The 144,179-nt window shown below is 45.2% G+C and overlaps 1 protein-coding gene across 11 annotated transcripts; it reads right to left on the bottom strand.

The window, feature by feature from the left end:
• Positions 1-30,609: 30,609 nt before the first annotated feature.
• Positions 30,610-130,154, bottom strand: LOC140727141 (tripartite motif-containing protein 2-like). Of its 11 annotated transcripts, none has more exons than XM_073044450.1 (13): positions 129,947-130,154; positions 127,185-127,383; positions 113,649-113,820; positions 113,172-113,406; positions 110,709-110,860; positions 94,172-94,352; positions 91,717-92,440; positions 77,832-77,935; positions 77,584-77,751; positions 75,481-75,661; positions 53,235-53,305; positions 43,886-44,026; positions 30,610-31,283 (listed from the first exon to the last, which is right to left on the bottom strand). In XM_073044450.1, the coding sequence occupies exons 3-13, from the start codon at positions 113,777-113,779 to the stop codon at positions 31,104-31,106; spliced, it is 2,268 nt and encodes a 755-aa protein (XP_072900551.1). In that variant the 5' UTR covers positions 113,780-113,820; positions 127,185-127,383; positions 129,947-130,154; the 3' UTR covers positions 30,610-31,103. The 11 variants fall into 11 exon arrangements, with proteins under 11 accessions (XP_072900551.1, XP_072900549.1, XP_072900550.1 ...); XM_073044448.1 differs by lacking the exon at positions 127,185-127,383 and adding an exon at positions 127,060-127,114 and having other exon boundaries at positions 113,649-114,069; XM_073044449.1 differs by lacking the exon at positions 127,185-127,383 and adding an exon at positions 127,060-127,114.
• Between the last annotated feature and the right edge of the window lie 14,025 nt (positions 130,155-144,179).

Below are 144,179 nucleotides of genomic sequence, written 5' to 3'. Positions count from 1 at the left end.
GTCTACCCCTTATGAGTCCCTATCTATCCAAATACTCATATACCTGGTCCTTTAGGATACCTTACAATAACTTTCCCACTGCTGGTGTCAAACTCACCAGCCTGTAATGTCCTGGTTTATTTTTAGAGCCTTTCTTAAACAATGGAACAGCATTAGCTATCCTCTAATCCTCCTGCATCTCACCTGTCACTAAGGATGATTTTAATACTTCTGTTAGGGCTCCAGCAATTTCTGCACTTGCCTGTCATGGGGTCTGAGGGAACAGCTTGTCAGAGCCTGGGGATTTATCCACCCTGATTTGCAAACATCTCCTCCTCTGTAATCTGTACAGCGTTCCTGATCTTGCTGCTGCTTTGCCTCATTTCTATAGACTCTGTGTCCTTCTCCTTTGTAAATACAGATGCAAAATATTAATTTATGATCTCCCCCACCTCTTTTGGCGCCACACATGGATTACCATTCTGGTCTTCCAGAGGACCAATTTTGTCCCTTTCAATCATATTGCGCCTGACATATTCTACAGACTCTCCTTTACCTTGTCCGCTAGGGCAACTTCATGCCCTCTTTTCGTCCTCCTGATTTTGTTCTTAAGAGTTCTCAATATTTCTTATACTCCATAAGTACCTCATTTGTTCCTACCTGCCTATACCTGCCATGCACCTCCTTTTCCTTTATCCAGGGCCTCAATATTTATTAAAAACCAAGGTTCTCTAAACCTGCTACCTTTACCTTTTATTCTGACAATCACATACAAGCTTTGTACTCTCAAAATTTCATTTATTTAACATATAAGTGAACAAGTAAATGGATGACAGGAGTTTAGAGGGAAAGGTGATTAGTTTCAATATAATTAGTTGTCATGGATACTGAAGGGCCAAAGCCATCAAACTCCAACCCAGCAATTAACCCTCTAACCTACCAACCACTCAATAGCTAACACCACAACAATAGTTAAGAAAGCACAGCAACGCTTGTTTTGCCTCAGGACATTGAAGAAAGCTGGTCTACCTGAACAGATGCTGGTGACCTTTTACCGCAGCACTATAGAGAGCTTCTTAACATTCTGCATCTCTGTGTGGTATCTCAGTTGTACAGCAGCGATAGGAAAGCACTTCAGCGGGTCATCTCTAGCGCACAGAAGATCATCGGGACACAGCTCCCAGCCCTGGAGGACACCTACAGCTCACGCTGCCTAAGGAAAGATACAAGTATCTGTAAGGACAATACACACCCATGCAAACATCTGTTTGAACTTCTTCCATCTGGCAGATGTTGTAAGATTTTCTATGCCCGCACTTCCAGACTGAAAAATAGCTTTTTCCCCAGAGCTATAATTGCTGTGAACCAATCGATCAAGCATCATCCATAAATTTGTTATATTGCTACTTTTAATACTGGTTTTATGGCTGTCAAGCATCTGAGTTGCGCTTTTGTACTGCTGGACATTGCCTGTACTGGCTGGTTACTTAATTTTATTTATTGTTTGTTTATTTTATTTGTTGTTTTATCGCATTGAGTACGAGTGTTGCAAACTCATTTTCACAGTATTGGTGCATGACAAATTGTACTATGCAATGACAATAAAGATATTTCATTTCATATTTCATAGCCCATCCAAGACCCAACCAACTAAACAAACAACCTATCAACTAACCAATCAAATCACCCACCAACGAACATCCAACAACCCACCAACCGAGCCCACATGTAATCGGGATGCGGGGGAAGCCTACATAGTCAAACTCCACAGAGATAATGGCAAAAAACAGGATCAAACGCAGGTGACTAGATCCTTGCCTACCTTGTACCTGCCTTGCCTCAGGAAAGGAGTGAATTTAACAGGACAGCTTGTGACAGAATCTGAAGGGACAAAGGACAGGACAGAAGTCACTGAAAGAGGGTATTTTTTTGGAAGAGGGAGGGTAGAGCAATGGAGGAGAAACTCTCAGTAATGACACAGGACATCATTCAGTCAGCCCCACCATCTTTGGTAAGCCCCACCATTTTTGGGGATATGACGAAGCACATTGATGAAGGAAGAGCAGTAGAGGTAGTGTATATGGATTTTAGCAAGACTCATGCAAGGCTTATTGAGAAAGTAAGGAGGCATGGGATCCAAGGGGACATTGCTTTGTAGATCCAGAACTGGCTTGCCAACAGAAGGCAAAGAGTGGTTGTAGACGGGTCATATTCTGCATGGAGGTCGGTGACCAGTGGAGTGCCTCAGGGATCTGTTCTGGAACCCGTACTCTTTGTGGTTTTTATAAATGACCTGGATGAGGAAGTGGAGGGATGGGTTACTAAATTTGCTGATGACACAAAGGTTGGAGGTGTTATGGATAATGTGGAGGGCTGTCAGAGGTTACAATGGGACATTGATAGGATGCAAACTGGGCTGAGAGGTGGCAGATGGAGTTCAATCCAGATAAGTGTGCAGTGGTTCATTTTGGTTGGTCAAATATAATGCCAGAATATAGTATTAATGGTAAGACTCTTGGCAGTGTGGAGGATTAGAGGGATCTTGGGGTCCAAGTTCATAGGACACTCAAAGCTGCTACGTAGGTTGACTCTGTGGTTAAGGAGGCATACGGTGCATTGGCCTTCATCAATCATGGGATTGAGTTTAAGAGCTGAGAGGTAATGTTGCAGCTATATAGGACCCTGGTCAGACCCCACGGAGTACTGTGCTCAGTTCTGGTCGCCTCACTACAGGAAGGACATGGAAACCATAGAAAGGGTGCAGAGGAGATTTACAAGGATGTTGCCTGGATTGGGGTGCATGCCTTATGAGTGAGTGAACTCAGCCTTTTCTCCTTGGAGTGACGGAGTATGAGAGGTGACCTGATAGAGGTGTATAAGATGAAGAGAGGTATTGGTCGTGTGGATAGTCAGAGGCTTCTCCCCAGGGCTGAAATGGCTAGCACAAGAGGGCATAGTTTTAAGATGCTTGGAAGTAGGAACAGGGGAGAGAGTGCATGGAATGGACTGCAGGTGGTGGTGGTTGAGGCAGAAACAATAGGGTATTTTATGAGACTCCTGGATGACTACGTGGAGTGGAAACTCCAGCAGAATAACATGAGAGAGGTCTGGAGTTGGATGAGGACCATCACTGGGTGCCGGCAAACTAGCAACAGAGGAGCTGAAGGCAGTGTGTGGACAGGGCCAATGAACTTAACCTGTTCTTCAATAGATTTGACACTGTGGCCCCTGCCCATCCCCCACATGATTCATCTGTTGTCGGCCCCCAACCAACACATACTCCACTCTCCCCTCCTACCCCTCCTCACAGCCCCCCACCCTGCTCTCATGACTACACCCCTCCCCCACCTGAAACCACCACAGTGGGCTTCACAGCTGAACAGGTGAGAAGACAGCTGAAACGTCTCCACACAAGCAGGCCCGGATGGTGTCAGCCCCAGGGTGCTCAAAGCCTGTGCCCCCCAGCTATGTGGAGTGCTTCACCATGTCTTCAACCTGAGCCTGAGTCTCCAGAGGGTTCCTGTCCTGTGGAAGACGTCCTGCCTCGTCCCTGTACCAAAGACGCCGCGCCCCAGTGGCTCCAATGACTACAGACCGGTGGCATTGACCTCCCACATCATGAAGACCCTGGAGAGACTTGTTCTAGAGCAGCTCTGGCCTATGGTTAGGCCACACTTAGACCCCCTCCAGTTCGCCTACCAGCCCCGACTAGGAGTTTGAGGATGCCACTGTCTACCTGCTGAACCGTGTCTACGCCCACCTGAACAAGCCGGCAAGCACTGTGAGGGTCATGTTTTTTGACTTCTCCAGTGTGTTCAACACCATCCGCCCTGCTCTGCTGGGTGAGAAGCTGACAGTGATGCAGGTGGATGCTTCCCTGGTGTCATGGATTATTGATTACCTGACTGGCAGACCACAGTACGTGTGCTTGCAACACTGTGTGTCAGACAGAGTGGTCAGCAGCACTGGGGCTCCACAGGGGACTGTCCTGTCTCCCTTTCTCTTCACCATCTACACCTCAGACTTCAACTACAACACAGAGTCTTGCTATCTTCAGAAGTTTTCGGATGACTCTGCCATAGTTGGATGCATCAGCAAGGGAGATGAGGCTGAGTACAGGGCTACGGTGGGAAACTTTGTCACATGGTGCGAGCAGAATCATCTGCAGCTTAATGTGAAAAAGACTAAGGAGCTGGTGGTGGACCTGAGGAGGGCTAAGGCACCGGTGACCCCTGTTTCCATCCAAGGGGTCAGTGTGGACATGGTGGAGGATTACAAATACCTGGGGACACAAATTGACAATAAACTGGACTGGTCAAAGAACACTGAGGCTGTCTACAAGAAGGGTCAGAGCCGTCTCTACTTCCTGAGGAGACTGAGGTCCTTTAACATCTGCTGGACAATGCTGAGGATGTTCTACAAGTCTGTGGTGGCCAGTGCTATCATGTTTGCTGTTGTGTGCTGGGGCAGCAGGCTGAGGGTAGCAGACACCAACAGAATCAACAAACTCATTCGTAAGGCCAGTGATGTTGTGGGGGTGGAACTGGACTCTCTGACGGTTGTGTCTGAAAAGAGGATGCAGTCCAAGTTGCATGCCATCATGGACAATGACTCCCATCCACTCCATAATGTACTGGTTAGGCACAGGAGTACATTCAGCCAGAGACTCATTCCACCGAGATGCAACACTGAGCATCATAGGAAGTCATACCTACCTGTGGCCATCAAACTTTACAACTCCTCCCTAGGAGTGTCAGACACCCTGAGCCAATAGGCTGGTCCTGGACTTATTTCCACTTGTCATAATTTACTTCTTCTTCTTCTTCTTCTTCTTCTTCTTCTTCTTCTTCTTCTTCTTCTTCTTCTTCTTCTTCTTCTTCTTCTTCTTCTTCTTCTTCTTCTTCTTATTATTATTATTATTATTATTATTAGTAGTAGTAGTATTATTATTGTTATTATTATTATTATTATTATTATCATTATTATTATTAATGGTTTTATATTGCTATATCTCTACACTATTCTTGGTTGGTATGACTGTAATGAAACCCAATTTCCCTCAGGATCAATAAAGTATGTCTGTCTGTCTGAAAAATAGAGGGCTATGGGTAAAGCCAAGGTAGTTCTAAGGTAGGGATATGTTCAGCACAGCCTTGTGGACTGAAGGGCCTGTATTGTGCTGTATGTTTTCTATTTTTCTATGTTTCTATCAGCCAGCTGTCCACATCCCAAAAACTGCAGCTCTCTGCAGGCACAAGCAGGTTTCCACCTCTTCCAAATGTTGGATGCACACAAAAATGTGGAACTGTCAAACTCCAGCACCACCATCCATGGGAGCCTGGTGCCCTCATGTGGGCTGGTAAGGATGTGATCATAAACACAGGAGATTCTGCACATGCTGCAAATTCAGAGCAACACATGCTGGAGGAACTCAGCAGGTCAGGCCATGGTGCATTTACAACTTTGAACACGAATGGGTCGAGGACAGTGAAAGCAAACAGATCAATTGTCTTTGTTCCTGCCATGTGCTTAGAGATGGACGCTACCATTTTGTGGAACTGTTTTACATCCTCCATTTTGTCAGATGGAGTTGCTTTGCTTTTTTGTGTTTTAAAGTAGACACGATGATGTTTCAGGTAATCTGTGGGACTAGAGATCATTTCAAATAAGTTATTTGTGATGAGTTCTTTGATATAACAACATACAGGCTTGTGAATGTTGGGGTTGGTGCCAATCGACCTGGTTACTGAAGAGAACAAAGAGCCATAAATTATGAACTGTCACTTGCTGGGAAGAGGGCCATAAATCAATACTGGCCTGGAGCAGAGCCAATAAAAAGGTGTTAAAGGTCAAACAGATGACTGACAGCCAATGATACTGGAATGCAATATTTGATATAAAAGAGGACACTTTGAGTATGCTATCAGCGATAAAACTCGCAAGAGACCCACCATTGCAAGGAAGAATCCTCATTTCAGGGCCTGGGCAAAGAAAGGATCGATCATCTGGCCAATGGAGATTCCCTATTTTGGTGTTATAAATTGGACAAGTGGTCTGAATGAGTATTGGTACCGAGGAAACAGTAGAATTCATGTTCTAAGCTGTTGGCCCAGGGCCAACATGTTTACGTTGTTGTTTGTGCAGAGACAATAAAATGTCAGCCTCGATTAATTACGAGTTGCATAGTGAGTTTTGTTGATGAATGGTCAACAGGAAGCATCTATGGAAATGAATAAACATTTTGGGCTGAGACCCTTCACCAGGACTGGAAAGGAAGGGGGAAGAGGAAGGAGTACAAGCCGACAGGTGATAGATGAGACCAGGCAAGGGGAAGGGTGGAATGTGGCAGCTTTCGACAGGGGTTTCTTCAGGATGTTGCCAGAATTGAAGAACATTAATTATGAGGAGAAGTTGGACAGGCTGGGCATGTTTTCCAAAAGACTATAAGCTATAGGTGCAGAATTAGGCCATTTGGCCAATTGAATCTTCACCACCATTTCATCATGGATGATCTGTTTTCCTCCCAAACTCCTGCCTTCTCCCACTCCATACCAACCCCTTCCCCGTATTCCTTCATGCCCAAATCAAGAATCTATCAACCTCTGCCATAAATATACATAAATACTTAGTCTCCACAGCTGCCTGTGGCAACGAATTCCACAGTCACCACTCTCTGGCTAAAGAAATTCCTCCTTATCTCCGTTCTAATTGGACATCCCTCTATTCTGAGGTTGTGTTCTCTGGTCTTAGAGTCCCCCATCATAGGAAGTATCCTCTCCATATCCACACTAACGAGTCCTTTCAACATTCCGTAAGACCATAAGACATAGAAGCAGAATTAGGCTATTCAGCCCATCGAGAGGCACCTTATCAAATGCCTTCTGAAAATATAAGTAAATGACATTCACTGCCTCTCCTTTGTCCACCCTGCTTGTTACTTCCTCGAAGAACTCCAACAGATTTGTCTGGCAAGATTTCACTTTACTGAATCCATGCTGATTTTGACTTATTTTATCATTAGTCTCCAAGTACCTCAAAACCTCCAACACTTTCCCAACCACTGAATTTAGACTAACTGGCCTATAATTTCCTTTCTTTTTGCCTTCCTCCCTTTTTAAAGAGTGGTGTGACATTTGCAATTTTCCAGTCCTCCGGGACCATGCCAGAATCAAGTGATTCTTGAAAGATCATGACCAATGCATCCGTTATCTCTTCAGCAACCTCTCTCAGGACTCTGGGATGTAGTCCATCTGGTTCAGGTGATTTATCCACCTGAAGACTTTTCAGTTTGCCTAGCACTTTTTCCTTTGTAATAGCAATGGCACTCACTCCTGCTCCCTGACATTACAGACCTCTGGCACACTGTTAGTGTCTTCCACAGTGAAGACAGATGCAAAGTACTTATTAAGTTCATGTGCTATTTCTTTGTCCCTCATTATTATCTCACCAGCATCATTTTCCAATGGTCCAATATCAACTCTCATCTCCCTTTTCCTCATTAAATAATTGAAAAAAAACTTCTAGTATCCTGCTTTATATTATTGGTTAGTCTGCCCTCATATTTCTTCTTTTCCCTTCTTATAGCTTTTTTCAGTTGCCTTTTGTTGAATTTTAAAAGCTTCCCAATTATCCAACTTCCCACTCACTTTTGCTACATTATATGCTCTTTCCTTTGCTTTTATGCAGTCCTTAACTTCCCTTGTCAGCCATGGTTGCCTAGCCCCGCCATTTGAGAACGATTTCTTCTGTGGGGCATATCTATCCTGCACCTTGTGAATTATTCCCAGAAACTTCAGCCGTCTCTGTTCTGCCATCATCCCTGCCAGTATCCTCCTCCAATCCACCTGGGCAAGCTCCTCTCTCGTGCCTCTGTAATTCCCTTTATTCTATCGTGATACTGGTACATGTGACTTCTGTTTCTCTCTCTCAAATTGCAGTATGTATTCAATCATATTATGATCATTGTCTCCTAAGGGTTCATTTACATTAAGCTTCCTTATAAGATCTGGGTTATTACACAACACCCAATCTAAGATAGCCTTTCCATGAATAGGCTCAAGCACAAACAGCATTAAAAATCCATCTTGTATGCATTCTCTCTCTTGTGATCTGACACCAACTTGATTTTACCAATCCCCTTGCATATTGAATTCTCCCATTACAATTACGACAATACCATTAGTACATGCCTCTTCGAGCTCCCTTTGCAATCTGAACCCTACATTTTGGCTACCTTTTGGAGGCCTATATATGATTCCCATAATCTTTGTTTTACCCCTGCAGTTTCTTAACTCCCCCCAGAAAGATCCAACAACCTCTGCCCCTATGTCACCTCTTCCTAAATATGTAATTCTATCTCTTCACAACTGAGCCACACCACCGTCTATGCCTTCCTGCCTGGCCTTTCGATACAAAGTATATCCTTTGATGTTAAACTCTCAACTATGGCCTTCTTTCAGCCACAACTCAATGATGCCCACACTGTCATACTGACCAGTCCAGAACTGCACCATGAGTTCATCCACCTGATTCTGAATGCTACACGTATTTAAATACAGCACCTTCAGTCCTGCATTCTTCACCCTTTTGAATTCTACCTTTGGATTTATTTCTTTGATCTATCTGCGTTTGTACCCAATTGTTGGCTTGTCCTTCCTTACATTCATATTACACTTATGATCTTTTTGTAAACCTGCTGTCTCGTGCTTAGCTCTATCGTACTGGTTCCCATCCCCCACCATTATTAATGTGGGACAGAAAGGTTCAGCATGACTTTTGTGCAGATATCTGCATGTTTCACATTGCTTTACATCATCTCCCAGCTGTGCGCTCAGACCAGACCACCACACGGATTGCCTTGCTCTTGGTGACACTTTTCGATGCCTTGATATCCTTGGTGGATTTGACCGTTGATTTGGCATGCATAATTGCAGGAATGATGAGTCTGTAGTCCTTTAGCATCAAGAATGTTGAGTGTCTCTTTCATACCAGTAAGGTCTAAGTTTGTGAGCTCCTTTTGGAACAACTGGCCTTCCATGCTCACAGTATTGCATGACCTTGCTGCAGATTTGGTCCTTACTCAGATCAGTGCAAATTTTGTATAGTTTACTTTGTGGTGCAGGAAAGCTTTCACAAACCTAAGCTAAATAGATGTTGCTCTTTTCCATGAGAATTAACTTCCGCCCACTCTCTTTTGCATGGCGTCCTCGACAGAGGGTCTGGTGTAGTGAAAGAGTTGCTGGGGACATGTTCAATGTCATAACAGTATCATACAGACTTCATTCTGAACCTTTGCAGACGTGGAGGTAAGTCATTCAAATGTTTCAAGCTGAGGAGGCTGACAAGCGGCTTGTGGTCTGCTTCAAGGAGGAGTTTTGTGCCTATCAAATATCAGCTGAAGCATTCACAAGCCCACACGAGAGCCAGCGTCTCCTTTTTGATTAGAGTGTAACGCTGTTCAGTAGGAGTCAGTGCTCTTGATGAATGTGCCACTGCTTTCCATACACCACTGCAGTTTTGCATGAACACTCCCCCGCCAGGCCGAAGGAAGAGGTGTCTGCTGAGACCTTGATAGCTTTGTTCAGGTCAAAGAGCACCAATGTTGGCGGAGAAATAAGCTCTGCTTTAAGTGATGAGAATGACCTCTCTTGCAATGCATCCTGCATCCAAATATTTCTCTGAGAGAGGAGGTCACGTAGTGGTTTTGTTTTCTTTGCCAAATCTGCAATGAACTTTCTCAGCTGGTTTACCATGCCAAGGGAACTGCAGACCTCTGATACATTCAAAGTTTGTTCCATGTTCTGAACTCCTCTGCCAATTTGTCTGAATCTGGATCCACTCCCTCTGAGGACAATTAGTGGCCTAAGATCTTCACCCTCCAACTTTGCAAATGCATATTTCTTTTCATGGTGATTCCAACCTATTTCAGTTTGTATTTAATGTATTTAAGTAAACTACTTAAGAACTTTTTAAAAGCTATTATTAATGCTTTTTGAGAGAGTGATTTAGAGGCATATCATATTTTTACTGAGTTAAGTATTGTATGTAATTAGTTTTGCTACAACAAGTGTATGGGACATTGGAAAAAATGTTGAATTTCCCCATGGGGATGAATAAAGTATCTATCTATCTATCTATCTATCTATCTATCTATCTATCTATCTATCTATCTATCTATCTATCTATCTATCTTCTCTAAGGCAGCTTCTACATTTTTGTTATGTTCCTCACTTGAGCCTCCAAAGATGAGTATATCATCCATGTGGCAGAGTACTCCTTCCAGTCCCTCCAAAGTTTGATTCATCGTCATCTGAAAGAGTTCAAGGGCTGATGAGATGCCAACAGTGAGACCCTTGATGGCAGAACATCCATTTAGTGTGATAAAGAATGTGAACTTCTGTGACACAGGAGCTAAACGGATCTGCCAGAACCCTGAGTGTGCATCTAGTTTGCTGAAGAATTTTGCTCCACCCAGAATACCTAATGTGTGCTCAACAGAGGGCAGAATAAACTTCTCCTGCATCACTGCATTATTCTATTTTGTTTCATCATCAACACAGATCTTCACTCTGTCATCTGGTTTGGGAACGGGAATAACGCCCACACACCAGTCAGTAGATCCATTCACTCTTGCTATGACATCAAGCAACTCCATTCTCTCATTTAGATTTGGCTTTGTCCATCAATGGGACAGGTATACACCTCACTGTGGTCAGAGAGTGGGGTGTCACTCCTGGCCTCAGCTGGATAAGGTGCTCTGCTTTCAGTATCCCCCGGCCTGTGAACAACTCTGGGTACTCCTGCCACTGAGCATTGATTAGCAACTCCAACCTCGAAATGAGATTTATTTTCTGGATGGCATGTCTTCCCAGTAGTGGTGTGTAGAGATTCTCACCAACATTTTAACTGTTTCTCATTTTTACAAATGGAAGTAGTAAATATTCCTTTCACACTGAACTTACGTTTTCATGGCTCCATGATCACATTCTTTGTTGGATTTAGAGTAATGCCTGTTTTCTTCACCAGTCTTGTGAAGAAACATTGGGGGATAGCTGTGACATCTCCTTCAATATCTACTTTGAATGTCACTGCCTCATTTTGCAACCAAACTGTAGTTCGCCAGCCTTGTCTATTTGAATCCAAAGCCCCATGGAAAGCTTTTTCTTCATCTGAACCATAAGACAATAAGACATAGGAGTAGAATTAGGCCATATGGCCCATCAAGTCTACTCCACCAATTAATCATGGCTGATCCTTTACTGTCTCCTCAGCCCCACTCCCTGACCTTCTTCACATAACCTTTGATGTCATGTCCAGTCAAGAACCTATCAAGCTCTGTCTTAAATATACCCAAAGACCAGGCCTCCACAGTTGCCTGTGGTAAAAAATTCCACAAATTCAACACCCACCGGCTGAAGAAATTTCTCCACATCTTTGTTCTAAATGGATGCCTTTCAATTCTGAGGCTGTGCCCTCTTGTCCTAGACTCCGCGCTATGGGAAACATCCTTTCCACATTTACTCTGACAAAGCCTATCGACATTTAAAAGGTTTCAATGAGATCCCCCTCATCCTTCTAAATTCTAGCAAGTACAGACTCAGAGCCATCAAACGTTCCTTGTATGATAACCCTTTCATTCCTGGAATCATCCTTGTGAACCTTGTAAGACCATAACTTACAGGAGCAGAAGTAGGCCATTCGGCCCATCGAGTCTTCTCCGCTATTCAATCATGGTCTGATCCAATTCTTCCAGTCATCCCCACTCCTCTGCTTTCACCCCATATCCTTTGATACCCTGGCTAATCAGGAACCATTCTATCTCTGCCTTAAATGCATCCAATGACCTGGCCTTCACAGCTGCTCATGGCAACAAATTCCGCAGATTTACCATCCTCTGACTAAAGTAATTTCTCCACATCTCAGTTCAAAAAGGACGTCCTTCAGTCCTGAAGTCATGCCCTCTTGTCCTAGAATCCCCTACCATTGGAAATAACTTTGCCATATCTGTTACGTATTCAGGCAACAATAAATATAGATGAGATAGGCAAGGGTTTAACAACAAATAACACGTTTATTAAACACTGAAACAAACCCCCTCAAAAGTAAACAAACCCAAACGTAATCGGAACTCAGCTGCTGGGCAGCTGCTCAAACAGTTCTTAATAGCTTTGCAGTCCCAAACAGTCTTTAAAGCGGTATTGAAAAAAAAAGTCTTTAAAATGGTATTGAAAAAAAAAGTCTTTAAAACGGTATTGAAAAAAAAGTCTTTAAAACGGTATGCCGAAAGAAAACAGTTCTTTAGAACGATATGCCAAAAGAAAACAGTTCTTTAGAGCGATATGCCAAAAGTTCAAAAGCTCACAGTCCTTTTAAAAGGAGAGACTTTTTAAAGGCGATTTAAATTCTCTTCCACGTCGATGTCCTTCGATTCCCCGGCGTCGAACTTTCCCACGTCGAATTTTATTAAATATAACGGCTTAAAGGTACTGACCTTCTTTCCACACTATTCTCAATCTCCCGCTATTTCCAGCGGAGACTAACACGAGAATAGTAAATGAAATCCTTCCGAATGAGGATCAAACAAGGTTGAAATCAATCCACCGTCGAAAATCGATTTTCCTCGATCTTTATCTTCCAAACTTTTCTTCACTCTCCATTAGCAAAGAAACTGTTGGCAGTGACCTTTTAAACTTTAGGCATTATATAAAACTTCATTTTTAACTAAACTGCGTCATCACATTAAAGCACGCAGTGACATGAAGTCATGTTGGCAAATTCCGCCACGAACTGCCCCACCTGACAGGGTGGGTCTTCCTTTTATACCCTGTAGAAAAAAACCTGTCACATGACCTCTACTGGCGGGAAAATGACATCACTCCACCATCACAAGACCATTACCTCATGTCCAGTATAACTTCAACCCCAGTCACGTGACAAGGGTACCACTGTCACGTGTCACGGGTACGTAACACCTCCCTCCAAAAAAAACATTTTTGGTCTGACAAGAACAAAAATTTTAACAATCACTTACAAGAAAAACAAATGTATAAATTATATAACATACACAATATACAATACAGTAGGAGTGTTACAATAAAAAAACCCACTCCAAATAAAAAAAAATTACATTGTACATTCAACATCGAGATAGACAATCAGCAACCACATTACCTTTACCTTTAACATGAGTTATCACAATATTGTACTCTTGTAACATCAAACTCCAATTTAACAATCTTCTGTTTTTGTTTTTCATCTTACTCAGAAAAACTAACGGATTATGATCAGTGTTTTTTGAGTTGTACCAACATATACCTCAAAATATTCTAAAGCTAAAACAAGAGATAACAATTCTTTCTCTATTGTTGAATAGTTTCTTTGATGCTTATTAAATTTCTTAGAAAAGTAAGCTACTGGATGATCAACCTCATCACCCTCATTCCTTTGCATCAATACTGCTCCCGCAGCTTCATCACTAGCATCTACAGCTAATGAAAAAGGTTTTTCAAAGTCAGGTGCCTTAAGCACAGGTTGTTGACATATCATTGTTTTCAATTTTTCAAATGCTTCTTGACAAGGCACTGTCCACACAAACTTCACATTCTTCTGCAGAAGGTTAGTTAATGGAAGGGCAACATTAGCAAAATTCTTACAAAATTTTCGATAATATCCTACCATTCCCAAAAATCTTCTGAGAGTTTTTTTCCCCGTCGGAGTGGGAATCTCTAAAATTGCCTGAACTTTTGCCTGAACAGGAGCTACCTTACCTTGACCTACAACATAACCAAGGTAAGTCACAGTGGCATGTCCAAATTCACTCTTAGTTAAATTAATAGTCAAGTTAGCTTTTGAAAGCCTTTCAAACAATTTCTCCACCGCAATAATGTGTGCTTCCCAAGTATCATTTCCTGTCACTAAATCATCAATATAAGCATCAGTATCTTTCAATCCCTGAATCACAGAATTAATCATCCTCTGGAAAGTACCTGGGGCATTCTTCATCCCAAATGGAAGAACATTATACTCATATAACCCAGATGGAGTTACAAATGCAGAAATCTCTCTACCTCTGTCCATTAATGGAACACACCAATACCCTTTCAATAAATCAATCTTTGTAAGGAACTTTGCTTTCCCAACTTTATCTACACAATCATCTACTCTAGGAATTGGATATGCATCTGTTTTCGTTACAGCATTCACCTTCCTATAGTCCGTACAAAACCTAATACTACCATCAGGTTTTGGCACCATAACACATGGCGAACTCCAATTCGAGTTAGAATGTCTAATAATATCATTCTCTAACATGTATTCAATTTCTTTCTCAGCAAGTTCACATTTTTCCATGTTCATCCTATATGGATGTTGTTTAATAGGTTTGGCATCTCCAACATCTACATCATGTGAAGCTATAGTAGTCCTTCTCGGAACATCTGGAAACAAATCCTTATACTTAAAAATCAATTCCTTCATCTGTTGTTTCTGCTCTAACTGTAAATGTGCTAATTTCTCATCCATATTTTCCAAAATGGTCGAATTAGGTAACCTGACAGAAACAATGTTAGATTTAGAATGAAAGTCAGATGAATCATCTATCATGTTCCCAGTTAAATCAAACTCATTCTCACTAACCACAACAGTCACAGTATCAGATTGTTTCTCAAAATATGGTTTAATCATATTTATGTGGCAAAGTTGTGTTGACCTTCTGCGATCTGGAGTTTTTATTACGTAATCCACATCATTGATTCTAGACACAATTTCATAAGGACCATGAAATCTAGCTTGTAAAGGATTTGTCTGCACTGGGAAAAGAACCAACACCTTATCTCCAGGCTTAAACATCCTCATCCTAGCTTCCTTATCATACCAAGTTTTCATTTTCTCCTGAGCCAACTTTAAATTTTCCTTGGCTAAACTACAAGCTCTATGTAACCTGTCCTTAATTTCAAAACATAGTCCAACAAATTAGTATGCACTTCCTTACTAATCCACTGTTCCTTCAATAAAGCTAAAGGTCCTCTAACTCTATGCCCAAACACAAGTTCAAATGGACTGAAACCTAAGGATTCCTGTACCGATTCCCTTACTGCAAATAAAAGTAAGCTTATACTCTCATCCCAGTCACCTTCATTCTCCACACAATATGTCCTAATCATATTCTTGAGAGTAGAATGAAACCTCTCCAAAGCACCTTGCGATTCTGGATGGTATGCAGACGAAGTGATTTGCTTAGCTCCCAATTTATAAACTATCTGTTGAAACAATCCAGACATAAAATTACTACCTTGATCAGTTTGTATTTCCTTAGGCAATCCAAAATAAGTAAAGAATTTTATAAGAGCCTTCGTCACAGTTTTAGCTTTTATATTCCTAAGTGGTACTGCCTCTGGAAACCTAGACGAAGTACACATGATAGTCAACAAATACTGATAACCAGTTTTTGTCTTTGGTAATGGACCAACACAATCTACAATAACTTTAGAAAACGGTTCACCAAATGCTGGAATAGGTTGTAATGGAGCTACTGGTGTAACCTGATTTGGTTTACCCACAATTTGACACGTATGGCACGTCTTACAAAACATCGCCACATCTTTTCTTAAACCAGGCCAGTAAAAATGTTTTAAAATCTTGTCCACAGTTTTCCTTGCCCCTTGATGTCCACCTAAAGGCACACTATGAGCTAAAGTCAAAATCTCATTCCGATAAACTTTAGGAACAACTACCTGATAAACAACATTCCATTCCTCACTTGCAGGAATTGTAGGCGACCTCCACTTCCTCATCAACACTCCTTTTTCCAAATAATATCCTACTGACACCTTCTCAATTTCACTACCTAGTAAAGCTTGTTCCCTTAATTTTATAATCTCAGGATCTCTATTCTGCTCTGCTATCATCTCCTTCCGAGACAGAGATAAATCTTCATAGTCAGACTTACTCCCAGAATCTTGTTCAAACAACGAAGGTAAGAAAGTCTCTGACACATCCTCAAAACTTGAATCCTGAGTCAAACAGTCATGAGTAACAACCTCATTCTGCACATCAACTTTTTTAGCCATAGCTCTAGTCACAACACAGGAAGAATCTGTGTTAGAATTCACCTCTGGTTCCTCTGATTCCATTGTCAAATGCACTTCAGGAAAAACTTGTCCACCTGCCAAGTCATTACCTAACAACAAAGAAATACCCTTCACAGGTAAGCTATGCTGTAGTCCTACTTTAACAAATCCTGTAACTAACCCTGACTTTAAATTTACTTCATGTAAATGTACAGGCATAAAATCACTTCCAACACCTCTTATGTAATTTACCTCACCAGTATCACTCTTTTCATTAAACTTCAACACACTATCTAACATCAGTGATTGAGAAGCTCCAGTATCCCTAAGAATTTTTATTGGCACCAGAGTAGATCCTTCTTTCAAGGATACAAACCCTTCAGTTATAAAATGATTGTATCCCTTTCTAACTTGGTCAGACTCTAACAAATCCTCATTTGTGTTTACCAAACCCTGTAACTTTACAGGTGCTTCAGTATGTTGCACACAAGCATCTGGAACTGCTTCCTTCTCTTTCTTTTTCAATTTGAAACAGTTAGCTATTACATGGCCAGGCTTCTTACAATAGTTACAAATAAGACCAAACTGTCTTTCCTTCACAGGTTTTCCTTCCTCCTTACCTCTCTCATTAACCTCTGATTTAATTTCTAATTTACCTGGAGTCTCCATATTATTTTTCCTCTTGAAAATTCTACCCTGAGGAAATTTATTCTTATGGATTAAAACATACTCATCAGCTAATCTAGCACAGTCCTGCAATTTATCAGTATCCCTCTCATTTAAGTAAGTCCTTACTTCAACAGGAATGCTTCTTTTAAATTCCTCCATTAAAATCAGCTCTCTCAATGTATCATAGTCCTCATTTACATTTTTAGAAGAAACCCATCTCTCAAAACACATAGCTTTATCATAGGCAAATTCCACATAAGTCTTTTCCACAGACTTTTTCAAACTCCTGAATCTTTCCCTATAAGCTTCTGGGACTAATTCATATGCTTTGAGAATATTTGTTTTCACAATATCATAATCTAATGCTTGCGCAGCAGTTAAAGCTGTGTAAACTTGTTGTGCTTTGCCTTTAATCACACTCTGTAACAACACTGTCCATTTATCTTTCGGCCACTCTGACATCCAAGCAATAGTTTCAAAATGTTGAAAATATCTTTCCACTTCTGTTTCACTAAATGGAGGGACCAATTTAATTTCTTGGCTAGCAACAAACGGTTTTTTAGAATCAGAAGACTGATTCTCAGACCTTAAATTCTCCATTGCATATTTAAACTCTCTCTTTTTCTGGTCAGATTCCAATTTATAACGCTCCAACTCTGCTTTACTTTGTTCCAACCTCATTTGTTCAATTTGCAACTGCATCTCCAGATTACTTATTGGAAACGATTCTAAAATCGATTCATCAAAATCACCCGAAGCCACAAAATGTGATGCGATTTTTCTCTGTATTACAGCCTTTGATGTAGTCGCCAAAATACCTTTAAGTTGCAATCTACTAGCAATCTCAGATACTTCAGTTTTTTTCGCCTCCGCTAACAAATCCGCGTCTGGCGAATCCAAAAACTCATCAATATTCATCATTGCCGAATACCACTCACAAGCCAATCAAACAAAAAAAAACCGAGCAATCCCCGTTACCAAAACACCGATTCAAAATTCAAAAAGCATTTTAAACTCAAAACGATCCAATCCCGGATGAGCCCCCATAATTAATGTTACGTATTCAGGCAACAATAAATATAGATGAGATAGGCAAGGGTTTAACAACAAATAACACGTTTATTAAACACTGAAACAAACCCCCTCAAAAGTAAACAAACCCAAACGTAATCGGAACTCAGCTGCTGGGCAGCTGCTCAAACAGTTCTTAATAGCTTTGCAGTCCCAAACAGTCTTTAAAGCGGTATTGAAAATAAACAGTTCTTTAAAATGGTATTGAAAAAAAAAGTCTTTAAAACGGTATTGAAAAAAAAGTCTTTAAAACGGTATGCCAAAAGAAAACAGTTCTTTAGAACGATATGCCAAAAGAAAACAGTTCTTTAGAGCGATATGCCAAAAGTTCAAAAGCTCACAGTCCTTTTAAAAGGAGAGACTTTTTAAAGGCGATTTAAATTCTCTTCCACGTCGATGTCCTTCGATTCCCCGGCGTCGAACTTTCCCACATCGAATTTTATTAAATATAACGGCTTAAAGGTACTGACCTTCTTTCCACACTATTCTCAATCTCCCGCTATTTCCAGCGGAGACTAACACGAGAATAGTAAACGAAATCCTTCCGAATGAGGATCAAACAAGGTTGAAATCAATCCACCGTCGAAAATCGATTTTCCTCGATCTTTATCTTCCAAACTTTTCTTCACTCTCCATTAGCAAAGAAACCGTTGGCAGTGACCTTTTAAACTTTAGGCATTATATAAAACTTCATTTTTAACTAAACTGCGTCATCACATTAAATCACGCAGTGACATGAAGTCATGTTGGCAAATTCCGCCACGAACTGCCCCACCTGACAGGGTGGGTCTTCCTTTTATACCCTGTAGAAAAAAACCTGTCACATGACCTCTACTGGCGGGAAAATGACATCACTCCACCATCACAAGACCATTACCTCATGTCCAGTATAACTTCAACCCCAGTCATGTGACAAGGGTACCACTGTCACGTGTCACGGGTACGTAACACCTCCCTCCAAAAAAAACATACAGGGAGTTTGTCACCCCAAGGCTGCAGGAGTTAGACAAGTGAGTGATGGTCAGGGAAATGAGGGAAAGAGTTCACAACCCCTCAGTAATCGTCATCTCGTTTTGGATGCTGTTGAGGGGGGGTGACCTGACAGAGGACAACCATGGCGATCGGGTCTCTGGCACTGAGCCTGGTTCCGGGGTGCAGAAGGGTGAGAAGAAGATGAGGAATGCGGTAGTCATAGGGGATTCGATAGTCAGGGGAACAGACAGGAGGTTCTGTCAGCCTGATAGAGATACCTACATGGTGTGTTGCCTCCCAGGTGCCAGGGTACGGGATGTCTCGGATCAGGTGCAGAGTATTCTGAAGGGAGAGGGTGAACAGCCAGAAGTCTTGGTACACGTTGGTACCAATGAACTTTTTCTATCTATGTCATTCCTCTGTGCTGAACATTACCTTAGAACATACCTAGGGTTACCCATAGCCCTCTATTTTTCTAAGCTTCATGTACCCATCCAGCAGTCTCCAGCTGGATACAGTGTAACAGTGGGATACAGTGTAATAGTTGGATACAGTGTAACAGTGGGATACAGTGTAATAGTAAGATACAGTAGATGGTAGGATGGAATTTTGTGCAGACATTTGACCCTGAGGATGATTTTCTGGAGCTGGTGTGGGTCAGCCGCACTACCTTACCAGACCACATGAGGGCACCAGGTCCCATGGATGGCGGTGCTGAAGTCTGGTAGTTCCACATCCTTGTGTGCATCCAACATTTGGAAGCAGTAGAAACCTGCTTGTGCCTGCAGAGAGCTGCAGTTTTTGGGATGTGGACAGCTGGCTGATAGAAACATAGAAAAATAGAAAACATACAGCACAATACAGGCTCTTCAGCCCACAAAAGCTGTGCTGAACATGTTCCTACCTTAGAACTACCTCAGCTTTACCCATAACTCTCTATTTTTCTAAGCTCCATGTACCTATCCAGGAGTCTCTTAAAAGACTCTATTGTTTACGCCTCCACCACCGTCGCCAGCAGCCCATTCCATGCACTCACCACTCTCTGCGTAAAAAACTTACCTCGACATCTCTTCACCTACTTCCAAGCACCTTAAAACTATGCCCTCTTGTGCAAGCCATTTCAGCCCTGGGGAAAAGCCTCTGATTATCCACACAATCAATGCCTCTCATTATCTTGTACACCTCTATCAAGTCACCTCTCATCCTCTGTCGCTCCAAGGAGAAAAGGCCGAGTTCACTCAACCTATTCGCATAAGGCATACTCCCCAATCCAGGCAATATCCTTGTAAATCTCCTCTGCACCCTTTCTATGGTTTCCATATCCTTCTTGTAGTGAGGCGACCAGAACTGAGCACAGTATTCCAAGTGGGGTCTGACCAGGGTCCTCTACAGCTGCAACATTACCTCTCGGCTCCTAAATTCAGTTCCACAATTGATGAAGGCCAATACACCGTACACCATCTTAACCACAGAGTCAACCTGTGCAGCTGCTTTGAGCGTCCTATGGATTCGGACCCCAAGATCCCTCTGATCATCCACACTGCCAAGAGTGCAAAAACAAGCTAGCAAACAATATCAAAGTAGATAGTAAAAGATTTTTCAAGTATGTAAAAAATAAAAGAGACGTGACTGGATATAGGACTGCTAAAAAATGAGACCGGAGAAATAATAATGGTGGACAAGAAGGTGGCAGGTGAACTAAGTGAGTTCTTCACTGTGGGAGACACTAGCTGCATACCAAATGTTGAAGGGTATGAGGGAAGAGAAGTGAGTGTAGTTTCGATCACAAGGGTGCTCAAAAAGCTTAAAGACCGAAGGGTACAGAAGACATCCGGACCAGATGAACTACACCCTAGGGTTCTAAAACAGGTAGCAGTAGAGACTGAGGAGGCATTTGCAATGATCTTTCAAAAATCATTGGACTCTGGTATGGTGGCAGAGGACTGGAAAATTGCAAATGTCACTCCACTACTTAAGAAAGGAGAGAGGCAGCAGAAAGGAAATTATAGTCCAGTAAGCCAGACCTCTGTGATTAGGAACATATTAGAGTCAATTGCTAAGGATGAGGTTATGGAGTATCTGGTGACACAGGACAAGATAGGACAAAGTCAGCATGGTTTCCCTAAAGGAAAATCTTGCCTGACAAACCTGTTGGAACTCTGAGGATATTACATGTAGGGCAGATAAAAGGGATGCAGTGGATGTTGTATATTTGGACTTTCAGAAGGGCTTTGACAAGGTGCCACACATGAGGCTGCTTGCCAAGTTAAGAGCCCATGGTATTACAGGAAAGTTACTAACATGGTTAGTGCATTAGCTGATTGGTAGGAGGCAGCGAGTGGGAATAAAAGGATCCTTTTCTGGTTGGCTGCCAGGTACTAGTGGTGCTCTTGGGACGCTTTCTTTTTATGCTGTATATAAATGATTTCAATGATAGAGTAGATGGCTTTGATGCCAAGTTTTCAGGTGATATATAGATTGGTGGAGGGGCAGGTACTGTTGAGAAAACAGTAAGACTGTGGAAGGACTTAGATTAGGAGAATGGGCAAGAAAGTGGCAAATGAAATACAATGTTGGAAAATGCATGGTCATGCACTTTGGTTGTAGAAATAAATATGCAGACTAGTTTCTAAAAGGGGAGAAAATCCAGAAGTCTGAGATGCAAAGGGACTGGGGAGTCCTTCTGCAGAACACATTAATGGTTAACTTGCAGGTAGAGTCAGTGGTGAGGAAGGCAAATTCAATGTTAGCATTCATTTTAAGAGGTCTAAGGTACAAGAGCAGGGGTGTGATGCTGAGGCTTTATAAGGCATTGGTAATGTATTGTGAACAGTTTTGGGCTCCTCATCTAAGAAAAGATATGTTAGCATTGGAGAGGGTCCAGATGATACAAAGATAGGTGGAGGAGCGGGTAGTGTTGAGGAAACAGGGAGCCTGCAGAGAGACTTAGATAGTTTAGGGGAATGGGCAAAGAAGTGGCAAGTGAAATACAATGTTGGAAAGTGTATGGTCATGCACTTTGGTGGAAGAAATAAATGGGCAGACTATTATTTAGATGGGGGGAGAATTCAAAATGCAGAGATGTGGAGTCCTTGTGCAAGATACCCTAAAGGTTAACCTCCAGGTTGAGTTTGTTGTGAAGCAGGCGAATGCAATGTTGGCATTCATTTTTAGAGGTATAGAATATAAGAGCAGGGATTTGATGTTGAGGCTCTGTAAGGCACTCCTGGACCACACTTGGAGTAATGTGTGCAGTTTTGGGCTCCTTATTTTAGAAAGGATATACTGACATCGGAGAGGGTTCAGAGAAGATTCACGAGAATGATTCCAGGAATGAAAGGGTTACTCTATGAGGAATGTCTGGCAGCTCTTTGGGCTGTATTCCCTGGAGTTCAGGAGAATGAGGGGGGATCTCATAGAAACATTCTGAATGTTAAAAGGTCTGAACAGGTTAGATATGGCAAAGTTATTTCCAATGGTAGGGGATTCTAGGACAAGAGGGCATGACTTCAGGACTGAAGGACGTCCTTTTTGAACTGAGATGTGGAGAAATTACTTTAGTCAGAGGATGGTAAATCTGCGGAATTTGTTGCCATGAGCAGCTGTGAAGGCCAGGTCATTGGATGCATTTAAGGCAGAGATAGAATGGTTCCTGATTAGCCAGGGTATCAAAGGATATGGGGTGAAAGCAGAGGAGTGGGGATGACTGGAAGAATTGGATCAGACCATGATTGAATAGCGGAGAAGACTCGATGGGCCGAATGGCCTACTTCTGCTCCTGTAAGTTATGGTCTTACAAGGTTCACAAGGATGATTCCAGGAATGAAAGGGTTATCATACAAGGAACGTTTGATGGCTCTGAGTCTGTACTTGCTAGAATTTAGAAGGATGAGGGGGATCTCATTGAAACCTTTTAAATGTCGATAGGCTTTGTCAGAGTAAATGTGGAAAGGATGTTTCCCATAGCGCGGAGTCTAGGACAAGAGGGCACAGCCTCAGAATTGAAAGGCATCCATTTAGAACAAAGATGTGGAGAAATTTCTTCAGCCGGTGGGTGTTGAATTTGTGGAATTTTTTACCACAGGCAACTGTGGAGGCCTGGTCTTTGGGTATATTTAAGACAGAGCTTGATAGGTTCTTGACTGGACATGACATCAAAGGTTATGTGAAGAAGGTCAGGGAGTGGGGCTGAGGAGACAGTAAAGGATCAGCCATGATTAATTGGTGGAGTAGACTTGATGGGCCATATGGCCTAATTCTACTCCTATGTCTTATTGTCTTATGGTTCAGATGAAGAAAAAGCTTTCCATGGGGCTTTGGATTCAAATAGACAAGGCTGGCGAACTACAGTTTGGTTGCAAAATGAGGCAGTGACATTCAAAGTAGATATTGAAGGAGATGTCACAGCTATCCCCCAATGTTTCTTCACAAGACTGGTGAAGAAAACAGGCATTACTCTAAATCCAACAAAGAATGTGATCATGGAGCCATGAAAACGTAAGTTCAGTGTGAAAGGAATATTTACTACTTCCATTTGTAAAAATGAGAAACAGTTAAAATGTTGGTGAGAATCTCTACACACCACTACTGGGAAGACATGCCATCCAGAAAATAAATCTCATTTCGAGGTTGGAGTTGCTAATCAATGCTCAGTGGCAGGAGTACCCAGAGTTGTTCACAGGCCGGGGGATACTGAAAGCAGAGCACCTTATCCAGCTGAGGCCAGGAGTGACGCCCCACTCTCTGACCACAGTGAGGTGTATACCTGTCCCATTGATGGACAAAGCCAAATCTAAATGAGAGAATGGAGTTGCTTGATGTCATAGCAAGAGTGAATGGATCTACTGACTGGTGTGTGGGCGTTATTCCCGTTCCCAAACCAGATGACAGAGTGAAGATCTGTGTTGATGATGAAACAAAATAGAATAATGCAGTGATGCAGGAGAAGTTTATTCTGCCCTCTGTTGAGCACACATTAGGTATTCTGGGTGGAGCAAAATTCTTCAGCAAACTAGATGCACACTCAGGGTTCTGGCAGATCCGTTTAGCTCCTGTGTCACAGAAGTTCACATTCTTTATCACACTAAATGGATGTTCTGCCATCAAGGGTCTCACTGTTGGCATCTCATCAGCCCTTGAACTCTTTCAGATGACGATGAATCAAACTTTGGAGGGACTGGAAGGAGTACTCTGCCACATGGATGATATACTCATCTTTGGAGGCTCAAGTGAGGAACATAACAAAAATGTAGAAGCTGCCTTAGAGAAGATAGATAGATAGATAGATAGATAGATAGATAGATAGATAGATAGATAGATAGATAGATAGATAGATACTTTATTCATCCCCATGGGGAAATTCAACATTTTTTCCAATGTCCCATACACTTGTTGTAGCAAAACTAATTACATACAATACTTAACTCAGTAAAAATATGATATGCCTCTAAATCACTCTCTCAAAAAGCATTAATAATAGCTTTTAAAAAGTTCTTAAGTAGTTTACTTAAATACATTAAATACAAACTGAAATAGGTTGGAATCACCATGAAAAGAAATATGCATTTGCAAAGTTGGAGGGTGAAGATCTTAGGCCACTAATTGTCCTCAGAGGGAGTGGATCCAGATTCAGACAAATTGGCAGAGGAGTTCAGAACATGGAACAAACTTTGAATGTATCAGAGGTCTGCAGTTCCCTTGGCATGGTAAACCAGCTGAGAAAGTTCATTGCAGATTTGGCAAAGAAAACAAAACCACTACGTGACCTCCTCTCTCAGAGAAATATTTGGATGCAGGATGCATTGCAAGAGAGGTCATTCTCATCACTTAAAGCAGAGCTTATTTCTCCGCCAACATTGGTGCTCTTTGACCTGAACAAAGCTATCAAGGTCTCAGCAGACACCTCTTCCTTCGGCCTGGCGGGGGAGTGTTCATGCAAAACTGCAGTGGTGTATGGAAAGCAGTGGCACATTCATCAAGAGCACTGACTCCTACTGAACAGCGTTACACTCTAATCAAAAAGGAGACGCTGGCTCTCGTGTGGGCTTGTGAATGCTTCAGCTGATATTTGATAGGCACAAAACTCCTCCTTGAAGCAGACCACAAGCCGCTTGTCAGCCTCCTCAGCTTGAAACATTTGAATGACTTACCTCCACGTCTGCAAAGGTTCAGAATGAAGTCTGTATGATACTGTTATGACATTGAACATGTCCCCAGCAACTCTTTCACTACACCAGACCCTCTGTCGAGGACGCCATGCAAAAGAGAGTGGGCGGAAGTTAATTCTCATGGAAAAGAGCAACATCTATTTAGCTTAGGTTTGTGAAAGCTTTCCTGCACCACAAAGTAAACTATACAAAATTTGCACTGATCTGAGTAAGGACCAAATCTGCAGCAAGGTCATGCAATACTGTGAGCATGGAAGGCCAGTTGTTCCAAAAGGAGCTCACAAACTTAGACCTTACTGGTATGAAAGAGACACTCAACATTCTTGATGCTAAAGGACTACAGACTCATCATTCCTGCAATTATGCATGCCAAATCAACGGTCAAATCCACCAAGGATATCAAGGCATCGAAAAGTGTCACCAAGAGCAAGGCAATCCGTGTGGTGGTCTGGTCTGAGCGCACAGCTGGGAGATGATGTAAAGCAATGTGAAACATGCAGATATCTGCACAAAAGTCATGCTGAACCTTTCTGTCCCACATTAATAATGGTGGGGGATGGGAACCAGTACGATAGAGCTAAGCACGAGACAGCAGGTTTACAAAAAGATCATAAGTGTAATATGAATGTAAGGAAGGACAAGCCAACAATTGGGTACAAACGCAGATAGATCAAAGAAATAAATCCAAAGGTAGAATTCAAAAGGGTGAAGAATGCAGGACTGAAGGTGCTGTATTTAAATACGTGTAGCATTCAGAATCAGGTGGATGAACTCATGGTGCAGTTCTGGACTGGTCAGTATGACAGTGTGGGCATCATTGAGTTGTGGCTGAAAGAAGGCCATAGTTGAGAGTTTAACATCAAAGGATATACTTTGTATCGAAAGGCCAGGCAGGAAGGCATAGACGGTGGTGTGGCTCAGTTGTGAAGAGATAGAATTACATATTTAGGAAGAGGTGACATAGGGGCAGAGGTTGTTGGATCTTTCTGGGGGGAGTTAAGAAACTGCAGGGGTAAAACAAAGATTATGGGAATCATATATAGGCCTCCAAAAGGTAGCCAAAATGTAGGGTTCAGATTGCAAAGGGAGCTCGAAGAGGCATGTACTAATGGTATTGTCGTAATTGTAATGGGAGAATTCAATATGCAAGGGGATTGGTAAAATCAAGTTGGTGTCAGATCACAAGAGAGAGAATGCATACAAGATGGATTTTTAATGCTGTTTGTGCTTGAGCCTATTCATGGAAAGGCTATCTTAGATTGGGTGTTGTGTAATAACCCAGATCTTATAAGGAAGCTTAATGTAAATGAACCCTTAGGAGACAATGATCATAATATGATTGAATACATACTGCAATTTGAGAGAGAGAAACAGAAGTCACATGTACCAGTATCACGATAGAATAAAGGGAATTACAGAGGCACGAGAGAGGAGCTTGCCCAGGTGGATTGGAGGAGGATACTGGCAGGGATGATGGCAGAACAGAGACGGCTGAAGTTTCTGGGAATAATTCACAAGGTGCAGGATAGATATGCCCCACAGAAGAAATCGTTCTCAAATGGCGGGGCTAGGCAACCATGGCTGACAAGGGAAGTTAAGGACTGCATAAAAGCAAAGGAAAGAGCATATAATGTAGCAAAAGTGAGTGGGAAGTTGGATAATTGGGAAGCTTTTAAAATTCAACAAAAGGCAACTGAAAAAAGCTATAAGAAGGGAAAAGAAGAAATATGAGGGCAGACTAACCAATAATATAAAGCAGGATACTAGAAGTTTTTTTTCAATTATTTAATGAGGAAAAGGGAGATGAGAGTTGATATTGGACCATTGGAAAATGATGCTGGTGAGATAATAATGAGGGACAAAGAAATAGCACATGAACTTAATAAGTACTTTGCATCTGTCTTCACTGTGGAAGACACTAACAGTGTGCCAGAGGTCTGTAATGTCAGGGAGCAGGAGTGAGTGCCATTGCTATTACAAAGGAAAAAGTGCTAGGCAAACTGAAAAGTCTTCAGGTGGATAAATCACCTGAACCAGATGGACTACATCCCAGAGTCCTGAGAGAGGTTGCTGAAGAGATAACGGATGCATTGGTCATGATCTTTCAAGAATCACTTGATTCTGGCATGGTCCCGGAGGACTGGAAAATTGCAAATGTCACACCACTCTTTAAAAAGGGAGGAAGGCAAAAAGAAAGGAAATTATAGGCCAGTTAGTCTAAATTCAGTGGTTGGGAAAGTGTTGGAGGTTTTGAGGTACTTGGAGACTAATGATAAAATAAGTCAAAATCAGCATGGATTCAGTAAAGTGAAATCTTGCCAGACAAATCTGTTGGAGTTCTTCGAGGAAGTAACAAGCAGGGTGGACAAAGGAGAGGCAGTGAATGTCATTTACTTATATTTTCAGAAGGCATTTGATAAGGTGCCTCTCGATGGGCTGAATAGCCTAATTCTGCTTCTATGTCTTATGGTCTTACGGAATGTTGAAAGGACTCGTTAGTGTGGATATGGAGAGGATACTTCCTATGATGGGGGACTCTAAGACCAGAGAACACAACCTCAGAATAGAGGGATGTCCAATTAGAACGGAGATAAGGAGGAATTTCTTTAGCCAGAGAGTGGTGACTGTGGAATTCGTTGCCACAGGCAGCTGTGGAGACTAAGTATTTATGTATATTTATGGCAGAGGTTGATAGATTCTTGATTTGGGCATGAAGGAATACGGGGAAGGGGTTGGTATGGAGTGGGAGAAGGCAGGAGTTTGGGAGGAAAACAGATCATCCATGATGAAATGGTGGTGAAGATTCAATTGGCCAAATGGCCTAATTCTGCACCTATAGCTTATAGTCTTTTGGAAAACATGCCCAGCCTGTCCAACTTCTCCTCATAATTAATGTTCTTCAATTCTGGCAACATCCTGAAGAAACCCCTGTCGAAAGCTGCCACATTCCACCCTTCCCCTTGCCTGGTCTCATCTATCACCTGTCGGCTTGTACTCCTTCCTCTTCCCCCTTCCTTTCCAGTCCTGGTGAAGGGTCTCAGCCCAAAATGTTTATTCATTTCCATAGATGCTTCCTGTTGACCATTCATCAACAAAACTCACTATGCAACTCGTAATTAATCGAGGCTGACATTTTATTGTCTCTGCACAAACAACAACGTAAACATGTTGGCCCTGGGCCAACAGCTTAGAACATGAATTCTACTGTTTCCTCGGTACCAATACTCATTCAGACCACTTGTCCAATTTATAACACCAAAATAGGGAATCTCCATTGGCCAGATGATCGATCCTTTCTTTGCCCAGGCCCTGAAATGAGGATTCTTCCTTGCAATGGTGGGTCTCTTGCGAGTTTTATCGCTGATAGCATACTCAAAGTGTCCTCTTTTATATCAAATATTGCATTCCAGTATCATTGGCTGTCAGTCATCTGTTTGACCTTTAACACCTTTTTATTGGCTCTGCTCCAGGCCAGTATTGATTTATGGCCCTCTTCCCAGCAAGTGACAGTTCATAATTTATGGCTCTTTGTTCTCTTCAGTAACCAGGTCGATTGGCACCAACCCCAACATTCACAAGCCTGTATGTTGTTATATCAAAGAACTCATCACAAATAACTTATTTGAAATGATCTCTAGTCCCACAGATTACCTGAAACATCATCGTGTCTACTTTAAAACACAAAAAAGCAAAGCAACTCCATCTGACAAAATGGAGGATGTAAAACAGTTCCACAAAATGGTAGCGTCCATCTCTAAGCACATGGCAGGAACAAAGACAATTGATCTGTTTGCTTTCACTGTCCTCGACCCATTCGTGTTCAAAGTTGTAAATGCACCATGGCCTGACCTGCTGAGTTCCTCCAGCATGTGTTGCTCTGAATTTGCAGCATGTGCAGAATCTCCTGTGTTTATGATCACATCCTTCCCATAGAGTGATGACCAGAACTGCTCACAATACTACATACAGTCTACCTTGTGTTTTGTGAAGTTGTCAAGTCAAGTCACTTTTTATTGTCATTTCGACCATAACTGCTGGTACAGTACATAGTAAAAATGAGACGTTTTTTCAGGACCATGGTGTTACATGACACAGTACAAAAACTAGATTGAACTACGTAAAAAACAACTCAGAAAAAAACTACACTAGACTACAGGCCTCCCAGGACTGCATACAGTTCACAAACCAGTGCAAGCAATAGACAATAGGTGCAGGAGTAGGCCATTCGGCCCTTTGAGCCAGCACCACCATTCAATGTGATCATGGATGATCATCCACAATCAGTACCCCGTTCCTGCCTTCTCCCCATATCCCTTAACTCTGCTATCTTTAAGAGCTCTATCTAACTCTTTCTTGAAAGCATCCAGAGAATTGGCCTCCACTGCTTTCTGAGGCAGAGCATTCCACATATCCAGCACTCTCTGGGTGAAAAAGTTTTTCCTCAACTCTATTCTAAATGGCCTACTCCTTATTCTTAAACTGTGGCCTCTGGTTCTGGACTCCCCCAACATCGGGAACATGCTTCCTGCCTCTAGCATGTCCAATCCCTTAATAATCTTATGTGTTTCAATCAGATCCCCTCTCATCCTTCTAAATTCCAGTATATACAACCCCAGTCGCTCCAATCTTTCAACATATGACAGTCCCGCCATCCCAGGAATTAACCTTGTGAACCTATGCTGCACTCCCTCAATAGCAAGAATGTCCTTCCTCAAATCTGGAGACCAAAACTGAACACAATATTTCAGGTGTGGTCTCACCAGGGCCCTGTACAACTGCAGAAGGACCTCTTTCCTCCTATACTCAACTCCCCTTGTTATGAAGGCCAACATGCCATTAGCTTTCTTCACTGCCTGCTGTACCTGCATGCTTGCTTTCATTGACTGATGTACAAGAACACCTAGATCTCGTTGTACTTCCCCTTTTCCTAACTTGACACCATTCAGATAGTAATCTGCCTTCCTGTTCTTGCCACCAAAGTGGATAACCTCACATTTATCCACATTAAACTGCATCTGCCATGCATCTGTCCACTCACCCAACCTGTCCAAGTCACCCTGCATTCTCATAACATCCTCCTGACATTTCACACTGCTACCCAACTTTGTGTCATCTGCAAATTTGCTAATGTTATTTTAATCCCTTCATCTAAATCATTAATGTATATTGTAAATAGCTGCGATCCCAGCACCGAGCCTTGCAGTTCCCTACTAGATACTGCCTGCCATTCTGAAAAGGACCCGTTAATCCCTACTTTTTGTTTCCTGTCTGCCAACCAATTTTCTATCCATGTTAGTACCCTACCCCCAATGCCATGTGCATTACAATAAATAATAAACAAGATAATAGGGCAGTAAATTGTCAGTCCAGGCTCTGGGTATTGAGGAGTCTGATTGCTTGGGGGAAGAAACTGTTACATAGTCTGATCGTGAGAGCCCGAATGTTTCGGTGCCTTTTCCCAGACGGCAGGAGGGAGAAGAGATTGTATGAGGGGTCCTTCATAATGTTTGCTTTGCAGATGTAGCGTGTAGTGTAAATGTCCGTAATGGCGGAAAGAGAGACCCCGATGATCTTCTCAGCTGACCTCACTATCCGCTGCAGGGAGGGTCTTGCGATCCGAGATGGTGCAATTTCCGAACCAGGCAGTGATGCAGCTGCACAGGATGCTCTCAGTAGAATGTGATGAGGATGGGGGGGGGGTGGGAGATGGACTTTCCTCAGCCTTCGCAAAAAGTAGAGACACTGCTGGGCTTGCTTTGCTATGGAGCTGGTGTTGAGGGACCAGATGAGATTCTCCGCCAGGTGAACACCAAGAAATTTGGTGCTCTTAACAATCTCTACTGAGGAGCCGTCGATGTTCAGCAGGGAGTGCTCGTTCCGTGCCCTCCTGAAGTCAACAACCATCTCTTTTGTTTTGTTCATATTCAGAGACGGGTTGTTGGCTTTGCACCAGTCTGTTAGCCGCTGCACCTCCTTTCTGTAAGCTGACTCATCATTCTTGCTGATGAGACCCACCACAGTCGTGTCATCGGCGAACATGATAATGTGGTTCAAGCTGTGTGTTGCAGCACAGTCATGGGGAGCAGTGGACTGAGCACACAGCCCTGGGGAGCCCCCATGCTCAGTGTGATGGTGTTGGAGATGCTGCTCCCAATCCAGACTGACTGAGGTCTCCCAGTCAGGGTCTAGGATCCAGTTGCAGAGGGAGGTGTTCAGGTCCAATCAGTTTCTGAGGAATGATTGTATTGAATGCTGAACTGAAGTCTATGAACAGCATTCGAACGTACGTGTCTTTTTTGTCCAGGTGGAGGGTGATGGCAATGGCGTCATCTGTTGAGCGGTTGGGACTGTACGCAAACTGTAGGGAGGATAGTGAATGGTGAAATATCAGCTCAACTTTCATATTCTGTGTCCTGATTTATGAACTTGAACTTTCTGTGCACCTTCTCCATTATCCACTCCACTGATGTTACCTGGGCTCCACCTTTGTTACCACGTTTATGAAACCACATCTTTCATTAACAGCCACACATTCAGTGTCTATGTCCCAGGTGTCCATTAGATGTAGAGGGTAGTGAGGTTACAGTGGAGCATGTTCAGAAGCCAAGGCATTTCAAGATCAGGGAAGAAGTAAAATCAGGTTTCTTGAGAAACATTAAGGTTATTGAGAGAGGTAATTAATGAGATTGTTAGCACCTTGTCTAATATCTTTGAGTCCTCAGAGGACTGGTGAGCTGCTAACATTATTCTATTATTCAAGCTGGAAACCAGGGAAAATCCTGGAAACTATGTACGGGTGAGTCTCACATCAGTGGTAGGGAAGTTACTGGAGGGAATTCTTAGGGATAGGATTTATCAGCATTTGGAAATCCATTGCCTAATTCGGGAGAGCCAGAATGGCCTAGTGCAGGACAAGTCAGGTCCAACTAACTTGATTGAGTTTTTTGATGAGCTGATTAGAGTGATTGATGAAGGTAGAACTGTGGATTTTACTGAGGCATTTGACAAGGTCCCTCATGATGGAGTCATCCAGAAGATTAACATACATGTAATCCATTGTGACTTGGTTGTCTAGATCCAGAACTGACTTGCCCATAGAGAGTAGTGATCAATGGAGCTTATTCTGGCTGGAGATTTGTGACCAGTGGTGTTTCCCAGATCGGGACTAAAACCTCAGTCATTTGTGAAATGCATGCAGTGGCCACTTTATTAATTAGGCTTGTAAACCTGCTTGTTAGTACCAATTAACCAATCATGTGGCTGCAACTTAATATATAAAATCATGTTGACATGGTCAAGAGGTTCAGTTGTTCATTCCAAACATCAAAATGGGGAAGAAATATGATCTAAATGACTTTGATCATGTAATGATTAATGTGCCAGATGGGGTGATTTGAGAATCTGCTGATCTCCTGGGACTTTCCACACACGAGTCTCCAGAGTTTACAGAGAATGGTGCAAAAAAACCCAAAAAAAATCCAGTGAGTGGCATTTCTGTGGGTGAAAATACCTTGTTAATGACAGAGGTCAGAGGAGAAAGGGCAGAAGCTGATAGGAAGGTGTGTGCACGTGTGGGCCCTTAACTCCTGGTGGAGTCATCGGGGTGCCATCATGACATGCTTTTTGCACCAATCTTTTGGTTTGGTGCAAAAAGCTTTTGGGTGATTGCTCATCATACGGCGTGTCTTGGGCATCTGAAACCTGGTGGAGCCCATCCCTCTCCAGGTTTTTGGAGCCGGCTGGATTCGAACTTTCACTCCGAAGTCCGGCACTGATGCCACTACGTCACCATCTGGAGATGTACAGTGATGTGCAGAAGAGCATCTCAATCCATAATACACAGGAACAAAGAGGGTGGGCTGAAGCAACAGGAGACCACAAATATACACTCAGTAGTCACTTTATTATTGGCTAAAGGATGGCTGCCATTGAGAGCTGAACTTCTAAGGATATACGGTATAGCAGAAAGATAGGTTAGTAGGCAGAGGGGGTGGTGTGGCTCTGTGTATAGGAAATAATATTAAATCATTGGAAAGAGATGACATAGGATTAGAAGGTGTACTATTTCTATGGGTTGAGTTAAGAAATGGCAAAGGTAAAAGGACCCTAATGGCAGTTGTGTACAGGTCTCCAAACAGCAGCTAAGTGTGGATTACAAATTACAGCAGGAGATACAACGTTGGTAAATGCAAGATCATCCACTTTGGAAGGAATAATAGAAGAGCAGATTATTATTTAAATAGTGAAATCTTGCAGAATGCTGTTGTGCAGAGGGACTTGGGAGTGCTTGTTCATGCATCGCAAAAAGTTGGCTTGCAGGTACAACAGGTTATTAAGAAGGCAAACGGAACGTTGCCCTTCATTGCTAGAGGGGTTGAATTCAAGAGCAGGGAGGTCATGCTGCAACTATACAGGGTACTGGTGAGGCCACACCTGGAGTACTGTGTGCAGTTCTAGTCTCCATACTTGAGGAATGATATACTGGCTTTGGAGGCAGTGCAGAGGAGGTTCACCAGGTTGATTCCAGGGATGAAAGGGTTAACCTATCTGGAGAGATTGCATCGCCTGGGACTATACTTTGCAGTTTAGAAGAATGAGGGGATCTTATAGAAACATACAAAATTTTGAAAGGGATAGATAAAAGTACGAAAGTTGTTTCCATTAGTAGGTCAGACTAGAACTAGGGACACTGCCTCAAGATTCGGGGAGAAGATTTAGGACGGAGATGAGGAGAAACTTTTTCCCAGAGTGGTGAATCTGTGGAATTCTCTGCCCAGGGAAGCAGTTGAGGCTTCCTCAGTAAATAAATTTAAGAAACAGTTAGATAGGTTTTTACATAGTAAGAGCATTAAGGGTTCTGGGGAAAAGGCAGGTAGATGGAGATGTGCATATGGACAGATCAGCCATGATCTTATTGAATGGTGGGGAACACTCGATGGGTCGGATGGCCTACTCCTGCTCCTATTTCCTATGTTCTTTTGAGGTAGAAAAGACATGTCAGAAAGGCAATGTCATAATTGTTGGGGATTTTAACATGAGAGTGGATTGGGAAAACTAGGGCAGTACTGGACCTTAAGAGAAAGAATCTGTAGAATGTCTAAGGGATGCTTTTTAGAACGCTTGTTGTTGAGTCCACTTGGGGATCGGCTGTGCTGGTTGTGCAATGATCCTGAGGTGATAAGAGAGTTTAAGGTTAAGGAAGCCTTAGGGAACAGTGATAACTATATGATCAAGTTCACTTTGAAATTTGAGAGAGAAAAAATAAAATCCAATGTGTTGGTATTTCAGTGGAATAAAGGAAACCACAATGGCATGAGAGGGGAACTGGCTGAAGTTGACTGGAAAGGGACATTTGCAGGAAGCACAGCAGAGCAGCAATGGCTGGAGTTGCTGCCAAAAAAAATGAGGGAAGTGCAAGACAGGCATATTCCAAATAAAATTATCAAATGGAGTAAGGACACTACCGTGGCTTAAAAGTGAAGTCAGTGCCAAAGTAAACACGAAAGAGAGGGCATACAAGGAAGCCAGAGTTAGAGGAAAGATAGAGGATTGGGGAGCTTTTAAAAACTTGCAGAAGGGAACCAGGAAGGTCATTCAGAAGAGATGAATTATGAGAGGAAGCTGGCGACTAATAGCAAAGAAGATACTAAAAGCTTTTTTAAGTATATAAAGGGTAAAAGAGAGTCAAGGGTAGATATAGGACCAATAGAAAATGACGCTGGAGATATTGTAATGAGAGATGCAGAGATGGCTGAGGAACTGAATGTGCATTTTGCATCAGTCTTCATAGTGGAAGATGTCTGCAGTATACCAGACATTCAAAAGTGTCAGGGAAGTGAAGTTTGTGCAGTGAAAATTACGACTGAGAAGGTGCCCAGGAAGCTTAATGGTCTGAGGGTGGATAAATCTCCTGAACCTGATGGAATGCACCCTCGGCTTCTGAAGGAAGTAGCTGGAGAGATTGCGGAGGCATTAACAATGAACTTTCAACAATCAATAGATTCTGGCATTGTACCGGATGACTGGAAAACTGCAAAAGTTACTCTGCGATTTAAGGGTGGGAGGCAGCAGAAAGGAAACTATAGACCTGTTAGCCCGACATCAGTGATTGGGAAGTTGTTGGAATTGATTGTTAAGGATGAGATTACAGAGTACCTGGAGGCACATGACAAGATAGGCAAAGCCTGCATGGTTTCCTGAAAGGAAAATCCTGCCTGACAAACCTACTGCAATTCTTTGAGGAAATCACAAGCAGGGTAGACAAAGGAGATGCAGTAGACATGGTGTACTTGGATTTTCAGAAAGCCTTTGACAAGGTGCTGCACATGAGGTTGCTTAGCAAAATAAAATCCCATGGAACTAGATAAATTACTAGCATGGGTGGAGCATTGGCTGGTTGGCAGAAAACAGGGTGGGAATAGAGGAATCCTATTCTGGTTGGCTGCCAATTACCAGTGGAGTTCCACAGGGGTCGGTGTTGGGACCGCTGCTTTTTACGATGTATGTCAATGACTTGGACTATGTGATTAATGAATTTGTGGCTAAATTTGCTGATGATACAAAGATAAGTGGAGGAGCGGGTAGTGTTAAGGAAACAGAGAGTCTGCAGAGAATTAGATAGTTTAGGGGAATGGGCAAAGAAGTGGCAAATGAAATACAACGTTGCAAACTGTATGGTCATGCACTTTGGTGGAAGAAATAAACAGGCAGACTCTTATTTAGATGGGGAGAGAATTCAAAATGCAGAGGTGCAAAGGGACTTGGGAGTCCTTGTGCAGGATACCCTAAAAGTTAACCTCCAAGTTGAGTCAGTGATGCAGGTGAATGCAATGTTGGCATTCATTTCTAGAGGTACAAAATATAAGAACAGGTATGTGATGTTGAGGCTCTATCAGGCACTCGTGAGACCACACGGAGTATTGGCCTCCTTATTTAAGGAAGGATATACTGACATTGGAGAGGGTTCAGAGAAGACTCATAAGACTGATTCCAGGAATGAAAGGGTTACTGTATAAGGAACGTCTGGCAGCTCTTGGGCTGTATTCCCTGGAGTACAGGAAAATGAGGGAGGGCAGATCTTGTCTTGTCCACACTGCACCAACAACCACCACCACTGGGCTATAAATGCTCAAGGACACACACGCTGCCTCGGCTGAGGTTCAAACTAACAACCTTCAGATCTCTAGCCCACAGCCTTAACCACTTGGCCACGTGCCAACACAAGACCTGAGCAGATTAGATATAGTGATGTTATTTCCCATGGTAGGGGAATTCAGGACAAGAGGGCACGACTTCAGGATTGAAGGATGTCAATTTACAACAGAAATTTAGAGAAATTACTTCAGTCAGAAGGTGGTAAATCTGTGGAATTTGTTGCCACGAGCGGCTGTGGAGACCAAGTCATTTAAGGCAGAGATAGATAGGTCCTTAATTAGCCAGGGCATCAAAGGGTATGGGGTGAAGGCAGGGGAGTGGGGATGACTGGAAGAATTGGATCAGCCCATGATTGAATTGCAGAGCAGACCCGATAGGCCGAATGGTCTACTTCTGCTCCCATATCTTAAAGTCTTGAATGAGAAGGTACAAACATCAGAGGTGCAGGGGGACTTAGAGTCCTTGTGCAAGACTCCCTGAAGGTTAATTGACGTGGAGGAAAGAAAGCAAATGCAATTTTGGCATTTATCTTAAGGGGAATAGAATATAAACAGATAAATGTTGTGGCTTTCTAAGACATTAGTCAGGCCACACCGAGTATCGTCAACAGTTTTGGCCCCCATATTTCAGAAAGGATGTGTTGTCATTTAAGAGAGTACAGAGGAGGCTCACAAGTATGATGCCAGTAATGAAGGGGTTAACATACGAGGAGTGTTAGCAGCTTTGGGCCTGTGCTCACTGGAATTTAGAAGAATGCTGGGGGGATCTCACTGAAATCTACCGAATGTTGAAAGGACTAGATAGGGTGGAATGAGGATGTTGCCTGTGATGGGGGTATCCAGAACGAAAGGGCACAGCCTCAAAATTGAGGATCGATCTTTTAGAACAGAGTTAAGCAGGTATTATTTTAGCCAGAGAGTTGTGAATCTGTGGAATGCTCTGCCACAGACTGCAGTGGAGGCCAGTTCCATGAGTATATTTAAGGCGAAAGTTAATAAGTATCCTGATTGGACAGGACATCACAGGGTATATGAGAAGGCATTTGTATAGAGTTGGCTACCTTTGACGAGTGATAGTTTGCAGGGTTCATTATTGGGACTGCTTTTTATGCTGTATATCAGTGATTTCGATGATGGAATAGATGGCTTTATTGCCAAATTTGCAAATGATAAAGATTGACTGAGAACAGGTAATGTTGAGGAAACAGGAAGGCTGCAGAAGGACTTAGGCAGATTAGGAGAGTAAGACCATAAGACAGGAGCAGAATTAGGGCAGTCAGCCCGTTGAGTCTGCTCCGCCATTCCATCATGGCTGATCCCAAATCCCACTCAACCCCATTCACCTGCCTTCTCACCATACCCCCACCACAGGAAACATCTTCTCCATGTCCAATCTATCACATCCTTTCAACATTCAGTAAGCTTCAATGAGATTCTCCCTCCCATCCCATTTCTTCTAAATACCAGTGATTACAGGCCCAAATGTGCCAAATGCTCCTATGTTAACCCCTTCATTCCCAGAATTGGGTAAGAAAATGGCAAATTAAATACAATATTGGAAAATGCATGGTCTTGCACTTTGGTAGTAGAAATAAATGTGCAGGGAGAAAATCCAGAAATCTGAGATGCAATGAGACTAGGGAGTCTAGTGCAGAACATCCTCCTAAATGATAACTTTCAGGTTGAGTTGGTGGTGAAGACAGTAATTGCAATGTTAGGATTCATTTCAAGAGGTCTAGAATATAAGAGAGTAGGCACTGGTGAGGCCTCACCTTGAGTATCTAAGAAAAGATGTGCTAACATTGGAGAGGGTTCAGAGGACGTTCACAACGATGATTCCAGGAATGATAGAATAATCACCTGTGGAACATTTGATGGCTCTGGGCCAGTACTCACCGGAATTTAGAAGGATGAGGAGGTATCTCATTGAAACCTTTCAAATGTTGAAAGGCCTACATAGATATGAAAAGGATGCTCCCCAGGGTGAGGGTTTCTCAAGATAGAGAAATATCCATTTATAACAGAGCACAGACTCAGATTAGAGGGTCATCCATTTAGAAGAGAGATGTGGAGAATTTCTTTAGCTGGAGGGTGGTGAATCAGTGGAATTTGTTGCTACATGCAGCTGTGGAGGCCAAGCCAGTGGGTGTATTTAAGGCAGAGACTGATAGGTTCTTGATTGGACACACATCAGAAGTTAAGGGGAGAAGGCTGGGGAGGGGAAAAAAGGATCAGCCTTGTTTGAATGGTGGAGCAGACTCAATGGGCCAAATGGCCTAATTCTGCTCCTCTGTTTTATGGGGACACCAACAAACGTGAACTCTCACTGATCACCCAGCCCTTCAGCTTAGGGATTAATCTTATGATTTCCTACATGTTGGTCTCTGACCCATTCCCTACCCAAGTCATCCCTCTGCCCTTCTTCAGTAAGGAATTGTATTTGTTGACTCCAGTGTGGAGGGAGTGTCATATTGATACTGGAATCTGGAATACATCTGCTGTAATAACTCGGAGGATGAGTAGCATCTTTGAGGGAGGAATTGTTGATATTATGAACAGAGACTGCATTAAAATTCCTTTTCTCCCAACAAATGCTGCATGGCCCAGTGAGGTTTTCCAGATTTCTGGAGCTAATGTGACCACTGGGGAGGGACAGTGCGAGGGATGGAGTTGTGGAGGAGGGGAAGGGTCCACTGATTGGTTCCTGTAGGGTGGGGTTCATTTCCAATCAGACAGACACCTGTTGCAAATAGTTAATTTATTTTACAGACAGTTATCAGGAGGCATCGATCAGAGAAGCCCTTTCCATCCGACACCCCTCCCTTCCTCTTCAGCATGGACAGTGCACCCTGCCAACCATCAGCCCAGGGGGAGCAATAACAGAGCGAGGAGAAACTGTTCCTGCAGATAAGCAAGGGTGAGTTAAGGGGGGACAGGGTGAGGGGAGTAGTCACACTGCTGGTGGGATCAGATGGGGGGGGGGGGGGTGGTGACACAGAGGGAGGTCAGACAGTGGGAAATACAGACAGGAGGCCTTTTGGAGGGAACCAGACCGGGGGGGGGGGGGGGGGGGTTGGGAATGGCAATCCAGCTAAGCGAGGAAGATGGCAATCTTCCATCATGGACACAGAGGAGTCAGGTGTGACAGACACTCAGTATCGTCCTTCCTCAACATCATGGGGTGCTCCCTGAGTTGGCACGTTTTGCTTCCTCGGTGGTCGTGGGAGAGAGAGGGGGAGGGGAGAGAGAGAGAGAGGGGGGGGGGAGAGAGAGAGAGATATCAGAGCTACAGTGACAGGGAGGTGGTGAATGATGCTGATGGAAGGTGAAACAGGGGATCCCTCAGATGAAGGTCTGCAGACGGCCAGGGTGGGCAGCAGAGAAATGATGACCCCAGGCCACTGACCAAAGCTTCCTCCTCCAGATATATCATGAAATAAGCCTTCTTCCCACCTCATGACAGTGACCCAACATTAGGACAAGACAAACAACACACACACACACACAGACTCTCACTGGGGGACGGTCCCACACACACACACTGACCCTCACTGGGGGACAGTCCCACGTTCAAACTGACCCTCACTGGGGGCTGGTCCCATACACACGCACTGACCCTCACTGGGGGTCGGTCTCACACACACACACGTACTGACCCTCACTAGGGGTCGGTCCCACACACACACACACACTGACCCTCACTGGGGGTCAGTCGCACACTGGGAATGGGCCAGTGGGACGTCACTGTGTCGTGTCTTTCCTTTGTCCCCAGAAACATTGTACATTTAGTGGCTCCAGTGAGTGGTCACACAGTCCTGTGATGCAATTATGGTCAGGACCTGGCTAATCTCCAGACAGCATCCAGCCCACTGTACATGGATGCGGGGTAAATAGCAGTCGCTGGTATCTGTGGTCTCTTCTCCAGTGGCGTATCACTGCTGGACTCCATGATATTTACAATCACACAGGTCCTGAGCTCAGGCTGCCCTGGCCAGTCACTACGCCTCATTCACTGCAGGTATCGATAAACCTTGAAGCAGTGATTGCCCGAGTCAGCCACAGCTACGTGTCCATCAGACGTCAAAGCCAGTCCCTGGGGGCCATACAGAGGGTCCGCGGCCGTGTTAATGTACGAGAGGAAAGATCCCGAGCTGTCAAATACCTACAGAGAGAAACAGAGGGCAAGTCACACTGGGCTGACAGTGGAGAGGGTGGGTGAGGAGGACGTGAAGGAGATAGGGCTGTGGAGTGTTTGGGCAGGGGGAACCGGAGAGGGGAGAAGTGAGACTGACCAACATCTTTGCACCTTCAGTAGCTGAAGAACCCTGCCCTCTCCAAAGCCTTGATGTCCTCAACACTCAAGGCTGCTGTGCAGGTTGACTCTGTCGTTAAGAAGGCATACAAGTGCACTGGCCTTCATCAACTGTGGGATTGAGTTGAAGAGCTGAGAGGTAATGTTGCAGCTATATAGGACCCTGGACAGACTCCACTTGGAGTACTGTGCTCAATTATGGTCACCTCACCACAGGAAGAATGTGGAAACTATAGAAAGGGTGCAGAGAAGATTTACAAGGATGTTACCTGGATTGGGGAGTATGCCTTATGAGAATAGGTTGAGTGAACTTGGCCTTTTCTCCTTGGAGTGGCAGAGGATGAGAGGTGACCTGATAGAGGTGTATAAGATGATGAGAGGCATTGGTTGTCTGGATAGTCAGAGGCTTTATCCCAGGGCTGAAATAGCTAATACAAAATGGTACAGTTTTAAAGTGCTTTAAAGTAGGTACAGAGGAGATGTCAGGAGTAAGGTTTTTACGCAGAGAGTGGTGAGTGCATGGAATGGGCTGCCGGCAATGGTGGTGGAGGCAGATACGATAGGGTCTTTAAGAGACTCTTAGAGGTACATAGAGCTTAGAAAAATAGAGAGCTCTGGGTAACCCTCGGCAATTTCTAAAGTAAGTACACGTTCCGCACAGCACTGTGGGCCAAAGGGCCTGTATTGTGCTGTAGGTTTTCTATGTTTCTATATTCTAAGTCCTTCCTATAATGGGGTGACCAGAACTGCATGCATGGCTCACTGGCGTCTTATCAAGCTGCAACATAACTTTCTGACTTTTGGATTCAATACCTTGAACTAATAAAGGCAGCCGGCTGGTGGCGCAGTGGCATCAGCGCCCGACTTCCGAAGTAAAGGCTCCCAAGTTCGAACCCAATCAGCACCTCCCCCCCCTACTCCCTGGGCACCCTTTCCACCCATGCCGAGCTAGCCACTCGGCCTCGTAAAAAAACAAGGGTCAAGTCAGGAACGTTCATATCGTGATCCAGTTAATCCAAAAGGAGACCAATCCTGACACCATGTGCCAGACAAGAATGGCTGACTGTCTGGTGTGACCAGCTATGAATGAACTAATAAAGGCAAGCATGTCATATACCTTCTTAACCACCCAATCAAGCTGTGTAGCCACTTTCAGGGAACTTCCACCGCAGGATCCCTTTGTAACATCAATGCTGTTGAGGGTCCTGACATTAATGGTGTGCTGTCTTGTTATATTTGAGTGAGGTATGTAAAATACAAGACCATAAGACATAGGAGCAGGATTAGACCATTCGGTCCATTGAGTCTGCTCTGCCATTGCATCATAACTGATATATTATTCCTCTCAAACCCATTCTTCTACCTTCTCCCTGTAATCTTTGATGCCCTGACTAATCAAGAACCTATCAAACTCCACTTTAAATATACTCAATGACATGGCCTCCGCAACCATCTGGCAACGAATTCTACAGATTCACCACCATCTGGCTGAAGGTAAGACCAACATGATGAGCAGAATGAGTCATAGCAGACAGACACTTCAAACCAGAGGGCAGAGGTGTAAGGTAAGAGGAAAGAGGTTTCAAGGAATCCGAGGATGAATGCTTACCCCAGAGAGGGTCTGGAATGCAGTGCCTGAGGAGGTGGTGGAGGAGGCAGAGACATTGAAGAGGTGTCTAGACAAGCACCTGAGTTGCTAAGGCAAAGAAGGCAACAGGACAAAAGATTCTGCAGATGTTGGAAATCCAGAGCAACACACAAAATGCTGGAGGAACCCAGTAGTTCAGGCAGCGTCTATGGAAACAGTTGACATTTCAAGCCAGGACTGAAAAGGAAGGGGGAAGACACCAGAATAAAAAGGTGGGGGGGGGAGGGGTAGGAGGCTAGCTAGAAAATGATGAGTGAAACCAGCCCTTTACCTTTCACACCCACCTGGAGAGGAAGGAATCTGAGAGAGGAGAGAGTGTTGACCATAGGAGAAAGGGAAGAAGGAAGGGCATGGGCAGTGATAAGTGAGGAGGAGGTAAGAAGCCAGAGTGGGAAATGAAAAGAGGGAAGGGGAAGGGTAAAAATTAATGGAAGGAGAAATCGATGTTCATGCCATCATGTTGGAGGCTACCCAGACAGAATATAAGGTGTTGCTCCTTCAACCTGAGAGTGGGTTCATCCTGGCACAAACGGAGGCCTTGGGCCAACACATCAGAATGGGAATGGGAATTAAAATGTTTGGCCATCAAGGAAATCTGGCAGATTGAGTGGAGGTGCTCAAGAAAGCAGTTCCCCAATTTATGTCGGGTCTCAACAACACAGAGGAGGCTTCATTGGGAGCACTGAATACAACAGATGATCCCAACAGATTCACAGATGAAGTACAGCCTCACCTGGAAGCACTGTTTTGGGCCCTAAATGGAGGTGAGGGAAGAGGTGAATGGGCAGGTGCACTATTTCTCTCACTTGCAGGGATAAATGCCTGGAGGGAGATTAGTGGGGAGGGACAAATGGATAAAGGAATTATGGATGAAGCGCTCCTTATGGAAAGCAGAGTGTAGGAGGAAAGGTAAAGATATGTTTGGTGGTAAGATCCCTTTGGAGATGGCAGAGGTGTGGAGAATGATGTATTGGACGTGGATACTCCTAGAGTGGTAGGTGAGGACAAGAGGAACTCTATCACTGTTATGGTGGCAGGAAGATGAAGTGAGTACAGATGTCTGGGAAATGGAGGCAATGTGGGTAAGGGAGGCACTAATGGTGGAAGAAGGAAAACCCCGTCTTTGAATGAAGAGGACATTTCTGGAAGGGAAAGCATCATCCCGGGAACAGGTATGGCAGAGATGAAGGAACTGAGAAAAGGTCTTTTTTATATACAAGAAATAGGGTGGGAAGAGGTACAGTCAAGACGGCCATGGGAATCAGTAGGTTTATAAAAGATGTCAGTCAAAGTTTGTCTCCAGAGATGGAGGCAGAGATAAAGAAAGGAGTTGGAGGTGTCAGAAATAAACCAAATGAAGTTAAGGGCTGCATGGAGGTTGGATACAAAAATTGATGGAATTGACAAAGCAGCACCAACGCAGTCGTCAACGTAAATAGGAAGAGCTAGGGAGCATTAACAGGAAAGACTTGGAAATTGGACTATTCCATGTAGCCAATGAAAAGGCAGGCATGGCTAGGGCCCATGCGGGTGCCTATGGCTACCCCTCAAGTCTGGAGAAAGTAGGAGCAGCCAAAAGAGAAATTGTTGAGTCGGACCAGTTCTGCCAAATGGTTTTTGGGAATTGACAAAAATGAGAGAGGTAAGTGAAGGGAAATGCTCTAAGAGCTAGCATTCAAATCCACACTGTCCCATCAACACTACACCAACCCATCACAAGCTCCTGGGGTCACACACAAGGTGAAGCTCCCTCAACACTGTCCCATCCCACCCTCCCAGGGTCAAACACAGAATGAAGTTCACTCCACCCCATCCCTTCACATACTCATGGACATTCCATCACCCACCTGTATTCGGCTGTTGCCCCAATCAGCTACAATGATGTTCCCATTGGCATCCACAGCCACTCCAGTCGGGGCGTTGAACTGTCCATTCCCCTCACCATGCGACCCAAACTTGAAGAGGAATTCACCGTCTGAATTATAAACCTGTAGAGTTAGGAAGCCATCAGCACAACAATGCAGGCAAGCTTGCTCCAAGGAGAACAACCCATGTTTGTCCACCATCTCATTATCACTCCTATCCTAGGGAACCTCCTGTGCACCCTCTCCAAATCATGCCTGCAAAGAGGTGAACAGAACTGCACAATATTCCCTGTGTGGTGTGACTGAAATTTTCTACAGCTGCAGTATGACTTCCTCACTCTTATACTCAATAACTCTACCAATGAAGACCAATGAATGCATGGCACAGATCTTCTTTATCAACTTCTTCACTTGTGTAATCATGTTCAGTGAACTATAGACCTGGATCCCCAAGATCCTGCTGGACCTCAGTGCTATCCATTAATGGCATTCTTTGTTTAGCCATATTTAGTGAACTAGACCATAAAGCCATAAGACACAGGAGCAGAATTAGGCCACTTGGACCATCAAGTCTTCTCCACCATTTAATCATAGCTGATCCTTTTTCCCTTCCTCAAACCCACTCCACAGCCTTCTCACCGTAACCTTTGATGTCATGTCCAATCACGAACTTATGAGTCTCTGCCTTAAATACACCCAACGACCTGGCTATCACTGTTGCCTGTGGTAATAAACTCCATAAATTTACCACCCTCTGGCTAAAGAAATTTCTCCACATCTCTGTTTTAAATCAAGCCCCTCCATCCTGAGGCTGTGCCCTCTTGTCCTAGATTCTCCCACCATGGGAAACATCCTTTCCACATCTCCTATGTCTAGGCCTTTCAACATTCGAAATGTTTCAATGAGATTCCTCCCCCCACCCCATCCTTCTGAATTCCAGCGAGGACAGACCCAGAGCCACCAAATGTTCCTGTAATGATAACCTTTTCATTCCCAGAATCATCCTTGTGAATCTCCTCTGGACTCTCTCTAATGCCAGCATATCTTTTCTTAGATGAGGAGCCCACAACTGCTCACAATACTCAAGGTGAGGCCCTATCAGTTCCTTATAAAGCATCAACGTCACATCTCTGCTCTTGTATTTAGACCTCTTGAAATGAGCGCAAACTTCCTCACCACCAATTCATCCTCCAAACTAACCTTTAGGGTGTTCTGCACAAGGACTGCCAAGTCCCTTTGCATCTCAGATTTTTGGATTTTCTCCCCATTTAGAAACAATCAGCACATTTATTTCTACTACCAAAGTACCTGGTCATTTTCCAACAATGTATTTAATTTGCCACACTCTTGCCCATTCTCCTAATCATCTAAGTCTTTCTGCAGCCTACCTGTTTCCTCAACACTACCTGCATCTCCACTAATCTTCATATCATCGGAACATAGAATTCAATTGCACATTACAAGCCCTTCGGCCCACAATGTTGTGTTGACCATGTAACCTACACTAGAAACTGCCTAGAATTTCCCTACTGCATATCCCTCTATGTTCCTAAGCTGCATGTACCTATCTAAGAGTCTCTTAAAAGACCCTATTGTATTTGCCCCTACCAACTTCACTGGCTGTGCATTCCATGCACCCAACACGCTCTGTGTGAAAAACTTGCCTGTGACATCCCCCTTGTACCTACTTCCAAGCACTGCACATCTATGCCCCCTCGTGCTAGCCACTTCAGCCCTGGGAAAAAAGCCTCTGACTATCTAGACAACCAATGCCTCTCATCATCTTATACACCTCTATCAGGTCACCTCTCAGCCTCCGTCGCTCTAAGGTGAAAAGGCCAAGTTCACTCAACCTATTCTCATAAGGCATGCTCCCCAATCCAGGCAACATCCTGGTAAACCTCCTCTGCACTTTTTCAATAGTTTCCACATCCTTCCTGTAGTGAGGTGATCAGAACTGAAAACAGTACTCCAAGTTCGGTCTAACTAAGGACTTATATAGCTTTAACATAACCTCACGGCTCTTAACTCAATTCCACGAGTGATGAAGGCCAACACACCATATGCCTTTCTAACAACTCTGTCAACCTACACAACAGCTTTGAGTGTCCTATGGACATGGACTCCAAGATCTCTCTGATCCTCCACACTGCCAAGAGTCTTACCATTAATACTATATTCTGCCATCATATTTGACCTACCAAAATGAACCACCTCACACTTATCTGGGTGGAACTCCATCTGCCACTTATCAGCCCAGTTTTGCATCCTATCAACATCCCGCTGTAACCTCTGACAGCCCTCCACACTATCCACAACACCCCCAACCTTTGTACCATCAGCAATTTACCAACCCATCCCTCCACTTCCTCACTCAAGTCATTTATAGAAATCACAAAGGGGTCCCAGAACAGATCCCTGAGGCACACTATTGGTCACCAACCACCATGCAGAATATAACCTATCTGCAACCATTCTTTGCCTTCTGTGGGCAAGCCATTTCTGGATCCATAAAGCAAGGTCCCCTTGGATCCCATGCCTCCTTACTTTCTCAATAAGCCTTGCATGGGGTACCTTATCAAATGCCTTGCTGAAATCTATATACACTATATCTACTACTCTTCCTTCATCAATGTGTTTAGTCACATCCTCAAAAAATTCAATCAGGCTAGTAAAGCACAACTTGCCTTTGACAAACCCATGCTGGCTATTCCTAATCATATTATGCCTCTCCAAATGTTCATAAATCCTGCCTCTCAAGATCTTCCCCGACAACTTACCAACAATAGAAGTAAGACTCATTGGTCTATAAGTTCTAGGGCTATCTCTATTCCCTTTCTTGAATAAGGGAATATCATCTCCAATCCCTCAGAACCTCTGCTATCCCCATTGATGATGCAAAGATCATTGCCAGAGGCTCAGCAATCTCCTCCCTCACCTCCCACAGTAGCCTGGGTTACATCTCATCCAGTCCCCATGACTTATCCAGCTTGATGCTTTCCAAAAGCTCCAGCACATCCTCTTTCTTAATGTCTATATGCTCAAGCTTTTCAGTCCACTGCAAGTCATCCCTACAATCGCCAAGGTCCTTTTCCATCGTCAATACTGAAGTAAAGTATTCATTAAGTACCTCCATGACCTCCTCTGGTTTCATACACACTTTTCAACTGTCACACTTGATTAGTCCTATTCTTTCACGTCTTATCCTCTTGCTCTTCACATACTTGTAGAATGCCTTGGGGTTTTATTTTTAGTCCTGCTTGTCAAGGCCTTCTCATGGCCCCTTCTGGCTCTCTTAATTTCATTTTTAATCTCCTTTCTGCTAGCCTTATAATTTTCTTGATCTCTATCGTTACTTAGATTTTTGAAACTTTTGTAAGCTTTTCTTTTCACCCTGGCTAGATTTTCAACAGCCTTTGTACACCATGGTTCCTGTACACTACCATCCTTTCCCTGTCTCATTGGAACATACCTATGCAGAACACCACGCATATATCCCCTGAACAATTGCCACATTACTGCCGCACATTTCCTGAGAAAAACTGTTCCCAATTTATGCTTCCAAGTTCTTGCATGATAGCTTCATATTTCCCCTTACTCCAATTAAACGTTTTCCTAACTTGTCTGTTCTTATCCCTCCCCAATGCTATGCTAAAGGAGATGGAATTGTAATCACCATCTCCAAAAAGCTCTCCTGCTGAGAGACCTGACACCTGACCAGGTTCATTTCCCAATATCAGATCAAGTACAGTCTCTCCTCTTGTAGGCTTATCTACATATTGTATCAGGAAACTTTCCTGAAAACACCTAACAAACTCCACCCCATCTAAACCCCTTGCTCGAGGGAGATGCCAATCAATATTGGGGAAATTAAAATCTCCCATTACGACAACCCTGTTATTACACTGTTCCAGAATTTGTCTCCCTATCTGCTCCTCGATGTCCCTGTTACTATTGGGTGGTCTCTAAAAACACCCAGTAGAGTTATTGACCCCTTCCTGTTTCTAACTTCCACCCACAGAGACTCAGTAGACAATCTCTCCATGACAATCCACCTCACACTGTTCCTATACTCAGTCACATGGTCCCGAGATTACTACCCTTGTGGTCCTGCTTCTCAACTTCTTTTTTAATTCCCTGCAGTCTTGTTTTCAGGACTTCCTCTCTTTTCCTACCTATGTTGTTGGTACCAATATGCACCACGGCCTCTGGCTGTTCTCCTTCCCATTTCAGGATATCACAGACGTGATCAAAAACATCCCAGACCCTGGCACCTGGGAGCCAAACTAACATCCATACTTCTTTCTTGTGTCCAATGAATCACCTGTTTTACCCCATAACTATAGAGTCCCCTATCACTGCTGCCACCCTCTTCCTTTCCCTACCCTTCTGAGCCACAGGGCCAGACTCTGTGCCAGAGGTGTGGTCACTGTTGCTTCCTCCAGGTAGGTCCCCACCCCAACAGTACTCAACAGGAGTACTTATTTGTTAAGGGGGACAGCCACAGGGGTATTTTCTAGTATCTGAATTTTGCCCTTCTCTCTCCTGACTGTTACCCACTGACTATCTCCTGAGGCCCGGGTGTGACTATTTGCCTATAGCTCCTATCTATCACCTCCTCACTTTCCCTGACTGGTGCATCGAGCTGCATCTCCAGTTCCCTAACCTGGTCACTAAGGAGCTGCAGCTCGATGCACCTGGCGCAGATGTAGCCATCCGGGAGGCTGGGAGTCTCCCTGACATCCCACATCTGACATTCAGTACAGAACACCGGCCTCACAGACATACTTCCTATTCCTTTGTCCTATCTTGTCCTGTGTCACCAAGAACTCCATAACCTTATCCTTAACAATTGATTCCAACATCTTCCCAACCACTGAGGTCAGTCTAACTGGTCTATAATTTCCTATCTGCTACCTTCTTCCTTTCCTAAAGAGTGGAATAAAATGACATTTGCAATTTTCCAGTGCTCTGGCATCATGTAAGAGTCCAATGATTTTTGAAAAATCATTACTAATGCCTCCGCAATCTCTACCACTACCCGAGTCAGAACTCCAGGGCACAGTTCATCTGGTCCGGGTGACTTATGTTCCCTTAGGTCTTTCAGCTGTTTGAGCACCTTCTCCTTTGTAACAGAAACTGCACTCACTTCTCCTCCCTTGCACCCTTCAACATCTGGCACACTGTCTTCCACAGTAAAGACTGATGCAACTGTACACTTTCTCATTTCAATTGATCAGATTAAATCAGCTTTGTCACCTGTAGATCTAAATGTCAAAGCAAACAGTCAGTGTTGCTTTGTGTCAATGACCAATGCAGTCCGACGATTTGCTGGGGGCAGACTGCAAATGTTGCCACGTTTCCTGTGCCAACATAGTATACCCATAACTCACCAACCCTAACCGTAAGTGAGGCGCTCAGAGGAAACCCACGCAGTCATGGGGAGAAGGTACAAACTCCTTACAGACAACTGCAGGAACAGAATGCCAATCAGTGATTGCTGCATTGGAAAGCATTTGCACTAACTGTGCCTCCCAGAGTCTGACCTCCCAAAGTGCAGCAACTCCCTCTTGCCTAGATTAAATTCCGTGTGCTATATCTGTGCCTAGATCTCTAACTGATGATAGTCCTTTCCAATATGCACAGGGGACATCAGTATGTGATGGAATACTCTCTGCTCACCAAGATGACGACAACAAAAGGCTCAAAACCCCCACCCCAAGAGAAAGTCTTCCACACTCGAACCACCAATCATCCCAGTGTGGAGCATCTACAGACTGACTCTAGTCATCAGGCTAGGTAACGCTGACAGAACCTCCCAAACTCTCCATTCATCACAGGTCAAGCAGCTGGTTCATGGAAACACCACCACCTAAAGATTCCTCTTCACAGCACACACCATCCTCACCTGGAAATATCCCCTTCCTTCATCTTCATTGGATCTCAATCACACAGCTGCCTCCTGAGTTCACCAAAGTAATTGGGGCCAATAGCATAGGACTACCAGACATAGGAGCAGAATTAGGCCACTAAACTGATCTAGTCTACTCCACCATTCCATCCTGGCTGATTTATTGTTACTTTCAACCCCATCGTCCTGCATTCTTCCCATAACCTTTGACACCCTGTTTAATCAAGAATCAACCTCTGCTTTATCATACCCAATGACTTAGCCTCCACAGCAGTCTGTTGCAATGAATTCCATAGATTCACCATCTGGTAAAAAAAATCCTGCCACCTGTGTTCTTAATGTACATCCCTCTATTCTGAGGCTGTGTTCTCTGGCCCTAGACACCCCCACTATAGGAACATCCTCTCTAAGCCAACTCTGTCTTGGCCTTTCAATATTCAATAGGTTCCACACCCCATGCGCCCCACCCCCAATCTTCTAAACTCCAGCAAGTACAGGCCCACAGCCATCAAAATGCTGCTCGTACATTAACCCATTTATTCCTGGGATCACTCTTGTGAACCTCCTCTGGACCTTCTCCAATCCCAGTACATACCTTCTACACCCCCCACCAAAAATGCCTCAACATTACTTCCTTGTTTTTATATCCTAGTCCTCTCAAAATGAGGACCACAGACTCAACCTGCAAGTTAACCTTTAGGAAATCCTGCACTAGGACTCCCAAGTCCCTTAGTTGAGTTTTAAATTTTCTACCAGTTTAGAAAACTGACTACACCTCTCTTCCTTCTACTAAAGTTCACAGCAGGGGTATGGGAACGGGAATGATAGGACTGAGGATAGGGCTGTTGGTTTGCAAACAGAGGAAGAGTATAGTGAGACTGTCAGGAAGCAATGGCAGACATAAGGCAAAACTGCAATTAGTGGGATGAGTTGCAGTGTAACAGGGGACAAATCAGAAAGGATGTTATATTTGAATCCATGCAATATACAGAATAAAGTAGATGATCATGTAGCATAGTTAGAGATTGCTAAGTATGACATTGTGGGCATCACTGAGTCATGACTGAAAGAAGATCATAGTTAGGATCTCAACATCCAAGGATACAGATTGTATTGAAAGGACAGGCAGGTAGGCAGAGGGGTGAGGTGACTCTGTTGGTAAAAATTGAAATCAAATCCTGAGGAAGAAGTGACATAGGATCAGCAGATGTTGAATCCTTGTGGGTGGAGTTAAGAAACTGCAAGGACAAAAATACACTGATGGGAATTATATACAGGCCTCTGAACAGCAGCCACGATGTGGGCTACAAATTACAACAGGAGATGGAAAAGGCTTGTCAAAAGAGCAATGTTATGATAGTCACAGGGGATTTCAATATGCAGGTAGATTGAGAAAATCAGTTTGGTGCTGAATTCCAAGAGAGAAAATATGCAGAATGCCTATGAGATGGCTTTTTAGAGCGGCTTGTGGTTGAGCCCACTAGGGGAAAGGCTATTCTGGATTGGGTGTTATGTAATGAACTGGATTTGATTACGGAGCTTAAGGTAACCCTTAGGAGGCAGTGATCATAATACGATAAAATTCACCCTGCATTTGAGAGGAAGAAGCAAAAGTGACATGTATCAAAATTACAGTGGATTAAAGGGAATTACAGAGGCATGAGAAAGGAATTGGCCAAAGATGATTAAAATGGGACACTAGCAGAGATGACAGCAGAGCAACAATGGCTGGAGCTTCTGGGAGCAATTCAATAGTTTCAGGAAAGATACATTCCAAAGTAGTTTTCTGAAGGCAGAATGATGCAACTGTTACAGACAAGAGAAGTCAAGCCAACATGAAGGTAAGCTAATCAATGATATTAAAGAGCATACCAGAAGTTTCTTTTTAGATATATATGAGGAGTAAAAGAGAGGCGGGAGTTGATATTGGACAGCTGGAAATTGACAATAAAGTAGTAACAGGGCACAAGGATATGGCGGACGAACTGAATAATTATTTTGCATCAATCACCATGGAAGACAGTAACAGTATGATGGAAGTTCAAGAACGTTGAGGCAGAAGGGAGTGCAGTTGCTATTACAAGGGAGAAGGTGCTTGGGAAACTGAAAGCTCTGAAGGTAGATAAGTCACCTTAGAAGGTAGATGGTCTACACCCTAGGATTCTGAAGGAGGTGGCTGAAGAGATTGTGGAGGCATTAGTAATGATCTTTCAAGAATCACTAGATTCTGGAATGGTTCTGGAAGACTGGAAAATTGTAAATGTCATCCACTTTTTAAAAATGGAGGAAGGCAAAAGAAAGGAAATTATTGGCCAGTTAGCCTTACCTCAGTGTTTGGGAAGATGTTGGGAGTCGATTGTTAAGGATGAGTTGTCAGGGTACTTTAAGGCACGTGACAAAACAGACCAAAGTCAGTATGGTTTCCTCAAAGAAAAATCTTGCCTGACATATCTGTTAGAATTATTTGAAGAAATAACAAGCAGGATAGACAAAGGAGAATCGGTGGAAGTTGCATACTTGGATTTTCAAAAGCCTTTCACAAGGTGCCAAACATAAGGTGGCTTAGCAAGATAAGAGAACATGGTATTACAAGGAAGATACTAGTATGGATGGAGCATTGGCTGATTGGCAAGAAGCAAAGAGTGGGAATAAAGGTGGCTTTTTCTGATTGACTGCCGGTGACTAGTGGTGTTCCACTAGTGTTCCACAGGGGTCTTCTTTTTAATCTGTATGTCAATGATTTAGATGATGGAATTGATAGCTTTGTCACCAAGTTTTCAGACAATATGAAGATAGGTGGAGGGGTTATCTTAGAAAGGATGCGCTGACACTGGAAAGGGTTCACGAAATGATTCTGTGTTTGAAAGGCTTATCACATGAGGAGCATTTAATGGCTCTGGGCGTGTAACTGGAATTCGGAAGAATGAGTTGGCGGGGGGGGGGGGGGTGTGGAATCTCCTACCAAATGGTGAAAAGCCTATGTGGATGTGGAGAGAAGGTTTTCTATAGTGGAGGAGTCCAGGACCAGAGGGCATAAGCTCAGAATAGATTTACAGCAGAGATAAAGAGGAATTTCTTTAGTCAACAGGTGATGAATCTGTGGAATTTGTTGCCACAGGAGGCTGTGGAGGCCAGGTCATTGAGTGTATTTAAAGTGGAGATTGACAGATTCTTAACTAAATTGGGGCATCAAAGATTACATGAAGAAGGCAGGAGATAGGGGTTTGAGAGGGAAATGGATCAGACAAGATGGAATTGCAGAGCAGACTCGATGGGCTAAAAGATTAATTCTGCTCCAAAGTCTTAGGGTTTTATACACTACCCTGCACTATATTCGTCACCTTCAGGTGTAAGAAGGTGTGGTAACAATAGTGGCCTCAAAAGCAACCGCAAGATCAGTGAGAATTAGGAAGTCCTTACCTTGACGGAGTGGTTGTGGAAATCAGTCACCAGGATCTCATTCCTATTGTTGACAGCAACAAAGTGTGGTCCTGCCAAAGAAAGAGAGCGTGAAAATCCAGGTCACATCAGCAGCCCAAAGAAGTCATACCTCCTCTCCTTGTCCAGAGAGGAAAAGTGAACTGTAGAGGAAACATTAAGGACACCCAACCAATCCAGGCTACACTTCCCACCTGGGATGCCCCACCAATCCCATCTGGGGTGCCCATGTGGTGCTCAGGGTGAAGCGACCGGCATGACTTCCCACAGAAGCATTGGCCTCCAACCACACCAAACCCTTACCTTTACACCCTCCACCGCCCGAACTTCCAACCCCTCCTAATCCTCATTCCAAACCCCACAGAACCCACTCCCGGATGCCGCTCCACAGCTGCCTGGACCCCACAGCTACCCCCTGACACACTCGCACCTCCCTCAAATCACACATTCACCCGACACACCCACATCTCCCCCAAATCACATATCTTCCCAAACAAACCCACCCCTTCCAACACACCCACACCTCCCCAAAATCACACCCGCATCTCCCCAAAATCACACCCGCATCTCCCCAAAATCACACCCACACCTCCCCCAAAACACCCGCATCTCCCCCAAATCACACACCTCCCTCCAGCACACCCACACCTCCCCAAAATCACACCCACACCTCCCCCAAAACACCTGCATCTCCCCCAAATCACACACCTCCCTCCAACACACCCACATCTCCCCAAAATCACACCCACACCTCCCCCAAAACACCTGCATCTCCCCCAAATCACACACCTCCCTCCAGCACACCCACACCTCCCCCAAATCACACACCTCCCTCCAGCACACCCGCACCTCCCCCAAATCACACACCTCCCTCCAGCACACCCGCACCTCCCCCAAATCACACACCTCCCTCCAGCACACCCGCACCTCCCCCAAATCACACACCTCCCTCCAGCACACCCGCACCTCCCCCAAATCACACACCTCCCTCCAGCACACCCGCACCTCCCCCAAATCACACACCTCCCTCCAGCACACCCGCACCTCCCCCAAATCACACACCTCCCTCCAGCACACCCACACCTCCCCCAAATCACACACCTCCCTCCAGCACACCCGCACCTCCCCCAAATTACACACCTCCCTCCAGCACACCCGCACCTCCCCCAAATCACACACCTCCCTCCAGCACACCCGCACCTCCCCCAAGTCACACACCTCCCTCCAGCACACCCACACCCCCAAATCACACACCTCCCTCCAACACACCCACACCTCCCCCAAATCACACACCTCCCTCCAGCACACCCGCACCTCCCCCAAATCACACACCTCCCTCAAGCACACCCGCACCTCCCTCCAGCACACCCGCACCTCCCCCAAATCACACACCTCCCTCCAGCACACCCACACCTCCCCCAAATTACAAATCTACACCTCCCCAAAATCACACCCACATCTCCCCCAAATCACACACCTCCCTCCAGCACACCCGCACCTCCCCCAAATCACACACCTCCCTCCAGCACACCCGCACCTCCCCCAAATCACACACCTCCCTCCAGCACACCCGCACCTCCCCCAAATTACACATCTCCCTCCAGCACACCCGCACCTCCCCCAAATCACACACCTCCCTCCAGCACACCCGCACCTCCCCCAAATCACACACCTCCCTCCAGCACACCCGCACCTCCCCCAAATCACACACCTCCCTCCAGCACACCCGCACCTCCCCCAAGTCACACACCTCCCTCCAGCACACCCACACCTCCCCCAAATCACACACCTCCCTCCAGCACACCCGCACCTCCCTCCAGCACACCCGCACCTCCCCCCAGCACACCCACACCTCCCCCAAATCACACACCTCCCTCCAGCACACCCGCACCTCCCCCAAATCACACACCTCCCTCCAGCACACCCGCACCTCCCTCCAAATCACGCACCTCCCTCCAGCACACCCGCACCTCCCCCAAATCACGCACCTCCCTCCAGCACACCTGCACCTCCCTCCAGCACACCCGCACCTCCCTCCAGCACACCCGCACCTCCCCCAAATCACACCTCCCTCCAGCACACCCGCACCTCCCCCAAATTACACATCTACACCTCCCCAAAATCACACCCACATCTCCCCCAAATCACACACCTCCCTCCAACACACCCACACCTCCCCCAAATCACACACCTCCCTCCAGCACACCCGCACCTCCCCCAAATCACACACCTCCCTCAAGCACACCCGCACCTCCCTCCAGCACACCCGCACCTCCCCCAAATCACACACCTCCCTCCAGCACACCCACACCTCCCCCAAATTACAAATCTACACCTCCCCAAAATCACACCCACATCTCCCCCAAATCACACACCTCCCTCCAGCACACCCGCACCTCCCCCAAATCACACACCTCCCTCCAGCACACCCGCACCTCCCCCAAATCACACACCTCCCTCCAGCACACCCGCACCTCCCCCAAATTACACATCTCCCTCCAGCACACCCGCACCTCCCCCAAATCACACACCTCCCTCCAGCACACCCGCACCTCCCCCAAATCACACACCTCCCTCCAGCACACCCGCACCTCCCCCAAATCACACACCTCCCTCCAGCACACCCGCACCTCCCCCAAGTCACACACCTCCCTCCAGCACACCCACACCTCCCCCAAATCACACACCTCCCTCCAGCACACCCGCACCTCCCTCCAGCACACCCGCACCTCCCCCAAATCACGCACCTCCCTCCAGCACACCCACACCTCCCCCAAATCACACACCTCCCTCCAGCACACCCGCACCTCCCCCAAATCACACACCTCCCTCCAGCACACCCGCACCTCCCTCCAAATCACGCACCTCCCTCCAGCACACCCGCACCTCCCCCAAATCACGCACCTCCCTCCAGCACACCCGCACCTCCCTCCAGCACACCCGCACCTCCCTCCAGCACACCCGCACCTCCCCCAAATCACACCTCCCTCCAGCACACCCGCACCTCCCCCAAATTACACATCTACACCTCCCCAAAATCACACCCACATCTCCCCCAAATCACACACCTCCCTCCAACACACCCACACCTCCCCCAAATCACACACCTCCCTCCAGCACACCCGCACCTCCCCCAAATCACACACCTCCCTCCAGCACACCCGCACCTCCCCCAAATCACACACCTCCCTCCAGCACACCCGCACCTCCCTCCAGCACACCCACACCTCCCCCAAATCACACACCTCCCTCCAGCACACCCACACCTCCCCCAAATTACAAATCTACACCTCCCCAAAATCACACCCACATCTCCCCCAAATCACACACCTCCCTCCAACACACCCACACCTCCCCCAAATCACACACCTCCCTCCAGCACACCCGCACCTCCCCCAAATTACACATCTACACCTCCCCAAAATCACACCCGCATCTCCCCCAAATCACACACCTCCCTCCAACATGCCCACACCTCCCCCAGATCACACACCTCCCTCAAAACAGCCACATCTCCTTTCAACACACACACCAACATCTCCCCCAAATCACACACCTACCTGCCCCACACCCCAGACTGGGACACGTAAATGTGAGCGAGGCGGCTGATGCGTGGGGTTTAACTTGTTGAAATTCCCTCACGTCAGGGAAGGTTGCATTAGAGCAGGAAAGAGCAAATGGAAGAAAGAGGGAGAGAGGAAAGCACAGGCCACCCAGCATGTTACAAGGAAAGTGGCAGAACTGCTCACACTTAGTAATCAGGTAACATGACACCTGATTTCCAAAAAGGGATCTTGGTGTTTGACCAGAAAACTGCAGTTCTCTGAACAATTAACATGGAAAAATTTTTACCCCAGAGAGGGTAATGCGCACAGGTTTAACATAAGGGGGGAGAAATTTAAACAATAGTTTCACACAGAGGGTGTTGGATATTTGAAACAAGCTGATAAAGGAAATGGTGGAGAGAAAGTTTGATCAGATGTGTTGATAGATAAACCATAAGACTGTAAGACATGGAGCAGAATTAGGTCACTTGGCCAATCAAGTCTGCACCACAATTTCATCATGGCTGATCCAATTTTCCTCTCAGCCCCAATCTCCTGCCTTCTTGCCATATCCCTTTACACCATGACCAATCAAGAATCTATCAATCACTGCCTTAAATATTCATAAGATTTGGCCTCCACAGCTGCCTGTGGCAACAAATTCCACAGATTCACCACTCTCTGGTCTTGGATTTTCCCACCATAGGAAGCATCACATCCACTATCAAGTCCTTTTGCCATTCGATAGGTTTCAATGAGGTCACCCTTCATTCTTCTGAATTCTAGTGAATACAGGCTGAGAGCCATCAAACACTCTTCATATGACAAGCCGTTCAATCCTGGAATCATTTTGGTGAACCTCCTTTGAACCCTCTCCAGTTTCAGCACATCCTTTCTAAGTGACCCAAAACTGTTCACAATATTCCAAGTCGGGCCTCACCAGTGCTTTATGAAGTCTCAACATTACATTCTTTCTATTTTCTCCCCATTTAGAAAATACTCAATCTTTTCATTTCTTCTAACAAAGTCCATGACCATACACTTCCAAACACCGTATTCCATCTGCCACTTCTTTGCCCATTCTCCTAACTCCTTCTGTAGCCTCTCTACTTCCTCAAAACTACCTGCCCCTCCATCTATCCTCATATTGTCTGCAAGCTTTGCAACAAAGCCATCAATTCCATCATCCACCTCATTGACATACAGTGCCTGTAAAAAGCATTCACCCTCCCCCACTTGGAAGTTGGCATGTTTTATACTTACAACATTGAATCACAATGGATTTAATTTGGCTTTTTCTGACACTGACCAAAAGTAAAAGGCTCTTTCGTGTCAAAGGGAGAGCAGATCTCTACAAAGCGATCTAAATTAATTCAAAAATAAAACACAAAATAATTCAGTGCATCAGAGTATTCACCCCCTATAATATGACACACCAAATCATCACTGGTGCAGCCAATTAGTTTTAGAAATTACAAAATTAGTTAAAAGAAGATCGCCAGTGGACAATCAAGATGTTTCAATTGATTGTAGTAAAAATACACCTGTATCTGGAAGGTCCAACTGCTGATGAGTCATTACCCTGGCAAAAACTACACCATGAAGACAAAAGTACAGTTAAGTCATCAAGGAATGGAAACAGCATGGCACAGCTATAAATCTGCATAGAGCAGGCTGTCCTCAAAAACTGAGTGACCGTGCAAGAATGGAACTAGTGACAGAAGCTACCAAGAGACCCATGACAACTCTAGAAGAAATACAAGCTTCAGTGGCTGAGATGGGAGAGACTGTGCATACAACAACTGCCGCCTGGGTGTTTCACCAGTCACACTTTTACGGGAGAGTAACAAAGAGAAAGCCACTGTTGAAAACAATTCACGTGAAACCTCAGCTAGAGTTTGTCAGAAGGCATGTGGGAGACTCTCAAGTCAGCTAGAAAAAGGTTCTATGGTCTGATGAAACCAAAATTGAGCTTATTGGTCATCGGATTAAATACTATGTTTGGCATTAGTCAAATACTGCACTTCGTCAAAAACACACCATCCTTACTGTGAAGGTGGTGGCTGCATCATGCTGTGAGGATGCTTCACTGCAGCAGGTCCTGGAAGGCTTGTGAAGGGAGAGGGTAAAATGATTGCAGTAAAATACAGGGAAACGTTGGAGGAAAAGCGGTCTGCAAGAGAACTCCGACTTGGGAGAAGATGTGTTTTCCAGCAAGACAATGACCCCAAGCATAAAGCCAAAGCTACACAGGAATGGCTTATAAACAACAAAGTTAATGTCCTGCAGTGGCCAAATCAGACTCCAGACTTCAATCCAATTAAGAATTTGTGGCTAGACTTAAAAAAGGGCTGTTCACTCACAAGCCCCATGTAATATGCCAGAGCTTGAGCAGTTCTGTGAAGAATAATGGGGAAAAATTGCAATGTCCAGATGTGCGAAGCTGATAGAGACCTATCCACACAGGCTCAAAGCTGTAATTGCTGCCAAAGGAGCATCTTCTAAATCCTGACTTGAAGGGGTGATTAATTACGCAATCAAATATTTTGTGTTTAATGATTAAAATAACTTCAGAACAATTTCTAGAAAATTGTTTTCCCTTTAACACAAAAGAGTCTTTTATGTTGATCAGTGTAAAAAAAAGCCAAATGAAATCCACTGTGATTCAATGTTGTAATGTAATAAAACATGAAAACTTCCAAGGGAGTTGAATGCATTTTATAAGCACTGTATAGCATAAAAAGTATCAGTCCCAACAAAGACCTCAGTGGAACACCACTAGTCACCGGAAGCCAACCAGAAAAGGCTCCTTTTATTCCCGCTCTTTACCTCCTGCCAATCAGCCAACGCCCTATCCGTGCTAGAATTGTACCTGTAATACCGTGGGCTCATAGCTTGTTAAGCAGCCTCATGTGCGGCACCTTGTCAAAGGCCTTCTGAAAACCGAAGTGCGCATCAACTGATTCTCCTTTGTCTATGTTGCTTATTTCTTCAAAGAATTCCAACAGATTTGTTAGGCAAGATTTTCATGCATCTCCAAGTACCTTGAGATCTCATCCTTATTAATCCAACATTTTCCCAACCACTGAGGTCAGACTAACTAGCCTATAGTTTTCTTTCTTCTGCCTCTCTCCCTTTTTGAAGAGTGTAGTGACATTTGCAATTTTCCAAGTCTTCCAGAACCATTCCAGAATCTAGTGATTCTTGAAAGATCATTAAGTATGCCTCTTCAGCCACCACCTTCAGAGCCCTGGGGTGTGCACCACCTGGTCCAGGTGACTTATCTACCTTCAGATCTTTCAGGTTCCCCGAATCTTAGACCATAAGACACAGGAGCAGAATTAGGCCATCAGCCCATCAGCTGTGCTCCACCATTCCATCATGGCTGATCCTGGATTCCACTCAACCCCAGGTACCTGCCCTTTTTGGCATATCTTTTGATGCCCTAACCAATCAGGAAACTATCAACTTCTGCTTTAAATATAACCACAGACTTGGCCTCCACTGCAGTCTATGGCAAAGCATTCCACAGATTCCCTACTTTGGCTAAAAAAATTCTTCCTTACCTCTTTTTTAAAAGGTCACCAATAATTTTGAATCTGTGCCCTCTCGATACCCCCATCATAGGAAACATCCTCTCCACATCCACCTTATCTGGTCCTTTCAACATTTGATAGGTTTCAGTAAGATCACCCCACATTCCAGTGAGTACAGGCCCAAAGCTGCCAAATGCTCCTCAAATGTTAACCCCTTCATTCCTAGAATCATCCCCATGAACCTGTAGATTGGATGCTCTCCAATGACAACACTTCTTGTCTGAGATTAGGGGCCCAAAACTGTTGACAACATTCCAACTATGGACTGACTAGCGTCTTACAAAGCCTCAGCATTATATCCTTACTTTTATATTCTATTCCCCTTGAAATAAATGTCAACATTGCATGTGCATTCTTTACTACAGACTCAACCCGTAAATTAACCTTCTGGGAGTCTTGCATAAGGACTCCCAAGTCCCTCTACACCACTGATGTTTGAAGTTCCTCCCCTTTAAGATAATAGTCGCACTATTGTTCCTTTTACCAAAATGCATTATAATACATTTCCTAACACTGCATTCCATCTGCCACGTTTTGCCCATTCTCCCAATTTGTCTAAGTTCTGCTGCAATCGCATTGCTTCCTCAGCACTATCAACACCTACTATCTTCATATCATCCGTAATCTTTGCCACAAAGCCATCAATTTCAATAACCAAGTCGTTGACAAACAAGGTGAAAAGCAGCGGTCCCAATACTGACCCCTGAGGAATACCACTAGTCACTGGGAGCCAACCAGAAAATGCCCCATTTCTTCCCACTCACTGCCTCCTACCTGTCAACCCTTCCTCTATCCATGCCAGTATCTTTTGTGCAAGGCCATCGCATTTTACCTTGTTAAGCTGCCTCATGTGACACCTCAACAAATGCCTTCTGAAAATCCAAGTAAATGACCTCCACTGCCTCTCCTTTGTCGTCCCTGCTTGTTACTTCCTCGAAGAACTCTAACAGATTTGTCAGGCAAGATTTCCCTTTACAGAAACCATGCTGACTTTGACTTATTTTATCATTAGTCTCCAAGTACCCTGAAACCTCATCCTTAATGACAGACTCCAACATTTACCCAACCACTGAGGTGAGGCTAACTGACCTATAATTTCCTTTCTTTTGCCTTCCTCCTTTCTTAAAGAGTGGAGGGACATTTGCGATTTTCCAGTCCTCCAGGACCATGCCAGATTCAAGTGAGTTTTCAAAGATCATGGCCAATACATCCATTATCTCTTCAGCAATCTCTCTCAGGACTCTGGGATGTAGTCCTTCTGGTCCAAGTGACTTATCCACCATAAGACCTTTGAGTATGCCTAACACTTTTTCCTTTGTAATAGCAATGACGCTCACTCCTGCTCCCTGACCTCTGGCACAATACTAGTGCCTTCCACAATGAAGACTGAAGCAACGTTCTTATTAAGCTCATCTGCCATTTCTTTGTCCGCCATTACTACCTCACCAGCATCATTTTCCAGTGGTCCTGTATCAACTCTCACCTCCCTCTTACTCTTTATGTAACAGAAGAAACTTCTAGTATCCTACTTTATATTATTGGCTAGTCTACCCTCATATTTCATCTTTTCCTTTCTTATACCTTTTTTAATTGCCTTTTGTTGGATTTTAAAAGCTTTCCAATCATCCAGCTTCCCACTCACTTTTGCTACCTTATATACCCTTTCCTTTTATGCAGTCCTTAACTTCCTTTGTCAACCACGGTTGCCTACTCCTGACATTTGATAACTTCTGCTCTAGGACATATCCATCCTGCACCCTGTGAACTATTCCCAGATACTTAACCCACCTCTGCTCTGCCATCATCCCCACTAGTATACTCCTTCAATCCACCTGGGCAGGGTCCTCCCTCATGTCACTGTAGTTCTTTTATTCCATTGTGATACTGATACACGTGACTTATGCATCTCCCTCTCAAACTGCAGCATGAATTCAATCATATTATGATCACTGCCTCTCAAGGGTTCCTTTACCTTAAACTCCCTGATAAGATCTGGGTTATTACACAACACCCAATCTGAGATGGCCTTTCCCTGGTGGGCTCAAACACAAGTTGCTCTAAAACGCCATCTCCTAGGCATTCAACAAATTCCCTCTCTTGCAATGTCACACCAACCTGATTTTCCTAATCCCCTTGCATATTGGTCCTCCATTACAATTATGACATTACACTAATTACATGCCTTTTCCAGCTCTTTGGGCAATCACAACACCACATCTTGGCTACTATTTGGATGCGTATATGATTGCCATAATGGTTTTTTACCCTTCCATTTTCTTAACTACACAAAGATTTAACATTTTCTGACCCTATGTCACCTCTTTCTAAAGATGTAACTCCATCCATTACCAGCAGAGCCACAGCACCACCAATGCCTTCCTGCTTTCGCTTTTGATACAAAATCTATCCTTTGATATTAAGCCCCTAACTATGGACTTCTTTCGGTATGCCCACAACATCATACCGACCAATCTCTAATTGTGCTCTAATTGTCCACCTTATCCTGAATACTACACGCATTTAAATACAGCACCTTCAGTCCTGCATTCTTCACTCTTTTGAATTTTGCCTCTGTGGTACAATTTAACTCTTTGCTCTGTCTGCATTTGCACCCAAACATCGGCTTGTCCTTCCTTACATTCATGTTGCATCCATGATGGTTCTATGATGCTGTTTCCAATACCGCTGCCATATTAAGTTTAAACCACTCTCAACAGTAAACCAACCCACAAAAACATTGGTCCCCCTTCAAGTGCATCCCTTCCCTTTTGTACAGGTCCTACCTGTCCCAGAAGAGGTCCCAATTATCCAGAAATCTGAATCCCTGCCCCTTGCTCCATTTCTTCAGCCATGCATTTATCCTCCATCTCATTCTATTCCTATTCTCAGCATCACGTGGCACAGGCAGCAATCCCAAAATTATTATCCTTGAGGTCCTGCTTCTCAGCTTCCTTCCTAATTCCCTGTATTCTGTATTCAGGACCTCATCCCTGTTTCTACATATTATGTTGGTACCGATCCATAGCACGACTTCTGACTGCTCACCCTCCCCTTTCAGGATATTGTGGACACATTCAGAAACATTGCGGACCCTGTCACCTAGGAGGCAAATTACCATCCATGTTCTTTTCTTGCGACCACAGAATCAGCTATCTGTCCCACTAACTATAGAATCCGCTGTTACTGCTGCCATCCTCTTCAGTTCCCTACACTTCTGAGCAGCAAGGCCAGACAGTGCCAGAGGCACGGTGCTGTTGCTTCCCCCAGGTAGTCTCCCCCAACAGTACTCAGAATGGAGTACTTATCGTTGAGGGGCACGGCCAACAGAGGTGCTCTCGACTATCTGACATTTTCCCTTCCCCCTCCTGACAGTTACCCATTTATCTGTCTCTCGCAGCCTTAGGGTAACTACCTTCCTGAAGCTCCTGTCTATCACTGTTTCACTTTCCCTAACAAGCCAAACGTCATCGAGCTGCAGCTCCAGTTCCTTAAAAGAGTCTCCAAGGGAGCTCATCACGATGCATCTGGTGCAGATGTGGCCATCGGGGAGGCTGGTAGTCTCCCAGAATTCTCAGAACAGAACTCTGGCTCTGGCTCTGTAGACATATCCCCTATTCTATCAAGAGTTAAATCACAAATAGGGAATATACTTTTCTACTTACCTTGCCTCTGCCTGTTCTCGCCGAAGCCCTGTTGAGCCAAAGCCTTACCACTCCGACTCAGACTGCTTTCATGATGACTGCTCCGCTAGACGATATCCCTCTTTTATGGAGACTGGGTTTTTAAAAGTCTTCACCAGACTTGTACAGGAATGCTCTACTGAGTCTGTACAGTACTCCAATACTGCTAATGTCCATACCATACTGCTAGTGTCTTCCACAGTGAAGACTGATGCAAAATACTTATTCAGTTCATCCACCATTTTGTTGTTCCCCCATTACTACCTCTCCAGCTTCATTTCCCAATGGTCTGACATCTACTCTCACTTCTTTGTCAAACTTTACGTATATGAAAAAAGTAAATGGTGGAGGTAGATTTTGGTCAGGCACATGGAGGAAATGGTGGAGGCAGTTTGACAGCTACGTGGATAGATAAAGGAAATATTGGAAGGTCATTACTAATGCCTCCACAATATATACCGCTACCTCTTTCAGAATCCTAGGATGCAGTTCATCTGGCCTGGGTGACTTATGTACTTTTAGGTCTTTCGGCTTTTTGAGCAACATTGTCAAAAGTTGAGCAGCTTTTAAGGTGCTTGGAAGTAGGTACAGAGGAGATGTCAGGGGTAAGCTTTTTTTTTTTTTTTACACAGATAGTGGTGACTGCATGAATGGGTTGCCGGCGACTGTGATGGAGGTGGATATGATAGGGTCTTTTTACAGATTCCTGGATAGGTACATGGAGCTAAAAAAAATAGAGGGCTATGGGTTACCTGAGAGAGCTGGAAATGTACGGAGAGTGGGAGAGTACTCCTGTACCTGGAGTTAAAGCAATGTGGCAGTTTTCCATCACAGGAAAATCAGAGACAAGACCAAGGCAAGATAGAGAGGTGTATCATTTTGGAGCGTCTGGTTGTGCCATTCCACAAGCTTACTGCAACCTGACCGTTCTGAATACAAAGAAGTTGCCTGCGTTGAGTCCTGGGGAAGTGGTTGTCACTCAGCGAGATGACCCTTGTATAGGGTCATCTTTGGGCAACTGTTGTGAAACCCAAAGTAAAGAGATAAAACACCCTACCATACCTCTACTGCTTGAGAGAACGGAACAAACTGGAGTTGAGTGACCAGGTTCCATACCAGCTCACATCTCCTTCAGATAGGCCTCGGCATTCCCTGTTGATTTTGCCTGAGAAGCATCAGAGGATTGTGTCAAAGTCACTTCATGATGATTCAGGTCATTTGGGATTCGACAAGACCTACAGATTGGTTCAAGTTCGGTTCTACTGGCCCCAAATGAAGCCCGAGGTCGAAGAGTACTGCAAGTCATGTATTCTATGTTTTCAGAGGAAGATGCAGCCTACAAGGGACACTCCTTTGTCCCATTTGCATAGTGTAGGGCCACATTTTCTAGTATATATGGATTTCCTCTCCATACAGCCTCATTCCAGCAACATGGCGAATGTCTTGGTTATCACTGATCATTACACCAGATGTGCTCAAGCCTTCCCTACAAAGGATCAGAGGGCATCCACCGTGGCCAAAGTAATATGGGAAAAGTACTTTGTTCATTATGGCTTTCCCAGATGGATACACAGAAAACAGGGAAGGGATTTTGAGTCCTGACGAAGGGTCTCGGCCCGAAACGTCGACAGCGCTTCTCCCTATAGATGCTGCCTGGCCTGCTGTGTTCTAACAGCATTTTGTGTGTGTTGGAATTTTTCAACGGTCTTTTTAAATCATGCAAGAGGCTGAGAGTGAAGGACTACAGACATCTTGGAGAGAAGCCATTTTTTTTATTGATTGGGGAAAAGAGGCTAGACTGCGCAGGCGCATGACGTAGCGCACCAAAGGTTTAAAAAGACCGCCATATACAGCGGCCATCCTCTGAGTGGACTGAGTCAGAGTGGGACGGCTTTGGCTCAATAATCCTCAGCGTGAACAGGCAGAGGCGAGGGTAGGTTCCGGTAAGTTTTGTTTTGTTCATTTAGGGTAGAGAGAATGGTCATGACCACATTAATGGGATTGTATTATAGACCACCCAATAGTCAGTGAGAATTGGAGGAGCAAATATGCAGAGAGATAGCAGACAACTGCAGGAAACATAAAGTTGTGATAGTAGTAGTATTTTCCACACATTGATTGGGATTCCCATACTGTTAAAGGTCTAGACGGGTTAGAGTTTGTAAAATGTGTTCAGTAAAGTTTTCTAAATCAATACATAGAGGTACCAACTAGAAAGGATGCAATGTTAGATCTCCTATTAGGAAACGAGTTAGGACAGGTGATGGAAGTGTGTGTAGAGGAACACTTTGGTTCCAGTGATCCTAACACCATTAGTTTCAACTTGATCATGGATAAGATAGATCTGGTCCTCGGGTTGAGGTTCTAAACTGGAAAAAGGCCAAATTTGAAGAAATGAGAAAGGATCTAAAAAGCGTGGATTGGGACAGGTTGTTCTCTGGCAAGGATGTGATTGGTAAGTGGAAGGCCTTCAAAGGAGAAAATTTGAGAGTACAGAGTTTGTATGTTCCTGTCAGGATTAAAGGCAAAGTGAGTAAGAATAAGGAACCTTGGTTCTCTAGGGATATTGGAACTCTGATAAAAAAAGAGATAGATCTATGACATGTATAGGGAACAGGGAGTAAATAAGGTACTTGAGTACAAAAAGTGCAAAAAAATACTTGAGGAAATCAGGAGGGCTGAAAGAAGACATCAGGTAGCTTTGGCAGTCAAAGTGAAGGATAATCCAAAGAGCTTCTACAGGTATATGAAGAGCAAAAAGACAATAGGGGGTAAAATTGGTCTTCTTGAAGATCAGAGTGGTTGGCTATGTATGGAACCAAAAGAAATGGAGGAGATCTTAAATGGGTTTTTTGCATCTGTATTTACCAAGGAAACTGGCATGGAGTCTATGGAAATAAGGCAAACAAGTAGTGAAGTCATGGAACCTATACAGATTGAAGAGGAGGAGATGCTTGCTATCTTGAGGCAAATCAGAGTAGATAAATCCCCAGGACGTGACAGGGTATTCCCTTGGACCTTGAAGGAGACTAGTGTTGAAACTGCAGGGGCCCTGGCAGATACATTTAAAATGTCAGTATCTACGGGTGAGGTGCCGGAGGATTGGAAGATAGCTCATGTTGTTCCGTTGTTTAAAAAAGGCTCTAAAAGTAATCTGGGAAGTTATAGGCCAGTAAGTTTGACATCGATAGTAGGTAAATTATTGGAAGGAATACTAAGAGATAGGATCTATAAGTATTTGGATAGACAGGGACTTATTAGGGAGAGTCAACACGGCTTTGTGCGTGGTCGGTCACGTTTAACAAATCTGTTACAGAGTTTTTTGAGGAGGTTACAAGAAAAGTGGATGAAGAGAAGGCAGTGGATGTTGTCTACATGGACTTTAGTAAGGACTTTGACAAGGTCCCACATGGGAGGTTAGTTAGGAAGATTCAGTCGCTAGGTATACATGGTGAAGTAGTAAATTAGATTAGACATTGGCTCAATGGGAGAAGTCAGAGAGTGGTAGTGGAGGATTGTTTCTCTGAGTGGAGGCCTGTGACTAGTGGTGTGCCACAGGGATCAGTGCTGGGTCCATAGTTATTTGCCATCTATATCAATGATCTGGATGATAATGTGGTAAATTGGATCAGCAAATTTGCTGATGATACAAAGATTGGAGGTGTAGTGGACAGTGAGGAAGGTTTTCAAAGGTTGCAGAGGGATTTGGACCAGCTGGAAAAATGGGCTGAAAAATGGCAGACGGAGTTTAATACAGACAAGCGTGAGCTATTGCACTTTGGAAGGAAAAACCAAGGTAGAATATACAAGGTAAATGGTAGGGCACTGAGGAGTGCAGTAGAACAGAGGGACCTGGGAATACAGATACAAAATTCACAGGTCACAGGTAGATAGGGTAGTAGAGAGAGATTTTGGTACATTGGCCTTTATAAATCAAAGTATTGAGTATAAGAGTTGGAATGTTATGGTGAGGTTGTTTAAGGCATTGGTGAGGCCGAATTTGGAGTATTGTGTGCAGTTTTAGTCACCAAATTACAGGAAGGATATTAATAAAGTTGAAAGAGTGCAGATAAGGTTTACAAGGATGTTGCCGGGACTTGAGAAACTGAGTTACAGAGAAAGGTTGAATAGGTTAGGACTTTATTCCCTGGAGCGTAGAAGAATGAGGGGAGATTTGATAGAGGTATATAAAATTATGATGGGTATAGATAGAATGAATGCAAGCAGGCTTTTTCCACTGAGGTCAGGGAAGAAAAAAACCAGAGGACATGGGTTAAGGGTGAAGGGGGAAAAGTTTAAAGGGAACATTTGGGGGGGGGGGGGGCTTCTTCACATAGTGAGTGGTGGGAATGTGGAATGAGCTGCCAGATGAAGTGGTAAATGCGAGATCACTTTTAACATTTAAGAAAAACTTGGACAGGTACATGGCTGAGAGGTGTATGGAGGGATATAGTCCAGGTGCAGGTCAGTGGGAGTAGACAGAAAAATGGTTCGGCACAGCCAAGAAGGGCCGAAAGGCCTGTTTCTGTGCTGTAATGTTCTATTGTTCTACATTGGGCATCTGATTCACTGTTACAACTGTACACAGAATGAAGCTACTCGATTTTCGCCATATTATTTCATGGTTGGGCGTTAAGCAAGACTGCCTGTAGATCTTTGTTTGGGACTGGTGGCGAAGACTTGCCACAGAGGACTTACCTTAAGTATGTGTCTGACATGAGGAGGGAATTGCAAAAGGTTTGTGAACTAGCTGAGGTTTCTGTTACCAAGCAGAGTCAAGGAAACGAGGAGATACGATCAAAAGATAAGGTTCTCCCAATTGATGCCTAGAGATGGAGTTCTCATAAGGAATTTGTGGCTACTAGGGAAGCTTAAGTAGGCCGACTGCTGAGTGGAGAGTCAGATGCCAAATGTACCAGTTTTCCGGGTGAAGCCAGAAGATGGGAATGGACATGTCAAGATTCTCCACCTGAACCACTTTCTACCTCTGGGACAAGACCCTACATGGAACCTACATGCTGTACAATGAAGGGAAACTGGGCCCCAAAATAACTGGGGATGAATCTGAGATCAGTCAAATGACAGGGGACAGAGTTGCCAGTAGGCATGAGTACTGGACAGGGGGAGACCTCTCCAAGTAGACAAGAAAGATCCAAACACGAGGGAATTTGTAGATGCTGGAAATCAAGCAACACACACTAAATGCTGGTGGAATGCAGCAGGCCAGGCAGCATCAATAGGAAAAAGCACTGTCGACGTTTCGGGCCAAGACCCTTTGTCAGGACTAACTGAAAGAAAAGATAGTAAGAGATTTGAAAGTAGGAGGGGGTGGAGGAAGGGGAAATCTTAAATGATAGGAGAAGACAGGAGGGGGTGGGGTGAAGCTAAGAGCTGGAAAGGTGATTGGAAAAAGGGATACAGAGCTGGAAAAGGGAAAGGATCATGGGATGGGAGGCCTAGGGAGAAAGAAAGGGGGAGGGGAGCACCAGAGGGAGATGGAGAACAGACAAAGAGTAACGGGCAGAGAGAGGGAAAAAAAAGGAGGGGTGGAATAAATAAACCAGGGATGGGGTAAGAAGGGGAGGAGGGGCATTAACTGAAGTTAGAGAAATCAATGTTCATGCCATCAGATTGGAGGCTACCCAGACGGAATATAAGGTGTTGTTCCTCCAACCTGAGTGTGGCTTCATCTTGACAGTAGAGGAGGCCATGGATAGACATATCAGAATGGGAATGGGATGTGAAATTAAAATGTCCGCCAGAGAAAGCAGGATCTCCCAGTGGCCACACATTTTAATTCCACGTGCACATGTGACTATTCAACTGTAATGAGTCCTTTCTTTTCCATAAGACCAAGTCACAGGAACAGAATCAGGCCATCTGGCTATTCGGATATCCTCCGCCATTCAATCACAGCAGATCCTTCTTATCCCCCCTCGTCAACCCCAGTTCCCAGCCTTCTCCCTGTAAACTTTGATGCCAGGTCCAATCAAGAACCTATTAATCTCTGCCGTAAATACATCCAACGACCAGTCCTCCACAGCTGCAAGTGATAACGAATTTCACAAATTCACCACCCTTTGGCTAAAGAAATTTCTCCACATCTCTGTTTTGAAGAGGCTGTGCCCTCTTGTCCTAGGTTCTCCCACCATGGGAATCATCCTTTGTACATCTACTCTGTCTCGGCCTTTCAACATTCAAAAGGTTTCAATGAGATCCCCCTCATCCTTCTGAATTCCAGCAAGTACAGACCCAGACCTTCCCATCAAACACTCCTCTTATGATAACCCTTTCATTCCTGGAATCAATCATCCTTGTGAACCTCCTCTGGACCCTCTCCAATTCCAGCACATCTTTTCTAAGATGAGGGGCCCAAAACTTTTCACAATACTCAAGGTGAGGGCCTCTCCAGTGCCTTATAAAGCCTCAGCATCACATCCTTGCTCTTGAATTCTAGACCTTTTGAAATGAATGCTAACATGGCATTTGCCTTCCTCACCACCGACTCAACCTGCATGTTAATCTTCAGAGTGCTCTGCACTCCGAATTCCCTCTGCATCTCAGATTCCTGGATTTTCTCCCCATTTAGAAAATAGTCTGCACATTTATTTCTACTACCAAGGTGCATAACCACGTGTTTTCCAACTATATATCATTTGCCACTCTCTTACCCATTCTCTTAATCCTTCTGAGTCCTTCTGCATCCTACCTGTTTCCTCAACACTACCTGCCCCTCCACCAATCTTCGTATCATCTGCAAACTTGGCAACAAAGCCCATCATCTAAATCATTTATATACAGCATTAAAAGAAGTGGTCCCAACACCGACCCTTGCAGAACACCACTAGTCACTTTTCTTTAACAACTCACAAGATCACAAGATAAAGGAGCAGAAGTAGGCCATTCAGCTCATCGAGTCTGCTCCGCCACTCCACCATAAGCTAAACTATTCTCCCATCTAGTTCCAATTTCCGGCTTTTTTCCCATATCCCTTGATACCCTGACTAATCAGATACCTGTCAATCTCCTCCTTAAAAACCTTCAATGATTGGGCCTCCACAGCTGTATGTGGCAACGAATTCCATAAATCCACGACCCTCTGGCTAAAAAAATTTCTCCTCATCTCTGTTTTAAATGGGTACCCTCTAATTCTAAGACTGTGACCTCTTGTCCTGGACTCACCCACCAAGAGAAACAGCCTTTCCACATCTACTCTGTCCAACCCTTTCAACATTCAAAATGTTTCTATGAGATCCCTGTCATTCTTCTATACTCTAATGAATACAATCCAAGAGCCAATAAATGCTCCGCATATGTTAGTCCCTGCATTCCAGGAATCATCCTAGTGAATCTTCTCTGAACTCTCTCCAACATCAGCACATCCTTTCTAAGATAGGGGGCCCAAAACTGCACACAATATTCCAAATGGGGTCTCACCAGTGCCCCATAGAGCCTCATCAACACCTCCTTACTCTTGTACACTATTCCTCTTGAAATGAATGCCAACATGGCATTCGCTTTCCTTACTGCCAATCCAACCTGGTGGTTAACCTTTAGGGTATTCTGCACTAGGACCCCCAAATCCCTTTGCACTTCCGATTTTTGAATTTTTTCCCCATCTAAATAATAATCTGCCCGATTGTTTCTTCTTCCAAAATGTACAACAGTACATTTCTCAACATTGTATCTCATCTGCCATTTCTTTGCCCACTCTCCGAAACTGACCAAGTCTCTCTGCAATCTTTCCGTTTCTTCAACACTTCCTGCTCCTCCTCCTATCTTGGGTCATCTGCAAAATTAGCCACAAAACCTTTTAATCCATAATCTAAATCATCGATATACAGTGTAAAAAGAAGAGGCCCCAACACCAACCCCTGCGGAACACCACTAGTGACCGGCAACCAACCAAAATAGGATCCCTGTATTCCCACTCTTTGCTTTCTGCCTATCAGCCAATGCTCCACCCATTCCAATATCCTTCCTGTAATTCCATGGGCCCTCATCTTATTAAGCAGTCTCTTATGCAACATCTTAACAAAGGCCTTTTGAAATTTCAAACACACAACATCCACAGCCTCTCCCTTGTCAATCTTATTTGAGATTACCTCAAAAAATTCTAATAGGTAGGTGAGGCAGTATTTTCCCTTCATGAAACCATGTTGGCTTGGGCCTATTTTGTCATGCAGCTCAAGGTAATGCATAATCTCATCCTTGAGGATCGACTCCAATAACTTTCCAACTACCGATGTCAGACTAATCGGTCTGTAATTTTCTTTCTGCTGCCTCCCCCCTTTCTTAAACAACGGAACTACATTTGCGACCTCCCAGTCCTCCAGGACCGTGCCCGAGTCTACTGATTCCTGGAAAATTATTTCCAAAGCCACCTCTTTCAGAACCCACGGATGCACTATCCTTAGTCCATTTAGCTTCTCACGCGCTTTCTCTCTAGTAATCTTGACTGTACCCAATTCTATTCCCTGAGACCTCGGGCTATCAGGTATGTTGCTAATGTCTTCCACTGTGAAGACATTTAGTTCCTCTGCCATCTCTTTATTACCCATAATAATTTCTCCAGCATCCTTTTCAATTGGTCCTATATCTACCCGTGTCACTCTTTTACTCTTCATATATTTAAAAAAACTTAGTGTCCTTTTTTATGTTAATTGCCAATTTCCTTTCATAATTCGTCCTTTCTTTCCTAATGACTTTCTTAGTTTCCTTCTGTAAATTTTTAAAATTTGTCCAGTCCTCAGTTTTTCCACTAATTTTTGCTTCCTTTTGCTTTTATTTTAGCCTTAACTTCTCTTGTTAGCCACATTTGTGTCATTTTTCTTTTTATGATTTTCTTTTTTCTTGGAATATATTTTTCCTGCACTCTCCTTATTTCTTGTAGGAATTTCATCCAATTCTACTCTACTGTCCCTCCATTGAGCTTACTTTTCCAATCAACTTGGGCCAGTTCCTCTCTCATACCACTGTAATTTCCTTTGTTCCACTGAAATATTGATACACCTGATACCAGCTTCTCCTTTTCAAATTTGAAACTGAACTTGATCATATTATGATCACTACTTCCAAGGGGTTCCATTACCTCTAGCTCCCTAATCACCTCAGGTTCATTACACAGCACCCAATCCAAAACAGCTGATCCCCTAGTGGGCTTATGGACAAGCTGCTTCAGAAAGCCATCCCGCAGGCATTCTACAAACTCCCTCTCCTGAGATCCAGTACCTTCCTGACTTTCCCAATCCACTTTCATATTAAAATCCCCCATAATTATCTTGACATTTTCCTTCTGACTCGCTTTTTCTATTTCCAGCTGTAACTTGTAGTCTACATCCCGGCTGCTGTTTGGAGGCCTGTATATAACTGCTATTAGTGTCTTTTTAACCTTGCCATTTCTTAACTCGACCCATAGGGATTCTACTTCTTCTGATCCTATGTCCCTTCTTTCTATTGATTTGATATCATTGCTTACCATCAGGGCCACGCCACCCCCTTTACCTACCTTCCTATCTTTCCTATACACAGTGTATCCTTGGACATTCAGCTCCCAATCACATCCATCATTTAGCCATGACTCAGTGATGGCCACTATGTCATATCTTTTAACCTGTAGCTGTACATCAAGGTCATCCACTTTATTTCTAATGCTGCGGGCATTTAAATATAGTACACTTAGATCAGTATCTGTTACTGACTTTGTTATATTTCTATCACACAGCAGATTACCCTGTCTATTCACCTGCCTGTCCCTCTTGCCATCTTTGCTGCTCAGTATCTTTGACTTATTTCTGTTTTCCTCTTCCTCGACCCTAACACCCTGGTTTCCTTCCCCCTACCAACTTAGTTTAAACCCTCCCTAACAGCTATATTAAACAATCCCGCCAGGATATTGCTACCCTTTGAGTTCAGGTGTAACCCATTGTTTCTGTATAAGTCATGCCTCCCCCAAAATAGATCCCAGTGATCTAAGAATTTGAAGCCCTGCCCCCTGCACCAGTTACTTAGCCACACATTCATCTGCTTAATTCTGCTATTCTTACCTCCATTAGCATGTGGCTCAGGCAGTAATCCTGAGATTATTACTCTGGAGGTCTGGCTTTTCAATTTTCTTCCTAGCTCCCAGTCATCTTCCTTCAGGACCTCCTCTCCTTTTCTGCCTATGTCATTGGTACCAACATGTACCAAGACTTCTGGTTGCTCGCCCTCTCTCCTGAGAATACTCTGGACCCGATCCGAGATATCCCGCACCCTGGCACCAGGGAGGCAACACACCATCCGGGTATCCTTGTCTGGTTTGCAGAATCTCTTGTCTGTTCCCCTCACGATGGAATCCCCTATAACTACTGTATGTCTCCCTGCTTTCTTGATCACGGCACTGGGCAGAGTGCCAGAGTCACGTTCGTTGTGGTCTTCCTCTGTCAGGTCAACCTCTCCAACAGTATCTAAAACTATATATCAATTCCTGAGGGGAATGTTTGCTTAAGTTAACGTTCTTCAATATACTTTCTTTATAATTATACGCAGTGTGCGATCTGTTATTTCTTGCTGACAGGCAATTGCAGGAGGCCATAAATCATACAGCATTTACACAAATCAGAGTTTGGATAGGCGAGACATCCGAATCTCACGGGTTTGGCAGGACCAAAGTCATACACACCCTAGATGTAAGGAGCCTGTGAAATGTGACTTCCTTGCCACAGAGTCCAGTGGCTGTTAGTGAGGGGTTAAAGAGCTGTATTTCCAGAGACGGCCAGTGAAAAGAGATTTCACACCCAATCCAGTATAGCTGATTCCCTAGTAGGGTCAGCAACAAACTGCTCTAAAAAGCCATTTGTAAACATTCAACAAACTCACTCTCTTGAGATTCATTACCAATCTGATTTTCCCCAATCAGCTGCGTGTTGAAGTCTCCCATGTCGATCATAACATTGCCCTTTTGACACGCCTTTTTTAGTTCCCGTTGTAACCTCTGGTTCACATCCCACCTACTGTGTAGATAACTGCCATCAGGGTCCTTTTACCCTTACAGTTTCTTAACTCAACTCACAAGAATTACTATTTTCCGATTCTATGTCACATCTTTCTACTGATTTGATGCTATTCTTTACCAGTAGAGCCACGCTTCCCTCTCTGCCTACCTTCCTATCCCTCCGATACAGCATTTGGTCAGGAAGGGGGATGGATAAAGCAAGTGGTGGAGACAGTTTGATCAGATACGTGGATGAATAAAGGAAGTGCTGGAGGCCGAGTTTGATCAGGTATGTGGATGGGAGAGAAACAGAGGGACTTGGGGCTAATACAGCCCAATGGAACTGGTACAGAAATGCACCACCGGTCAGCACAGACGAGCCAGGCCAAAGGGCCTGTGTGGTGCAGAGGAAGAGGTAGTGGGAGTTATTACCGTCCAGTGTACCTGCAAACTGTCTGTCTGCAGTGCCTCGAGCCCCGAACCGCGTCACCAGCTTCCCGTTGGACTGGAAGATGAAGACACTACACGCTTTGTTATCAACCACAATCAGGTGGCCGTTCCGGTCTACTGCCACACCCTTCGGACCCAACAGCTTCCCCGCACCGATCTTACTCTGCAGAGAGAGTCAGAGACAGAGTGAGGCAAGTTCAGAGACAAAGAGTGAGAGTCAAAAAGAAAGCAAGACAGTAAGAGGGGAAGGGGGGGTGCGCAAAGACCAGGAGGGCTTGTCTGGAAGGGGGAGATGGGGGAGCGGATGGTGGAAGTGGATGATGGGGGAGGGTGGAATGGACGGAGGGTTCAGAATAGGGGAACTAGGCAAGGCTGTTCCCCCTCCCCAAGAATCTAAGGAGACTGTGGGGGTGAACCATATATAGGATTTGCACAGTACTGCTGGGGAGGAATTAGACACAGATAGAGGAATGAGCAACTGATAAGGTGATTAAGATGACAGGTGGTATGTTCTACTTTATTGATTGAGGCATTGAGTTCAAAAGTCAGGAAGTTATGTGGCAGCTTCATAAAACTCTAGTTAGGCTGCATCTGGAGTATTGCACGCAGCTCTGCTCACCCCATTCTAGGACGAATGTCGAGACTTTGAAGAGGATGCAGAAAAGGTTTACCAAGATGTTGCCTGGATTTGAGGGCATGTGCTATAACGAGAGGTTGAACAAACTTAGGTTGTTTTCTCTGGCGCAGCACAGGCTGAGAGATCTGACGGGCCTGTTCCTGTTTGATGTTTACACCTGAGCAATTGTATTAGAGAAGCTACAGACCGACTGCTTGTTAATGTATTTTACTACACCTCACCCACTCATGCCCCTCCTCTTCCCATTCACTACCCCCTCCCTTCCCCGCTCCCTACCCATTCACTGTCCCCTCCCCTCCTCTCCCCGCTCATGACCCCTCCCCTCCTCATAGTGTTGAGCTAAGTAATCCATTGACTCGGAATGAATCTAATGCCCATCATTTCTGCATTCCAGGCAGCCACCACACATACTTCTTTTCTTTCTTTTTTTTTTAAAAAAGTCTTGCCTCTCACTTCTCCTTTGAATTTACCCCTTCTCAGCTAGAATACATGCCCTCTGCTATTAGACATTTCAAAACTGGGTAAAAGCAACCAGCTATCCACTTTATCAATGCCTCTGATATTATTTACATCTCTGTCAAGGTGCCTCTCCATCCTCCTTCACTGAAAAGCCTTTATAAGACATGCTCTCTAATCCAGGCAGCAGTCTGGTGAGTCTCTCCTGCACCCTCTCCATAGCCTCCACATCCTTCCCATAATGGAGCGAACAGAAATGATGCAATACTCCAGAAGTGGCTAAACAAGAGTTTTATAAAGTTGCAACATAACTTGAAGTCAGAGTCATAGGACATAAAAACAGGCCATTCAGCCCATCTGGTTCATGCCGAATTATTGATCTGCCTTGTCCTATTGACCTGCACTGGGACCATAGCCCTCAATACCCCTCCCATCCATGTACTTACACAATTTTTTCTCAAATGTTGAAATCGGCCCCAAATCCACCACTCGTGTTGACAGCTGGTTACACACTGTCACCACTCTGAGTGAAGAGGTTCCTCCTCATGTTCCATTTGAACATTTCACCATTAACCCATGATCTCTAGTTGTAGTTTCACCCAAGCTCAGTTGAAAAAGACTGCTTGCATTTACCCGATCTATACCCCTCCTCAAACCTCTCAACCTTCCACATTGGGGAATAATTCCTAACGTATTGAAACTTTCTCAATGACTCAGGACCTCAAGTCCCTGCAACATTTTTTGAAAGTTTCTCTGCACTTTTTCAATCTTATTGCCATCTTATTTACCTTCTCCCCTCTCTACACTCACAACCTCCACTTTCCTACTCATTCACTCCCCCCCGGAGCACCCCCACCCCAACCCCACTCTCTCTCACACTGCCCCATTCGGGCCCCATACCTCCCCTTTGCTTTTACTCCCCTACTCCCATTTGGCCGCAAACTATTCACTTAATTCCCTTCACTCCCCCCTACCACCCATTTAGCCCCTACCTTGAACTTGCCATCAGGAGTGAAGGTGCTGACCCATCGGTTGTCATAATCGGCCACAATGATGTCACCATTAGGGTCAATGGTCACGCCAGTTGGACGCTGGAGTTGGCCTGGAGAACGTCCCCGCACCCCGAAGCGCAATTTGAACTGTCCATCATTGGAGAATATCTGGGGGACATACAGTACATCATCACAAATGCTCCTTCCCTTCAAAGACAGTTCCCTGCTCACAGACGCAGTGCCAGTACCTGGATACATTGGTTGTTGCTATCGGCAACCACAATGCGGTTGTTTCCCGAGGCAGAAATTCCCTGCAGGTTGGTGAACTCTCCTTTCTCCCGACCTCTGCTCCCTGTGGGCACAACACACACAGAACTGTGAGGGGCTGTGATGCAGGAATACACAAACACACACAGAACCGTGAGGGGCTGTGATGCAGGAATACACAAACACACACAGAACCGTGAGGGGCTGTGATACAGGAATACACAGACACACACACAGAACTGTGAGGGGCTGTGATACAGGAATACACAGAGACACACACACAGAACCGTGAGGGGCTGTGATACAGGAATACACAGAGACACACACACAGAACCGTGAGGGGCTGTGATACACGAATACACAAACACACACAGAACCGTGAGGGGCTGTGATACAGGAATACACAGACACACACACAGAACCGTGAGGGGCTGTGATACAGGAATACACAGAGACACACACAGCTGTGAGGGGCTGTGATACAGGAATACACAGAGACACACACAGAACCGTGAGGGGCTGTGATACAGGAATACACAGAGACACACAGAACCGTGAGGGGCTGTGATACAGGAATACACAGAGACACACACAACTGTGAGGGGCTGTGATACAGGAATACACAGAGACACACACAGCTGTGAGGGGCTGTGATACAGGAATACACAAAACACACACAAAACCCTGAGTGGCTGTGATACAGGAATACACAGACACACACACAACTGTGAGGGGCTGTGATACAGGAATTCACAGAGACACACACAACTGTGAGGGGCTGTGATACAGGAATACACAGAGACACACACACAACCGTGAGGGGCTGTGATACAGGAATACACAGAGACACACACAACTGTGAGGGGCTGTGATACAGGAATACACAGAGACACACAGAACCGTGAGGGGCTGTGATACAGGAATACACAGAGACACACACAACTGTGAGGGGCTGTGATACAGGAATACACAGACACACACACAACTGTGAGGGGCTGTGATACAGGAATACACAGACACACACACACAACTGTGAGGGGCTGTGATACAGGAATTCACAGAGACACACACAACTGTGAGGGGCTGTGATACAGGAATACACAGACACACACACAACTGTGAGGGGCTGTGATACAGGAATACACAGACACACACAACTGTGAGGGGCTGTGATACAGGAATACACAGACACACACACAGCTGTGAGGGGCTGTGATACAGGAATACACAGAGACACACACAACTGTGAGGGGCTGTGATACAGGAATACACAGAGACACACACAACTGTGAGGGGCTGTGATACAGGAATACACAGACACACACAACTGTGAGGGGCTGTGATACAGGAATACACAGAGACACACAGAACCGTGAGGGGCTGTGATACAGGAATACACAGAGACACACACAACTGTGAGGGGCTGTGATACAGGAATACACAGACACACACAACTGTGAGGGGCTGTGATACAGGAATACACAGAGACACACACAACTGTGAGGGGCTGTGATACAGGAATACACAGAGACACACAGAACCGTGAGGGGCTGTGATACAGGAATACACAGAGACACACACAACTGTGAGGGGCTGTGATACAGGAATACACAGACACACACACAACTGTGAGGGGCTGTGATACAGGAATACACAAACACACACAGAACCGTGAGGGGCTGTGATACAGGAATACACAGACACACACACAGCTGTGAGGGGCTGTGATACAGGAATACACAGACACACACAACTGTGAGGGGCTGTGATACAGGAATACACAGAGACACACACAACTGTGAGGGGCTGTGATACAGGAATACACAGAGACACACAGAACCGTGAGGGGCTGTGATACAGGAATACACAGAGACACACACAACTGTGAGGGGCTGTGATACAGGAATACACAGACACACACACAACTGTGAGGGGCTGTGATACAGGAATACACAGACACACACAGAACCGTGAGGGGCTGTGATACAGGAATACACAGACACACACACAACTGTGAGGGGCTGTGATACAGGAATTCACAGAGACACACACAACTGTGAGGGGCTGTGATACAGGAATACACAGAGACACACAGAACCGTGAGGGGCTGTGATACAGGAATACACAGAGACACACACAATTGTGAGGGGCTGTGATACAGGAATACACAGACACACACACAACTGTGAGGGGCTGTGATACAGGAATACACAGACACACACACAACTGTGAGGGGCTGTGATACAGGAATACACAGAGACACACACAGAACCGTGAGGGGCTGTGATACACGAATACACAAACACACACAGAACCGTGAGGGGCTGTGATACAGGAATACACAGAGACACACACAACTGTGAGGGGCTGTGATACAGGAATACACAAACACACACACAACTGTGAAGGGCTACAATACAGGTATAGGCAGAGACACACACAGCTGTGAGGGGCTGTGATATAGGAATACACAAACACACACACAACTGTGAGGGGCTGTGATACAGGAATACACAGAGACACACAGAACCGTGAGGGGCTGTGATACAGGAATACACAAACACACACACAACTGTGAGGGGCTGTGATACAGGAATACACAGAGACACACACAGCTGTGAGGGGCTGTGATACAGGAATACACAAAACACACACAAAACCCTGAGTGGCTGTGATACAGGAATACACACACACACACACAACTGTGAGGGGCTGTAATACAGGAATACACAGACACACACATGTAACGGGGGTTTTTTTCTTTTTCTTTGTTACTGTGTATGTAATCAAAATGGCGTCTTTGTTTTGTTAAAAGTAGGAATGCTGGCGCCTGTGTTAATAGTAGGAATGCTAGCGTCGTTGTTATGATAAGTGCTGGAAGCTTGTTTGGGACTATAAACTGATTGTTAGTGGGGGTTTTGGGGAGTCGGCGCGATGGAATGAGAGAGAGAGGACGGGATACTGGAAGCTGGGCGACGGTCCCCGGCCCAAGGTTTTCGGTGATGAGAGGAGACGGAGACAGAGGAGTGTGGAGCATCTGGTCGACCACCGTGGGGGTCCCAGGAGGCGGGTCGAGGAAGTCGGATGGGATCGAATGGTGGCCAGAAGACTTCAGTAATTGAGCTCCAACGGTTGTGCACGAAGTGGTTTGGACTTTGATAAGTTTGGCGCCTTTTCTTTTTTTTCCTCTTATTCATATATACTGTATCGTTAGTAATCGCTTAGTTATAGTAATCTTTATAAATTGTACTCATTTAATCGCATAAGGTGTACTGTCTGTTTTTTGAGCGAGGCGGGGACATCACACAGCATCCACACCAGCTGATTACCCAGTTTGGCGGGGCCGAAGGCTGCTCCCCCTAGACTAGAACGAGTTTGAGCGATGCCTGAGGCGACCCAGGGGTTACACACACAACTGTGAGGGGCTGTGATACAGGAATACACAGACACACACACAACTGTGAGGGGCTGTGATACAGGAATACACAGACACACACACAACTGTGAGGATCTACAATACAGGTATAGGCAGAGACACACACACACAACTGTAAGGTGCATGACAAGATAGGTCCAAGCCAGCATGGTTTCATGAAGGAAAATCCTGCCTCACCAACCTATTGGAATTTTTTGAGGTAATCTCAAGTAAGATTGACAAGGGAGAGGCTGTGGATGCTGTATATTTGGATTTTCAAAAGGCCTTCAACAGACAATAGGTGCAGAAGTAGACCATTCGGCCCTTCGAGCCTGCACCACCATTTTGAGATCATGGCTGATCAATTACTATCAATACCCGGTTCCTGCCTTGTCTCCATATCCCTTGATTCCCCTACCCATAAGATATCTATTTAGCTCCTCTTGAAAGCATCCAGAGAATTGGCCTCCACTACCTTCCGAGGCAGTGCATTCCAGACCCCCGCAACTCTCTGGGAGAAGAAGTTTTTCCTTAACTCTGTCCTAAATGACCTACCGCTTAGTCTCAAACCATGCCCTCTGGTACTGGACTCACCCAGCATCTGGAACATATTTCCTGCCACTATCTTGTCCAATCCCTTAATAATCTTATATGTTTCAATCAGATCCCCTCTCAATCTCCTTAATTCCAGCGAGTACAAGCCCAGTCTCTCTAACCTCTCTGCGTAAGACAGTCCAGACATCCCAGGAATTAACCTCGTGAATCTACGCTGCACTTCCTCTACAGCCAGGATGTCCTTCCTTAACCCTGGAAACCAAAACTGTACACAATACTCCAGGTGTGGTCTCACCAGGGCTCTGTACAAATGCAAGAGGATTTCCTTGCTCTTGTACTCAACTCCCTTTGTAATAAATGCAAACATTCCATTAGCCTTCTTCACTGCCTGCTGCACTTGCTCATTCATCTTCAGTGACTGATGAACAAGGACTCCGAGATCTCTTTGTATTTCTCCCTTATCCAACTCTACACCGTTCAGATAATAATCTGCCTTCCTGTTCTTACTCCCAAAGTGGATAACCTCACACTTATTCACATTAAACGCCATCTGCCAAGTATCTGCCCACTCACCCAGCCTATCCAAGTCACCCTGAATTCTCCTAACATCCACATCATATGTCACACTGCCACCCAGCTTAGTATCATCAGCAAACTTGCTGATGTTATTCTCAATGCCTTCATCTAAATCGTTGATGTAAATGGTAAACAGCTGTGGTCCCATTACCGAGCCCTGTGGCACCCCACTAGTCACCACCTGCCATTCCGAGAAACACCCATTCACCGCTACCCTTTGCTTTCTATCTGCCAACCAGTTTTCTATCCATGTCAATGCCTTCCCCCCGATGCCCTGAGCTTTGATTTTACCCACCAATCTTCTATGTGGGACCTTATCAAATGCCTTCTGAAAATCGAGATACACTACATCCGCTGGATCTCTCCCGTCTAACTTCCTGGTTACATCCTCGAAAAACTCCAACAGATTAGTCAAGCATGATTTACCCTTGGTAAATCCATGCTGGCTCGGCCCAATCCTATCACTGCTATCTAGATATGCCACTATTTCATCCTTAATAATGGACTCTAGCATCTTTCCCACCACTGATGTCAGGTTGACAGGTCGATAGTTCTCTGTTTTCTCCCTCCCTCCTTTCTTAAAAAGTGGGTAACATTAGCCATTCTCCAATCCTCAGGAACTGTTCCTGAATCTAAGGAACATTGGAAAATGATTACCAATGCATCCGCAATTTCCAGGGCCACCTCCTTTAGTACCCTAGGATGCAGACCATCTGGACCTGGGGATTTGTCAGCCTTCAGTCCCATCAGTCTTCTCATCACCGTTTCGTTCCGAATGTCAATCTGTTTCATTTCCTCTGTTACCCTATGTCCTTGGCCCATCCATACATCTGGGAGATTGCTTGTGTCTTCCTTAGTGAAAACAGATCTAAAGTACTCATTAAATTCTTCTGCCATTTCTCTGTTTCCCATAACAATTTCACCCAATTCATTCTTCAAGGGCCCAACATTGTTCATAACTATCTTCTTTCTCTTCACATACCTAAAAAAGCTTTTGCTATCTTCCTTTATATTCCTGGCTAGCTTGCGTTCGTACCTCATTTTTTCTCTCCGTATTGTCTTTTTAGTTAAGTTCTGTTGTTCCTTAAAAATTTCCCAATCATCTGTCCTCCCACTCACCTTAGCTCTGTCATATTTCCTTTTTTTTAATGCTATGCAACCTCTGACTTCCTTTGTCAACCACTGAGGCCCCTTTCCCCCCTTTGAATCCTTCCTTCTCTGGGGGATGAACTGATTTTGCACCTTGTGCATTATTCCCAAGAATACCTGCCATTGCTGTTCCACTGTCTTTTCTGCTAGGCTATCCGTCCAGTCAACTTTGGCCAGCTCCTCCCTCATGGCTCCATAGTTTCCCCTGTTCATCTGCAACACTGACACCTCTGAGCTGCCCTTATCCTTCTCAAATTGCAGATAAAAACTTATCATATTGTGATCACTACCTCCTAATGGCTCCTTTACTGCGAGATCGCTTATCAAATCCTGTTCATTATATAACACTAAATCCAGAATAGTCTTGTCCCTGGTCAGCTCTCGTACAAGCTGTTCCAAGAATGCATCCCGTAGGCACTCTACAAACTCCCTATCCTGTGGTCCAGCACCAACCTGATTCTCCCAGCTCACCTGCATGTTGAAATCCCCCATAACTACTGCGACATTACCTTTGCCACATGCCAATGTTATCTCCCTATTCAACTTGCACCCAATATCCCTGCTACTGTTTGGTGGCCTGTAGACAACACCCATTTGGGTCCTTTTACCCTTACTGTTCCTCAGTTCTATCTACACAGACTCTACTTCTCCTGACCCTATGTCCCCCCTTGCAAAGGACTGAATCTCATTCCTCACCAACAGGGCCACCCCATCCCCTCTGCCCACATTTCTGTCCCTACGATAGCACGTATACCCTTGTACATTCATTTCCCAGGTCTGATCTCCCTGCAGCCATGTCTCCGTTATCCCAACAACATCATAGTTACCCATTCGCACCTGGGCTTCAAGCTCATCCGCCTTATTTCTGACACCGTGCATTCAGATATAGAATTTTTAACCCATTTCTCCTCTCTCTGTTTGAATCGCTGCCTATTGTGCTTAACCCAGCTCCCCGAACTCCCATCGGGCTATACGCCCCTATAATTTTGTTGTCCTTCCTAAATTTACTTATTCTTTCAACACATTTAACTCCATGTTCTGTCAGACCATCCCTCTGTACATGAGTCCTCCTTATCACTTGTTCCGCCCCATCTTCATCTATTCCACACTTAATATTCCGGAACCGTGTAGTCCCCACCTGTCCTTTATTCTTCCTCTCGCTATCCTCTCTCACATTCTGGATCCCCGCCCCCTGCAAATTTAGTTTAAACCCCCCCCCCCCCCCCCCAAGAAGCACTAGCAAACTTCCCTGCAAGAATGTTAGTACCGCTCCAGTTCAGGTGTAAACCGTCCCTTCGGAACAGATCCCACCTTTCCTGGAACAAAACCCAATTATCTACAAACCTGAAGCCCTCCCTCCTGCACCATCCTCTCAGCCACGTATTAATCTTTATAATCCTCCTGTTCCTTGCCTCACTCGCACGTGGCACAGGTAGCAATCCTGAAATTGTTACCCTGGAGGTCCTGCTCTTCAGCTTCGCACCTAACTCCCTGAACTCCCTACGCAGGACCCCCTCACTCATCCTACCCACGTCATTGGTCCCTACATGGACCACAACATCTGGATTCTTGCCCTCCCTCTCGAGAATAACCTGCACCCGATCTGAGATGTCTCGGACCCCGGCACCAGGGAAGCAACATACTATCCGAGACTCCCGATCTTCCCCACAAAATCTCCTATCCGCCCCCGACTACAGAATCCCCTATCAATACCGCTCTCTTCTCTTCCTTCCTCCCGTTCCTAGTCAAGGGTCCAACCTCAGTGCCAGAGACAGGACCACTGCAGCTTGTTCCTGGTAGGTCATCCCCACCAACAGTATCCAAAATGGTATACTTATTTTTGATGGGAACGGCCACAAGGGTGCTCTTCTCTCTCTGTCTGCTCCCCCTGCCTCTCTTGACTGTCACCCATTTGCCTACCTCCTGTCTTTTCGGTGTGACAGCCTCCCGATAACTCTTATCTATCTCTGCCTCTGCCTCCCGAATAAGGTGTCGCATAAGAGGTTGCTTCATAAGAGAGCCCATGGAATTACAGGAAATATATTGGAATGGGTGGAGCATTGGCTGATAGGCAGAAAGCAAAGGGTGGGAATAAATGGAACCTGTACTGGTTGGTTGCCGGTCACTAGTGGTGTTCCGCAGGGGTCGGTGTTGGGGCCGCTTCTTTTTACACTGTATATCGATGATTTAGATTATAGATTAAATGGTTTTGTGGCTAAGTTTGTGGATGACACCAAGATAGGTGGAGGAGCAGGAAGTGTTGAAGAAACGGAAAGGTTACAGAGAGACTTGGTCAGTTTAGGAGAGTGGGCAAAGAAATGGCAGATGAGATACAATGTTGAGAAATGTACGGTTGTACATTTTGGAAGAAGAAATAATCAGGCAGATTATTATTTAGATGGCAAGAAAATTTAAAAATTGGTAGTGCAAAGGGTCCTAGTGCAGGATACCCTAAAGGTCAACCACCAGGTTGGATCGGCAGTAAGGAAAGCAAATGCCATGTTGGCATTCATTTCAAGAGGAATAGTGTACAAGAGTAAGGAGGTGTTGGTGAGGCTCTATGGGGCACTGGTGAGACCTCATTTGGAATACTGTGTGCAGTTTTGGGCTCCCATCTTAGAAGGGATGTACTGATGTTGGAGGGAGTTCAGAGATTTACGAGGATGATTCCTGGAATGCAGGGGCTAACATATGAGGCGCATTTGTCAACTCTTGGACTGTATTCATTAGAGTATAGAAGATTGAGAGGGGATTTAAAGAAACATTTTGAATGTTGAAAGGGTTGGACAGAGTAGATGTGGAAAGGCTGCTTCCCTTGGTGGGTGAGTCCAGGACAAGAGGCCACAGTCTTAGAATTAGAGGGTACCCATTCAAAACAGAGATGAGGAGAAATTTTTTTAGCTAGAGGGTCGTGGATTTATGGAATTCATTGCCACATGCAGCTGTGGAGGCCCGATCATTGAGGGTGTTTAAGGAGGAGATTGATAGGTATCTAATTAGGGTATCAAGGGATATGGGGAAAAAGCCGGAAATTGGAACTAGATGGGAGAAGAGTTTAGCTCATGGTGGTGTGGTGGAGCAACCCAATGGGCCGAATGGCCTACTTCTGCTGTTTTGTCTTGTGATCTTATGAAAACTGTGAGGAGCTACAATACAGGAATACACAGAGACACACACATACAACTGTGAGGGGCTGTGATACAGGCATACACAAACACACACACCCACAGAGAACTGTGAGGAGCTACAATACAGGTATAGACAGACACACACACACGGGCTACGATACAGGTATAGACAGAGACCACACACACACATAACCATACCTATTCATCCTTTCACTAAACCTCAAGTCCCGGCAACATCTCTATGGATAATCTCGCTACTCTTTCCTGTAGGTAAGTGGCCAACACTGCAGACAATATTCCCAATTAGGCCCCACCAACATCTTATACAAATTCACATAACATCCCATCTCCTGTCACAAACAGGAGAAAATCTGCAGATGCTGGAAATCCAAGCAACACACACAAAATGCTGGAGGAACTCAGCAGGCCAGGCAGCATCTATGGAAAAAAAGTACAGTGGATATTTCGGGGTTGAATGGGTTCGAGGATCAACCATAATGGAATGGCAGAACAGACTCAATGGTCTGAATAGCCTAATTCTGCTCCTATGTTCTTCTATAGCCTCTCTACTTCCTCAAGACTACCTGCCCCTCCATCTACCCCTTCATATCGTTTGCAATCTTTGTAACAAAGTTATCAATTTCATCACCCAAGTCATTAACATATAACATAAAAAGAATTGGTCCCAACACAGACCCCTGTGGAACATCATTAGTCACCAGCAGCCACACAGAAAAGGCTCCCTTTATTCCCACTCTTTACCTCTTGCCAGTCAGCCACTGTTTTATCCATGCTAGAATCTTTCCTGTAATACCACACCTTGCTAAGCAGCCTCATGTATGGCACCTTGTCAAAGGCCTTCTGAAAATCCAAATACACATCAACCGATTCTCCTTTGTTTGCCCTGCTTATTATTTCTTCAAAGAATTTCAACAGATTTGTCAAGCAAGGTTTGATGAAATAATGCTGTCTACAGGCTACTTTATCATGTGCCTCCAAGTACCCTGAAACCACATCCTTGACCATAAGGCCTATCAAATTGGCCCAACAATTGACTCCAACATCTTCCCAACCACTGAGATCAGACTAATTGGTCTATACATTCCTTTCTTCTGCCTCTCTCTTCTTGTTTGTCACAGTTGTTTCATCTTGCCTTTAGAATATTTCTTCCTCTTTGGTACATATATTGCTGCTCTGCCATCATCCCTGCCAATGGTCTTTTCCAACTCCTCTTTCATGCCTCTGTAACCCCCTTTACTCCACTGTAATACTGATACATCTGACTTTAGCTTCTCCTCAAATTTCAGGTGGAATTTGATCATTCGATTATCACTTGCCCCACCCCCCCAAGGATTCTTTTGTTTTAAGCCCTGATTTAAGATAAAATTTAGGTTCATTGCACAACACCCAATCCAGAATAGCTGATCCCTTAGTGGGCTCAACCACAAGCTGCTCTAAAAAGCTAACTCATAGGCATTCATGAATTCCATCTTTTGGAATCCAGCACCAACCTGATTTTCCCAATCTACCTGCATATCGTGACTATTATAACATTGTCATTTTGACATGCATTTTCTATCTCCCGTTGTAAGAAAGCTTATGGGGTGTTAGCTTTCATAAGTCGAGGGATAGAGTTTAAGAGACGCAATGTAATGATGCAGCTCTATAAAACTCTAGTTAGGCTACACTTGGAGTACTGTGTTCAGTTCTGGTCGCCTCACTATAGGAAGGATGTGGAAGCATTGGAAAGGGTACAGAGGAGATTTACCAGGATGCTGCCTGGTTTAGAGAGTATGCATTATGATCAGAGATTAAGGGAGCTAGGGCTTTACTCTTTGGAGAGGAGGATGAGAGGAGACATGATAGAGGTATACAAGATATTGAGAGGATTAGACAGAGTGGACAGCCAGCGCCTCTTCCCCAGGGCACCACTGCTTAGTACAAGAGGACATGGCTTTAAGGTAAGGGGAGGGAAGTTCAAGGGGGATATTAGAGGAAGGTTTTTCACTCAGAGAGTGGTTGGTGCGTGGAATGCACTGCCTGAGTCAGTGGTGGAGGCAGCTACACTAGTGAAGTTTAAGAGATTACTAGACAGGTATATGGAGGAATTTAAGGTGGGGGGTTATATGGGAGGTAGGGTTTGAGGGTCGGCACATTGTGGGCCGAAGGGCCTGTAATGTGCTGTACTATTCTATGTAATTTGAAGATCACATCATAGATAATGTTGGGGAGCCTGTATACAACTCCCATCAGGGTCTTTTTACCCTTGCAGTTCCTTAGCTCTATCCACTATGATCCCACACCTTCCGACCCTATGTCACCTCTTTCTAATGATTTGATTTCATTTTTTTCACCAATAGAGCAATGCCGCCCCTCTGCCTATCCTTTCGATACAATGTGTATCCTTGGACATTAAGCTCCCAGTTATAATCTTCTTTCAGCCATCTTATCACCTAGATCATTGATAATAATGACAAACAATGGACCCAGCACCAATCCCTGCAGCACAACACTAGTCACAGGCCTCGAAACAGAGGCAACCATCTACTACCATTCTCTGGCTTCTCCCACAAAGCCAACGTCTGATCCAGTTTTACTACCTCATCTTGCATGTCAAGCAATGAACCTTCTTGACCAAACCACACTGTGGCCTCCTCTGCATCAATGACACCAAGCAAAGAGTAAGTGCTTAACAAAACACTGTCTGCTGTCCACAAGTTGTCCTGAGCTCCTGTTGTGTCATTTCAACTACTTTTCCCGTTCCCTCACTGACCTCCCTGTCTTGAGCCTTCACCACTCACTCCGAGCAGCCAAACACAAACTCCATGGTTGAGTCGATAGTGAGAAAAGCACACGGAATGTTGGCATTCATCTCAGGAGGGCAAGAATATAAAAGCAAGGATGTAATCTGAGGCTTTATAAGGCATTGGTCAGACCACACTTGGGAGTATTGTGAGCAGTCTTGGGCCCCTTAACTAAGAAAAAATGCACTGGCTTCAGAGAAAGTCCAGAGGAGGCTCAAGAGAATGATTCCAGAAATGAAAGAGTTTATGAGTGAGGAGTATTTGATGGCTCTCGCCTGTACTTGCTGGAGATTAGAAAAATAAAGGAGAATCTCAATTAAACCTATCGAAGGGAAGAGCACAGTCATGATGGCACGAAACAGCGACTCCTTTGCTCGCATCTTTGGAAACAGCTCTATTTTTATCTTTGATCTCTCCTTTTTTCCCCTTTCAAGGTTCTTTTGAAGACCCTGGCCTGGAGTTACAGTCTGAGTTTGATTCTTTGCAGGAATGGGACCCGCTCTCAGGAGCTCATGACTGGCCGCTTTTTGAGATGCCAAGGACGCGGCCTGAAAGACTAGTGCACTTTCAGGGTGCCAGATTTTCATGGCTCTGGAATCAGGCTGATTCAAGGTCAGTGCTCCTGACTGAGGCAGAGACACCAGAAGCAGCGGGTTAGCTGCTGGCAGTGTACCCAGAGACATGAGTTCTTTGGGCCCAAAGCTCGGAAAAAGCAACGCAACAGATGTTTAGCACCGTTTAAGTCAGCAAGTTGTTTGTTGTTGTCTCCCCTCTCACTGGGAAATGTGAACACTTCTTTTGCCCTTATTAAGGAGAGAGGGAGCCTGTGGTATGTCAAATCACCGGGTGAACGAGTAGTCTGGGGTACTGCAATTCTGTGTCTTTATTGATGCTTTGCTGCACACTTGAGTGCTCAGTGGAGGGTGCTGATGTTTTTTTGCTGATGGGGGGGAGATTGTTGCCTTGCTGCCGCTTGTGCGTCAGGGGAGCTGGGGGGACTTTGGGGTTTTATAACGTTTAACTGTCATTCATTCTTTGGCGCATTCCTCTGTTTCCGTGGATGTTTGCGAAGAAAAGGAATTTCAGGCTGCATATTGTATACATTTCTGTGACATTAAATGTACCTATTGAATATTGAAAGAACTGGATAGAGTGGACTTGGAAAAGTTGTTTCCTATAGTGGGGAGGTCCAGGACCAGATTGAACAGCCTCAGAAGAGAGAGATGTTCATTTAGAACAGAGATGAGGAGGAATTTCTTTAGCCAGAGGATAGTGAATCTGTCGAATTCACTGCCAGACAGCTGTGGAGGCCAAGTCATTGGGTATATTTAAAGGGAGTTTGATAATTTATTGATTAGTCAAAGCATCCAAGGTTAAGGGAGAAGACAGGAGAATAGGGTTGAGAGAGATAATAAATGATGGAATGGCAGAGCAGACACGATGGAGTGAAAGGACTAATACTGCTCCTATATTTGATAGCCCATATTCCAATGGCATGAAATCTGGATTGTCCAAATATAGGAACAGACTCTTTGTGACCCTTCCCTTTCCCACTCCCATCTATCCAGCCACAGTCTCCAAACAACTCCCCTACATGCCACCAACTCTCTCTCTCATTCACCTGTTTCCATCTGTTCACAACCCCACACCCCTCAACTCATTGCAACTACCACTCCACCTCTCCATGTTCGTTCCTGCCCCTCAATCTCATTCCCCAAATCCCCCACCTCACTCACTCCCTGCTCATCCCTCAGCTCTTTCTTCCCTTCCATTTCACAGATGATGAATCTGTGGAATTTGTGGCCACAGGCGGCAGTGGAGGTCAAGTCATTGGGCATATTTAAGGCAGAGACTGACAGGTATCTGAGTAGCCAAGGCATCAAAGGTTATGGTGAGAAGATGGGGCAGTGGGACTAAATGGGACAATGGGTCAGTTCATGATAAAATGGCGGAGCAGACTCGATGGGCCGAATGGCTGGCTTCTGCTCCTTTGTCTTATGGTCTTCCATCAGTTTTCCCAGGCTCTCTCTCACTCGTTGGATACCCATCAGCTCTCTCTCCCCCACTCCCCATTTCTCACCCTCCATTCATCACCAGCTCCATCTCATTTCCCATTCCCCCAGCTCTCTCTCAAACCCTGTACCTCCTGTACCCCCAGCCCGTCGTGTCACCATCACACCTCGCTCTGCACCCTCACTCTCTCCACTGCCCCCAGCCCCAGGTTGCTGTGCAAACTCACCCACACGGAAGATCAGTTCGTCCTCGATGGGATTGTCCTTCCTCTTACCGGTGCCATACATGCTGGCTGGGCGTCGGACAGCCTTTTGCCGAATGTGGCCGCTGCCCGGGGACTTCACTCTGCGTCTGACATCATCCGGCGACTGCACCACCTCGGCGGATTTGGCAGCACGGACTCGGAAGGGGCTGCCCCTGACCGGTTGTCCATACAGGGTGATGGATAGTGTGTGGTCGCCCTCTGACCTCAGGGTGTAGAGCAGGTCATAGGTGCCATTCCGGTTATCCACGATCTCACCCTCAGCTGTGCTACTGTCTGGAGCAGTGATCTGTGCCCGGACGTCCGCACTGCCCGTCTTCACCAGCTCACCATCTTTGTCCTTGGTGGTGATGGTGACCGTAGTGGGCTGGCCCACCACTGTGTTGCGCAGTCCCTCACCCGAGGCCACTGTTTGCCGGGCTACCGCGCTGGTGGTGAGCAGGGCCCCCAGGTTCTGCAAGGAACGTCGTACTGCCTCCGTCTCCACCACACACTCGAGGTGTTCATTCTCCTGAGGGTGCAGAGGGAACTCCTGCTCAGCAAGCTCTCTCAGTGTTTCATTCATCTGCTTCTTCACAAGGAGCACCTCAGCCTCAGTTCCCTGGCTGAGAGCCTGCTCTGTAAACTCAGAACTACTCCGGATCTGCTCCCGGCCCTGAATCAACTGCTGCAGCTGCCTCCGGAGAACCTAGGGACAAAGAGCATGGGGCACATCAGTGTCCGCACTCCATCAGCCATACAGATATAGGGTGGGGGCACATCAGTGTCCGCACTCCATCAGCCATACAGACATAGGGTGGGGGCACATCAGTGTCCGCACTCCATCAGCCATACAGACATAGGGTGGGAGCACATCAGTGTCCGCACTCCATCAGCCATACAGACATAGGGTGGGAGCACATCAGTGTCCGCACTCCATCAGCCATACAGACATAGGGTGGGGGCACATCAGTGTCCGCACTCCATCAGCCATACAGACATAGGGTGGGAGCACATCAGTGTCTGCACCACATTAATCACTGGACATGGACAGTGTCCAGACGGCTGACAGGGTCACGGGGTGAGCATTCCATCACCCAGCACCTCAAAGAACATGAGGCATATCAGTGTCCACACCTCATCAGCTGTACAGACACAGGGCGGGGTCATGTCAGTGTCCAGAGAGCTGACAGGGTCAGAGGAGAGCATTCTGTCCCGCAGCGCCTCCAGAGAACTCAAGGGCAAAGGGCAGGGTCATGTCAACTTGGACTGATTCCACTACTCACTTTCAAGGACCCAGCTCACTTTCAACTCATGTTCTTGATATTACTTATTTATTTTTTATTTGTACAGTTTGGCTTCTTCTACACATTGGTTGTTTGTCAATCTTTATGCATAATTTCTCATAAATTCTATTTTTTTAATTATCTTGTAAATGCCTGGAAGAGAATGAATCTCAAGTTTGTACAGATGTACTTTGATAATAAATTCACTTTAAATTTTGACACAGCTTCATATAAGCAGCATTCATGAGCAATATATAAATTAAATGTAAACTATACATGAATTTATCAAGAAAGAACACAATTAGAACAAGAAATCCATTAGGGTGCAAAGTGGTCATAATGTTGCTGTACTGAGGTAGTGACGATTCCCGGCTCAATCAGAGGTTGATAGGTCCTTGATTAGTCAGTGTCAAGGGTCACAGGGAGAGGCAGGAGTATGGGGTTGAGAGAGATAATAAATCGGAGAATGTCGGAAAAGACTCAATAGTTGACGAAGCCACGAGGAGGCTGCCCCAACCACAGCACCTTGAGACAACCAGAGGGCAAAGGGTAAGGAGTCACGTCCGACCTCATTGGCCACATGAATGCAGGGGAGACCCAGACCACAGGTAATAGGGTCACAGAGAGACCATTCCCCACACTCTTAGCACAAGGTGCACAGTGCAATCCCAATCAGGACCTCAATACCACACATCACCCTGCAATAGGCGAACCCTCAAACCTGAGCCCCGGTCCTTCACTATGCCCAGCAACAAACAGGTGAAACTTGATCACCACCCCAGCCCCTTCCTTCAGCAGTCATGCCCAATCCCTCTTCCTCGCCCATTCCTCTTCTATCCCTCCCCCTTCCCCTGCCCTCCTAACCCAACCTCCCTTCTCTACCACCAACTCCTCTAACTCTGTTTCCCCTCCTCCCGCCGCTCCTTTAACCCTTCACAGCTCCCCACCCTGCCAGCCACCCATCTCCCCTATCCACCTCACCTCCTGCCTCGGGCTGCAGACCTTCCACAGATCCTACACTTGACCGGCCTTGCATTCACAAAGCCCTCCACACTCATAACCCTCTACTACCCTCACACTAAACCTCTTCCATCTTTACCCTCCCCTCCTCCACCGTGCCCCCTTCTTTTCCCTCTCCACCCCCACCCCCTCACCTCCTGCTTGCTGCTGCAGACACTCTCCAGGCCCTGCACCAGGCCAGCCTTGCGTTGCTGCAGAGTCTGTTCCAGCTCCTCGAAGGTTCGGCTCACTTGCCCCACTGCCTCGTCCTTGTTCACCGTCAGCTGCCGGCAGATCCCATCAATCAACTCGATGGCCGCGTTCAGCTGGGGGAGCCTGCAGCAGGCAGAGGGGAGAAGGTGAGAACAGAGGGGGGCAGTCACTTTGCAGAACCCACATTCCTTCACCTTCACCAACTTAGTGGTTCCACACTTACCCTCCAGGACCCTTTCCCTCCCTCCCAGAACTCCCCCTCTCCATCTGCCCTCTCCCAATTGTCTCCCCCCCACCACCTTCAACGGACCCCTTTAATAATTCAACCTGTGTTCAGTGCCTACTCTCCGCCCACTTAGATAATCATGGGGGCACCACAGTCACAGCAGTTAGTATGACACAATTACAGCTCGGGGCGTTGGAGTTGGAACTTCAATTCCAGCGCCCTCTGCAAGCAGTTTCTACATCCTCCTCATAGAATATTTGAGTTTTTTCCAGTGCTCCAGTTTCCTCCCACAGTCCCAACACATACCAGTTAGTAGGTTAATTGGTCATTGTAAATTGTCCTGTAATTAGGCTGGGGTTAAATTGGTGAGCTGCTGTGCTGTGGGCAGGAAGGGCCTGGTCTGCACTGTATCTCAAAGTCAGTAATTAAATAGCTCTTTGAAAACCATCAGACATAGGAGCAGAATGAGGCCATTCAGCCCATCCAGTCTGCTTTGCCATTCCATCATGGCTGATCCCGGATCCCACTCAAACTCATTCACCTGCCCTCTTGCATTATCCTTTGATGCCCTGACTCATCAGGTAGTAACCACGTACATGGCCTCCACCACAGACTGCGACAGAGCATTCCACAGATTCACCATTCTCTGGCTAAAAAAAAATCCTCCTTACTTCTGATCAAAAGGGTCACCCCTCAATTTTGAGGCTGTGCCCTCTAGTTCTGGACACCCCCACCACAGGAATCATCCTCTCCACATCCACCTTACCTAGTCCTTTCAACAGTCAGTAGGTTTCAATGAGATCCCCCACATTCTTCTAAATTCCAGTCAGTAAAGGCCCAAAGCCGCCAAACACACCTCATATGTTAACCCCTTCATTCCCAGAATCATCTTCATGAACTTCCTCTGGACTCTCTCCAATGACAACACATCCTTTCTGAGATATGGGGCCCAAAACAGTTGACAATTCTCGAAGTGCGAGGCAACTAGAGTCTTATAAAGGCTCAGTATTATCTCCTTGCTTTTATATTCTATTCTCCTTGAAATAAATGCTAACATTGCATTTGCCTTCTTTAGAACCATAGAACCACAGAACATTACAGCACAGAAACAGGCCTTTTGGCCCTTCTTGGCTGTGCCGAACCATTTACTACAGACTCAACCTGTAAATTAACCTTCTGGAAATCTTGCACAAGGATTCCAAAGTCTCTGCACCATTGATGTTTGAATTTTCTTCCCATTTAGATAATAGTCTACACTTTTGTTCCTTTTACCAAAATGCATTACCATACATTTCCCATCACTGTATTCCATCTGCCACTTTCTTGCCCATTCTCCCAATGTCTAAGTCCTGCTGCAACCCGATTGCTTCCTCAGCGCCACCTTCCCCTCTACCTATCTTATCATCTGCAAACTTTGCCACAAAGCCATCAATTCCATTATTTAAATTATGACAAACAATGTGAAAAGTAGCGGTCCCAATATTGACCACCGAAGAACACCACTATTCACTGGCAGCCAACCAGAAAAGGCCTCCTTTATTCCCATTTGCTACATCCTGCCTGTCAGCCATTTCTCTATCCATGCCAGTATCTTTCCTGTAATGCCATGGGATTTGATCATGTTAAGCAGTCTCATGTGCGGCACCTTGTCAAATGCCTTCTGAAAATCCAAGTAAATAACATTCTCTGCCTCTCCTTTTGTCCACCCTGCTTGCTTTACTTCCTTGAAGAACTCTACAGATTTGTCAGGCAAGATTTCCCTTCATAGAAACCATGCTGGCTTAGCACAAACAGGAGAAAATCTGCAGACGCTGGAAATCCAAGCAACACACACAAAATGCTGGAGGAACTCAGCAGGCCAGGCAACATCTATGGAAAAGAGTACAGTCAACATTTCGGGCCGAGACCCTTCAGCAGGACTGGAGAATAAAAGATTTAAAAGGTGGGGAGAGTCTAGACTTCACTCCTCTCTAATTCAATCCTCATAACCTCTGAAAGCTCTGCTCTCCACTCCCTCTGCACCAATCCTAACCTCACCATCAAACCTGCAGACAAGAGAGCTGTTGTAGTAGTCTGGCATACTGACTTCTATCTACCATGCTGAGGCCCTGCGCCAACTCTCAGGCACCTCCTCTTACTTACCCCTCAAACAGGACCCCACTAAGGAGCACCAGGCCATTGTCTCCCACACCATCACCAACCTTATTGACTCTGGGGGGGGGGGGGGGTCTCCAATCCATCGCCAACTTCATAGTTCCCGCACCCACATCTCCCGTTTCTACATGCTACCCAAGTTCTACAAATCTGCTTGTCCAGGTAGACCCATTGTTTCAGCTTGTTCCTGAAACTCATATCTGCATACCTCGACTCTGTTTTATCCCCCTGGTTCAGTCCCTTCCTACCAACATCTGTGACACTTCTCATGCTCTGGACCTTCTCAATGATTTCAAGTTTCCTGGCCTCCATCATCTTATTTTCACTATGGATGCCCAGTTCCTGTACACCTCCACCCCCACCAGGAAGGCTCAACACTCTCCATTTATTTCTGGACACCAGACCCAAACAGTTCCCCTCCACCACCACTATCCTCTGCCTAAAAGAACGTCCTCGCTCTATATAATTTCTCCTTTGGCTCCTCACACTTCCTTCAAACAAAAGGTACAGCCATGGGCATTGGCATGGGTCCCAGCTATGCCTGCCTGTTTGTTAGTTACGTGGTACAGTCTATGTTCCAAGCCCACACTGGTGACCATCCTGCACTACACTGACAACTACATTGGTGCTGCTACTTGCACCCATGCTGAACTTATCGGTTTCATCCACTTTTTCTCCAACTTCCACCCTGCCCTCAAATTTACCTGGTCCACTTCCAGCACCTCCCTCCCCTCTCTCTGTCTCTGTAGACAGTTTATCTACTGGTGTCTATTACAAACCCATGGACTCTCACAAATACCTGGACCATACCTCTCCCACCCTGTTACTTGTAAAAACGCTGTCTCCTTCTCTCAATTCCTCTGCCCCCGCTATATCTGCTCTCAGGATGAGGCTTTTCATTCCAGAACAAAGGAGCTGTCTTCCTCCTTCAAAGAAAAGGGCTTCCTTTCCTCCACCATCAACACTGCCCTCAACCGTATCTCTTCCATTTCACGCATATCTGCTCTCACCATCCTCCCACCACCCTACCAGGGATAGGGTTCCTCTTGTTCTCACCCACCACCCCACTAGCCTCCTCGTCCAGCACATAATTCTCCACAATTTTCGCCATCTCCAAAGGGATCCCACCAGGAAGAACATCTTTTCATCCCTCCCACTTTCTGCTTGCCGTAGGGATCACACTCCCTATGCGACTCCCTTGTCCATTCATCCCTCCCCACTGATTTCCCTCCTGGCATTTATCCTTGCAAGCGGAAAAGTGCTTCACCTGCCCCTACACCTCCTCCCTCACTACCATCCAAGCCTTCAAATAGTCCTTCCAGGTGAGTTGTATCTTTAGCTGTGAGTCTGTTGGGGTAATATACTGTGTCTGTTGCTCCCAGTGTGGCCTCCTGCATACCAGTGAGACCTAACATAGATTGGGAGACCACTTCGCCGAGCACCTACACTCCATCCGCCAGAAAATGTGGGATCTCCCAGTGGCCACCCATTTTAATTCCACTTCCCATTCTGGTATGTGTATCCATGGCCACCTCCTTCACCATTCCCCATCCCCTTTTCCCTCTCTCACCTCATCTCCTTGCCCTCCCATCGCCTCCCTCTCGTGCTCCCCCCCCCCCACTTTTCGTTCTTACATGGCCTTCTGTCTTCTATCAGACTCAACCTTCTCCAGACCTGTATCTCTTTCACCAATCAAATTCTCAGTTTTTACTTCATCCCTTCCCCTTCAGGTTTCATTATCAATTTGAGTTTCTCTCTCCCCTCCCCCACCTTTTAAATCTATTCCTCAGCATTTTTTCTTCAGTCCTGCCAAGAGGTTTCAGTCCGAAACATCAACTGTACTCTTTACCATAGCTGCTGCCTGGCCTGTCGAGTTCCTCCAGCATTTTGTCCATGCTGACTTAGACTTATTTTATCGTTAGTCTCCAAGTACTCCAAAACCTCATCCTTACTAATGGACTCCAACCCTTTCCCAAGCACTGAGATTAGGCTAACTGGCCTTTAAGTTCCTTTCTTTTGCCTTCCTCCCTTCTTAAAGAGTGGAGTAACAATTGCAATTTTCCAGTCCTCCGGAACCACACCAGAACCAAGACATTCTTGAAAGGTAATGACAATGCATCTGATATCTCTTCAGCAACCTCTTTACAACCTCTGGGATGTAGTCCATCTGGTCCAGGTGACTTATCCACCTTAAGACATTTCAGTTTGCCTAGCACTTTTTCCCTTTGTAATAACAATGGCACTCACTCCTGATAACTGACACTCACAGACCTCTGGCACACTGCTAGGGTCTTCCAGAGTGAAGACTTGATGCAAAGTGCCCATTGTTCATCTGCCATTTCTTTGTCCCCCATTACTACCTCACCAGTATAATATTCCAGTGGTCCAATATCAACTCTCACCTCCCTTTCACTCTTTATATAACTGAAAAAACTTTCAGTATCCTGGTTATTATTATTGGCTAGTTGACCTCGTGCTTCAAACAAAGAAAATCTGTGGATGCCAGAAGGATCTCAGCCCAAAACGTCAACTGCATCTCTTCCATAGACACTGCCTGGTCTGCTGAGTTCCTCCAGCATTTTCTGTGTGCTGCCCTCATGTTTCATCTTTTCCTTCTTTATGGATTTTTAGTTGCTTTTTGATAGATTTTAAAAACTTCCCAACCATCCAACTTCCCAATTAATCTATTGCATCCGAAGCTCCCGGTGCGGCCTCCTCTACATCAGTGAGACCCGCTGAAGATTGGGGGACCACTTCGTCGAGCACCTACGCTCCGTCCGCCACAACAGACAGGATCTCCCGGTTGCCACTTACTTCAACTCTCCTTCACATTCCTATTCGGATATGTCCATACATGGCCTCCTCTACTGCCATGATGAGGCCAAACTTCAGTTGGAGGAACAACATCTCATATACCATCTGGGTAGTCTCCAGTCCCTTGGTATGAACATCGAATTCTCCAACTTCCGGTAATTCCCTCCCTCTCCCTTCCCCCATCCCACCTTCACTCTGTCTCCTCTTCTAGCTGCCTATCACCTCTCATGACTCTGCCTTCTTCTACTACTTGTGCTTTCCCCTTAGATTCCTTCTTCATCTCTCCTGCCTATCCCCTCCCTGCTTCCCCTCCCCCACCCCTTGATCTTTCCTCTGATTGGTTTTCCACCCTCCCCCCATCTTCTTTATAGGGCCCCTGCCCCCTCCTTTAGTCCTGACGAAGGGTCTCAACCCGAAACGTTGACTGCTTCTTTCAACGGATGCTGCCCGACCTGCTGAGTTCATCCAGCTTTTTTGTACGTCTTGATTTGACCACAGCATCTGCAGTACACTTTGTGCTCCCACTCATTTTTGCTATATTATATGCCCTTTCCTTGACTTTTATGCAGTCCTTAACTTCCCTTGTCAGGCACGGTTGTCTACCCCTGCCATTTGAGAACAACTTCTTCTGTGGGACATATCCATCCTGCGCTTTGTGGAGTATTCCCAGAAACTTCAGCCATCTCTGCTCTGTCATCATCCCCACCGGTATCCTCCTCCGATCCACCTGGGAAAGCTCCTCTCTCATGCCTCTGGAATTTCCTTTATTCCATTGTGATACATGTGACATGTGGTTCTCCCTCTCAAACTGCAGTATGAATTCAATCATATTATGATTCCTTTACATTAAGCTACCAAATACAATCTGAATTCACAATACCCAATCTAAGATAGTCTTTCCCCGAGTAGGCTCAAACACAAGCTGCTCTAAAAAGCCATCTCATAGGCACTCAACAAATTCCCTCTCTTGCAATCCAGCAACTAATTTTAACTAAGTTTCCCCTTGCATATTGAAGTCCATTACAATTGTGACATTACAGTCAGCCCTCCTTATCCGCAAATTCCGTATCCGCGAATTCAACCAACCGCGAATCGTGAAAACCCGGAAATGCTCTTCCAGCACTTGTTGTTCGAGCATGTACAGACTTTTTTTTCGTCATTATTCCCTAAACAATGCAATATAACAACTATTTTACATAGCATTTACATTGTATTAGGTATTATCAGTAATCTAGAGATGATTTAAAGTATACGGGAGGATGTGCGTGGGTTATCGTGGATCTGGATCGAAAAAAATCAGAAGTTCTCTTACTAAGTAAGTCGGAACAGGTACATCTGATATTATTAAGCGTCAGTTAGTCAAACGTTTGTCTTAGTATATAGTATATATTTCACCCTTCTATGCATATAAAACACTTAAGAACATATGCTTGAGCGCCAGGCTTGGGAACCGTTCCCGAGTGCGAGCCAGTGACAGACTGTTTTTGAGTGCGCTCTCCATCTGTGGCGGGTTGATGTGGAGGATCAAAACCCCAAAACCAAATAATTAAACCACCACGTTGCTTAGTAATAATTGTAGCTTTCATCGGGGCAGGGCCTTTCTCACTTTATCCTTTAAAATTGTTCCGATCGTTGACCAACGTAGCCTAACACTTTTCCAATGACCGATGGCGTTCCACCTCTTTCCGATCGCTTTATTATTTTCACTTTATTTTCAATCTTGATCGTGATTATTTTCCTGAACAGAAATACTGCTCATTCAGAGCTCTGGCACCAGGTCCTAATGTCCACCGCACTGAGACAGGTTAAATAAAGTCTGGGGTTCTGCTGGGTCCTGAGATCCACCACATTAAGACAGGTTGAATAAAGGACTTGAGCATCCGCGAAATTTGGTATCCACCAGGGGTCCCGGAACCAATTCCTCGCAGATAAGGAGGGCCAACTGAACTCTTATTACATGCCTTTTCCAGCTCTCTTTGCAATCTCAACCCCACATTCTGACTACTATTTGGAGGCCTATATATGATTCCCGTAATAGTTTTTTTACCCTTGCAGTTTCTTAACTCCTCCCAGAAAGATTCAACATTCTCTGACCCTAAGTCACCTCTTTCTAAAGATGTAATTCTATCTCTTACCAACAGAGGCACACTACCATCTATGCCTTGCTGCCTGTCTTTTCGATACAAACTATATCCTTTGATGTTAAGCTCCCAACTATGGGCTTCTTTCAGCCACGACTCAAGTGATGCCCGCAACGTCATACCGACCAATCTCTACTGTGCCATAAGTTCCTCTACCCTATTCCGAATGCTTCGAGCACTTTAATACAGCATCTTCAATCCTGCATTCTTCGCCCTTTTGAATTTTGCCTCTGTGGTACAATTTAACTCTTTGCACTGTCTGCATTTGTAACCAATCACTGGCTTGTCTTTCCTTACCATCATCTATTTGTAACCCAGCTGGCTCACCCTCAGTTCTATCACACTGGTCCCCATCCCCCTGCCCTATTTTTCTTCTATTCCTATCCTCACAGCCATGTGGCACAGCGGGTAATCCTGAGATTACTACCCTTAAGGACCTGCTTCTCAACTTCCTTCCTAACTCCCTGCAGTCTGCTTTCGGGACCTCCTCCCATTTTCTACCTATGTCAATGGTACCAACATGTACCATAACTTCTGGCTGTGCACCCTCCCTTTTCAGGATATCGTGGATGAATTCAGAAATCCTGGACCCTGGAACCTGAAAGGCAAACTACCATCTATGTTTCTTTTTCACGTCCACAGAATCACCTATCTGTCCCCCTAACTATACAGTCCCCTAGTGCTGCAGCCATCCTCTTCAGTTCCCTACTCTTCTGTACCACAGGGCCAGACTCTGTGCCAGAGGCACAGCCACTGTTGCTTCACCCAGGTAGGCCGTCCCCCCAACAGCACTTAAAATGGAGCATTTACTGTTGTGGGGGATGGTCACTGGGTGCTCTCCACTATCTGATGTATTCCCTCCCCCCCCCCCCCCCCCCGGCCATTCAGCCTATGGTATCAGTTCTAGCTCAGGGTGGTACATCCCCACTTCCCCTGCCCATTACCACAGCACTGGCAATTCCCACAATCTGAAAGCTGACCACACCCCTTCTGTCTGTCCAGCACCCTGCCACCACTGGCCCAATTGCTATTTATTTTACTGATTTAGAGATATTTAGAGAACTGGCCCTTTCAGCCCAATAAGCCGTGCTGCCCAGCAACCACCCCACCTCTCCCCAATTTAACCCATAGCCTAATCACAGGAATTTACAATGACCAATTAACTTACAAACCAGTAAATCTTTGGAACGTGGAGCATCCGGAGGAAACCCACACAGTCCACAGGGAGAATTCCTTACAGGTGACATTGAAATTTAATTGTGAACTCTAACATCTCAAGCTGTAAAAGCATCATGCTGCCATGGTACCCTACCCTATCTAGGTGAGGCCTCACCAGTGCCTTATAAAGCCTCAGGATCACACCCCTGCTCTTGTATTCTAGACCTCTTGAAATGAATGCTAACATGGCATTTGCCTTTCTCACCACCGACTCAATCTGCAAGTTAATCTTCAGGACGTTCTGCATAAGGACTCCCAAATCCCTCTGCATCTTTGATTTTTGGATTTTCTCCCCACTTGGAAAATAGTCCACACATTTATTTCTACTATCAAATTGCATGACCATGCATTTTCAAACATGGCATTTAATTTAGAAACATAGAAAACCTACAACACAATACAGGCCCTTCAGCTCACAAAGCTATGTCCTTACCTTAGAAATTACCTAGGGTTACCCATAGCCCTCTATTTTTCTAAGCTGCATGTACCTGTCCATAAGCCTCTTAAAAAACCTTATTGTATCTACCTTCACCACTGTCGCCAGCAGCCCGTTCCACGCAATCACTACTCTCTGTGTGAAAAAAATTTATCGCTGACATCTCCTCTTTACCCACTTCCAAGCACCTTAAAACTGTGTCCTCTCGTGCTAGCCATTTCAGCCCAGGGAAAAAGCCTCTGACTATCCACACGATCAATGCCTCTCATCATCTTATACACCACCATCAGGTCACCTCTCATCCTCTGTCGCTCTAAGGAAAAAAAAGGCCGAGTTCACTCAACCTATTCTTGTAAGGCATGCTCCCCAATCCAGGCAACATCCTTGTAAATCTCCTCTGCACCCTTTCTATGGTTTCCACATCCTTCCTGTAGCAAGGCAACCAGAACTGAGCACAGTACTTCAAGTGGGGTCTGACCAGGGTCCTATATAGCTGCAACATTACCTCTCAACTCCTAAACTCATTCCCACGATTGATGAAGGCCAATGCACCGTATGCTTTAAACCACGGAGTCAATCTGTGCAGAAGCTTTGAGTCTCCTGTGGACTTGGACCCAAGATCCCTCTGATCCTCCACACTGCCAAGAGTCTTACCATTAATACTATATTCTGCCATCATATTTGACCTACCAAAATGAACCACCTCACATTTATCTGGGTTGAACTCCATCTGCCACTTCTCATCTTGCATCCTATCAATATCCCACTGTAACCTCTGACAGCCCTCCACACTATCCATAACACCCCCAACCTTTGTGTCATCAGCAAATTTACTAACCCATCCCTCCACTTCCTCATTAAGGTCATTTATAAAAATCACGAAGAGTAAGGGTCCCAGAACAGATCCCTGAGTCACACCACTGGTCACCGACCTCTATGCAGAATATGACCCGTCTACAACCACTCTTTGTCTTCCGTGCGCAAGCCAGTTCTGGATCCACAAAGCAATGTCCCCTTGGATCCCATGCCTCCTTACTTTCTCAATTAGCCTTGCATGGGGTACCTTGTCAAATGCCTTGCTGAAATCCATAAACACTACATCTACTGCTCTACCTTCATCAATATGCTTCGTCACGTCCTCAAAAAATTCAATCAGGCTCGAAAGGCATGACCTGCCTTTCACAAAGCCATGGTGACTATTCCTAATCATATTAAGCTTCTCCAAATGTTCATAAATCCTGCCTCTCAGGATCTTCTCCATCAACTTATCAACCACTGAAGTAAGACTCACTGGCCTATAATTTCCTGGGCTATCTCTACTCCCTTTCTTCAGTTCAGTTCAGTTTCAGTTTATTGTCATTTAGAAACCACAAATGCAATGCAATTAAAAAATGAGACAACGTTCTCCAGAATGATATCACAAAAGCACGCGACAAGACAGACTGCACCAGAAAATCCACATAACGTTTGGTAATCCCCAAATCCAGAGTCCAGAGAGGCTGCTGCGTATTAATATTGCGCTACCATCTTAACGCGGTCCCCGGAAAGGAGCTCAAAATCCACCAGACAAAACAAGACAACCCTGACACACCAAGTCAAGAGACCAACTCTACCACCCAACAAACCAAAAACTAAAGCTACAAGACCTACACAAAACCACATAGTTACATAGTTATAGTTAACATATAGTTACAACAGTGCAGACAATACCATAATTGATAAAAAAAAAACAGACCATGGGCACAGTAAAAATAGTCCAAAGATGTTAAAAGACTATAAGTTCGAAAGAAACGACCACACAGTTTCCACAAGTCCTCAGGATCTCGACAGACTCGTCATCCCACGCAGGGGGCAGAAGGGAATATCCCCACTATGGACTTCCACGGCGCCAGACTCAGCCTCACAGATGCAGCACATAGTGAAAGCGCCCCGACCACAGCGGATTCCGAGTCCGTCGAACCTCTGAGCCTCCGACCATCCCCTCCAGCACAGCCTCTCTGAGCACCATCCTCTGCCGAGCGCACGACGACGCCCCCACCAACGGCCACAACAGCAGCAGCAACGAAGATCCTGGAGATTTCCAGATGTTCCTCTGTGCTCCCACGTCTGTATTTTCATCAGATTAGGATTGTGCACAGCACCCCGCTTAACAAATAACAGACATCAGCTCCGGAGTGGCCGCTGCAAACTGCATCACGCTGCCATCTTGAATAGTGGAACAACATCCACAACCCTCCAATCCTCCAGAACCTCTCCCGTCCCCACTGATGATGCAAAGATCATCGCCAGAGACTCAGCAATCTCCTCCCTCAACTCCCACAGTACTCCGGGGTACATCTCGTCTGGTCCCGGTGACTTATCCAACTCGATGCTTCCCAAATAGCTCCAGCACGTCCTCTTTCTTAATGTCTACATGCTCAAGCTTTTCATTCTGCTGTAAGTCATCCCTATAATTTACAAGATCCTTTTCCGAAGTGAATACTGAAGCAAAGTACTTATTAAGTACCTCTGCTATCCCCTCCAGTTCCATACACACATTTCCACTGTCACACTTGATTGGTTCAATTATCCCACATCTTATCCTCTTGCTCTTCACATACTTGTAGAATGCCTTCGGGTTTTCCTTAATCCTGTCCGCCAAGGCCTTCTAGTGGCCCATTCTGGCTCTCCTAATTTCTTTCTTAAGCTCTTTCTTGCTAGCCTTATAATCTTCGCGATCTCTATCATCACCTAGGTTTTTGAACTTTTTGTAAGCTCTCCTTTTCTTCTTGACTATATTTACACAGCCTTTGTACACCACGGTTCCTGTACCCTACCATCCTTTCCCTGTCCCATTGGAACGTACCTATGCAGAACTCCATGCAAATATCCCCTGAACATTTGCCACATTTCTTCCTTACATTTCCCTGTGAATATCTGTTCCCAATTTATGCATCCAAATTCTTGCCTGATAGCCTCATATCTCCCCTTACTCCAATTAAACACTTTCCTAACTTGTCTGTTCCTATCCCTCCCCAATGCTATGGTGAAGGAGATAGAATTGTGATCCCTATCTCCAAAATGCTCTCCCACTGAGAGATCTGACACCTGACCAGGTTCATTTCCCAATACCAGATCAAGTACAAACTCTCTTCTTGTAGGCTTATCTACATATTGTGTCAAGAAACCTTCTTGAACACACCTAACAAACTCCACCCCATCTAAACCCCTCACTCTAGGGACATGTCAATCGGTATATGGGAAATTAAAATCTTCCACCACAACAACCCTGTTATTATTACACCATTCCAGAACCTGTCTTCCTTTCTGCTCCTCGATGTCCCTGTTACTATTGGGTGGACTATAAAAAACACCCAGTAGAGTTATTGACCCCTTCCTGTTCCTAACTTCCACCCACAGAGACTCCGTAGACAACCCTCCATGACTTCCTCTTTTTCTGCAGCTGTGACACTATCTCTGTTCAACAGTGCCACACCCCCACCTCTTTTGCCTCCCTCCCTGTCCTTTCTGAAACATCTAAAGCCTGGGACTCAAAGTAATCATTCCTGTCCTTGAGCCATCCAAGTCTCTGTAATGGCCATAACATCATAGCTCCAAGTACTGATCCACGTTCTAAGCTTATCCGCTTTGTTCACAATACTCCTTGCATTAAAATAGACACATCTCAGACCATCAGTCTGAGCGCTTCCCTTCTCGATCACCTGTCTATCCTCCCTTTCGCACTGTCTTCAAGCTTTCTCGACTTGTGAGCCAGCCACCTCTTCCTCCATCCCTTCAGTTTGGTTCCCACCCCCCAGCAATCCCAGTTTAAACTCTCCCCAATAGGATATTGGTCCCCCTGGGATTCAAGTGCAACCTGTCCTTTTTGCACAGGTCATTCCTGCCTTCAAAGAGGTCCCAATGATCCAGAAATCTGAATCCCTGCCCCCTGCTCCAATCCCTCAGCCATGCATTTATCCTCCACCTCACTCTATACCTAAACTCACTGTCACATGGCACAGGCAGTAGTTCCGAGATGACTACCTTTGAGGTCCTGCTTCTCAACTTCCTTCCTAACTCCCTGTAGTCTGCTTTCAGGACCTCTTCCCCTTTCCTGCCTGATGCACCATCAATAACTCTCGGAGACGGGAGGTGAACGATAGGCTTTTATTAGCAGCAAAAAAGACCACGACATCTTGGAGACTGAGGAAGGAGCAAGTGCCTCCAATTGCCTTTATACAGGCGTCTGTGGGAGGAGCCACAGGAGCAGTCAGCAGAGGGGCATGTCCAGACAGGTATACATAGTTTACCACACTGCCTATGTCGTTGGTACCAATATGACCTCTGGCTGTTCTCCATCCCACTTCAGGATATAGTGGTTATGATCAAAAACATCCCGGACCCTGGCACCTGGGAGGCAAACTACCATCCGTGCTTCTTTCCTGTGTCCACAGAATCGCCTGTCTGACCCCCTAACTATAGAGTCTCCTATCACTGCTGCCATCCTCTTCCTTTCCCTACCCTTCTGAGCCACAGGGCCAGACTCTGTTGCTTCCCCCAGGTAGGTTGTCTCCCCCAACAGTACTCAAGCACGAGTACTTATTGTCAAGAGGTACAGGCACAGGCGTTCTCTCTAGCGTCTGACTCCTTCCCTCCCTTCTCCTGACTGTTACCCACTTAACTATCTCCCCAGGCCCCGGAGTGATACCTGCCTATAGGTCTCTCTGTCACCTCCTCACTTTCCCTGACAGACAAAGGTCATTGAGCTGCCTCTCCAGATCCCTAACACAGTCCGTAAGGAGCTGCAGCTTGATGCACCTGTTGCAGATGTGGTCATCCGGGAGGCTGGGAGTCTCCCGGACCTCCCACATCTGACACTGAGCACAGAACACCAGCCTCACACATATTCTTCCTGTTTGTATTCTACAACGTCAACCTACCTCACCTCGACCCGTTATCGCCAAAGCCTTTCTACTCTGTCTACCTCTACTCCATCGCCCACTCTTCCAACAGTCACTCTATAAGGTGTCTCCTTATAAACTCTTCCCGTTGTTCTCACTGGCTAACGTCCACAAACTTGCACAGTTGTGCCTCAATCAAAATGCTGAAGAAATAACCATTTTGAAGAATTTGCCACTTTCTTGTCCATTCTGCACCCTACCTGTTTCCTCAACACTCCCTGCCTCTCCACCAATCTTCGTATCATCTGCAAACCTGGAAACAGAGCCATCTATTCCATCATCTAAATCATTTATATACAGCATAAAAGGAAGCAGTCCCAACACCGACCCCTGTGGAACACACTAGTCACTGGCAGCCAACCAGAAAAGGATCTTTTTATTCCCACTTGCTGCCTCCTACCAATCAGCTAATGCTCTAACCATGTTAGTAACTTTCCTGTAATACCATGGACTCTTAACTTGGTAAGCAGCCTCATGTGTGGCACCTTGTCAAAGGCCTTCTGAAAGTCCAAATATACAGCATCCACTGCATCCCCTTCATCTATCCTACTTGTAATCTTCTCAAAGAATCCAACAGGTTCGTCAGGTATAATTTTCCCTGAAGGAAACCATTCTGATTTTGTACTATCTTCTCCTGTGTCACCAAGTACTCCATCACCTCATCCTTATCTGAAACCATCAATCTGAGTGCATCCCTTCTCTATCACCTGCCTATTCCAACCTCTGAGGTCAGGCTAATTGGTCTATAGTTTCCTTTCTGCTGCCTTCCTCCTTTCTTAAAGAGTGGAGTGACATTTGCAATTTTCCAGTCCTCTGGCACCATGCCAGAGTCCAATGATTTTTGAAAGATCACTTTTTATGCCATCACAATCTCTAATGCTGCCTCTTTCAGAACCCTAGGGTGCAGTTCATCTGGTCATACCCAGTTCTGACAGAGTTCCTCCTCCCACAGACACTGCCTGACATGTTGTGTCAATGGAAGGTCTTAGGCCTAAAATATTAACAGTTCCCCCTTCTACAGACACTGCCTGACCTGTTGTGTGTTGCCAGTGTTTCCTCTTTTCAATTGATGCTATATTCATTTCGGTCTGCTCCTTGAACACTCAACACTGAACTCTTTTTCCAAGTATCACCTTATCCCCGTCCATCAAATCCCGTGTTCTCTGCTTCTCCACTCCGAGGCTGGAGCTGAAACACAAGCCCCCTTTCCTGTACCGTCCATCTTCATCATCAGGTGCCCAGAATTACCTACCACTCCCATTATACATAATACAGATTGTTGTATGTTAGGACAGACTCTTGACCTGACGATCTACCTCGTCATGATCTTACACTTTATCGTTTACCTGAACTGCACTTCCTTTAAACACGAGAGACCCTGCAGATGCTGGAAACACACAGCAACACACATATACACTGCAGGAGGAACTCAGCAAGTCAGCCAGCATCTATGGAGGGGAATAAACAGTTTATGTTTCGGGCCTAGACCCTGTTTATTCCCCTCCACAGATGCTGCACAACTTGCTGAGTTCCTCCAGCAGTGTGTGTGTGCATTACTGCACTTTCTCTGTAACTGAAACACTTCATTCTACATTGCTACTGTTTCATTTTCAATGCACTGTGTAATGTAGGAACAATATACAAGACAAGCTTTGCACTCTAGCGCGAAACTGTGTGACTATATAAACCAATTCCATTCCATAACAGACGCCACTCTTATGAGAGACAAGTCACATTGAGAGAGTGTGGCGAATCTGCCATTTCATATGGATGGACATATAGACTGTTGTGGTAGAGGAAATGAATGTTTATCAGAGCCCAGATTAGGATGAACTGTGGGCGACCCCAGAGTCAACAAGGTCAGGGTTCACAGGGCAGCTCCTGCCCTTCTCCAGTCCACCAGTTTGTATTAACAGTCACAGGAGATTCTGCAGATACTGAAAATCCAAAGCAACACACACAAAACACTGGAGGAACCCTATGGAAATGAAAAAACAGTCAACATTTCTTGCCGAGACCGTCCAAGTTAATGTGGTGCAGACTGTGGTGAGTTCCATCTCAATGAGAAGAATTCCCAGGTACAGGAAGTCCACAGAGTACAGTGTGGGGCAGTACAGCCATACGCTGTAGATCTGAGCCTGGTCTGCATTAGGAAGCCCAGACCTCACCACTAGTGAGACCATACCCTGCCCTTCTTGAAGGTTTGTGCCCAGATTCCTCAGTTACTGCACATCCACCCACCCAAAACCACTAATTCAAAACCATAGAACTGACTCTCCTGTAACAGCCCAGAGCTCCAACCATCAGAATACCCAGAGACAGGGTTCCCTCCCCACCCAACACCCAATGGACAAATGGTGAGGGTCTGAGGCAGAACACAACCCAGAGAACAGTGGTGGGGAAAGAGGAGGAGGGAAGAGAGAGAGGGGAGAGTCAGTAAAAGGGCAGTGGAAGGGAGGAGGGAAACAGTGCAGGTGGGAGGGGATAAAGGGAGAGGTCAGGGTGGGGAAGGGGGTTCGGGTAAGTAGGAGGTCCAGTTGCTCTGCTCACCGGCTCTTGATGGTGTCCAGTTGCTTGTGAAGTGCTGCCTTATGCTGCTCCACCACATCCTTGAGCGGCACGGTGCGGTGCTCACGGTGTTCACCCTCGGTACACTCCCCGCACATGGCCGTCTCACAGGGGCCACAGTAAAACTCCATCACCTGTCACAGAGAACCACCATCAGGCCAGGGGACAGCTGACCAGAGGGTGCATCCACCTGACCCAGGAGGCAAGGGATGTCAAAGGACAGGGTAGAGACGGGATCCACTGGACAGGACCGGGGTACTCGGCTGTTGAGGAGTCAAAGACTCCACAGATCGGCTGGGGTAATATAGCTCTTGGAATGAGCAGGGAGGACAGCCAGTCGCAGAACCTCTGAATTTTACTGACATAACACATTTCACCACCTACTCCTGAAGTAGGACCTTCCCCATTAGGGAGATGCTGGGACTGACTCAGAGACAGCCAGACAGAGGTAGTGGTGGGGGGAGGAGGAGGTCCAGTGATCATGAGAACAGACATGGAAAGTGAGAGATGTGAACTGGAAAGGACATTGAGGGATCCAAAAGCCCTCGAGCTATGAGGGAACTCAGATCTGTCCCGGGGTGAGACTGTGTGGTACTCAGGAGGTCTCAAACCCACACAGAACCAGAGTTGTAACCATTACAGAGAATGGGCTGAGGGTAGGACAAGACTGGCAGCTCAGCATTCCAGATTTCAGACACAAGAGAGGGATGTAAAAGAGGACCAGTGACAAGGGAGAAAGTCACAGCGATGTCCTGGAGAGACCATCCAGTCAGGCAGAATGGGCAAAAGGTGTTGTAACTACTGGGAGACATGTGTATTTAATAAAATATATTTTTACTAATAATGTGATACAAATCTTCACCACTTTGAAAGTTATGAAAATAATGTTTTTAAATCCATAAACACTAATTCTTGTATTTTATTCTATCCTGTCCACAGTAAACAAAGAGACAGAGGGACAGATGATAGAAAGTTCAGGGCAGTTGTAGTACATGCCTTTAATTTCCCCAATATTGATTGAGACTTCCTTAATGTCAGGGGCTTCGACAAGGCAGATATTGTTAGATGCATTGAGGGTTTCTTGACACAGGATTTTGATGGAGACACGAGAGACAGCAGATACTGGAAATGTAGAACAACATACAAACTGCTGGAAGAACTCAGCAGGTCAAGGCAGCGTCCACGGAGGGAACTGAAGAATCAATGTTTTGGGTCAAGACCCTTCATCTAACTCAGCAAAGGAAGGGGACACACTGGACCGTGTACTAGGAAACAACTTCTAATAACTTTCTACAAGAGCACAATCGAGTGCCCTGTCTGGCTGCATCACTGTGTAGAATGGGCTCTACAAGGCATCAGACTAAAAGACCCTACAAAGGATAGTATAAAACTGCTGAGAGGATCACCGGCCCAGAGCATTGTTAAGGATCCCTACCACCCATCCCACAATCTCTCTGCCACACTACTGTCAGGAAGGAGCTACAGGAGCATCAGGGCTAGGACTGCCAGACTGAGTAACAGCTTCTTCCTCGGGCTGTGAAACATGATCAATACCCTGCCACCACTGAGGTCTCATCACTTGGACAGCGAGCCATTTACTGCACTTGACTACATGCATTATAGATTACATTTATTAACTTATTTGTGGAAATATTTTGTTTTTTGTGCTGTGTGTGATAATGTTTTGTGGATCACACAGTCCAGAGAAACGTTGCTTTGTTTTGGTGCTATATATGTATAGTCAGATGATAAAAAAACTTGAAGTTGATCCATGACTAGCAACCTGATATTTCAATGGGACTGGTTTTTGACAACGGGGATTGGAACAGCTCTGTCCAGTGTAGTTATGGACAAGATCAGAGCTTGTGAAAAAGTACTACATTGGATAAAGGGTAATGCAATGGTATTAGGCAGGAACCAGAGAGGGGGCAGCTGGTTGGGAGGTGGGGGGCTGCAGGAAGGGTGGAGAGGTGAAGGGGGTCAGAGGGTCAGAGTGAGAGTGTGAGTGTATCTGTCCAACAATCTCTGACCCCTACCATCAGTCAGGAGGTACTGTAGCATTAGAACAAGGACTGTTAGGATAGGAACCAGCTATTTCCTCCAGATACACAGAGTGAACCCCCTGCCACCACCCAGGTGTCATCATGTATGAAGCGCCAGTAGCATTAGACTGTTTACTTTTTAACTTGTGTCATAAATGCACCTTATTTGTTAACTTATGTGTGATAATATTACTTTATGCGTTGAGATGTACAAGTTACATGTACTGTGTTGTACACCTTGGCTCGGAGGAACATTGTTTCGTTTGGCGGTATAAACTCAATGACAGTAAAGTGCATGTTGGGGGAAGATTATGATTTATACTAAACATCAGGTCCAACTCCACCCCAACCCCTGCCCTGTGACTCTAGGCAGTGTGGGGCCAGAATTCGCAGGTCCACTAACCTTGCCCTCGTGGTTGGGGCAGGAAAGAGAGTGCCCAGAGACGGCCCCCACTGTTGCTTTCATGGACGCCTCCTCTCGGTTGCAGGACGGATCTCGCTGAAGTACCTCCATCAGATTACTGATGAAGAAGTTGTTCTGGAGGGCAGCCACCCCCTTCTCGGGGAGGATAGATGTCTGTCGGCACACAGGGCAGGACAAGCTCAGACTCTGTGGCGGTATGTAATTCTGTAGACACCTGGAGAGGAGAGGGAGTGATGGTGAGAGAGCCAGAGACCACTGAATACAGGCAGGCACCAAACCCTACCCACAGCAACCCTCCCCACACCCACTGACCTTCCCAGCTCAAATTCCTGCACTCACTGTCCCATCCCCACCATTCTGCTGAATGCAGGCACCAAACCGCCAATTAACACTACCAGTCACACACACACACACACACACAGTGACAAGGCTGAGGAAGTGGTGAAGTACACTCACCTCTCACAGAAGGTGTGCAGGCAGGGCAGCACTTTGGGGTTGTTGTAGCGATCAAGACAGATGCTGCAGACAAGGAACTGCTTGTCAATCTGTCGAACCACCGGGCTGCTGAGAGACTCACAACTCGCCATCGTCAGCTCTACTCAATTACCACTCATACAGCACGGCCAACCTGCAGAGCAGCAGCAAGAGGGGTAGGGGCAGTGAGAGGGGAGAGGTGGGGGAGGGCAGGGAGAGATGGAAGGAAAGGCAACGAGAAGTGGGGCCAAGGAAAAAGAGAGAACAAGGCGAAGGGAGGGGGTAAGTGAGAGGGTGGAAAATGAAAGAGTTTGACAGGGGAGGGCAGGGGACAATAGAGAGCAGAAAGAGAGAATGGTGGAAGGAGGTGTGGAAAAAGGAGGGAGAGAAATGGGTCAGAAATCTTAGAAGCCAACTTACAGCAAATGATACCACGGGGGTAAGGAGAAAAGGGGGAAAAGGGGAAAGGAAGGATTGGGTGAGGGGAGATGAAGCGACACAAAACAAATACATTGTTTAAACTGAATCAAAAAATGAAAATCTTAAGTCTCTCCTTAGTGACCTTAAAGAGCCTTGCTCTCAGATCTGACACCATGATGGTGTACACCCCCAGAGAGAGAAGTACAATGGTGTAAAGCAAGAAAGAGATGCCCTGAGGGTCTTCTCCACCAGCTCCAGGAGCATATGCCATGGGGTCAGGTTGCATGATGAAGGAAACATCCCAAATGAGTAGTCCACAAACTCAAACTTCACTCTACAACACTGACCTGTTCCCACAAACTACTGACTCACTTTCAAGAACTCATCTCCTATTCATACCATTTATTGCTTATTTATTTATTATTTCATTTTTCTTTCTCTTTATGTATTTGCACATTGGTTGTATGCCTGTCTTGTTGGGTGCGGTCTTACATTGATTCTATTGTATTTCTTTGTATTTGCTATGAATCTCAGGGTAATATGGAGACATATTCAGTGGTGCTAGAAAGTTTGTGAACCCTGTAGAATTTTCTCTATTTCTGCATAAATATGACCAAAAATGTAATCAGATCTTCACACAAGTCTGAGACCAGAAAAAGAGAATCCAATTAAATAAATAACACAAAAAACATTCTACTTGTACATTTATTTATTGAGAAAAATGATCCAATATCACATGTATTTGCTGGAAAAAGTATGTGAGCCTTTTGTTTTCAACAACTGGTGTGACCACCCTCCCCCCACCATACAGCAATAACTTCCACCAAATGTTTCAAGTAACTGTTGATCAGTCCCGCACATCAGCTTGGAGAAATTTTAGGCTATTCCTTCTTACAAAACTGCTTCAAATCTAGGATGTTGGCGGGCTTCCTTGCATGAACTGCTTGCTTCAGTTCCTTCCATGACATTTCCATAGGATTTAAGGTCAGGACTTTGACTCAGCCATTCCAAATACAAATTTTCTTCTTTTTTAACCATTCTGTTGTTGATTTATTCTTGTCTTTCAGATCATTGTCTTGTTACATTATCCAACTTCTATTAAGCATCAGGTGACAAAAAGTTCAACTTTCATCTTATTTGTCCACAGAACATTGTCTCAGAAGCATTGTAGAAAATCCAAGTGATCTTTTGCAAACTTGAGATGTGCAGCAATGTTTCTTTAGAGACCAGTGGGTTCCTCTGTGATGTCCTTCCATAAACATCGTTCATGTTCAGTGTTTTTCTTACAGTGGACACATGAACAGAGATTTCAGCAAGTTCTGTAGATATCTGCAGGTTGGTATTTTGCTGCTACCCTTGTGCTCTTGGTGTGATCTTTGCCGGATGCCCACTCCTAGGGACAGCAGCAACAGTACTGAAGTTCTTCCATTTTTAGACAATTTCTCTTACTGTGGACTGAACACTCAGGTCTTTAGAAATGCTTTTGTAGCCTTTTTCAGCTTCATACATCTCTACAATTCTTCTTCTAAGGTCCTCTGAAAGCTGTTTTGATTGAGGCATCATGCACATAAACAGATCTTTCTTGAGGAATGCAGGCCCTGTCGGTAACCTGACTTTGTGTGTCTTTTTTATAGGGCAGGGCACCCCTACAACCCACACCTCCAATCGCATCTCATTGATTGGAACACCTGGCTCCAAATAGCTTTTGTAGAAGTCACTGCCCAAGAGGTTCACATACTTTTTCCAACAAATACGTGTAATATTGCTTCATTTTTCTCAATAAATAAATGAACAAGTATCATGTTTTTCCTGTGTTATTTATTTAATTGGGTTCTCTTTATCTAGTTTTAGGACTTGCATGAAGATCTGATCACATTTTAGGTCATATTTATGCAGAATTAGAGAAAATTCTACAGGATTCACAAACTTTCTAGCACCACTGTATGTACTTTGATAATAAAGTTACTTTGAACTTTTTATTTCCACCTCCAGTCTTCTGAGGTATCAAGTCCTGCAAATTACAGAGCAGCAGAAAAGACTGCACTGTGGGTACGAACTCCCATGACCAGCACATACTCTCCTACCTAGCAGGGGCTCCCATGTCCAGCATACAGACATGTGACAGCTCTGGTGACAGGGATCAACAAACCTGTGGGCACGATCAGTGTCCACAAGGCACAAGAGCAGAATTAAGCCATTCAGCACACCAAGTCTGCTCCATGGATGATATATTAACCCACTCAACCCCATTCTATAAGATGATGAGAGGCATTGATCATGTGGATAGTCAGAGGCTTTTTCCCAGGACGAAATGGTTAAGACAAGAGGGCACAGTTTTAAGATGCTTGGGAGTAGGTACAGAGGAGATGTCAGGAGTATTTTTTTTTTATTTTTTTTTTACACAGAGTGGTGAGTGCGTGGAATGGGCTGACGGCGATGGAGGAAGATACGATAGGGTCTTTTAAGAGATTCCTGGACAAGTACATGGAACTCAGAAAATGAGAGGGCTATGGTAACCCTAGGTAATTTCTAAGGTAAGGACATGTTCGGCACAGCTTTGTGGGCTGAAGGGCCTGTACTGTGCTTTAGGTTTTCTATGTTTCTATGTAACCCCATTCTCCTACCATGAGACTATAATTCAGGGCAAGTGAGTGCGTCTCTGACACACTAAGAGCAGAGTGAGTGACAACCACATGGTCCTAACTATTACACAGTCATACTTGAGACTCTACTTCATTAGGAATTTGAGGAGATCTTGAGCATCACCACAGCAAATTTCTACAGATGCATGGTGGAAAACATTTTGACTGGTTGCATCACCATCTGGTATGGAGAGGTCAGTGAACAGGATTGGAAAAAGCTGCAAAAGTCGTAAACCCTGTCAGACCTGTCATGGGCACTACCATTGACCTCATATACCTCATGAAGCACTTTTCCTCTTTTTGCACTATTTATTTTTGTAATTTAGCCACTGGGTATATTTAAAGTGAAGTTGATAGGTTCTTGATTGTACAGGGCATCAAAGGGCAAAGATTGTACGGGGAAATAGGCAGGAAAATGAAGTTGACAGGGTTAATAAATCAGCCAAGATGGAATGGCAGAGAAAACTTGACAGGCCGAATGACTCTAACTATGCTCTTATGTCTTATGGAACCAGGAAGCAACTACTTCACAAACTACAAAGTGAACTGCAAAATTCATGATCTTGCATATCAAGGCCTTCAGAAGGATGCTGATAAAACATGAACAAATGGATTAGAGGCAGGATAGTGTATAGCCAACAAAGGTGCTCACACGGCTGATTGACCACAATTTCATCTTCCCATTCCCACCCAGCCAGGTGGCTCTGACATCTTGCTTACCAAGAATAGCTCTCCCTCTACCTTCACAATATCCAAGGACTGTGCCTTCACCACCCTGTGAGAAAAAGCTCCAAAGACTCACCATCATTGAATGGGGGAACAAACCATCACCACACAGTGACCCCATTTCTAGATACCCTCAGGAGGAAACATTCCCTCCACATCCATCCTGTCCAGTCCCCTCAAGGTCTTGAAAAAGGACTTCTAAGTGCAGAGGGACTTAGGAATCCTCGTCTAACACTCCCAGGTTAATTTACAGATTGAGTCTGTGGTGAAGAAGGTACATGCAATATTGGCATTTATTTCAAAGGGAATAGAATATAAAAGCAAGGAGATAATGATGAGCCTTTATAAGACACTAGTCAGGCCACACAGTGAGTACTGTCAACAGTTTTGAGTCTCATATCTCAGAAAAAATGTGTTGTCATTGGAGAGAGTCCAAAGGAGGCTCACAAGGATGCTTCCAGGAATAAAGGGGTTAACCTATGAGGAGCTTTTGACAGCTTTGGGGGATCTCATTGAAACCTACCGAATGTTGAAAGGACTAGATAAGAGTGGATGTGGAGAGGATGTTTCCTATGGTAGGGGTGTCCAGAACTAGAGGGCACAACCTCAAAGTTGAGAAGTGACCTTTTAGAACAGAGGCAAGGAGGAATTTTTTTTAGCCAGAGATTATTAAATCTGTTAAATGCTCTGCCACAGACTGCTGTGGAAGCCAAATCTGAGCATGTATTTAAAGCGGAAGTTGATCGTTTTCTGATCAGTCAGGGCATCAAAGCATACGGTGAGAAGGCAGGTGTATGGGGTTGAGTGGGATCTGGGATCAGCCATGATGGAATGTTAGAGCAGACTCAATGGGCTGAATGGCCTAATTCTGCTCCTACGTCTTATGGTCTAAGGTCCAGAGTTTCCACTGTTCCCTCCCCTCTAATCTCGGGCAGGTCAAAGGAAGGGAATGGTCAACAATTCAAGTCAAGACCTTAATTCTGAACCTGATGTAGGATATCCATCTAAAACATCAACTGTTCTTTAAACTCAAATAGCTTAAACATTATGCACCCTTTTAAAATCACAAAAACCCAAAAAGAAAAGTGGTCTAGTTGTGGTCAATAGAAGCATCAGACTGGATGGAAAGAGAAGGAGCAATGCTGGTTACAGCCAACCCAAAGAGAGTCAATCTTTCACCAATCTGTAATGGTGAGGTTGTACAAGACATTGGTGAGACCGAATTTGGAGTATTGTGTGCAGTTTTGGTCACCTAATTACAGGAAGGATATTAATAAGGTTGAAAGAGTGCAGAGAAGGTTTACAAGGATGTTGTCGGGACTTGAGAATCTGAGTTACAGAGAAAGGTTGAATAGGTTAGGACTTTATTCCCTGGAGTGTAGAAGAATGAGGGGAGATTTGATAGAGGTATATAAAATTATGATGGGTATAGATAGAGTGAATGCAAGCAGGCTTTTTCCACTGAGGTCAGGGGAGAAAAAAACCAGAGGACATGGGTTAAGGGTGAAGGGAGAAATGTTTAAAGGGAACATTGGGGGGGGGGGGGGCTTCTTCACATGGAGAGTGGTGGGAGTGTGGAATGAGCTGCCAGATGAAGTGGTAAATGCGGGCTCACTTTTAACATTTAAGAAAAACTTGGACAGGTACGTGGATGAGAGGTGTATGGAGGGATGTAGTCCAGGTGCAGGTCAATGGGACTAGGCAGAAAAATGGTTCCGCACAGCCAAGGGCCAAAAGGCCTGTTTCTGTGCTGTAATGTTCTATGGTACCCAAATGTAACATAGGTCCATTCCAGACTAAGACAGGAGACCGTACTTTGAAGGAAAAGAAAATGATAGAGAAATTAAACATAGAGCAGTGGAGTACCAGAGTGAACGGGGAGCTTAAAATAATCAGCAGCAGTAACAATCCGATGAGCTAGAAAGCCAGTAGATTGTTGGACCTGGAGTATTACGGGAAAGTGGATGAATTCAATGTCATCACACAGACTGCAAGGTAGAAAATGTAACTAAACTATATCGGAAAGAAAGTTCATCAGCAGTTATATTTCATTAGGAGTTTGAGGAGATTTGATACATCATCAAAGAACTCGCAAATTTCTACAGATGTACTGTGGAGAACATTCTAACTGGTAGCATCGCTGTCTGGTATGAAGGGACAACTGCACAGAATCAGAAAAAGCTGCAAGCTATAAACTCAGTCAGCTCCATCATGGACACTAACCTCCCCAGCATCGAGGACATCTTCAAAAGGCAATGCCTCAAAAAGCTGACATAAGACCATAAGACATAGGAACAGAACTAGGCCATTTGGTCCATCGAGTCTGCTCCACCATTCAATCATGTCTGATCCTTTTTTTCTCCTCCTTAACCCCATTTCCCGGCCTTCTCCCCGTAAACTTTGATGCCATGTCCAATCAAAAACTTATCAACCTCTGCCTTAAATACACCCAACGATCTGGCTTCCACAGCTGCACGTGGCAAAAAATTCCACAAATTCACCACCCTCTGGCTAAAGAAATTTTTCCGCATCTCTGTTTTCAATGGAAACCCGTCTATCCTGAGGCTGTGGCCTCCTGTCCTATACTTTCCCACCATGGGAAGCATCTTTTCCACATCTACTGTGTCTAAGCCTTTCAACACTTGAAAGGTTCCAATGAAATCTCCCCTCATCCTTCCAAATTCCAGCTGTAGACACAGAGCCATCAAACATTTCTCATATGACAATCCTTTCATCCCTGGAATCATCCTTGTGAACCTCTTCTGGACCCTCTCCAATGCAGCACATCTTTTCTAAGATGAGGAGCCCAAAACTGTACACAATACTCAAGATAAGGCCTCACCAGTGTCTCATAAAGCTTCAGCATCACATCTTTGTTCTTGTATTCTAGACCTCTTGAAATGAATGCTAACATTGCATTTGCCTTCCACACCACCAACTCAAACTACAAATTAACCTTTAGGGTGTTCTGCAAAAGGACTCCCAAGTCCTTCCGAATCTCAGATTTTAGGATTTTCTCCACATTTATTTCTGCTACTAAAGTGCATGATCATGCATTTTTCAACATTATATTTGATTTGCCACTTTCTTGCCCATTCTCCTAATCTGTCCAAGTCCTTCTGCATCCTACTTGTTTCCCCAACGCTACCTGCCTCTCCACCAATCTTTGTATCATCTGCAAACTTGGTAACAAAGCCATCTATTCCATCATCTAAATCATTTGTAGACAGTATAAAAAGACAGCTGTGGAAGCCAGATCGTTGGGTGTATTTAAGGCAGAGGTTGATAGGTTTTTGATTGGACCCCTGCGGAACACCACTAGTCACTGGCAGCCAACCAGAAAAGGATCCTTTTATTCCCACTCTCTGCCTCCTACCAATCAGCCAATGCTTTAATCATGTTAGTAACTTTTCTGTAATACCATGGGCTCTTAACTTGGAAAGCAACCTCATGTGTGGAACCTTGTCAACGGCCTTCTGAAAGTCCAAATATACAACATCCACTGAATCCTTTATATCTATCCTACTTGTAATCTCTTCAAAGAATTCCAACAAGTTCATCAGGCAGGATTTTCCCTGAAGGAATCCATGCTGACTTTATCCTATTTTGTCCTGTGTCACCAAGTACTCCATCACCTCATCCTTAACAATTGACTCTAACATCTTCCCAACCATTTTCGTCAGGCTAACTGGTCTATAATTTCCTTTCTTAAAGAGTGGAGTGACATTTGCAATTTTCCAGTCCTCTGGCACCATGAAACAGTCCAATGATTTTTGAAAGATCATTTATAATGCCACCACAATCTGTAACACTCTCTTTCAGAACCATAGGGTGCAGTTCTTCTGGTACATTTAGGTCCTACAGCTTTTTGAGCACCTTTTTCCTTCTGATATTAACTGCACCCACTTCTCTGCCTTCATGCACTACATTTGGCACATTGCTAGTGTCTTCCACAGTGAAGACTGATGCAAAACTCATTTAGTTCATCTGCCATCTTTACAGACCACCATCACCTAGGACATGCCCTCTTCTCATTGCTACTATCGAAGAGGAAGTACAGAAGTCTGAAGACACACGCTCAATGTTTCAGGATCAGCTTCTTTCCCTCCACATCAGATTTCTGAATGGGTAATGAACCCATGACCACTACCTCACTATTTTATTTTTTTCTCTCCCTTTTTGCACTATGTCATTTATATTTTTACATACTGCTGCAAAACAATAAATTTCACGATATATGTCTGTGATATTGAACCTAATTGTGATTCAGAGAAAAACAATCACAGGTCTGACATCAGCAGGGGAGTGCTACAATCTATTGTTAAAGACGAGGGCTCATGCACCAGTAAAAAGGACTATAATACTGATTTTAACCAACTGAGTACATTGGGGGAGAGGGTTCGGTGGGCCAGCTGATGCGGTGAGGTTGGAATTGAGTAGAGTGCCACACAAGAGATTATTGAACAAACACAGTGCAAGCTATTGATGGTAATATCCAGAGGTGAGCTGAGCAGGCAGCAGAAAGGAGGAATAAACGGGCCATTTCTGGTTTCGAGAGCCGTGGCCAGAGTTGGGGGCTGCAGCTGAGGCAATCTACATTCACGCTTTGGATGAAGGGACGAGCTATGATCGATCTGTGATAAAAGTTGGGTGTCAGCATAAGCCGTGAACAGAGTACAGGGAAGCTTCAAGTGAACACAGATGGTGCAAGTGGAGCAGCAAGGAAGAGGCAGATGGAACACAACATGATCATCTTCTCGCTGTTAAAAAAAAATTGCAGAGGTGAAATAGATTTTAAACAGTGGGAGGATGGAAGGTACTGGTGTTCAGAGACCAGAGTGTCCTTGCAAAGCTGAAAATGAATTTAATATCCAGGTACATATATGCCACCATATACAGCCCTGAGATTCTTCTACTTGCAGGCAATCATAATAAATGCAAATAACACAAAAGAATCTGTGAAAGACCGCACCCAATAGGACGGTCAAACAAATTGTGCAAACAGAAAAGGGGGAAAATATTAATAATAAATATAGAGAACATGAGATGAAGAGGCCTTCAAAGTGAGTCCAATGTTATGAGAATAGTTCAGTGATGGGTGAACGAGGTTATACCCTCTGGATACCAAACACCAAGTTAAAGCAAGTCCGTACTGAAAGCAGGGAACGCACAGATTCAGCCTGGGCAAAGAGAAGCAGTTAACATCCCAGGTCTGGGGCTTTATTACCAGAGGATTCAGATACAAGGAACAAGGACATCTCACTCCATCTATATTCATTCATGTGACTTTAACACCACCAAAGACAAAGGTTGCAAGTGCAGTGCAACATCACCATCTGTAAGCTTCCTCTTGTTTAGAAATACATTGTCATTGTTTAGTCACTAGAATACTACTGCCACAAACAGGCCCTTCAGTCCCTCTAGTCCATGCCAAACCATTAATTAGCCTACACACACAAAATGCTGGTGGAACTCAGCAGGCCAGGCAGCATCTATATGGAGAAACACTGTCGACATTTTGGGCCGAGACCCTTCGTCAGGACTATTAATCAGCCTATTCTCATTGACCTGTACCTGCACTATAGCCTTCCATAACCCTCCCATTCACGTACCCATCCAAATTTCTCTTATAATGCTGAAAATGAGCACGCATACACCATTTCCACTGGTAGCTCGATCCACATTCTCACTATCCTCTGAGCAAAGAAGCTCCCCCTCATGTTCCACTTGAACATTTCACCTTTCACCCTTAACCCATGACCTTTAGCTCTAGTCTCACGCAACTTCAGTAGAAAAAATCTACTTACATTTACCCTATCTATATTCCTAATAATTTTGTATACCTCTATCAAAACTCCATTCAATCTACATTCTAAGGAATAAAGTTCTAACATATTCCTTTCCTTATTCTTTGTGAGTGGACTACTATACTGAGGTCTTTTCCAGGGATGCCTAACTGAAGAAGTTTAAATTCTCCCTTCAACAGGAGTTCAGTGAAACCTTCTCTCACTGCTCCCCCTGTGATCTCTGCTGCCATCCGACTCTGACCGTGTGCTCAGACACCCCCTACCATAGCCACGTATCCTCCCTGTGAATGTCTTCGCCACCATCTTGTACGCCATCTTCAATGGGATCCCACCACCAAGCACATATTCTCATTGCTGCCACTCCCCCACTTACTGCTTTCCAAGGATCGCTCCCTACATGACTCCTTTGTCTATTCATCCCTCCCCATTGATCTCCCTCCTGATACATATCTTTGCAAGCAGAATAAGTGCTACACCTACCACTACACCTCCTCCCTCACTACCATTCAGTGCCCCAAACAATCTTTCCAGGTGAGGCGACTGTTTACCTGTGAGTCTACTGGGGTCTTCTACTGTATCCAATGCTCCTGGTGTAGCCTCCTGGATATCGGCAAGACCTGACGTCGATTGGGAGCTTCGCTTGAACACCTACGCTCTGCCCACTAGAAAAAGCAGGATCTCTCAGTGGCAACCAATTTTAATTCTACTTCCCATTCTGACTCAAGGCAATAAGACCATAAGACATAGGAGCAGAACTAGGCCATTTGGCCCATCGAGTCTGCTTTGCCATTCAATCATAGCTGATCCTTTTATCACCTTCCTCAACCCCATTCTCCTGCCTTCTCCCCAAAACCTTTGATGCCATGTCCAATCAAGAACCTATCAATCTCTGCCTTAAATACACCCAACAACCTGGCCTCCACAGCTGCATATGGTAACAAATTCCACAAATTCACCACCCTTTAGCTAAAGAAATTTCTCTACATCTGTTTTAAATGGATGTACCTCTATTTTGAGGCTGTGACCTCTTGTTCTAGACTGTCCCATTATGGGAAACATCCTTTCCACATCTACTCTGTCTAGGCCTTTCAAAGTTCAAAAGGTTTCAGTAAGATTCCCCATCATCCTTCTAAATTCCAGCGAGTACAGACCCAGAGTCATCAAATATTCCTCATATGATAACCCTTTCATAGAAACATAGAAAACCTACAGCACAATACAGGACCTTCAGCCCACAAAGTTGTGCCAAACACGTCCCTAACTTAGAAATGACTAGGCTTACCTATAGCCCTATTTTACTGAGCTCCATGTACCTATCTAAAAGCCTCTTTAAAGACCCTATTGTATCAGCCTCCACCACCGTTGTCGGCAGCCCATTCCACGCACTCACCACTCTCTGAGTAAAAAACTTTCCCGACATCTCCTCTGTACCTACTCCCCAGCACCTTAAACTCGTGTCCTCTTGTGACAACCATTTCAGCCCGGGGAAAAAGCCTCTGACTATCCACATGTTCAATGCCTCTCATCATCTTATACACCTCTATCAGGTCACCCCTCATTCTCCGTCGTTCCAAGGAGAAAAGGCCGAGTTCACTCAACCTATTCTCATAACGCATGCTCCCCAATCCAGACAACATCCTTGTAAATCCTCCTCTGCACCCTATCTATGGCTTCCACATCTTTCCTGTAGTGAGGCGACCAGAACTGAGCACAGTACTCCAAGTGGGGTCTGACCAGGGTCCTACATAGCTGCAACATTTCCTCTCGGCTCCTAAATTCAATTCCACGATTGATGAAGGTCAATACACCATACGCCTTCTTAACCACAGAGTCAACCTGCGCAGCTGCTTTGAGCGTCCTATGGACTCGGACCCCAAGATCCCGCTGATCCTCCACACTGCCAAGAGTCTTACCATTAATACTATATTCTGCTATGTTTGACCTACCAAATTGAACCACTTCACACTTATCTGGGTTGAACTCCATCTGCCACTTCTCAGCTTTTCATTCCCTGAATCATTCTCGTGAACTGCCTCTGGACCCTTTCCAATGCCAGCACACTTTTCTGAGATGAGAAGCCCAAAACTGTTCAAAATACAGTATTCAAGGTGGGGCCTAACCAGTGCCTTATAAAGCCTCAGCATCACATCCCTACTCTTGTATTCAAGAACTCTTGAAATGAATGTTTGCACTGCATTTGCCTTTTTCACCACTGACTCAACCTGCAAATTAACTTTTAGGGTGTCCTGCACAAGGACTCCCAAGTCCCACTGCATCTCAGATTTTTGGATTTTTTCCATGTTTAGAAAATAGTCTGCACATTTATTTTTACTACCAAAGTGCTGACCATACATTTTCCAACATTATATTTCATTTGCCACTTTCTTGCCCAATCTCCTAATCTGTCCAAGTCTTTCTGCAGCCTACCTGTTTCCTCAACACTATTTGCTCTTCCACCAATCTTCGAATCATCTGCAAACTTGACAATAAAGCTATCTATTCCAACAGCTAAACGATTGACATACAGTATAAAAAGAAGTGGTCCCAACACCGACCCCTGCAGAACACTGGCAGCCAACCAGAAAAGGAACTGTTTATTCCCACTCGCTGCCCCCTACCAATCAGCCAATGCTCTAACTGTTAGTAACTTTCCTATAATACCATGGGCTCTTAACTTAAGTCAGCAGCCTCATGTGTGGCACCTTATCAAAGGCCTTCTGAAAGTCCAAATATATAACATCCACTGTATCCCCTTTATCTATCCTACTTGTAATCTCCTCAAAGAATTCCAACAGTTTCATCAAGCAAGATTTTCCCAGAAGGAAACCACGCTGACTTTGTACTATCTTGTCCTGTGTCACCAAGTACTCCATCACCTCATCCTTAACAATTGACTCTAATATCTTCCCAACCACTGAGGTCAGGCTAACTGGTCAGCAATTTCCTTTCTGCTGCCTTCCTCCTTTCTTAAAGAGTGAAGTGACATTGCAGTTTTCCAGTCCTCTGGCACCTTGCCACAGTCCAATGATTTTTGAAAGATCATTACTAAAACCTCCGCAATCTCTTTCAGAATCCTTGGATGCAGTTCATCTGGTCCGGGTGACTTATGTACTCTTAGGTCATTCAGCTTTTTGAGCACCTTCTTCCTTGTAATAAAAACTTCTATTCCTTCACACACTACAACGTCTGGCACAATACCCGTGTTTTCCACAGTCAATCCATGGCCTCCTCCACTGTTGTGATGAGGCCACATTTGGGGTGGAGGAGCAATACCTTACAGTCACTCTGTGTAGCCTCCAAACCTGAAGACATTGACATTGATTGTTTAAACTTTTGGTAATGCCCTCCCCCTCGCCAATCCTCATTCCCATTTCCCTCTGTCACTTTATCTCCCTACCTGTCCAACACCTTCCTCTGGTGCTCCTCCCCCTTCCCTTTCTTCCATGACCTTCTGTCCTTTCCTATCAGATTCCCCCTTCTCCAGCCTTTACTTCTTTCACCAATCGACTTCCCAGTTTTTACCTTCGTCCCCTTCCCCTTCCTGGTTTCTCCTATCACCTACCAACTTGTATTTCTTCCTCCCCTCTCCCCATCTTCTTACTTTGACTTTTTTTTTCTCTCAGGCCTGATGAAAGGCCTTGGCCCAAAATATCAACTGTTCACTCTTTTCCATTGATGCTGCCTGACCTGCTGAGTTCTTCCAGCATTTTGTGTTTGTTGCAACCTTTCCCTAGGACTCAAGACCCAGCAACATCATCTTTCCAACCAACACTAAAGAAGCAAGCAGAGGCCACTCACTTCCACTGAGATCATGGCTGATCACTCACGCTCAGTACCAAGGGATGTATTATCACTAGAAGACACAAATAATAGGTGATTTTGGTCAGATCCTGAATCATTAATCAGCAGGAAGAGTTGCTAACCTCAGCATTTCACAAAGAACATGACACATGAGGTGCTGGAACTTTGAACAAGGTGCTGATGAAGATGGTGACAGCTCTGGTTTAACCAATTCTGTGAAATGGAAGGGAGTGAGATGTGGTTTCAGCACTGCAGGAAGGAGGTGAACAGGGAAAGACCTGTTAGTCAGGCAGACATCAGCAGTGGGGGCATTGCCTAGACCTGCAATAAAGGACACACATCAAAACCAGCAGAAAGAATAATATCCGCTGAGCACAATCAACAATTTATGGTAAGTCATATTAGGGTTCCTCTGGAGTAGTTGGGGATATTTCCAGCAGTGGGGATGAGAAGGACCAGTGTATGTGATGGGGTGGCTCTGTTGATACAAAATACAACCAAATCCTTAGAAACAGATTCTGCTCACGTTATAAATCAATGATTTGGATTGCGGATGATATGAAGATAGACAGGGGGCAGGTAGTGTCGAAGAAGCAGAGAATCTGCAAAAGGATTTAGATAGATTAGGAGAATGGCAGATGGAATACAGTGTCAGTAAGTGTACAGTCATGCACTTTGGTAGAAGGAATAAAGGCAAATAAAGGAATAAATGGAGAAAGTTCAAAAATCAGAGTTGCAAAGGAATCCCTAAAGGTTAACTTGCAGGTTGAGGAACATTGCATTTGCTTTCCTTACCACCACACTGGGGGACCCACACACACTCTGACCCTCACTGGGGGACCCACACACACTCTGACTCTCACTGGGGAATGGTCACACACACACTGACCCTCACTGGGGGATGGACCCACACACACTCTGATCCTCATTGGCAGACAGACAGACGCGCGCACACACACACACACACTGACCCTCACTAGGGGACAGTCACGCACACACACAATGACCCTCACTGGGGGACGGTCACACACACACACAGACGCTCACTGGGGAATGGTCACACACACACTGACCCTCACTTGGGGACGGACCCACACACACACTGACCCTCACTAGGGGACAGTCTCACACACACACTGACCCTCACTGGGGGATGGTCACACACACACTAACCCTCACTGGGGAATGGTCAGTCACACACACACTGACCCTCACTAGGGGACAGTCACACACACACACACTGACCCTCACTAGGGAACAGTCTCACACACACACATACACACTGATCCTCACTACGGGACGGTCTCACACACACACTGACCCTCACTAGGGGACGGTCACACACACACACACACTGACCCTCACTAGGGAACAGTCTCACACACACACACATACACATACACACTGATCCTCACTACGGGACGATCTCACACACACACTGACCCTCACTAGGGGACGGTCACACACACACACTGACCCTCACTAGGGGACAGTCTCACACACACACTGACCCTCACTAGGGGACAGTCACACACACACACTGACCCTCACTAGGGGACGGTCTCACACACTCACTGACTGTCACGATGAGCTCTGAATGAGCATAGGTTCTATCGTACAGTCGTGCAGTTTTGGGCTCCTGATCTAAGAAAAGATGCGCAGGCGTTGGAGAGGCTCACCAGAATGAAAGGGTATGAGGAGTGTTTGATGGCTCTGGGCCTGTACTCACCAGAGTTCAGAAGAATGGGGGAGTGAACTTTCTCATTGAAACCTATTGAATACTGAAAGGCAAACACGAGGAAATCTGCAGATGCTGGAAATTCAAACAACACACACAAAATGCTGGTGGAACACAGCAGGCCAGGCAGCATCTATAAGGAGAAGCACTGTCGACGTTTCGGGTCAAGACCCTGAAAGGCCTAGATATGGAGAGGATGTTTCCTATAGAGTGAGTGAGCGAGTATGTGCATCCCACAGTGAGGGACAGTGCCCCAGCACCATTCTGACTACATCTGTAAAATATGAACGAGCACCAGTATTTGGGAGGGGTATCCGAATGTCGATGTTCCATCCAAGGTTAGCCTTAGGCACAGACACTTAACCTGGTGGGAGGAGGACTGTGTCTGAGGGTGGGAACAGTGTGCATGGAATGACCCTAGTACCAGGCCTAGAGGCCAAACTACCAGTTGCTGACAGACTCATTGTGAGTGATGGCCCAGCAGGGAGAGGCCTAGGTGACTGAGGAGTTGGGAACTGAGGGAGATGGGGAGGGGGTAAGGAGAGGGATATGAGGGTGAAATGGAGAGTCAATCCAGCCAGTGACCCCACACACACTTTGCAACTATGCAGAGTCTTAATGGGCTTGTCAACCCAACCACCAGAATCCCACTCATATCACTCTGTCCCCCTTCCCTCCCATCACCCCCACCCTTCCACAATCACTCTCCCTCCATCAACCCCACCCCTCCCCCTCCATCACCCCAACCCCTCCCAGAACCCCGTACCCTCCCCCTCCATCACCCCAACCCCTCCCCTTCCATTACCCCAACCCATCCCATCACCCCAACCCTCCCATCAACCCAACCCCTCCATCACCCCGTAGCCCTCCCCCTGCATCAGCCACAAGCTGTTACCCATGTTGGCTATTCTCTGCTACCCGGGGATGACCCCGTTAACTCCGCCGATGCTGAGGCCGGAGCCGCCCGGCCACCCCAGGGCCACTCCCTCGCCGCTGATCCTGAGGCCTGAGCCGCTCCCAGCCCCGGGCTCGGACACCGGGATCAGCAGCCGGTGCAGCCCCTCCTCGCCGCGATCCCCCCGTGTCCCGACCGGCGGCTCCCTGTCTCCGCCCGCCCGCCCACAGGCCCCGGACACAGAGACTCACGGTGCCGCTCATGGCCGCGGGATGCGAGCCCCGGCTGCGGGAAGCGGCGGCGCCAGAGGCCGAGAACGACAAATCCGTCTGCCGATCCCTCCTCCCGGTCCACCCACCGATCCCTCCTCCCGGCACTCCGGCCGATGCCTCGGTCCGTCCGTCCGTCCGCCCGCCCGCCGCCGACCGCTGACTGCGGGCACTGACGTCAGGCTGCAGCAAGGCGGTGCCGGGCGGGGGCGGAGCAGCTCCGCCCCGGGGAGGGACCGGACACCGAGCGCCGGTGGAGGGGCAGACAGCGGGTGCTCACCGGGCACCAGGAGCGGGATGGGGTTCACTCCGGGAACGGTGCGTGGAGAGGGACCGGCTCAACACAGCGACAATGCCCGGAACAGTACTCCCAACAATGCCCGGGCAGTATATCCCAATGCAGCAACAATGCCCGGAGCAGTACTCCCAACAATGCCCGGGCAGTATATCCCAATGCAGCAACAATGCCCGGGCAGTATATCCCAATGCAGCAACAATGCCCGGAGCAGTACTCCCAACAATGCCCGGGCAGTATATCCCAATGCAGCAACAATGCCCGGAGCAGTACTCCCAACAATGCCCGGGCAGTATATCCCAATGCAGCAACAATGCCCGGGCAGTATATCCCAATGCAGCAACAATGCCCGGAGCAGTACTCCCAACAATGCCCGGGCAGTATATCCCAATGCAGCAACAATGCCCGGAGCAGTACTCCCAACAATGCCCGGGCAGTATATCCCAATGCAGCAACAATGCCCGGAGCAGTACTCCCAACAATGCCCGGGCAGTATATCCCAATGCAGCAACAATGCCCGGGCAGTATATCCCAATGCAGCAACAATGCCCGGAGCAGTACTCCCAACAATGCCCGGGCAGTATATCCCAATGCAGCAACAATGCCCGGAGCAGTACTCCCAACAATGCCCGGAGCAGTACTCCCAACAATGCCCAGAGCAGTACTCCCAACAATGCCCGGGCAGTATATCCCTAATGCAGCAACAATGCCCAGAGCAGTACTCCCACCAATGCAGCAACAATGCTCGGAGCAGTACTCCCACCAATGCAGCAACAATGCTCGAACACCAAATCACCGATGCAGCAACAACACCGGACTGTACTCCCACCAATGCAGCAACAATGCCAAGGCAGTAAGCCCCTCCCCCCACCCATGCAGCAGCAATGCCCAGCATAGTATATTCATCAATGCATAAACAATATCTGGTGTAGTATATCCCCAAGACAACAACAATACCCTACTCAGGAGAGTGCAGCTCAAATGCTGTAGCATTGACATTATCCAGTACCCTTCTGCTAATGCACTAATAACATCCAATGCCCTAACATTGCAGCAGAAATACACCATTCAGTACCACGGTCTCAAAATAATGGGATGTCCTTTTAGAACAGAGATGATGAAGATTTTCTTCAACCAGAGGGTGGTGAATCTGTGAAATTCCATAAGGCCATAAGATACAGGAGCAGAATTATGCCATTTGGCACTGCCATTCCCTCATGGCTGATCCAGTTTTAATCAACCCCAATCACCTGTTAGAGAAAGTGAGACAGTGATAGACAGAAGCTACTGGGAGGTAGTCACCCCAAGGCTACCGGAAAAAGATAAATGGGTGACTGTAAGAGAGGGAAGTGAGAACGTCAGATAGTACAGTACTCCCCTGTGGCTGTCCCCCTCGACAATAATTACTCCAATTTGAGTGCTGTTGGGGGGAACGGCCTACCTGGAGAAAGTAACAGTGGCCATGCCTCTGGCACAGAGTCTGGCCCTGTGGCTCAGAAGGGTAGGGAAAGGAAGAGAATGGCAGCAGTAATAGGGGACTGTATAGTCAGGGGGACAGATAGGTGACTCAGTGAAAGCAAAAATTGAACACGGATGGTAGTTTGCCTCCCAGGTGCCAGGGTCCGAGATGTTTCTGAACAATATCCTCAAAAGGGAGGGTGAGCAGCCAGAAGTTGTGGTATATATTGGTATCAACAACATAGAAAGAAAAAGGAAAAGGGGTGGAGGAGGGCCTGAAGACAGAATACAGGGAGTTAGGAAGGAAGCTAAGAAGCAGGACCTCAAGGGTAGTGATCCCGGGATTACTGCCTATGTCACATGACAGTGAGGATAGGAATAGAATGAGGTGGAGGATAAATGCATGGCAGGGAAGCAGATTTCTGTATAATTGGGACCACTTCTGAGGCAGGTGTGATCTGTACAAAAGGGACCGGTTGCACTCCAAGGGGAACCAATATTCTTGTGGGCAGATTTACTAGAGCTGTTGGGAGTGGTTTAAACTATTATGGCAGGGTGATGGGAACAGCAGGTATTATGATAGAACTGAGGATTAGCCAGCAGGTTTACAAGCAGATGATGGGTGTAACATGAATGTAGGGAAGGACAAGCCAATGACTGGGTACAAATGCAAACAGAGCAAATAGTTAAATTATAACACAGAGGCAAAATTCAAAAGGGCGAAGATTTCAGGACTAAAGGTGCTGTATTTAAATGCACATAGTATTCGGAATAAGGTGGACGAACTTATGGCAGAATTAGAGATTGGTTGGTATGAAATTGTGGGCATCACTTGGTTGTGGCTGAAAGAAGCCTATGCAGTGGTAGCTTAATATTAGAGGATATACTTTGTATCAAAAGGACTGGCAGGAAGGTATAGGCGGTGGTGTGGGTCTGTTGATAAGAAAAGATGACATAGGGTCAGGGAATGTTTAATCTTTGTAGATGGAGTTAAAAAATTGCAAGGGTAAAAGAACCATTATGGGAATCATATACAGGCCTCCAAATAGTAGCCAAGATGTGGGGTTGAGATTGCAAAGGGTGCTGGTAAGAAAGGGCTCTGTCGTGGGCAAAGTACTGGAGAGTTTAACATCGGTAGCTGAGCGAAGGGCGCTGAGTAGGCTACGGTCAATTATGGAAAACTCTGAACATCCTCTACATAGCACCATCCAGAGACAGAGAAGCAGTTTCAGCGACAGGTTACTATCGATGCAATGCTCCTCAGACAGGATGAAGAGGTCAATACTCCCCAATGCCATTAGGCTTTACAATTCAACCGCCAGGACTTAAGAACTTTTTAAAAGCTATTATTAATGCTTTTTGAGATAGTGATTTAGATGCATATCATATTTTCTACTGAGTTAAGTATTGTATGTAATTAGTTTTGCTACAACAAGTGTATGGGACATTGGGAAAAAAAAGTTGAATTTCCCCATGGGGATGAATAAAGTATCTATCTATCTATCTATCTATCATGTAATAAGGGTCATGACACTATTGTAATGGGGGACTTCAATAAGCAAGGGGATTAGGAAAATCAGGTTGGTATCAGATTGTAAGAGAGGGAACTTGTTGAATGCCTATGAGGGCTTTTTAGAACAAATTGTGTTGGAGTCTACTCTGGGAAAGGCTACCTTAGATTGGATATTGTGTAATAATCCAGATCTTATTAGAACGTAAAGAAACCCTTAGGAGACAGTGAATGAATTCATACTGCAATTTGAGAGGGAGAAGCATGACTCACAAGTAGCTGTATTGCAATGGTACAAAGGGAATTACAGAGGCATGAGAGAGGAGCTTGCCCACATGGATTGGAGATGACGGCAGAGCAGAGGTGGCTGAAGTTTCTGGGAATAATTCACAAGGTGCAGGATAGGTATGTGCCACAGAAGAAGAGGTTCTCAGATGACAAGGGTAGGCAACTGTGGCTGACAAGGGAAGTTAAGGACAGCATAAAAGCCAAGGAAAAGGCATACAAGGTAGCAAAAGTGAGTGGAAAGTTGGATGATTGGGAAATTTTAAAAATCCAACAAAAGGCAACTAAAAAAATAACCATAAGAAGTGAAAAAGATTAAATATGAGAGCAGACTAGTCAATAGTATAAATAGGATACCAGAAGTTTGTTCAGTTATATAAAGTGTAAAAGGGAGGTGAGAGTTGATATTGGACCACTGGAAAGTTATGTTGGTGAGGTTGTAAGGGGGAACAAAGAACTTAATAGCCATTGCTATTACAAAGGAAAAGTGCTAGACAAACTCAAAGGTCTTAAGTGGATAAGTCACCTGGACCAGATAGAAGACATCCCAGAGAAGAGATAACAGATTTCAAGAATCACTTGATTCTGGCATGGTCCTGGAGCTCTGGAAGATTGAAAATGTCACTCCACTCTTTTAGAAGGGAGGAAGGCAAAAGAAAGAGAATTATAGGGCAGTTAGCTGAACCTCAGTGGTAGGAAAGTGTTGGAGTTATTAAGGGTGAGATTTCAGGGTACTTGGAGCATGGTTTCTGTTAAGGGAAACCTTGCCTGACGAATCTGTTCAAGTTCCTTGAGGAAGTAGCAATCTCGGAGGACAAAAGTGAGGCAGTGAATGTCATTTACTTGGATTTTCAGAAGGCGTTTGATAAGGTGCCACTCATGAGGCTGTTTAACGAGATAAAATCCTATGGTGTTACAGGAAAGATACTGGCATGGATAGAGGAATGGCTGACAGGCAGAAGGCAGCGAGTGGGAATAAAACGGGACTTTTATGGCTGGCTGCCAGTGACTAGTGGTGTTCCTCAGGGGTCAGTATTGGGATCACTGCTTTTCACATTGTTTGTCAGTGATTTAGATAATGGAATTGATGTCTTTGTGGTAAAGTTTGCGGATGATCCGAAAATAGGTGGAGAGGTAGATAGTGCTGAGGAATTGCAGCAGGACTTAAATTGGAAAAATGGGCAAAAATGTGGCAGATGGAATACAGTGTTAAGAAATGTATGATAATGCATTTTGGTAAAAGGAACAATAGTGTGGATTATTATCTAAATGGGGAGAAGGTTCAAACATCAGCGATGCAGAGGGACTTAGGAGTCCTCGTGCAAGACTCCCAGAAGGTTAATTTACAGGTTGAATCTGTGGTGAAGAAGGCAAATGCAATGTTGGCATTTATTTCAAGGGGAGTAGAATATAAAAGCAAGGAGATAATGCTGAGACTTTATAAGACACTAGTCAGGTCGCACGTGGAGTACTGTCAACAGTTTTGGTTCCCATATCTCAGAAAGGATGTGTTGTCATTGGAGAGTGTCCAGAGGAGGTTCATGAGGATGATTCCAGGAATGAAGGGGTTAACATATGAGTTACATTTGGCAGCTTTGGGCCTGTACTCACTGGAATTTATAACAACGCGGAGAGATCTCATTGAAACCTACCGAATTTTGAAAGGACCATATAAGGTAGATGTGGAGAGGACGTTTCCTGTGGTGGGGGTATCCAGAAATAGAGGCCACAGCCTCAAAATTGAGGGGTGACCCTTTAGAACAGAGGTAAAGAGCAATTTTTTTTAGCCAGAGAGAAGTATATCTGTGGAATGCACAGCCATTGACTATGGTGGAGGCCGTCCTTGCATATATTTAAAGCAAAAGTTAATCGCTTCCTGATCAGACAGTGCATCAAAGTGAGAAGGCAAGTGTATGGGAATGAGTGGGATCCTGAAACAGTGATGATGGAATGGCAGAGCAGACTCAATGGGCTGAATGGCCTAATTCTGCTCCTATGTCTTATGGTCTTTTATCCCTGACACGATATTATAGCAGTGAACCCAGTGTACCCCCTGGTCACTTCCTGACTCTATATTACAGACGATCATCCCTGTGACAACCCACTGCTCACTACCTGACACTATGTTACAGGCGGTGATCCCTGTAACAACCCACTGGCCACTCCCTGACAATATTACAGGTGGTGATCCCTGTGACTCCCCACTGGCCACTCCCTGACAATATTACAGGCGGTGATCCCTGTAACAACCCACTGGCCACTGCCTGACAATATTACAGGCAGTGATCCCTGTAACAACCCACTGGCCACTCCCTGACAATATTACAGGCGGTGATCCCTGTAACAACCCACTGGCCACTCCCTGACAATATTACAGGCGGTGATCCCTGTAACAACCCACTGGCCACTCTCTGACAATATTACAGGCGGTGATCCCTGTAACAACCCACTGGCCACTCCCCGACAATATTACAGGCGGTGATCCCTGTAACAACCCACTGGCCACTACCTGACAATATTACAGGCGGTGATCCCTGTGACTCCCCACTGGCCACTCCCTGACAATATTACAGGCGGTGATCCCTGTAACAACCCACTGGCCACTCTCTGACAATATTACAGGCGGTGATCCCTGTAACAACCTACTGGCCACTCCCTGACAATATTACAGGCGGTGATCCCTGTAACAACCCACTGGCCACTCCCTGACAATATTACAGGTGGTGATCCCTGTAACAACCCACTGGCCACTCTCTGACAATATTACAGGCGGTGATCCCTGTAACAACCCACTGGCCACTCCCTGACAATATTACAGGCGGTGATCCCTGTAACAACCCACTGGCCACTCCCTGACAATATTACAGGCGGTGATCCCTGTGACTCCCCACTGGCCACTCCCTGACAATATTACAGGCGGTGATCCCTGTGACTCCCCACTGGCCACTCCCTGACAATATTACAGGCGGTGATCCCTGTAACAACCCACTGGCCACTCTCTGACAATATTACAGGCGGTGATCCCTGTGACTCCCCACTGGCCACTCCCTGACAATATTACAGGCGGTGATCCCTGTGACTCCCCACTGGCCACTCTCTGACAATATTACAGGCAGTGATCCCTGTGACTCCCCACTGGCCACTCCCTGACAATATTACAGGCGGTGATCCCTGTAACAACCCACTGGCCACTCTCTGACAATATTACAGGCGGTGATCCCTGTGACTCCCCACTGTCCACTCCCTGACAATATTACAGGCGGTGATCCCTGTAACAACCTACTGGCCACTCCCTGACAATATTACAGGTGGTGATCCCTGTAACAACCCACTGGCCACTCCCTGACAATATTACAGGCGGTGATCCCTGTAACAAACCATTGGCCACTCCCTGACAATATTACAGGCGGTGATCCCTGTAACAACCCACTGGCCACTCTCTGACAATATTACAGGCAGTAATCCCTGTGACACCCCACTGGTCATTGCCTGACACTAAATTACAGGCGGTGATCCCTGTGACAAATTCACTGATCACTACCTGATACTAGATTACATGCAGTGATCATTGTGACACCCCAATCATCACTACCTGACACTATAATACAGGTGACGAACCCATTGCACCCACTGGTCACTACCTGACACCATATAACAGGCAGTAAACCCTGGGACACCTCGCTGGTCACTGCATAACACTATAGGCAGTGACCCTTGTGACACCCCACTGGTCACTATCGGACAATATTACAGATGGTGAACCTGTGATCCTGTAATAGTCACTACCTGACACCATATAACAGGCAGTAAACCCTGGGACACCTCACTGGTCACTACATAACACTATAGGCAGTGACCCTTGTGACACCCCACTGGTCACTATCGGACAATATTACAGGTGGTGAACCTGTGATCCTGTAATAGTCACTATCTGACAATATTACAGGTGGTGAACCTGTGATCCTGTAATAGTCACTACCTGACAATATTACAGGTGGTGAACCTGTGATCCTGTAATAGTCACTACCTGACACCATATAACAGGCAGTAAACCCTGGGACACCTCACTGGTCACTACATAACACTATAGGCAGTGACCCTTGTGACACCCCACTGGTCACTATCTGACAATATTACAGGTGGTGAACCTGTGATCCTGTAATAGTCACTACCTGACAATATTACAGGTGGTGAACCTGTGATCCTGTAATAGTCACTACCTGACAATATTACAGGTGGTGAACCTGTGATCCTGTAATAGTCACTACCTGACAATATTACAGGTGGTGAACCTGTGATCCTGTAATAGTCACTACCTGACAATATTACAGGTGGTGAACCTGTGATCCTGTAATAGTCACTACCTGACACTTGGAAAGGTGCCCACATGTTTCTGTTTCTATCAGCAATCTGCTTCCCTCTCAATAACAACATCTTCCTGCCAATTCCATCACCTTTAATTGTACATTAATCTCTTACATGGAATGTTATTGAAGCTTTGTGAAAATCCAAATACACCCCACCCACTCAGATGTTCTGCTGGCTTTACTACCAAAACATATACTCAGAAAAAAGCCTGTCGCATTATGAACGATCCCACCCACCCTGTTCATGCGCTGTTTGTCTTAATCCCAGGAGGAAGGAGCTATGTTGCATCCAAGCCAGAACCACCAGACTCTCAAACAGCTGCTTTCCCTGAGCAGTAAGTCTGATCAACACCTCCACTGACTAAAACACCACCACACCGCCCTGCCCAACCACCCCCAACCATTACTACTTCATCATTTCCTGTCAGGAACCTTACAGCACTGTGCCGAAGTCTTAGGCATGTACCGTATGCATAAGTAGGGTGCCTCAGAGCTTTGCACAGTATTCTCCCACACTCCTTTCACAGTGCTCCTCCCTCACCATTCCCTACATCCTTTCTTCCTACCAGACTAACAAATTTGCTTTCTACTCCATATTGACAAATACAGTACTGTGCCCTAGCTATATATATGTTCCTAAGACTTTTCATAGTACTGTAAGTACAGACACTCCTGGACCTTGCATTATTTTATGGGCATACAATCAGTCTATGTCTATAAGCTACCTTATATATATATACACACACACACTCACACACACACACACACACACACACTCACACACACACACACACACACACACACACACACACACACACACACACACACACACACACACACACACACACACACACACACACACACACACACACACACACACACACACACACACACACACACACACACACACATATATAGTGGGTTTTTTTGTTACTGGGTTCTTTATCTTATTGTGATTTTTTTTGTGCTGCATCGGGCTGGAGTAACAGTTATTATGTTCTCCTTGACGTGTGTACTGTAATTGACATTCAACACTTACTCATGATTAGGATGAAAAAGTCAGTGGATTGATTAGTAAATTTACAGATTGCACACAAATTTGTTGAGCTGTGGATAGTGAGGAAGTTTGTCAATAGACAGAGTGGGATCTGGCGACAGATGTTTATTTTGGGAGGTCAAATAGAACCATAGAACATTACAGCACAGAAACAGGCCTTTTGACCCTTCTTGGTTGTGCTGAACCATTTTTCTGCCTCGTCCCACTGACCTGCACCTGGACCATATCCCTCCATACACCTCTCATCCATGTACCTGTCCAAGTTTTTCTTCAATGTTAAAAATGAGCCCACATTTACCACTTCATCTGGCAGCTCATTCCACACTCCCACCACTCTCCGTGTGAAGAAGCCCCCCCCCCAATGTTCCCTTTAAACATTTCCCCCTTCACCCTTAACCCATGTCCTCTGGTTTTTTTTCTCTAACCTCAGTGGAAAAAGCCTGCTTGCATTCACTCTATCTATACCCATCATAATTTTATATACCTCTATCAAATAACCCCTCTTTCTCCTACGCTCCAGGGAATAAAGTCTTAACCTATTCAACCTTTCTCTGTAACTCAGAGTCTTTCTCTGTAACTCAGTTTCTCAGGTCCTGACAACATCCTTGTAAACCCCTCTTTCTCCTACGCTCCAGGGAATAAAGTCTTAACCTATTCAACCTTTCTCTGTAACTCAGTTTCTCAGGTCCTGACAACATCCTTGTAAACCCCTCTTTCTCCTACGCTCCAGGGAATAAAGTCTTAACCTATTCAACCTTTCTCTGTAACTCAGTTTCTCAGGTCCTGACAACATCCTTGTAAACCTTCTCTGCACTCTTTCAACCTTATTAATATCCCTCCTGTAATTCGGTGACCAAAACTGCACACAGTACTCCAAATTCGGTCTCACCAATGTCTTATACAACCTCACCATAACATTCCAACTCTTATACTCAATACTTTGATTTATAAAGGTCAATGTACCAAAATCTCTCTTTATGACCCTATCTATCTGTGACACCACTTTTAGGGAATTTTGTATCTGTATTCCCAGATCCCTGTGTTCTACTGCACTCCTCAGTGCCCTACCATTTACCTTGTACGTTCTACCTTGGTTTGTCCTTCCAAAGTGCAATACCTCACACTTGTCTGTATTAAACTCCATCTGCTATTTTTTCAGCCTATTTTTCCAGCTGGTCCAGATCCCTCTGCAAGCTTTGAAAACCTTCCTCACTGTCCACTACACCTCCAACCTTTGTATCATCAACAAATTTGCTGATCCAATTTACCACATTATCATCCAGATCATTGATATAGATGACAAATAACAATGGACCCAGCACTGATCCCTGTGGCACTCCACTAGTCACAGGTCTCCACTCAGAGAAACAATCCTCCACTACCGCTCTCTGGCTTCTCCCATTGAGCCAATGTCTAATCCAATTTACTACCTCTCCATGTATACCTAGTGTCTGAATCTTCCTAATGAACCTCCCATGCGGGACCTTGTCAAAGGCATTACTGAAGTCAATGTAGACAACATACACTGCCTTCCCTTCATCCACTTTCCTGGTAACCTCCTTGAAAAACTCTTAATAGATTTGTTAAACATGACCTACCATGCACAAAGCCATGTTGGCTCTCCCTAATAAGTCCCTGTCTATCCAAATACTTGTAGATCCTATTTCTTAGTACTCCTTCCAATAATTTATCTACCACCAATGTCAAACTTACCAGCCTATAATTTCCTGGATTACTTTTAGAGCCTTTTTTAAACAACGGAACAACATGAGCTATCCTCCAATCCTCCGGCACCTCACCCATAGATACCGACATTTTAAATGTATCGGCCAGGGCCCCTGCAATTTCAACACTAGTCTCCTTCAAGGTCCGAGGGAATACCCTGTCAGGTCCTGGGGATTTATCTACTCTGATTTGTCTCAAGATAGCAAGCACCTCCTCCTCTTCAATCTGTATAGGTTCCATGACTTCACTACTTGTTTGCCTTATTTCCATTGACTCCATGCCAGTTTCCTTAGTAAATACAGATGCAAAAAAAACATTTAAAATCTCCCCCATTTCTTTTGGTTCCATACATAGCCAACCACTCTGATCTTCAAGAGGACCAATTTTATCCCTTACTATCCTTTTGCTCTTAATATACCTGTAGAAGCTCTTTGGATAATCCTTCACCTTGACTGCCAAAGCTACCTCATGTCTTCTTTTAGACCTCCTGATTTCTTTCTTGTTTTTTTTGCACTTTTTATACTCAAGTACCTTATTTGCTCCCTGTTTCCTATACATGCCATACATCTCTCTCTTCTTCTTTATCAGAGTTCCAATATCCCAAGAGAACCAAGGTTCCTTATTCTTATTCACTTTACCTTTAATCCTGACAGGAACATACAAACTCTGCACTCTCAAAATTTCTCCTTTGAAGGCCTCCCACTTACCAATCACATCCTTGCCAGAGAACAACCTGTCCCAATCCACGCTTTTTAGATCCTTTCTCATTTCTTCAAATTTGGCCTTTTTCCAGTTTAGAACCTCAACCCGAGGACCAGATCTATCTTATCCATGATCAAGTTGAAACTAATGGTGTTAGGATCACTGGAACCAAAGTGTTCCTCTACACACACTTCCATCACCTGTCCTAACTCGTTTCCTAATAGGAGATCTAACATTGCATCCTCTCTAGTTGGTACCTCTATGTATTGATTTAGAAAACTTTACTGAACACATTTTACAAACTCTAACCCGTCTAGACCTTTAACAGTATGGGAATCCCAATCAATGTGTGGAAAATACTACTACTATCACAACTTTATGTTTCCTGCAGTTGTCTGCTATCTCTCTGCATATTTGCTCCTCCAATTCTCACTGACTATTGGGTGGTCTATAATACAACCTCATTAATGTGGTCATACCTTTCCTGTTTCTCAGCTCCACCCATATGGCCTCGGTAGACAAGCCCTCTAATCTGTCCTGCCTGAGCACTGCTGTAACATTTTCCCTGACTAGCAATGCCACCCCCCTCCCCCCTTCATCCCTCTGCCTCTATCAAGTCTGAAACATCAGAACCCTGGAACATTAAGCTGCCAGTCTTGCCCCTCCTGTAGCCAAGTTTCACTAATGGCTACAATGTCGTAATTCCATGTGTCAATCCACCCCCTCAGCTCATCAGCCTTCCCCACAATACTCCTTGCGTTGAAATAGACACACCTCAGAAGATTATTACCACCACACACAACCCTTCTATTTGTGACTTTGCATAAACTTTTAACATAATTTCTTTTCTCCTCCGCTCCACTATCTGCTCTGGTATTCTGGTTCCCATGCCCCTGAAAATCTAGTTTAAACCCTTCCCAATAGCACTAACAAATATAAGGGGAAATTCTACAGTAAATAATAGGACCCCCAAAAGTATTGGTGTAGAAAGGGATTTTGGGGTACAAGTTCACAGCTCCCTGAGAGCGGCCAAACATGTGGGTAGGCTGGTAGAGAATGAGTTCTGCATTTTTGCTTTCAATAGATCAGGCTTTGATCAAAAGTTGGTAAGTAATGTTGTAGCTGCACAAAACTTTGGTTGGATAATATCTGGGGCATTGTGTGGAGTTCTGGTTGACACACTATAGGAAGTATAAGGAAGCTTTGGAGAGTGTGTAGAAGAGGTTTGCCGGGATGTTGTCTGGATTAGAGAGTATTATCTATAAGGAGAGGATGCACAAACTTGGGTTGTTTTCTCTGGAGCCAAGGGGAGACCTGATAAATGTTTCTAAAATTAAGATAAGAGTAGATGGTCAGAGTCTTTTTCCCAGGATAGAAAGGTCAAATGCAGGGGCAGTTTATGAGGAAAGGGGAAAGGTTAAAGGAGAGATTAAGAGACTACTAGACAGGTATATGGAGGAATTTAAGGTGGGGGGTTATATGGGAGGCAGGGTTTGAGGGTCGGCACAACATTGTGGGCCAAAGGGCCTGTAATGTGCTGTACTATTCTATGTTCTGTTACGTACCCCGTAACTGGGTCACTTACCAGCAAAGATAGAGAGGTCCGTTGAAGTCTGATGGTACTATTTTTAAAAGTCTTTATTTATAAAGGGGCACAAAAATAAGATTAATACAAACATTCAGATAATATACGTCGTCAATACTCAATCTAAACGCGCGGGTATAATCATAATCATCCATAAGAAATAGCTCTATCGTTTGTCTAGGGGTTACTGTATTGTCCGATGAAGAAATAAAAGTCAATTGTCCTTAAAGATGCAGCTCTTTTGGGTTGTAGAGAGAGACAGTCTTAAACTTGCCCGTGTCTTTTATGAGGCCGATCCGTTGAGTCGGGGGAGTTGGTTCCCCGTTATTAGTTCAAAAATCGTTTTCCGTGGTACCAGCCACCAGCTCCCAGGCAAGGGAACCGAATGCACGTGGCTTCCTTCAAATGGCTTCCCGCTATTACAGGATCGCTAGCGTTTCTTCTGGTGCATCTGAGGGGCTGTCTCTATAGCCCCTCTTTTATCTTGACTCGCAGGGTAGTAGATGTCAATCAGGTTGGGGGTGATGCAATCTCTCTCTCAACCAGCCCACTTTGCCCGAGGGCTTGCACGTAGCACAGTCCCCAATCCACAAATGTGTCTCCAAGAGACAATGGCCAATGTCGCGTTATTTTGCATCGCCGGGGAACGAGGCATTCGGCACATCTCTCTCCCATTTCCTGGGTCCACTGACCCAACCCACTAGTGCCCTTGCGATTCTCACAAAGGAGGGGGCTGCAGGCATAACACCTCCCCTCTTAAAAGCGTTTTTACCAGCGGTTAAAAACGAAGTAGTACAGAGTCTTACAGGATTGTTGAAGCTAACACAATACCGAAGGTTTTTCCTTTTCTACAGAGTAATACAGTGATACATTCAGTTCAACATCCAGTTAACGATTACAGTGTCACTTCCTTTAATATTTTAACATCTTGTACCTTACTAAAATCTTGTAGCATCAGACTTCAATTTAATAACCACCTATTTTTTTTCAGCAACAAAACCAAGGAGTGGTGATCTTAGCTTACGGGCATTTTCAAAAGTTTATGTAAAGACTAGTCTTTCGGTCGTCTTCAAACTTAACAGGCAGGCTTCCAAGGGGGTTGTCTTTATTATTCACATGCTTTGTCAAAATCCCGTGCAACCGGCTGGGCTATTTAAAAATGAACCCCCCCCCCCCATTAGCTGTTGCCCCTTTTCCGGTGAGTTCCTACGTGGGGAACTTGGGTAATTTG

Source organism: Hemitrygon akajei, chromosome 4 (genome assembly GCF_048418815.1).
Source record: "Hemitrygon akajei chromosome 4, sHemAka1.3, whole genome shotgun sequence".
In the NCBI taxonomy this organism is placed as follows: Eukaryota; Metazoa; Chordata; class Chondrichthyes; order Myliobatiformes; family Dasyatidae; genus Hemitrygon; species Hemitrygon akajei.
Note: the sequence above shows the minus strand (reverse complement) of the source record. Positions and strands in the feature narration are given on the sequence as shown.

Coding starts and splice junctions, on each gene's coding strand:
- LOC140727141 (XM_073044450.1), bottom strand. CDS start 113,779: ATGGCGAGTTGTGAGTCTCTCAGCAGCCCGGTGGTTCGACAGATTGAC. Junction 94,353..110,708: donor CTGGACACCATCAAGAGCCG/GTGAGCAGAGCA, acceptor TGCCTGCTGCAG/GCTCCCCCAGCTGAACGCGG. Junction 92,441..94,171: donor TCTGCAGCAGCAAGCAGGAG/GTGAGGGGGTGG, acceptor CTTTGTCCCTAG/GTTCTCCGGAGGCAGCTGCA.